Here is a 127,771-nt window from a genome sequence, read left to right on the forward strand (position 1 = left end):
TTGCCAGGGAATCAATGTCTCATTGCAACCATCTCTAGTGACATCTGCCACTAAGTCTCCAAGTAACTGCTACCGGGTCCCAAAGCACCTTGCAAATGCACAATTAATGTCCACTGATGCAGTCAGGCACTGACTCCTCGTCCCTCTCTCAGCTGATCGGCCAGTCAGGCAGCATGGGGGAGACAAAAGGAGAAAAAGAAGAAGAGAGGCGGCAGCATGCAACAGAATGAGGATAATTGCACCTACTAGTCCCAGAGTTGGTGTTAGGCCCAGGGTCATTAATTCCACTGCCTGTGACTGAGCCCAGCAGTGCCTCTGTTCCTCAGTCTATCCCACTCACCAATTTAATTATGACTCTTAATTGTAAAGCCTCTGTGGAAGGCCCCAGCCATAATGCATTCTAATGAATGCGACAGATGTTGTGCTGTTATGCCATCTCTCGAGCAATTACTCTTATAGCGCCTGCGCCGCTTCCCTCACAACTGTTTCTCTCTTTTTTTTTATTATTTCACCTGTAAATAAACTGCACCTGCTCCATCCCACAACAAGCTCTCTGGCATGTATAGACACACACCCCAGTCATCAGTCCCGCAAATTAACTTTCACACTTCAACAGCTTACAAAGGGCCATGAAGGACTCTCATTTAAATCAATTTATCTCATCTGAATATCGTCAGTTTACATGGCATCACACAGTGATTGTCTTGGGTACAGAGTGTACAGAGGTCCTCTGTTTTCTTCATCAGGTGTTTTTTTTTTGTCACCCTCACCTGAGGAGAGACAGTTAACAGCAGATTAACAAATAAGGCTCACTGAGGGGCTTGCTTGTTGATTAACTCTGCATCTGATTCTTTGTAATTTCTTATTGATGCTTGAAAATAATGCTTAAATTAGACACCAATAACATATGTAGGCATCTTGAGGATCCAAACAAGCTTTGTTTATAAGATTATCTGTAATTTGCTTGGTAAGCACATACACATCACATGCAGTCATATACGGTATCATCTAGTTGAAAATTTGTTTACCACACACTACATGGTGTTTTTTACAGAGAAAAAAAACAGTTCAATTGAAGATCAAGGTCAATTCTATCTACATCAAATGTTAGTCAAGCTGGAAGACGCTCAGTAGTAAATTTATGTACTCTTTCTGGACATTGTGTGTTTCTCAGGGGACTTTTTGATGTGAACACTGATAAAGCTGCCTGCTTTGTTGTTGCTTACAAATGAGAAGTTATCAAAGACTCTGCAATAATTGGAGTTGGCCGGGTATACATGTAGGTGACTCTGAGCAAGTGCAAAAGAAAAAAGCGCAGGCTACAAATGAAAGAAAAAGGAGCAGCATGTGTGGGATGACATAAGCTTAAAATGTAAACACAATTATACTGACAGACAGACAAAGGGAAAAAGAGAGAAAGGCATGCGAATAAGCTTGCTACTTGCATGTGTGTTACAAACATAGAGACACAGAAAGGCATTCTTCTAACCTTAGTGGTTTTGACTTTGTTGCCAGTGCTGCAGGACCAGCCAGTCAGGTCAGGCAGGACCTTACACTCCTCTCCATCCATACAAGGCTGCATCTGGCACCACCACTTCTGGGCTACGATGGAGGCTGGAGCAATAAATAGAGATGTACAAGAAAGGAAATACAGCAGGTTAACAAATGGATGCAATGACATCTGTGTTGTAGTACTTGAGACCTGTCTCGAGCCTTCTTTTTGAAGGTCTCATCTCTGACTCATCCATATTTTTATTCAGTCTTGTCTCTGTCTCAGACAAAGAGGACAAGAGATGAAAGTATATCAGAGTCTTATTCTGTACCTTTCTTATGGTCATAGGTTTCAACATGCCCAGTATAGTAAACATACATTATCAGTATAATCGAATCCCCCAAATCAAATCTGGCCACCTCTATCAATCATTTCTGGGGTGCCACAGCTCAGTCTTACCCTGCCTTGATCTTGACTTGGTTTCAACCCCTCAAAGTCTTGGTCTTGTCTCTGCCTCAATGAACTCTGGTTCTGGTCTCAGTTTAGGTGGTTTTGACTATAATATTGTATGATGTAATGTCGAGCACTGAAATAATAACAAAATGCAAAAGAATGGGACGGCATTTACAAAACCAACATTTGTTATTTAGTAGACTATAACTCAGTAAGACCGTACACTTATGATTTACTTTATATAAGCAGCCAACATGATGTTTTTATTTATTTTATTCATGATTATATTTGGCCAAAATAATGAGAGCACCCACAGCACAATTTGAAAATGTAAATGTCAAAGCGCTGTCCGAGGGGCTGATCCCACAGCTGGGACTGCAGTCAGATCAGCACCACGGACAGCACTCGTGACAAACACTGTGGTTCTGCTCCAGTATCTCTGAGCAGTCAGGGTTTCCTTTTTATTATTTTTTATCTGTAGTATTATAACTGTGAAGAGCTAAAATGTATAGCAGTTACCTTTTTTTCTTTTTAATCAGATTAATGTAATCCCTCAACATGGGATCTTAAAGCCTGTGTGGAAATGGTAAATCTGGCACCCACGGGAGACAAAAAATGAAGAAGACAGAACAGGGGAAATATGACACAATTTTTTACTGTCATACCTACGCAGCAATGACTAATAAAAGTCCTTAAACTATCAGATTTTTAACGCTGCTGATGTTCTAACAGGGCAGATGTCTTTGAATAATATACGGTAATGTTACTACTCCCAAAAGTCAATTAACATGTATTTCTGCATTTGTGCAGATGTGTGAGTCGTTTTATATCATTTCAATGAAATGCCTTTGTTTCTGGTCTAATCAGCAAAAACACGAGGCACAGTCAGACAATGAGCCAATGAGTATTATTTCAATTGTATAATACAGACAGCAAGAACAGGATTATGATGAAGCGGTGCTATCAATTAAAACTTCTTCTCTCGAGCATTTGAGACAAGAGACGCTAATGTTTGTGATCTATTGTATAATTTTTTTGCAGGCATAAAAGCTCTCTCTGAAACGCATCTCTCTTGGATTCCATGTAGTGCATTGAAAAACAAATATGAAAAGGGACGTCTAGAGTTTGATTTAATTGTGTCTTTTTTTTGAATGACTTGATGATTTGAAATATGCAAGAAAATGCTGAAAAAGCAGCTTCAAAAGTTGGCTTGATCTACAGTTAATTCAGTCTCAAAACCCAAAGTTTTCTTGTGTCTTAACAGCTGACACTCAAATCTTCCAGATCATCTGACCGACCGTCTAGACAGGAGACAGCCCGACAGCTGAGAATAACTCAATTCCCTCTCTCCTAACTCATCATCCATCCATCCATCCATCCTCCTGTCTCGAGTGTGGATGCAGAGAGGGATAAAAGAGCGCACCCATTTCTCCAACTTCATTAAACTGCTGGATTGATGGTGTTTAGAGAGAAATTTTCATCCCTTGTGACTATTGTTTCCAACAAAGGCAGGAGACAAGGTGGTATTGGCAAGAAAATGGGCTTTCAGCTGCATAATGCAAAAGAACATGGACAAATCCTCTCAAGCATCATGTAAGACGAAAACACTGACTGAGAGAAAAAGAGGGTGTCAGGAGAGGAGGGAGGAAGACAAGGCCAAATAATAGGTGTTCACCCAAAAAGAAAAACATCTTTGCAGGTGGAGATGAGCAAGGAGGGGAAGTGAGAGAGGCAGAGAGTGAGGGGTGCGGATGAAAGAGGCTGTTTGAGGATGGCTATCACTGAGTCCAACAGAGAAAGGAGCAGATTAAACAAATAGGACAGGGAAAAGGTGAGTCATGAACTGAAGCAGAGTGGAAAATAGGCAGCACGAATGCAAAGACAGAGACAGGAAGACACGCGTGGAAGAGACGGAAGCCGAGGCCAACTCGCCAAGTCAACACAAAAGAACTCGGCGCTATGACGGGGCGTAACGTTGAACACACTGTTATGATGCATGAGCTCAGTGGCAGTAAGCGGTTCTAAAAACCAATGGCTGTGTAATGCTCGTTAATGTGGCCATTATGGTGTCGACGACGGTGCTTTGCACTGCAAGAGTGTTATTTAGAGCTAATGGGCATGGCCTGTGAGTGCTATTATGGAGTTAGCGTTCCCTGCAGCTTATCTCATGCTATACTGAGAGGGCGGGTCGGGCATGACACATAAGCAGCTGTCTGTCATGTCAGAAAATGAACAGGAGCCGTTTCAAGGCCTGTGATCTCATGGATGGTTCGGATGTTGGACAGCACTCACAGACAGGTCTCAACAGGTCAATGATAAAGAGATTACAGAGGTACTTAGTGTGTGCAGTAGTTCATTCTGAGATCACCACCTCTGGGATCATGTTTTGGTTTTTTTTCTGCAGAATACATGTGCAGAGTAAATGTGCAGATTGGTGGTGGGTGCTGGCTGGTTTCACTCCTATAATGCCTTCAAAGTCAGCTATCATACAAATGGTCTACAAAGGTCAATTTTTGAATGATTGTTCTCAAAGTGTAGCATTGAATATTACTTTAAAGGAATAGTTCAATACATTGGGACAATACTCTTTATTTGCTTCCTTCCAAAGAGTCGGAAAAAAAATAAATCTGACAAACTCAACAGCAATATCTCTTTTCAGAAATCATGACTTGGTTACCCAAAATAATCTATGGACCTTGTTGTGATCAGTTTTATGCAGGAAGCATTTTCTTCTTACTGAACTAAACCCACCAACTGTATCGTCACACAGAAAGTGTGCATGTACTGATGAACGAGAGGCTCATGCTTTTGACAGCGTGAGATGAAAACATAAAAGGCGTTCTGGACTGTGCTGTAACATAAGTTAGCTCAGGTGCGCTAGCATGAGCCTGTTGTCCATGACGAGATGCTCACATGTGGATGTTGAGCACCACAAGCCAAAGTGCCATCTAGTTCCATCATATTGTAGAGAAATAACGTAAACACCCCGCAGCTCAAACCAAAACAATCTGAATTGATTAACAGCACTACAAGTAAGAAGGAAAGATATGTGATTTTGATTTGGGGGTAAAACGTCCCTTAAATCTGTACAAAAACAAAATCCTAAAATTAGAGGCTGTGGTTTCACACGTAAACCCCTGTAAAACCACAGCTTTTCATTTTTACCTTTAAGTTTTTGTACGACTGAACAAATTCATGAGTATAACAGGTTCTGGTAGGTGGGTTTTGTTAGTTTTGGACAGAGAAAGCTATTTCTCCACTGTTTCAAGTTTTATTGCCAAGTTATGCTTGCTTCATATGTACAGTACTGTTGTGATAGTGGTATCGATCTTGTAATCCAGCTCTCACAGAGAATTTTTCCCAAACTATTCATTTATTAATTTACTGCTCCACCCAACCATGCCTACTAGAAATTACATTTGTATGTTACTAAGCTGCTCTCTTAATAACGTTGTTGCAATGCACAAAGTGTACAAAGCACAGGACTTTGACACCAGAACTTAAGGTTCACTTTCAGACTCCTGTCTTAGAGTTAGGCAACAATAGCGCTTTGGTCTTGCTTTTAGTTATATTCTATAGTAATCGGCTGTAATTAGCAACACTTTCTTATAATTTTAATCTAAAAAAAATGGAATTTGCTCTGCATCATGTTTCCCTCAAAAATGAATTTGTTGTTTCAAATCAATTAAGTAAGTAAAGCTTAATTCATATAGCAGTTTATAAAACACAGTTATGAAGCACTTTATACACAAACCTAAAATAAATGAATGAATGAATGAATCAAGTGTAAATAAATCACAGTATAGCTGAAAATAAATGCAATCCATCTTACCAACACTTTATCATGATTCATATACACAAGTTGTTCATTACTCAAAGTCACACTGACAAAGAATACTTGAAAATCATTTTTAGATCATTTTAAAATGATGGATGGATGCCACCGACCACTTTACCTCTAAAATTTATACTAATGTGCTCAAGAAGTAAATGTGAATCAGGAATGAATTACCCAGGTTTTGAAATAGAAAAAGGAGGCATTTTCTCCAGGAAAAATGTATGTAAGTACCTCTCAGCCTACCTACTCTAATTGCATCAGTCTCATTAAGAGTCTACATTTGTATTCACAAAAGGTGCATTTGCTAATTAAAAAAGGGGTTTCCAGCTCAGGCATACATTTCATCACAGTTACTATCCTCTCATTACGATAGAATCTGCACCCAAAATGGCTTCCTTTTAAGTTCTCTCTCAAACTTTCAGAGCGGGATCAGCTGAGGGCAAACGTCTAGACAGTGCTTTGCTTAAGGTGCAGGTGATTAGGCAACTCAAGGGACTGAGGCTATGTTATTCCCCAGGTTCTTACGCAGTCTCTGGGGTTCTTTAAATAAGGTTTCACGCCACAAGGCTGCCTACAGCTCTGTCTCTCCACCTACTGATCGCGTCAATCTAACACGCCTGATAAATGTCACTCATCGTTTTTTGTTTTTATGTGTGAGCTGGATGAGCGTTCATCCCAACACAGCCTCTGTTCATTTCCTCCCTGCAAAGCCGCCTGAATTGTCATTGTAATGTTTGTGACATCAAGTGGACAAAGTTGAAATTGCAGGTCCCCGTCATGCACGTGTTTATTCTGGAACTTTACATGAACACATAATTGTTGTGATGTTTGATAGGAGAGATAAATCATTGGTGCCAATTAACACTTTGAGAATTTATGCAGTGTCCCACTTCTACAGGTATTTAAAAACTGCTCACTGATGCTCAAGACATCCCGTGGAAAAAAAAACATTCAGACTTGACAGAAATCATGAAGTGGAAAAAAAAAAGTGCAAATCCCAAATCACACCCTGTTCTCTCAGGGCAACAAAAAAACATCAGGTGTTTCTCAGTCTCTACGTTAACGATCATATTCCGCATAATGTATTGTTACAACAGAGTTCGGGGAGGAAATGTGGCATCAGATGAGACATCATGCCATACCATTCATCAAAGACATTTATTTCATCTGATTGTAATTGAATGTGCCTACTACGCAGGTTCAAAGAGACTTCCTTCACCTCTAGCCCTTTCATGTTAAGTCACATGATAAAGAATAATAGATTATACTTTAAAATAAGAAACCTAATCACTAACTACACATGCCATTGTATTATGCAGGTGTAGCTGGTTTGATGTAAGGCAGGGCGTACTAATACAATATGTGCACTCCCGCCTCTGTTAGAGTGCACATTAATACTTTACGAAGGCACCGCCTGAGCTCACTCTATGAAGCAACACAAACTGCAATAGGGAGTTTACTTTGTGTGTATGTGCCTGAGTGCATTTGAATGTGTGCACATATAGATGCCTTTGTGTGTTTTTTTTGTGTGTACTTTTGTGTGTGTACATGTATGCAGTCCCCACTGTGCAGTAAGTGTTGAGCGTAAAAGCACAATCACAAGCAGCCCCACCGTGCCGTTGCTCTCAGGTCATTACTATTTAAAGGGAATATGATGTACCTTCACACACACGCACACACACACACGCACAAACAAGAAGTTTGGGATGGACCCAGAGGTATGGATACCCCCGGGCATTGTAACTGTTCCACTCAGTGATCCTGGAGTGCAGAAGCAGTTGGAGAGAGGCATCCATCTCTTTCTACAATGATTTACTAACACACTGTATCTCTGTTGCCAGGGCTCTCACAGCCATGCCAGCACACCCAGGTATGCATGACGGAAAAAAAAAAATAGTGGAAAATGCAGCAGAAAAAAACTGTCAGAAAAGAAAGATACACAGTGACAAAAGCCTGATACGATGGAGCAGATATTACAGTAAACAACAGCAGGTTGATGTGTGCTGCTGAAACACTCAACTAGATTTCTTTGCCAAGTAATGAAACATAGTTTGTCTCTCGCAGACTTCAACAAATAACACACCAAGCTAAATCCACTCATCCACCGTTTTCATCAGGTTGCTGTGCTCTCTGTCTTTCTCCACCATCAAACACACTAAACTGACAGCTTCTGTGGAAAGATTTAAAGTCCTTTTTTTTACTAATACTCAGAAAAAAAGTTGACAAGTTACTCTTTGCTACATAAGCACAATTTAGATGTACTCACAGTTAACTGGCACAGTTCTATTATGTGCAACTTTCTACCTTAACCCTTTGAAACCTGGAGCAGCATCACTTTTCTTGCGCTCCTTTCAGATGCCTTATACAAGTAAACCTTTGAATCCCAAGCAAATTATTGCAATTTCTCTTATAAGTGTGGGAAATGGCAATGAGCTCCTTGGTAATACAGTAAGTGTTTCACAAATTGCAAGAAATTAGTAGATATAGAAATCATTTTATTTTTATTTATTTATTTGTTTATTTATTTATTACAGATTTTCAGGTGATTTTCTTAAACTTTTTTCTACTTTCTTGCTAATTTGTAGGTCATGTCTTCTTTCATTGCTCATTGCCTTCTCCCCTTGTTTTCTTAAATAATCAAGCCAATTTGCTCAGGTTCTAAAGGTTTAACTCGAAAATGTACAAAATCTTATGCCATTTGTCCTGATGGAAAATCTACAGCAAGTGGACCATATTGCAACATGAACCCCAATGGCTTTGCAGAGGGGTCTTGAATCACCCTGAAGGAAATTTATTACACAGATGTTTACTAAAAAAAAAATCAATGATTTGACACAAAATATTGATTTAGAAATGTTTCTATTGCTTCTCCTTAGCATCTATGAGTAGTACTGGTCTGTTATTATGGCAGCAGTCTGCTATTCAGACATAACTGCAATTTAGTATTCAGAAAAAGGTATGACATGAATTTGTTTGATGATTGTATTACTCATCATAGAGGTTAGTTTAAACCGTTTTTACTTTGGGGAAATTATCTAGCAGAAGAACTGACATTTTTGGATCAAATGAGAAATCCCATGCTTATTAAAAATCAAAGTCAGGAGTTTTTAAAAATGAGAAAAACACTAACATTGGGTTTATTAAAGGAATACTTCATGCACAAAATGACCATTTGTAAATCATTCAGTCATGTGGTTTTACCTTGTATTCATGAAGAAAACTTTTTTACTCAAGTCCCATGTGCCCAAAGACTAAATATAGTATGATAAGAAAAATTCACTTTGATTTGACTGATTTTTAAAAATGTTTTCAGATTTATGCCTTAGGAAGCCCAGAGAACAGTGTCAGTGCCCGGCACATAAGGTCGAATAACTAAGCAGTGTATAAAGCGCTCCCATTTAGCTTTGTGTGTAGAAGCTTAATATTAAATTCTCCTTACACGTTAATGCGTTGATAATTTGACACTGCGAAAGGGGTCAAACCTCATAATGAGCACCTTTATATTTAGCACACTACTGTTGATGCTAATACTTGCGTGATTTGCATGTGTGTCCTCTAATAACCTATTTTATATACTGTTGTACTGATACAGACATTTAGTGAATAAGATGTTTTCAACAACTAAGCAAGGTGTAATAGCCCACATACTGTATTAGAAGATAGCTTTCTTTTTGGACATTGCACAGACTTACATTTATTCCCTGGAGGTGCAAACAAGCCCTGACCATAACCAACACATTCCTAACCAGCCGTGTGAGCTTAACTAAATTTGGCAGAACCCCAATTGGGAACAAAGACATTTTATTTATCCTGAATGCAACTGCAGTAAAAAAAACAAAAGAGTGGACACACATTTTGTCTGCTGTTAACAAGCTATTTGTCTCTCCAAAACTTGTCCTTAAATGTAAAATCTACGAGACGCAGACACACAAATGCAGCCAGAGCATCTCTCCTGAAAAAAAAACCAACGAAACAACAAAAACAGATTGACCTGTTGACCTCTGTCTGTTGGCTATTATCAGTTTAACTCTTAAAACTCTGACTGAGACTTTTCTATATCACCTTCCAATTTTTTTTGGCTTTTTATCCCTTCTTTTGAGGTTAATTCTATGTTTATGTCATGTGATGCACTCACTGCATGTAATATCCTTACTCTAGAGAATTATTTGTATGAAAGGTGCTAAACAAATACAGTTTTTAAATTATTATTACAGCACCAACTCTTCATTCACACACAACACTACAACCTATTCACTAACTAACAGAAAATTTAAAAAGTATGCTCCATGATTACTGGAAAAAAAATCACAGGAAAGAATGGAAAGGAGTTCACTTGAAAAAAGTTAATAATGGGCCCCACTGTGCAGCGGCCAGTAATGGGACCTGCTGCATTTACTCCTCTTTCAGCCAGCATCAATAATGTAACTCCATTTACACTGTGACTTTTCTACAAAGGCTGGCCACTGAAAGGGGTTTGTCTCTCTCCATCAGTGCTCAAGCCTAAAAGGTGAGAGTAGCATGCATGGACGTGTGTGTGTGTGTGTGTGTGTGTGTGTGTGTGTGTGTGTGTGTGTGTGTGTGTGTGTGTGTGTGTGTGTGTGTGTGTGTGTGTGAATGGACGTGTGGTTGTGTGTGTAACACAGTGTTGGACAAGGTGAGATCTTCAGTAACTGTGAACTCAGAGGTCAAGCATGACTCATGAGATAAGTGCTGCTGAGCACTGGATTTGGAAGTGAGAGGTGGTGACACTCTGAGGTGAGATCTGAATAGGAAATTAGAAAACTTCATGACGAGAGTGTGTGTGTGTGTGTGAGTGTGTGTGTGTGTGTGTCTACGTGTGTGCATGTGTGGGATATTGTGAGGGAGAAGGAGGGAAAGTGAGACTATCAGAAAGAATGCATCATTGAATGATTTTCAGTCATAATCATCAGTATCAGCTCCTCATCCGTCATTCCTTCCTCTTAGCAGCCAAGTCTTTAAAGAAAAGTGAACAAAAGCAAAACATCAGGGCAATGCCTATTCTGAAAGGATGGCAAAGCTTCACATGATTCCTTATTTATCCAAACTTTCATTACAAAGCCAATCATCTTTGCTATGGCTGCCTGATTTTATCATTATCAAGCAATTGTTCCCATCTAGGAACTCATCAAAGAGGTTAAACAACAAATCAACTTTTTTTTATTGGGTGAAAATAGTGCTGAAATGATCTTAGCAGGTATGTTTGTGACTGTGTCATTTGAATGGGAAAAGCACCGTCTACTGGTCACATGCGGGAATAGCAGGGAACAGGATGGAGGCGGTAAGCTGGGTGCTATACGGATGACTGCCATTACTTACTATAGACGTTACTTAGATGCTTAGAGTAAGTAATAGGTAATTAACCCAAATGTGCTTTGAGTCCCTGGGCCCTTACTAATAACACAAAAAAACATATTTAATATTGTTTGACTAGCTTGTTACTTCATGACTTTTAAAAACAACTGTGATTTTATATTATAGACATGCAGCATGCAAGAAAATGATGTATTGCTCAATAGTACAGTTTGTTTGTAAAAAGTTTAATATCAAGTGCATAGGTCTGTTTTCATCATTGGTGGGGGGCAGATATGACATGGGGGGTTTGGGGTCCTCCACAAGGACATTTTAAATGTCAAGTACTTAATTTCCTGCATTCTGGTGAATATTTATGTATTTATTTGTGCTTTTTCTGTGTCAATTGATGGTAGACATGTCTATAATTTCATTAAATAAAAGTTCTCTGCAACTTTTCATGTTTCTATTGAGGGATACAAATGCACATGTTCCAAATGTTGAGGGGGATGAGTCCCCTGCTTCCCTACCGAAATCTACACCTAATGTCTGACAAGGAGTGAGACCTCACTAGTGGTCTGATTCACCCATAGACTGTATATAGATTGCACACTGTAAATGTCAAAAATAAAAAATAAAATAACATTGGCCAATTTACATATAACATATAATAACATTATATATGTATTTTTGGTGTAATAACAATATTTTATGGTTATTTGTGTATTTTGTCACCTTCATTAGATGTATAGGCCCTTTGTTGCCAAATGAAAAGGTTACCAATAAATACCCTCTACATACTGGGTTTAATAAGGTCAGAGAAAAGGGAAAAATTATGCAAAAAAAAAATCTTGCAATAACTGTTGTTATTTTTACTGACACAGCAGAGGGCTCTGTGTGACCCCAAACGATGCAACAGTTAAATCACTACCCAAAATACACAACACAAGAAAATAATTCTAAGTAGTTTATCGAGTAAAATAACAGTTTTTGTTTACCTCGCTAAATGAGTTTAATATCTTCTCGTTACTGTGCAATTTTGAATCCGTTAATAGAAGTGAACAAACTAAGCTTTAGTTTGTTCACTTCTATTAACGGCAGAGTGAATGTCTTGTTTATTTCCCTCTTGCAAATTTCCATATCATTTACTTACTGCATTAGGATTCTAATGTGCTGATATGCTCAGTTTTTACTGGAAATAAACAAACCCAAAAAAACTGCAAATCTGATCAAGTTCTATGTCTGAGAAAATACATCACTTCGTCTTCGTCCACACATCTCATCAGCCTCTCTATTTGTGTTGGTTTATCAGTCATCCAGCTCAGCGTGAGTGTGGATTCAGCGTCCACCCCCCGGCTGACCTTAACAGTGTGAATAACCCAAGCGCATCGGAGACTCACTTGCTCGACTCACGTATGAGACAACTATGTATTTTCCTCTGGTAGGGGGCTAATACAGCATGATTGGATCGGGTTGGCCAGCACTGTGTGTGTGTTTGTGATCTCAGTGGAGCGTCTGTGGATGATAGGGGTCAGTGACACTGCTTGTTTCTTGCTGGGCCGGAGCTCGCAGAGCGGACAAACGGGTGGAACAAAGGTCTATGAAAACGACCTGCAGCTTTCATCTGTCTGTCATCACTTCACACACATACACAGAGCGCATTAGAAGGCACAAACACACTTACACATGTATATGCTTTCTATGTTTGTGTGAGCAGAATAATGTATTTCTCTATGCTTTTTCACTACCTGAGTCATTTTACATGTATTTTTTAAACTCAAAATCATGAACAACATAATGTTTTGATGTCCTGATTTTACCCATATTTTCCCATAAAACGTCCCTCTTGCTAATCTGGATACCCATTAGTTTCCACAAAGTTGTTGCTAGTCTTCCTGAGTTCAACATCTTGTTATGTCTTAACATATAAAAGAGATCAGAAGAAAATACTGTCTGTATTGCCATCTGTCGTATACTCAAGTGGCCCGTCTAGATGTGAAATGGAATGCTGTCCCAAATAAAATCAGGCCTTTTTAAGAGCAGTTTAAAATTTCCAGTCTTGAGGCCCAGGCAGTCTTGGTCGACAGCTGTCGTATATTTGATTCTCCTTTCACACAAAACGGGGGAATAAGGAGGCAAGGAGACACTTGTGGCTGAGCTTCCATTACCTGCATTAGTGGCTTTAACCTTTGATGTTACATGATCTGCTTGGGACAAGAAGAACCACAAACTGTTGGACCAGAAGGACAAAGAAATACAGTTTTAGATCATCCCAAGTCTACATTTAAAAACATACTATTTAACTCATTTTCAAAATCGCATCAGTGTATTTGTATTAAATAAAAAAACAAAGGAGACATTGGTGGACATTCACTCACTGTCTCACTTATAAATCGTAGCTTTTCTCAGCGCTCAGCATTAAAGACAACATTTTATTGTTCTCTGTTTTTGATATTTGTTCATCTTCTCCCTGTCTCACCCCCTGTGGGTTTCTTTACTGTGTGGCTTTGCTAAGAAGGATAGAAAGGCCAGGTGTCATTTTTCCATCAGCTTTTCATGTTTTGAACCACCTCTAAAAGGTTTAGCTCTGTTTGTGTTAGAAGCAGAGCAGTATCCTCCTTTTTTTCCTGCCATGAGAAAATCAATTTCCACACAGGAATCTAACCTGGCAGCAATTTAAAAAGTGCAACCTATTAATCTTTCCCGCAATGGACTCATTTATTTATGTCGTAATGAATCGGGTAATGATTTGTTTTTAGATGGGATGACTCATGGAGCAAATTTAATGATGCAAAATGATTTAAAACAATTTTGGCCTCTTTGACCCTGTCAGGTTCATTACAAAAACATGTTGTGTAGCCAAGGGATGTCCACACATACAAAACACAACTTGGAATTTTAGTCATTCACCAAAATATACTAAACATGTATGACAAAAAAATCCCTGCTGAGGAATTATGGGGAACTAACTATTTCTGTTTGATTTAGTGACTCAGCCAAACAAACAGCATTTTCAGTTTGAATATTTTCCTGACTGTAGATGTCATATAGCTATTAGTTGGAAAAGAATATGCAATATATTTTCATACAGTGTGTAAATTAAACATTTCTATCGAGCAGCAACCTCTAGGGCTGAAAAATAAGCCAATGCATAAGTGCAAAAAACTGCAGTTCATTGAATGGCCCCTTGAGGCTGGCTCTATAAGAGAAACAACCCCCATTTATCCCCATGTTACATTTCTTTAAATTAATTTATTTATTTAACCTTTATTTAACCAGGTTGGTCCCACTGAGATTAGGAATCTTTTTTTAAGGAATACCTGGCTGAGAAAGTCAGCAGGGAAAAAGTCACAGACAGAGACACAAAAGGAGACAAAATACAATTCACAAGCACTAAAATAAGCATTAAAAGCAAACTATCTATCAGTCAAAAGCGAATTCTCCGGCGGTCATTTGTACAACCAGGCAGGCTAAGGACAATGACATTCTACAGAATCTGCTTCTAGCGTCTTCATTTTAGATTTAAAGACATTTAGTGACACGAGCTCTTTGAGTCATTTTGCAACAAATTCCAGGCCGAGGGTGCAGAAACCCAAAAGCCCTTTTCCCAATTTCTGTCCGAGCATTTGGGGCTGAGAGCATAAAGAAGTCCTGAGAATGCAGTGAGTACTGTCCGGTACTTTTCTGCATGATAAAAACATACAGATAATGAGGGAGCAGACCAAGAATTGCCTTATATATGAAAATGTACCAATGTAAGAGCCTATGGGTCGCCAGAGAAGGCCATCCTACACGAGAGTACAGCTCACAGTGGTGCATCAGAGCTTTACAGTTTGTAATGAACCTCAAGGACACATGATAAGCTGAATCAAACATATGGAGACACGGAGCAGAGGCATGCATGTACAAAACATCATCAAAGTCCAACACAGGTAAGAAAGTTTCAGCAACAAGGCACTTTTGTACATTAAAGAAAAACACAGCTTGTTTTGAAAATAAAAACCTAATTTTAGCCTCAGCTTTTTCACTAGGTTCAGCACATGATGTTTAAAATTGAGGGAATCATCAATCAAAATATCCATGCATTTGTAAGAGTGAACAACCTCTATCTCTTCTCCATCCACAGTGACCATCACAGGTGACCTAGTCTTCGACCCAGCTTTACAGCAGAAGTAAACAATACTTACAGCCTGGCACAAAAAACTATTTCAGTTTCAATAGCTAATTTCTTCATTCATGACAACTGAACCGACAGCAAATTTTTAACTCGCCCGTTTACATTTTATTGTGGCTTACGCACATTTAAGGGCCACTTGCGTTACAGGCTGACACTAAAGTCTATCAGTCAGATCCACCCATCGCCTCTCCACAGCTCCACCCTCTAAGCCCAAATACGGTCACTTCTGGCTCCAAAAAAACAAGATGACAATGATTGAAATGCCCAACTGGAGGCTTCAAAACGAAAGTCCATAAACCAACGGGTGATGTTACTGTGGCTATATGTCCATTTTTTATACAATCTATGGTCTTAACTTAGGAGTTATTTTAGAGATTAGAAATACATGGATCCAGAGGGTATTGTAGATGCAGTTAAAGTTGTTGGTGCAATTGCATATGACCAGTAAAATTAGACCCACAGTAGACTGTTGAGGTGATTTGCTCAAGGGAAGAGTTCTCCTTGTGCTTGCTGAACAAAGTTTAAATATGTGATGATGTACAAACTGACATTTCTATAAGACAGAAACATGTAAGTTTGCACCCTATACGTGAAATGTTGAATTATAGTGTGGAAATATGTACACCCTTTGGAAATGATATGGATTGTGCCATTGCAAATATGGGACTAAGCTATATGAATATACACATTCACACACACAGACACACATGGTTGTGGAGTTTTTACCTTCAACACAGGAGGGTCTGGCTCTGGTGGTGCCAGCGACCTGCCCAGGGAAACAGGAACACTTGACGGTTTGAGAGCGCTCCTCAATCTTATTCTTATTACAGCAACGATGGATGGCCACCACCTCACATGTCCCCTGTTTCACCTGGTAAGAGACTAAGAGAGGTAGAGAAAGAAAAAGAGGAGAGATGAGGGGGATTATTTGCTAGAAATTCATAGGCTTTTATGGAAGCTTATTGGTGCTTTTGACGGTTTGCTGCAACAAAGAGTTTAAATTCAAATAAATTTGTGCTGCTAAAAAAAACAATCAAATATACACCACAAAAGCTTCTCTGAGGATTAAACAAATCTGCTGAATTATTTACTTTTGTATAAACTCCTCAATTTATTCCAGCCTCATACTCTGTGATTCATAAGTAAACAGTCTTTAGTGATACTTTGCTTTTATTCTCAGCACAGTGCCCTCATTAACTTAGACACCGAGGCGGCTCTGTTGTTGTCACTGTGTGCGGGAGGCGGAAACAGAGCAAGAAATGTTGAAAAAATAATCATCTCTTTTGACTCCTTTCACACAATAAGCCATTTGGTCTTAGTAAATAAGAGAAACGCACATTTTTGAGTCATATGGCAGAGGGTACATCTTTATAGGTTATGCTTGTATATGTTGGTGCGTATGTACATATACAGTATGGCAGGGACGACAGCTGCACGTGTGTTACCTGCATTCACACACCTCCACATTTTACCTCTGCGTGTATGTGTTCTTCTCTGCACTTGTGTGTAATCCTGAAAGTCATAATTTATTTGAGGATAATTGCTTTTCACCTGACACCTCCAACACACAAACAGCATCTAATCTCCCCTGATTATCTTTACACTTCCCCGGGGACCTCGGTCTGGTTAATTATAACATTCTCTTGACAGTAATGGGACAGAAGGGCGCGTTTAGCTTAAAGTACATTTTAAGCCAAAGCTGTCTGCCAAGTAGCAAAATTCGTCTTCTTGTGTGTGTGTATGTGTGTGTGTGTGTGTGTGTGTGTGTGTGTGTGTGTGTGTGTGTGTGTGTGTGTGTGTGTGTGTGTGATGTTACTGAAACAATATGCTTCCATGCAGGGACAGTCATGTATGTATCTTTTTTGAATTTTAATTGTTTTTAGTTTTTGAAAAGGCTTGGTACATGGCATACACATACATTACTCTTCCCTTCCAGAGTACTGACACCATGGAAAAAAATGTTGTGTTTAGGAGAAAGACTTTGATTCAGTGGTTCTGAACTGGTCCAGCCACGGGTCCAGATTTCACCTCAGTTATTAGCTCAAGGTCCACAAATTAGAAAAAAACCCCCCCACATATACAATTCTGTTTCACGAAATGTAAACAACACATTGGCTTAGAATTCAAAGAAATAAGAACTATAGCAAGAAAAAACTGAAACTGCACTTCAAAATAAAGGCTTAGTAGTGGAAATTTTCTTTCCACTTGACACATTTATACAACACTTGTGACCATTCGGAATGGACTTGGGACCAACTTTTGAAATGTGGCCTACCAATTGGGAACCACTGCTCTTGTACATATGTTCAGTAAAAAAATAAAAATAAATGAATATAACAACATTGCCAGTATGGATAAGTGCCGCACAGTGGTTTAGCATTAAATGGCTCACATGACTGCAGAAGCGTTTATGGGTAACAGTTAGGGTATCGTTATTATTGCGTACTGTAAATCAAACATTTTGTTGTTTTTTTTTATAAAATATGTTGAATTCAATGTGTATTTTCATATGTTGTTTAATTTTGGGGGGAAAAAAAATTAAATCAAAGCTTAAATCATTAAACAATAATTTGGCAGTCCCATGCAGTAACTCTGAAGACCTCCTACAAGTAATGGACCCCCTGTTGAAGACTAAGGATCTGATCTTAACATTATTACATCTGCCACGTGTATTTGTGTGTGGTCTACACACATAAAATACAACAACATGAGCATGCTGCCAGGATAATGTGTGCATAGGCCTGTGTAAATGTTTGGAAGTGTGTACTGTAGAATGTCTATGCTAACATTAAACCATTGAATCTCTTAGGAGGAAGGTTTTGTGGCAACCTGAAGGAAAAAGCATCGACCACAAATGTTGGGGAAAATGTTTAGTAAATCTAATCTTTGCTTATGGCTTCTGAACAGATTCCAGGTGCCTTATCTTCCCTCTCAAAGCTTGTTGTGCACTCCGGAGAGTCTCTGGCACATCTTCTCGAGCACAGCAAACCCTGCCGGCGACATTACTACCTATAAGCCTCTTTACAGCCCTGGAAAAACCTTGGTTATACTGTACCATGAGCCCAGATTTCATTTATGTACGTGACTTTACCCAGACTCCAAAACTTTTCATGCTCGGCTGAATAAGCTTTGCAGGCAAACACAAAAGTGCGCACACGCACACGCACGCACACACACACACACACACACACACACACACACACACACACACACACACACACACACACACACACACACACACACACACACAGCAGCAGCAGCAGCAGCAGCAAACACACAAACAGAGCGCACACACACTCTGTAGAGGGTTCCATTTCTGCAGGCCGTGGCCCCTCTCATCCTTTCTGATTTAAAGTTTGTTTGTTCTCTTCTCCAGAGAGCCCCATCAATGATCCCAAGCTCTCTGAGGGCGCCCCTCCGCTATCATCCCTCCACTTTCATTTCCCTCACTCCTCTGTCTCAGGCTCTCCTGAGGCTGGAGCAGCTGCCGGATTACCACTGTTCTCACACACACACACACACACACACACACACACACACACACACACACACACACACACACAAACACATATAGCCCACATCCAATGATAAAAATCTAGAATATAATAAAATTGAACCGGACTCAACGGGATAAAAATCAGTGCAACTGTAATTATAACTGGAATAATCACATTTACAGCACAAAGTTACAACAAAAAAAACAAAACAAAACAAAAACAGTCTAATTCAAGCACAGTCAAATTGCCTTTCTTTTAATCAGATGATGCCCTCATTTTTATTTATCCTAATGGAAAATTAATTTGATTTGTTTGCGCAAAGCAGTGACTGGTCAATCAACTGCCCCAGTCTCAGAAACAGGCGGCTTGTTAGTGAGAAAGAAAAAGAGAGGGGGTCGTGCAGGAGGAGGAAAAGTGTTGTCACAGGTCAGAGGGTTCACAGGTCTCCTCTGTTTATTGCCTACAGCAGACCTGGGTCAGGGATGTTTGTATTTTAAAACGGTAAAGCTTTGAGGATGTGTGTGAGCAGCGGAAAATAACCCAACCTGAACTCCATTTATGTTCCTCTTTTTGTCTGTGTAAATCTTAATTAAGTATAAATGCACATAGGGTTAATACAGGCTGTTGTAATGTATACAAGGGTGACAGGTTGGAAGGTCTCTGTTGGGTTTTTTGCGAGGTTTACACTCACAGCTTAATGAAAAGAGACAGAGCCCAAGGTGCTCTTCAAGCAAATATTCTAAAAGCCTTTCTTTCATGGCAGGTTCAAAAGGACACTCAAAACAACTTCAGCGTGTCTCAGATGTTGTCTGTGCGACCTTCATCAGGGAGTAGCACAACAAACAGCATGCTGAAAAACATTTTTGAGATTGATGGTGATTCATTGCCTTGTAATGATCATGAACTTGGAATAAAGTCGTGAGTAAAATATAACAGAGACATGGCTCTTTTGCAGTTGGCTCTATTGCATATTTCTGAAATGTCATCACATCACTTATATTCATCTGACAATTTAGCGAAAGAATTTTCTGCAGTGGGATTATATCAGCCTAAAAGGTTCAAGTAAATCCTATCATGCAGATAAGAGACAGTTGAAGTTGCTGTATTGATTGTGAGGCCAGATGCCTCTATACAAGTGCAGACATGACCGCTAAAGCCTCAACAAATTATTAATTTCATCAGACCTGCACAAATACGCTGCTTTAAACTTAAACATTACATCATATCTAAATATAAAATATTGATTTCTTTAACCTCAGAAAATTAAATATATATTATTTAGTTCTGTTTAGTTTGTGGTTTTGTTCTTTGCTTCTGAATTAGCAGTAAAGTGGAACTATTTGATTATGAAAAACTGCTGTCAGTCCCGAGATTAGCTGGCAACATTTCTATTTAGTGTCACAGAAATGTGAGTAAAGAATAAAATCATGATGTAAGCAGTAAAAAAAAGTTGTAGCTACATTAGTGCTGCATTTTGCTTTAATAATGAACAGCTAGCATTTTCTCCCAAGTAGAAGAAAGTTTTATCATGCTGCAACAATAATAACATGCTGGAAAACAATCAACTTGGTTGTGAAAAATACGATAAAAGTAGGTGGATACATTCGCATGAATTTACTTTAGGCTATATGTAATGTTTGGGAGCTTGTAAGTGTGGGTCTATTTCAGAGCAGAAATGTAAATCAGTGAAGAAGAAGCACTGCTATGAATTATACCCTTGAGCATCCGAGGTATATAACCGATCAATAGAGGTTAGAGCCATACAGAGTTTACAGCCAAAATCTATTTAATGTGGGAGAAATGAACTCAAAACCACCCACTCTTGTTGACCTAAAACAACAGGTGTAAAGCAGCTTCTTATGTTTTTATAGCAAACACTCTTATAAGACTCTCACAATAGTAAAGTTAATAATTTTAGTGAACAGTTAACATATTGCATATATGCATTGTTTGAGGTGATTTATAGTGTACAGATGTTGCTGGAGCATTTCATGTTCAACTTAAGGAGGCTAGGAGCCTAAAGCAGCTAGACTGTGATGGCTGTTAGCGTACCAACACTGACAATACTAACATGTTGACTGGACCAAAGTGGTGGGACGATGGACCAACAGACGACAACAGTCACATGCTGGCGTGGCTAAAAATGAAAGCTGTCAAAATTGTGTCTGTTTTCAAATTGCAAATTGCTTTCAAATTGGGGGGGGGGGGTAACTCTGCATAGACACTCATGTTAAAATATCCAACTTTACAGCAGAAATGCAGTTTACAGCATGGCATAAAAACTGATGTGGTCCCTATAGCCAATTTCAACATTCATGACAATTGTATGGGGGTTGAATTTTTGTTTAGCTCAACCATTTACCTTTTATCAAGGCTTAAAGTTATGCATAATAAAGAGCGGGCTGCTTTAAGTGTCTGCCAATAGTGTCTTAAGTTTCTCGGTCAGATCCAACCCTCATTCATCCACAGTGCCAGCCTCTTGCCAAATTATGGTCACTTCTGGCATCAAAAAACCAAGTTGGCAATTGCCGAACTCTTCAAAACGGGAGTCCACAAAGTGATGGGTGATGTCACAGTAGCTTCATCCATTATTTTTACAGTCTATGGCCCATCCATGATCTTTTTCCAAACCTTACCATGTTGTTTCAGTGTCTAAACCTAAGAAAAGTGAAGGCAGTACCTATCAAACTAAGATGGCCTTCTGAACCTACCAGAAAGTGTAACAGGCCCCTATTGACCCATATCCACTGATAATGACCATTTAATGGGTTTATAACATCCCGATAGGGTGCAAAAGTAGATTTATGGGTTTCATTGTTCATATATGTTTAAATGCTGCCATACTAACCTGAAAACATCAACAGCTATGATATATGAACATGTAATTTTCCACAATGAATTGTCGCTGAGAAGTGTGTTAAGTTGACCCATGAACCAAGTAGTCTGAATCGCAATAGTTCAAAACCAGGCCACTCCAAAAAATCAGAAAAGTAGTCTAGAGTGCAAACTGAAGTGCTGCAGCTTGACTATGAACACTTTTACTTCTGTCTTACATCCACCAGCCCCTGTTCAGAGTGCTTCCCCTCATCTGCTTAAGATTCATGTGTTGAGCAGTCAGCCTCCAGCTATATACACATAATAACAGTGTATCTAATGTCTCAATGTTGCCTTTAAACCATTCTGTTATGGCCATCTCAATGTAATAGAACCCAGCACACGCTGAGATGAAAAGACTTCTCAAGCATGGCTAAATGCTTTTATTCCCACAGCAAGCAGGAGGGAGGTGGGGTGTGGGGGTAAGGTGGTGGTGGAGGGGTGGCAACAGTAGCTGGGCAGCCAACAAACCAAGCTACCTTGAACTGATGGGTTAGCCAGGCGATTGATGTATTCTGACAGACACAGGCGAGCAGAAGCATTGTGCAATTTATCAAAAAGCTGTGTCTTTCCCCTGTCAATACCTGACAGGCATGTCCACGGCTATGAAAGGCCAGATATCTAGAAAATCTGTCACAGGTGGCAAAGTCAATGTAGAGGGACATACTGTACATCTCAGTGGGAACACACAGGTTAGTCTCAAGAAAGCAAGGTTACAGTGATCACTTATGTGGAACAAAACATGTCACACATTTTCCCACATCCTCTCTGCTATGAATCAACATATTTACATGTTACACATAGTTCGCAAAACTCTTTTTTTATTTTCAACCCTCTTTTCTTTCTTCATTTACCCTCTTAGATCACTCGTTGCCCTTTCTTTCCCTTCTCCACTCTCCTCACTTGCTCCATCTCATCCTCACCCCAGTCCTACGCAGCCCATCAATCCTCCTGACATTATCAGTGTTTAACAGGCCCACAGGCTTTTCGCTAATTATCATAACAGGTCGCTGGTACGGCTGAGTACTCCTGCGCAACAAATCTATCCCCAATAAAACCTGCTCACTAAGGAAACATCTTATAAGCAGCCTTAGATAAGGACACAAAGACTTGAATGCTCAAATTTAAACGTGCATGGACGCACTGGCACACTTGTCTACAACAAGCTTGTTTATGTTTAAAGTGCAAAAGACAGTAGTTTTAATGCAGAAATGTAACTTAAGGTATCATTTGTGATCAATGTTGAACCAGGGATTAGCCAGGTTTGCTTTCATGCTCTTACATGCTGTGGAAAGTTGAAAAACCCACTGTTAGTTTTGCACACTTCTGCAGCAGTGACTGAACTGTGGGTCTCAGATGATCAAATTTCAAGCATTCAAACAGGAAAAGAAAAAGAGAATATGAGAAAATCAAAGAAAATGCAGGAGAGTGTTGCTCAGAGCTGTGAGAGCACAATCAATCAATTTACCAGCAAAGAAAGTTTGATGTTTGTATAAGAAATAACACATAAGGTTGGAGTGTATCAATATTTGTGCTGCATTGCCTTGCTCAAGCTACTGGAATGCAATTTATTGTGTGACTTGCTCATGAAACGCTCTGTGTAATTGTTATGAAAGGCTGTAAAACACTAAATGAAAAGCATTGAAGATCTTATGGTCGTGCTAAAGAATTTATTGCCGCATGTTTGGCAGTAGATTTCATATTTTTCCACACAGCCTTGTCTTATTTGTGAGAAGGACAACTGTGAAAGTGGCAGGATGAGTAATGAATACATTAGTTTATCATTTTTTTGTGATGATTGTTTCAGTGCTAAGACATGAGATCTCTTGGAGTGTGTTTTAGTTAAGTTGAATATATTAAATTATATTGCAGGTCAACTGAAACACAAAAAAATTGACATATTAGACACTTAGTGTGTCACCTGCCAGGTATGTGTTGAAAATATACGGGACGCTATAACTGCAAACAGGAACACATTTGGTGACTCATTTTATATGATTTATTCCCAAGAGAGTACTGCCAGAAAACAAAAAGGAAAGCAGATGTTATTTTTCTCCAACATTTATTTAAAGTGACAGCTGTCAGTCATATTATGTCCGCATGGTTAGTTGACATTCATTCCTTCCATTCCCATTATAGATATGTTTTTGAGGCGAGTTTCTGTAAAATGACAGATTGCCTCTGAGAATGACTTGGGTAAATGAGACTAAGATGAAAAAATGTATTTCTTGGGAAGCATTTTTTGACCTCTAGAGCCACCATGTGGCAGCATATGGTACAGCACCAGAAACGCGTATCAAACAAATGCCTCACTGACCTGCCAACACAACAGCAGTAAAAACACTTAAACTCATACAGTAGGAAACACAGAAAATGGATCTAGCAGTCATAACACACAGCCAATTATTTCTCAGCCTCAAACCGCTGTGTGTGTGTGTGTGTGTCAGGGTGGTATTCACAAGTCCTAAACTTCCACCAATTAGAGTAAACCCTCTAATAAAGCACCAGTTGGTTTGGGAGAGAGTCATCTTGTTTCACCGCAAGAGGGAAATAAGAAGAGGGCCGGCACCCATGCTGACCTTCACAATACACAGGGCCTGCAATTAGTCGTGTCCCTGCCGTAAGCAGGCTGCCTCCTCTCCGTCAAAAGGAAACTAATACCGTCACTCACTGCACAGACTGGATGCTGGTAGCATTTCTGTGGCAGATAAAGGTCACTTTGCAAAACACGAGCAGTGAGAGCGTAGAGAGACCAGATAATTAAGGAAATTGTCATAATTAAGTGTGAGGAGGAGGTGACTTGGGAGGTTGTCACCAACAAGTCGAGGCACAAGATGCCGTGACTCAGCACGGCTGTCCCTGCAGCTAGCCCCGATGAAATATTAATAAGACTGTGTTGGTCATTTTTTGGTTGGGTGGAGGCCTGTCTCCATGACTTATGGAAATTAAGGATAGAGAATAAATTTAGCTTGTGGGCCTAAATTGAGTCAGATGTGGTTTCTATCTTTTTTCATGGATTTCTCGAGGAGTAAGTGAAGTGGTGCTTTGGTTAAAGGGAGTACTGCAGCTCTATGCATATTAATGTAGGCTTTGCCAATTAGGAGCCTGAGGATTAAATCATGAGCCTACATGACCTCTTCTACATGAGACATACAACCTACTTCTATAGCAACCCTAAACTACTACGAATGAGGCCGCTCCAGAACAACAGCATCAGCCTTGAACTGCTGGATGTCTGCAACCACTCTGAAGAGATCACATCACACCCACACTGATCTATTTGTGTTGACAGCTGCTGACAGCTTAAGTGCCATTTGTATCTGTACGGGCTCGATCATTCAAACTGGGGTGTGTTTGCATCCAAGCCCAAAACGACGTCTCGTCTAGATTACATTATGCCACACTGAGGGACAGAGCAAATTGTCCCCGCTCCAGCTCCCGTCCTCCAAGATCGGGATGACTCAGTCAGCGAAAGGCTCTGGGAACATGTGTTATACCTTTGCAGTGACAATGTAATTAACCTCTTGTGGTGTTGGAAGGGGGTGTTCAGAGCAAGACCTGGTGTACCTGTCGGTCCCCGATGGTTACGGCTGCCGGCGGACACCGGGTCAACGCAGAGCATCACCAAGGCAACAAGGAAGGCCACCTGCACAGGCCAAGCTGACCTCCCCCACAGTTTCATCCTTAGAGAGGGAGAGAGGAGGAAAGATGGGAGAGGAGGAGGAAGAGGGCATGAGAAGAGGTTAGAACACACACACACACCTACCCCACCCCCACCCCCACCCGACCCCCGCCCCCCCAAAAAGACAGGAGGCAGAAGAGTGCAGCAAACAAAAGATATTGCTTTTCAAACAAGCCGATACAATGAAAGAGGCAAGTTGGCAAAGGTCAAAGGAAAAATGACAACCGTGAGAACAGAATAGACCTGAGAAAATATTCTTCCAGCACAGGCACATATACTGTGGGTGCAGCTAACTCACCAGCAGTACAGTCTGCTACCAGCATCCTTTTATGCCTATTAGTATCACATTAGGCTTAACTCTTCCAATTTTCTTCTGGCAGCAGATGATTACAAAAGAAGTTGACTTTATGAGTCATGACATTTTACAGAAAAACATGGTTCAGCTGAGAAATAATAATATGTGGATTAGGACTAATTATTATTTTCACCATTGATCATTCTGTAATTTTTTTTTCAAACAATTGATTAATCATTTTGTCCATAAAACTTTAGAAAAAAAGTGCAAATTACTGATTGCATTATTTTCCAAGAGCCGCAGTCTTTAAATTGCTTTTTTATTTTGACCAATCATCCAAAATAAAGATATTTCTGCAGAAGATAGAAGATATTCTGTTAACTTTGACATATAAAAGAGCAGAACTACCTCACATTTGAGCAGCAACCCGACAGTTAATAATAATCTGACAGCAATAATGACCAATTATATAAATAGCTGCTGATTAATTTTGGGCTCATTGGCTACTTGTTTAAGATCTATTGGGGTGTAGCTGTTATTTCTGCAGCAAACACTAGATTTGATCAATGACCAGAAAATCACGAGGCAAAATGTGTGATAAATCAAAAAATAAGTCATTTTTTAAGAATAGTTGCTGGTTCTAGGTCCTAAAATGTGAATATGTTTTGCTTTCCTCTGTTTTATATTTATACAGATCCTGTGTTGCATGTGATTACTGCATAAAAATACCACTACTACTTTATTGTTGTTTGGATGAAACAAGCAATGTGAAGAGGTTAGCTTGACTTCTGAAAAGTTGTGGTAAGCATTTTCAGAAATGTTGTCATAGAATAATTTAATAAAAAATACTGATGAATCCAAAATGAAATTATTGGTTTGCAGCACTAGATTTTTCAAGCCTTCATGTGCGCAGGATGTCATCTCACCTGTTGGTCGTCTCAGTCTTCCTTGATGTATCTTCCACTCAGTAGCTCCTCTGTGGACAGGGTGTACACGCCATGGCTGCATTCACTCACACCTCAGCCCTCCTCCTCCTCTTCTTCCTCCTGCCTCTCCTCTTCCTCACCTCAAACAGAAGAAGCCCCTAGAGAGAGTAGGTACAAAGACACTCGGTCAGAGAGGCCAGCCTGCCCTGAGGTTCCTCAGTGGCCTCTAATGGCCTTGCATGAAGGTCTATGCACACGCACGCACGCACGCACGCACGCACACACACACACACACACACACACACACACACACACACACACACACACACACACACACACACACACACACACACACACAAACACACACAGAGACACAGGGGTAGAGATGTGAAGGCCTAGATTCTGTTAGATCCATTGTTTACAATAGGTTCACCTACCCCCAGGCTGAATGTGATCCCCACTCTAAATCACACACAGCCCCCACCCCACCCCACCCCGTCTCTCACTCACACACACACACACACACACACACACACACATCCTTATACTCTGTCATGTACATACACAAAACAATGGACACGCTGAAACAAGAGCACACAACACGATAAAATTTAAATTGATTTCAAAAATGGCTGTAAGAAAAACCTGCAGAATAATCTCACAGCTAAAACATTCACCGGTAGCAAATCAAATGATCAAACAAGCCACAAACACAAGTTGACGTCTATACACACACACAGACACACACGCACACACGCAGTACATTTGCACAGTGTTTGCAAGGTAAATTCAAACAGTGTTGGAGGACAGCAGGAGAGACTCTCCCTAATTACAGCTGAGTGACAGCTTCTGATGCGTGTGCACCTCTACACACTCTCTCTCTCTCTCTCTCTCTCACACACACACACACACACACACACACACAAACACACATACAGAGTAAATTACCACGTCACCGTAGGAGTGTGTCAACACACCTCTCTTTACAAAGGGACTAACTCCACAATCTAAATGAAAGACAACAGATTCACATTAATAGCAAAATGTTCTCCTCTTCGAACCTTCATTATTCATCATGACTCATTGATATGCAGCTCAGTCCGCTGCTATGCTCGGAAACTTCCTGGGAATGTGTCAGCTCCGTCCAAGCCTGATACTTCCTCTGAGCCCATCAGTGTAGTGCCACTGCCCCCTGGTGGGGAACAAACCAACAGCAGCTTGAACCATCAAGTCAGAGATCGAGAAGAGATACCTCAAGAGTACATTTTTCTATAGAAGTGATGCACTTGCAGGGCAATCAAATTTAGACTTGATGGATACTGGCTGCGCCTATTAACAAAGATAATAACCTCTTAAAAGTGCATTATAAAATGATACAGGTCAGAGAGAAAGAGATTGTGACGAATGATAAAAAGAAGGTGAGATAATGAAAGGGTAGAAAATGGAGAGTGGATGAAAGGAACGACAGGAAGAACAGCAAGAATTTTAGGAGCACTGGGAAAAGGTAAAAATAACAGTTTGATCATAGCCTGGAAAATATATAATCTGATGTTTTAAAGGCACACACACACACACACACACACAGAGAGAGAGAGAGAGAGAGAGAGAGAGAGAGAGAGAGACATACACTGCAAAAGAGTGTTTGATTGTGTATTCTGAGTGTATCTTGTGTATGTACTCCTGCAGAGGAAGTGGAATGCAAATGCAGATGTCAAGGCCATCCCGTATAGTGGAGTGACGTCCTCCATCCTCACTGACATGTACAATATTTATATATTTGTACATTTCAAATTTGCATTTGTGTGTTTGTTTGTTTGTTTGTGTGTAGGGTGCATAACTGTTTCAATGCAGTTTTGTGTTTGTGTGTTTCATTTGGATACAGTATGTAAAAGTATGCAAGGTGCATGTGCTGTGTGTGCAGTGTGATTAGGCATGCTGCATGGCAGCACTGTAGCCCATTTCTTATTCTCTTTTTAAAGGCTGGGCCATGGCACGCATTTTTATCAGCTTTGTTCTCTGATACACTCATTAAAAGAGCACAATAGTGCATGTGTATGTGTGTGTACGTGTCCGTGTGTGTGTATGTGTGGTCTCCAGATGCAACTCGGTCTTGTCAGGTCTTCAGGGACAAAACGTCTTATCAGTCACAGCGATGTTGTCACCTTTACTGGCTCACATGCACACAGACTGTGGCCATAGCGATAAACAGGTTGATTCTGTGCTGATGTGCATGAAGGCATAAGCTCACACATTTTCATACAGAACATTTGTGCTACCTAAAAAGTCTCAAGTGTCCCTGGGGGTATTATGTTAAAGGAAGAAGAGGTGTGTGTGTGTGGGGCTCAGCTGGTCATCATAGCTGTGAGGAGTCTTTGGCTTTGCCAGCAGTAAAGACACGCACACTCTCACACACACACACACACACACACACACACACACACACACACACACACACACACACACACACACGTACACACAAACATTAACAAACAGAGCACAGACATGCTCAAGATTATCCGAGAACATCAAGTCTCGCTCTTTCTAAAATTATCCCTCTTCCTATATCACCCTCCCCACTTCTTCTCCCTCTGTGTGTCTCTGTGGGCTGAAGGGCTGATTTGTGTCATTTCTTGCAGTAATCACACAGGAGTGACACGGGGGCTCATTGACATGCAATAAGACAATCCCACCTCGACCAACAAATATATCTGTGTGCCCTGCATCCAAACAGCATCATCTACCAGCAATCTCCAAGCACGCACGCGCATGATCACAAACATACAATTCACAAATGACACGTGTACATAAAATTTCAGTGACCTTCTCTGTCACATCAGGAAACATGTATGCCATGCATAAAAAATAAAACAGTGAGACGGGGATGTTACTGACACTCCACTGTTTGTCAGTCACACAGATTATATCATTTGTCAGGACAGTACAGGAAGTTTCTGTTCATTAGACGTGAGCACCTGCAAAGAATAAAAGCCGCACCATTACTTGATAACCTCTGCTGTCACCTGTTCAGTATGTAGCAGTGTTTGTGCTTTTCTGAATATCTCTATCTGGTTTGTCTTTCTTAAATCGATATGTTATCTCTCTAATTGGACTACTTGCATTTCCCAAAGTGCCGTTTATCAGACTTCACTGAAAAAAACAGAAGTGATTTATGTGTTTGTAAAAAGTCAGTTTCAGATTGTTTGACAAAATAGTCTCATCACCCAGCTGAGACTGGTTTTGCCTCACTCAGGATGACAATGTTGGACATTACAGTGATCCATTCAGCACGTTATTCTACAGTAAGATTTCTCGCCAATGAGTTCAATATTTCTTAATGTTATTCATGATCTTTAGGATGGTGATCTTTGAACTTTTGTCTAGCATAGAAGTGGGTCAGGTTTTGGTCAGTGTCAATGTTGAAGAGCAAGAAGAATCGTAATTTAATATATATATATATATATATATATATATATAAATAATTTATCTGCAATAAAATGACTGAAAGGAGAAGAACAGATTTAAAACTTTATTAGCCTTTATTAACCTTATTAGATAAAACAGATGTTGGATGTTGACATCTGTTTTATCTAATAATGACAACATTTTCCTTTGGTGAAATAATTAGTTGGAAAAGATCATGAATCAAAATATATTGCAATATATGTTACTGCAATATTCAGCACCTTCCAACATGTTTAAACCCATGATACTGTACTGTGAGTTATGTATCGTGATATTATTGTATCGTGGGGCCTCTGGTTATTTGCATACCTACACAGTACAGTACTCACCAAAACGCATTTTGGTGACCTCCCAAGCTTTCTCATTATTTACCATATTTCACAAAATCAAAATGTGCAGGAAAAATGACTGACTAAGTGGGTTTATTCATTAACATTAGGAGAATTAAATTAAGATTAAATTTTAATGACCTTGTTGTCCTTCATCTTGTACTTCATTTACTCATTTCCATTACTGGTTCAGCTCTAAGAAATACATCCTTTCCTGTTTGTCCATCCAATACTTCTGTACTGTTTGGGATGTACTATTAACACAGTTTAGCCTTGGTTTTTTATTTTGTCTCACTCACACACTCATTTTTGTTGATGAACTTTACAGTTAGACTGATATATTGGCTGGCTGATTCAATTAACCAATAGTGGCCTTTTAATTAAATATCAGAAGTGTGTCTGTCTACCTTTGATTTAGGCTAATATTCTCCATGTATTGAATTTATTCATTTTCAGCAATTTAATACAGTAATGATTTGCAATGAATTATTTAAAGGCAGGTTTGTGTCCTGAATTTTCCTCTACCATCATAACATAAATTAAGTGAATCATCTATACCCTAACTAACTCTGATAAGATCACTTAGTCTACTGTTTTGAACATAATTTGAGGTCCCATCATGCTCTAAATTATGTTTTGGAGGCTTTTTTTGTTCACTGACAAAAATAGTTTTCTGTCCTGATGACCAGTTTGGAATTTAAAACTATTCGCATTAAAAACAAACTTAAATAAAGATAAATAAAAAAAGATACAGGAAGAAAATGTCAGGAGGGGTTTTTGTCACATGGGCTTTGGTTGAACTCCAGTGTGCATGTGTGAAAACAGAAAAGCAGTGAGATTGGAGACCACACAAGCATCACACCAGTATGCTGATTTTTTTGTGCCCAGACACAAACCAAGCAGACAAAAAGCATATCAGTGTAAAACAAAGTGCATCTCCCTAAGGCGCAAAGATACTGAAAATGAAACGGGCCAGAGCCAAATAGAATCTTATGTGAAGCGTTTCAGATTTTTGCAGATATGCAGAGTAGTAACATTCAGTTAGGGTGTGTAATGTTCTACTTCTACGTATTTGTCGGCCTCCGACGCTAAACCATTACAGCATGCTGCTCCCCGCCATTTCCTCTGGGTCGCTGGGCAGATAGAGCGGGTGTGTGGCCCGATGCAAAAGCACACAGACACACACACAAACTTAAATTAACACGACATTGAGTATTCAGGAGCCCCATTTCTCTGTACCCTGATGTTCAGCCTCACGGCCCACTATTTTTCTGGATTGTTTCACCTTATGTCTCTTGTTGTGTGTCTCAGGATCTATGCCTCTGTACATGTTTGTGTCTTATTCTCCCCTCTCCTCCCTCTAACAGTGTGCAGATGAGAATTTTTGCTTTCTCCTCTCACACTGTTTTCTATAGGCTACAAAATCAATACCCCCCAACTGTAATTTCTAATCATATCCTGCGATTTTTGTCTTCACATTATCACTGAACACGTCTGTGTCTGTGTGTGTGTGTGTGTGTGTGTGTGTGTGTGTGTGTGTGTGTGTGTGTGTGTGTGTGTGTGAAACTGTCCGAACATGCATGTGAGCTCCTCTGACTGTGGCATTAGACAGAGGCAGTAAAGCAGAAATATTGGACATACGATGAGTCAAACACATGACAAACAGGCACAAACCCATCTAACCAAAGTTCTACATTGGTGTGGAATAATACTATTCTACAAATTATATGTAGGCTGTGAAATGTATATTATTTACTCTGATACACACTGTATATGTTAAAATTGTACAGTGGCAAAAGGGACATTGTAGGGGAAAGTGGGTCTGATTATCCAGGGCCTAAATGGCAGGCAGCCTTAGAAAAGTGTAGAATGAAAAGTTTGATTTTGTTCACACTTTTTGATTTCTAAATGATTAGAACAATAACTACACTAACACTGGCTAAATAAATTGGTTTAAAGACTTAACTTTGCATAGAAGAAATAGTGGAAGCTCTAGGAGCCTCCTATCACACCTTACTGCACTAGGATTTGTCTCTGCGCGCAGGTAGAGCTGACTGAGAGACTGCTTATGCTGCTGGAGCATCAACATACATGGTCATGTCGAGAAAGGGAAATTAGGGTTCCAAGAAATAAAAGAAAGAAAGGAAGAAAGTTAGAAAGTAAGAAAGTAAGACTCACCACCCAAAACATGTTGTGTACCCCCAACCACAAAAAATCGATGTAATGTCATTTGTGGGGCGCTAATTTGAAGGATATCATACGAACCATTGTATGATGATACGTTGCTAACACACTATAATATTGTCCACATAGTGTTTTGGTTACATTTTTGATAGTTTGTTTTCTTTAAGGACATACATGCCTTAGATATGTATTTTTAAACTAGCAGGAACAAATATTTTGATATAATCTTGTATAGATATATACAGATATATCTGTGTTAAAGTTCCAATAAATGTGATACAACAAAATTACATTGTGTTCTTCTTTAAGGTCCACACCAACTGTACATTTATATCATGTATAACTTATGATTCTCATAGGTTATTGATATAGGAAAAGGACAGAAGTCATCTGAGGGACACATAAAAACACTGCACCCGTTTACAGCCATCCATCCATCAACACAGCCACACCTCCCCCCGCCGTATTGTTTCCTCCAATAAACCAACAAGCTATTAAGTGGAGGATCCTCTGTTTGGTGAAATGGGCAGGTGGGGAGACAGAGAGGAGAGAAAGTTGCGAGTGAAAGTCTGAATTCAGGACCATTACCTGACTCTGGTATTGACTGCGAGAGTTCAGAGAATGGCCTTGGCACTAAGGTACCATTACAGCTCAATTGATCGGCCTGCACTTAAGTCCAAATCCCACCTTGTTGCACAAGCCATCGTGTCAGGATCCGGTGACCACGAAATATGTCTGTGTGCTTGTGTGTGTGTGTATGTGTGTGTGTGTGTTGAGAAAATGTTGGTTTTTTTTCCAAGGTTGCTCTTTGCCCCCCCTCTTGTTCTCTCTCTACCAACTTGTTTTCATCTTGCAGCATCTCTCACTTCCTCTTTCTCTCTTTTTCCCCTCCCCCTCTTTCATGGATAAAAGTCTGAAGTGATCAGAGTCCCAATGTGTGTTTCATGTGTCAAAGCAGGCGGCCAGTCACTTCGGGGAGTCTGGAACCACCTCTCCAGCTGGCATCCAAACACAATGGTAGCTCATTCATTAACACATACATACAGCTCACACATGCACTTCTTTTCAGTCTAAAAACTGACACAGATGCACACATTTCCGCATTAACACAGACCTATACAGATCACTCCTCTTGCACAGATTGAACAGCATTTGTTTCCTGTGTTACTGGGTGTACCTGTCACATTCACACATTGCTAGCAAGTCTCATTAAAGTCTTTTAACAACCTCTCCCTCTAAAGTCGAGGAGGGGAAGAGGCAGATGTAGACTGTTACCTGTTTTATGGAGGGGAAACAAAGCACAGACGCTAACAGGCTAATAAACATTAGCCGTGCTAACACAACAAGTCTGCGGCCACGGCCCGGTCCCTGGTTTCCTCTTTACAAGTTAGTCGTTTAAAACCCAGACAACCAGTGTTGGGCTGGCATAGATCAGAGCAACCCTCCTCAGAGTCGCTGACAGACAGAGGCCAGGCCCGGGCTGTAAATCCAACGCACTCTAATAAAGCAATAAAAGGCCATTAAAAGTCAGTGTCCCTCAGCACTGGAAGATGGATGGAAAGGTGGAAAGTAAAGGAGACACTTTTAGATGGCTATACACACCCACACACATTTTGGCAGGTTTTTTTTCCCCCCTCTCCACTTGAGACAAACTAGGTATCTGCAATATTGATGCCTTTCTCCTGTTGTTACTGCTCTTTTATCCTTGCTGGCTGCAGCTCGCTTTTGTGGCAAAAAAAAAGTAAACACTGTGATTTAGAATGGTAGAGCGCAATCTTTATGTACTCTCCTGCTCACTCAGTAAGCTCTCTGTTTCTGCCACTGATCTGCCTTCCTCCCTGCGAGGTCTACTGCAATGTTTTCCACTACAACAATTTCATACCAGCCCACATTTTATTTACACTATCATGCACAAATGCAAATGTAAAGTTGGCTCTCGCATCCTGGCTTTTACTACGTGTTATCAGTAGCAAAATAGCAATACCAGATTTTTTTTTATTGGGACTGGGATTGTTGTTATGAGAACAATAATCCAAAATTTAGCATTCTAATTATTTGAGTGTTTGTCACAGGAAGGACCATTTTCTGGTAATGGGAAGCCAACTTTTTAGTGTGTTTCTTTCCTCTCTGTCTTTATCCTCCCTTTTGTCATTCTTATTGCAAACTGAAGGAGGGAAACAGCACAACTTGACGTAATAAAACATAGTTTCTACACACCCAGTCAATGCTCCTCGCTCCAGTCTGCGAAAAGAACAAGAAAAAGAAACAGATAAGAACAAAGTGTGTGTTTGTGTATTGCCAAACCCGACTGGCCCTTTCTCTGTAGCTGCTAGTATCGAATGGCGGCCCGGAGCCAAACAAAAGCGGGCCGAGGCCCTGACAGTGAGTCTCCCGAGAGCAGCGTCCATTCATTGTGCTTTGTGCCCAAATTATGATTAATGGAAAATAAACAACCTTGATGTGAAGCCTGCTTTGATTTTCTATGAGCCCCGGCCTCGCTGTAGTTGTAGCTGTTCCCCTGGCCAAGAGAAAAAAGCGCTGGACAAACACTCACTGAAGCTCAACTCTCGGCCTCATGACGCTCTCACACAACAGCTTTAAATCAATGAACGCACAGATAAAGGAGCCGCTTTTGCAAACCTCTCCCTCTCGTACACACTCTCTCTCTCTCTCTCGGTATCTCTGCACATCCCCACAGAAAGTCATAAATGCAGACAAACCGACATCTTGATTATATCAGTCCCCTCTGCTGCTAATGACCAGCTTGCGCGTAATTATATTAATTACCATACGTGCCACGCCTGTCAATTGGCCAGCCAAAGGAAAAGGGAGAGCTTGATACAAGTAGAAAGGATAAAAGGAGCAAAGGGAAGGGAACAGAAAAAAACTGCAAATGACGACATTGCAGAGTGGTCAGAGTGGGAAAAGGAAGAGAAGCAGAGAGGAAAAGAGAGAGAGGTCAGGAAAAATAGAGTGTAGAGCAAGAGAGGGACAAAGACAGAGAGCGGTGAGAGAGAGAGAGGAAGCCTGATCAATTGTTCATTTTACAAAGTCACTGAGACGTGTCAGCAGTGTCAATAAGTGAATTAATTTGTCTGTGGGTCTCCGGAGCATGACACCATATCACTCTGCTCCCCAGAGACATGAAGGGCCTCTAACCCTTCTCTCTCTTTCTATCACATACACAAACAGGCACACACTCTCGCACACTCTCACAAAGCAATTCCATACAAGGATCATACACGAATATTGGGAACAGTGCACACGGAAACACTTTCACACAAATGTTCCCAGGCTTGTAGATGCATATTCTCACTGCGCACACAAACCTTTTGTTTTTCAGCATTTGGGAGGACTTTGCAGTTACAAGCACATATTGTATTCTTTTCCGAGAATTATCTTAATCATAGCCATAACCATCTCCTGCCTCACCTACAAAAACAAGTCTTAAAGGTCCAGTGTGCAGGATTTATGGGGATCTATTTGCTGAAATGGTGTATAATATTCACAACTACATTTTCATTAGTTATAATCACCTGAAACTAAAAATTGATGTTTTTGGTACTTTAGAGTGAGCCATTTATATCTAAATATGGAGCAAGGCCTCTTCCACAGAGTCTGTCATGTTATTTCTACAGCAGCCCAGAACGGGTAAATCAAGGACTGGCTCTAGTTAAGGCTATTTGCATTTTCATGTCAGCCACTGTAGTTCTCCAACACGTCTGGCACATGAGAGAAGGTTCAGTTCCGCAACTTCACCGCTAGATGCCACAAAAGCCTACACACTGGACCTTTAGCCCAAACTGCAAGGATTTTTCTTGTAGGGACCAATGTTTTTGTTAAGTCCTACATGAACAGATTTTCATTCCCACATGCCTCTTTTCCACAAAATTAGCTCTCGTTCTCAAACCTGTTCGGTTCATGATTCTTGAAACCTTTGTGCTATCTAGACAATCAGTCCACATTTCCAAAAGTTTTGAGTGGGACCACTGCAATCAAGGATGTGTCATTAACAGAGTGTTGCGCAATGCACAACAGAAGTAAACAATAGCAAAATAGCAGATTACATTGACAACCTCTCTCTTGCTATCTCTGCACATACCCACAGAAAGTTATAAATGCAAACAAACCAACATCTAGATTATATCAGTCTCCGCTGCTGCTAATGACCAGCTTGCGCGTAATTATATTAATTACAGAACTTCTGTTCTGTTATCACAGCTATTTGTTTTTACCAAAAAAAAAAGCAGGGACCAATTATTAATAAGACCACTTCACACTATTTTCTAATAATTTCCCACTTGACCTTTACATCCTCTTTTTCCAACCTGTAGATTATGACACACCTACTGATGTCATCATGGTTCGCTCTTTGGGTCAAGAAAACCCTGCTATCTTTTGTTCCATCTAAGAAACCAACTTCTCGGGTTCTGAACCAATTTATTTTTGGTCAAAATGCTCCGAATCCAGGATTAGGTGCAGGAACCAGAACAGAACCCATTCCATGTTGGTGGAAAAGGGATAACAGTGTGATAATCTAATACAAGAATATATGTGCATGTAGGCATGGAATTAACCTTCAATTACATGAATTCAAATCCAAGTGAAATATATTGCTCAATAGTAAACCATCAATTCTAACTTATTTCATGTGGATATGTGTACTGCACACACACACACACACACACACACACACACACACTGACAATAATGATTCATCCTCATTCGAGCAGCCATCCTCAAGGGAGGCTATTGTCGGCTGGTGACTGACATCAGTCAGCCACCAAGAGGGACCCTCAACCACTGGCTGTCTGCTGTTTTCATCACAAAGCCATCACCTCCAGCGCACACACACACACACACACACACACACACACAAACTATGTGAACCAACACATTACTACGACATACAAATTTACACACACTCACTCACTCCTCTGGCAGATTCCCCCTCAGTCCTGACTACCCTAACACCTCTTGGTTGAAGCCTTTCTCTCAAACATCCAATCAGTCCAACTCTCCCCCACATTAGGCCGCGGCTCTCCCTCTCTGTTGTTTTCTATCTCTTCCCCATCCTTCCCCCATTTCATGCTGTGCATCCCACGGGGTTGAACCCCCCCACACCACAAGGCACAGTGTTGTTTGAGGGCTGCTGTGATGACCGCCCCAGGCTCCGCCACCACCCCACTGCTTCCTCGCTATGGCCTCACGGTGGACCCACACTGCAGAGCATGCTGGGAGCTTTTCATAATCCCACAAACACACTAACGCTGTCGCTCACGGTTACCGGCACATCTGCCAGCTGCCAGAGGGGAGTGAACAGGGACGCACTGTCTCTTGCAGAGACACACATATGAATACATACACACACACACACACACACACACACACACACACACACACACACACACACACAGACTTACACACAAGTACTTGTAGAAGCAGCAGATTGCATCCAAGGTGATAGATAGAGCACAGTGGGAAGGAACTGTGCCTGTTCAATTACAATCATTACTATCACTTTGGGAGATTTGTCATGGTCAAAGTGAGTTGGAGCTGTGGAGAAATCACCTTGAAGCCTGTGAAGTGGGGTTATTTTTGGTTTTCACAAAAGGGTTACGACGCCCTCAAAACTCTCTCCCTATTGAAAATGACTTAAATTAAACCTAAATTAATTACTCAGAAAATCCAAACAGATGTTTAAAAAAAAAAAAAGCACCCTTTAGCGGTACATGACTGACTCTTTAAAAGCACCTGACAAATACACAACAATAATTCAACAATCTGCCAACAACTTTTTAAGCCATGAGAGCAGTAAATTTGAATTTGTGCTGTCTTTACTGTCCTCTCTGGGCTGGACGGGGGACAGCCATGTGGATGTGTGGGCTGTCAGTCAAAGCAGGACCTGAATTAGAGGGAGCCTGGATTGTGTGATGGCGCCACACAGGAGACGGAGGCCTTGCTGTCACTGACTGACTGACTGACAGAGGGGAGAACGGAAAACAAGGAACACACACAGCTCCTCCAACAGGACCTCCAACATGAGGCCTCACTGTTCAGACCAGTTGGTACCTCCTCTTAAAGTTAGAATCACATCGATACTTACAGGACACTTGAGAACTCTTTAGATCAACTGTGTTTTTAGTTCATTTTAGTAATACAGGTATCTGTATGTACTTACTCCACTGTGCTTGTAGAGTAATTTTTAGTGTATGACCTCATTCTGTGCTGCGTTGGAGGTGATAATGAAAGACAGATGAGGATGATTCTATGTCAATGGCTTTAGACTGATGGAAAGAAACCGGCATTATACCAACCAAAAGGGCAGGTAAACAGAATTTAAGTATAACCTCAGATGGGTAAAAAAAAAAAAAAAGAGAGAAAAATATGGACTAGTTCATAAGCTATAAAACTACTGAAAAAAGGTGCAAATGTGAATTATGAAGGGATTTTAATGTAGCCCAGCTGATATTGAATTTTTGAAGCCAATATCAACATTAAGGATCTACATATCTCTGCCAATTTCAATATGTGAACAAGACATATACTAAGCAGCATATGTCACAGTTGAAATTAAATGTGTCAGTGTTCTGTGGTGGAAAAACTTTATAATGGTGTCACTCTTTCTGTATGAACTCCAACCTAGTTTGGCATTTCTGTACTGCAGGCTGTCAATAGATTGCTTCAGGGATAACATTTTTTCTTTAGGCCAAAGCAGAGGTGAGCATTGCCCTGCTTCTATTGTCAAAAAGTCTGTTGGATTTTTCCATTGGATTCTGGGTTATTGCAGAAAATAAGATCTGTGGTAAACAAACATTAATGTGTATAGCTCTAATTTTAGTACATAGGTGGAGGGAGCTCAATTAATGCTGAGAATGTTATTCAAATTAAGATATAAATGCAATGTATTGAATAAATGAATAGGCAGATTACACCAAAGTTAAAACCATTTTGAGCTTCAACAGATTATGTAACATTAAGTAATACATGTGGATTACATTATAGATGAAACTATCTGGTCCTGAATTACAAAGCACTTCAGACTACTGAGTAATACACACAGCAGGGGAGTTTATAGGTGTCCGTTTCTGCCACACAAAGAGGTGAACTGTGACTTCCTTCATTCATGGAGGCCTAAACTTGGTGGATCAGCACACACACAGTTAATACGGTCTAACATATTACCACTCTGGCCTGTCAGTAACATCTGAACTTTGCCCTTTTTATTTTACCATTGGTCATGACCTCTGTCCAACTGCGGTTTTGTGGTTGAGACAAGAAACAGACACACGCCATGCTCACGCTCATCGATCTCATATCCCTCTTTCCTCCATTAGCGTTATGGATCTCCTGTTTGAGAAGGGACAGGGTGTATTTTTTTTACTTCTGAACTTGATTTCACGAGGATGAGTGAAGATGTTATTGTCCACTGCTCCTGCATGACGCCTACTCATGTTCTCAAACTCCATACACCCAGAAACTGCCTGGGATGAAAAGCTGTCCAGGACACTGTCATTTACAAATGAGAGGCCTTTTCACCATCTTTCTGTCCATGACACAAAAGAAGGCCTCTCCTCTTTTCTCGTCTCTTTTCTCCTCCTCCTCCTCCCAGTCGGGAAGTATCCATTCATCACAGTCAATCTTTTAATGCCAGTGTGTGTGGAGGTGATCTCCAATCTGTCGCACTGCTGTCACCTCACCAGTCCTACATGCCTGATCCCCGTTTATTCATCTAGCATGTCATCCAGACAAACACACACACACACACACACACACACACACACACACAACCTCATCATCTCACAATGTTTTCTCTCACTCACACATGACCAAGCGCACAAAGATTCCCAAAATTCCATTGTGCAGAGTTCCTCCTGTTACTTACACACAGACACACACAGGTCATTTCACATATAGGCCGAGTATTTCTCCCTCTATCACTCTCTCTCTCACACACACATACACACACACACACACACACACACACACACACACTATCCTTCCCTCGCCTCATCTCTCACAAATATTTTTTCTGTCTCTCCAGCTCATTTCTCTCGCCTCCCTTCCTTTCCCTTCTCCTCACCGCCGTCCGTCGCCTCTCAGCTTGGCTGTGTCCTCATGCACAATCACAAATGCACACAATCCATTCCCCCTCATTCCCAGCGAGCCAGTCATCCTGAACAGCCCTCTGTGGGGTAAGTAGATAGGGAACTGTTGAGACATGTAGAGCCGAACAGCCCTCTGAGGATAGCGGCTGTCCCACCGCTGGGAGCTACTATAGGAGGAAGGGGAGGAGGGTGAAGAGGAAGGGTTCAGATGAGAGTGAGCCTGGAGAGAGGAGTAATTGCCAAGTGTGTGAATTTGTGTGTGTGTATGTGTGGAAATGTGAAAAGTGCAATGTGTGTGTGTGTGGGGGTGGGGGAATTGGGGGGTGAAAAAGGGTGACAAAAACAGAGAAGTCACCCAAGGCAGAAAGAAAAAACGGCACCTCAATGTGCCTTCCTCATACAGGTGTGTGTGTGTGTGTGTGTGTATGTGTGTGTGCGTGCGCGTGCGTGTGTGTGCATGCATTTGGGTGTGCGTGCAGGGTAGCTAGGTGACAGTGGGTCAGGTTGGAGAGAGTAATCTCCGCAGGATTAAGAGTGCTGCTCCTGTGTTAATGTGACTGTCAATGAGAATTAAATCCCTGGACCGATCCTCTCCATCCGGCTCTGCTCTCCCTCTCTCCTCTCCTGTCCGCCCTGTCACACTAATGACACCACTTTCTGTGGAGTGCCAGTGCGGCGCGCTAAAAACAATGGGGAAATAATTACACTCTTTCAATACAGTACAAATTGCAGCGCTGAGCAGCGGGACAGCGAGAGATATAAGCAAAGGGAGAAGGGAGGGAAGGAGGGGATGGGAGAGGGAGGGGTTGAGACAAGGATGACTAACAATTACAACACGATAGGGGTTGGGTCTCATTACTGCGCCCATTAACATGCACCAAGTAATTTTCCCCTCTCAGTTTGTGTGTGTGCTTGAGAGAGAAGGTGAGAGGGAGGGGGGATGTGTGTGTGCGTGCTAAGCGTGTGCGTGCGCGTCCAATAGAGTGTGACCATTAGGTTCTGCAACACACCTCCCTGCCTCCGTGCGCAATCTGCCCGGAGAGCCCGGCGGCACATAATTTCTCTCCCATATGTCTGAGCCCCGCGCGCTCTGCTCTCTACACCCAGCCGATCACGATCCATGCAAAGCGATTAGAAGGCGCGTGAAAAGAGCCCGGTCAGCGGATCAGCCTCGCAGATCACTCAATAGGCACTAAGCAGCGCCGAGCTTCGACCGATCGCTTATTTAACCTCACAGTGGTACACACTGCATCAATCTCACCTCAATCTTCCCCTCGCCCTCGCCGACAGCACGCGCTTACACGCGGTCAGCGGAATTGACTGCCCGTTTGAATCGGCTCATCATGTGTTCCAGTTTTACGCATGGCAATCACGCGCTCCAGAGGCTGCGGAGTCACTTGGAGATCAGGGAGGTTTGGGTTGGAAATCCTGCTGTTCTTTTAAGAAATCGTTCCTCACCAAAAAAAAAAAAAAAACAAAAAAATGTGCTCGCTGCGCTCTGAGCCAAGAACATCAAAGTTGCTCGCCAGTCATTTAGTGAGTCAGTCAGCCAGTCACCACTCCTTCTCTCCCTGCTGCCCATGGAGAAAATGTTCCACATCTCTACAGCCAAAGACCCCCTCTGACCCCATCGTCGTTTCATTAGCCTATTGACCGTGCGCCACGAAAAGACAGAGGGAATTAAAATGTGAATCTATACTAATTGAATTGGAATAAAAAGAAACACCTTACCCAAACCTATAAACTCGATGGCATGATCACAGGGAATTGTAAAGGATCCAGGTGAGATAGTAGCGCGCGTTGCCACTTTCTGCTTCAACTCCACTGATTTTGTTTCCCACTAAACGGGGCAATCCTTTACGAGCCTCCTGTCCAGCTCCCGGAGCTCACGCACAAACACACTGAAGCAAGGGGTGAAGAGGAGGGCTACTGCCACGCCAGAGCCCTCCGGAGCCGTGTAACAAAACAGAGCTCGCGCAATAGCGATGTGCTCCAATGTGTCATGATCTCGCCGCGTCCCATCTCAAAGCCACACAGAGCAGAAAGTCACCAAAAGTGCGTAATTCCCCCAAAGAGACACCGGGCTGATGTTTTTGGCGAGCACTCCACACAAGTTCACCCCCCCTCCCCTGTGCCGCCACTGTCACACAGAGGCGTTAAAGTCGCCGGAGAGATACTGATGAGAGTGATGGTATAGTGATGCAGGAGTGATAGTTGCGCTCCCGTCGCTCCTCCCGAGCAGGGATCGATTGGACATGAGAAATGCGATGCGAGCCCGTCTTCCCCATTCAGAACACGTGCAACAGCGCCCGCCCAGTTCACCAGCTCCCAAGTACACCCCCTCTTCCTCACTGATGTCATGTAGTTTCCAAGTAGCCTGGACTGTGTTGGTGGAGGGGGGGTCAGTTCTGTGCCTGTGTGGCCGAGGAGAGATGGGATACATCACAGCCAATTTTAGACTGCTAAAAGTTCATCTTAAGAAGTGCCATTTTTTAGCATTGTGGAATACTTGAGATTTCCACTTTTTATGGTTTGTTTAACGTCAGGTACAAGTGATCACTAACAGAAAAAATACAGGATGCAATTATTTAGAGCCAATAGATGGAGTATTTTGGGTGTACAGCTGGCCATGCACCTTTAACATCGTCATGAATTATATACTTCCTAAGTTAAAACTAAGATATATGAGTGCAAGGTCCCTGGAAGTATTATTGATTTTGTTCAAATTGGTAGGAGTTTGCGTACTAGTGAGGCTTGAGGTCATCTTACACTTTAAGTTTTCCACCAACTTGTGTATGTATATCAAATTGAGGAGGGGGTCTGATGACTGTCATGGTTCCTGACTGACAGATGCTCAACTGTGCTCAAGTCGATGACCCCCTCCACATTACACAATACCCCTCCTCGCCTCTACACTTCGATCATGTTACAGATGGTGTCTGTATATCAATACTTGGTCCTGTGTTCGGCAATACGCGCGGATGGATGGTGTAAATCTACCCCCCCCCCCCCATGTTAAACTGAATTTAATCACCGCCGCCTCTCCGTTACGCACCAGGAGACAGCCTATCAATTATTCCATCCCTAGAATATTCTAGTGTGTTGATGGCGATTGATTGCTTTGCGCTGTATTTGCAGTCGTTAAGACTTAGAGGAGGTCGATGTCAGCTAACGACCCAAGGTGAGGATTATCCGATACGTTTAGATGTCTTCCTTGTTTTCTTGTTGCTGGGCCGCACAGTAAGCCCTGTGTCAGCGGAGGCATTTTTTGTTTGGGAGTAGTTTAAAGATTCTTGTTGTTTTTTTTAAAAAAGAGAAAAAAAGGACAAAAACGGAGCCATGCACCATGAAATGTGATGGATTTCAGAACTACAACATGGAGCACAGGCATTCATCTTACAGTAATCTTGTCTGGCACTGTTCTCCCCTTATGACCATTTTGCTACCTGTGCATGAGTGAGAAAGTGTGTTATTTTCAACCGATTTCGGTTAGGCTTGAATCTATTACAAATCGATCTGTCTGACTTTGTACTGAGTGCAGATTAGTAATTGATGTGGGGTTCACCAGGACACATGCAGCCCTTTAGTTGCTGGATTTAAAAAAAAACAACAAAACAGTCAACTGAAAATCCTGGTTTCAGCACCATGGACAGGGCCAGACGCGCTGCATATAAATTCAGGACGCCGGACAGCTCCAGACCGTCCTGTCACTGTGCTTTTCTTTGTGCTTACTTTGCTGTCAAGCAGCTAATCCAGTTCGCAGACAAAAATAAACAAAAGAAGATGAACTGTGTAGAGTGTAAGTGAAGAGAAAAAAAAACACCAGAAAGTTGATAAAACATAATATATCCTGTCTGCACTGGCAAGTGGTTGTGTCTACAGTATTGAACCTGTGTGTCGCAATGGGGATCGGAGGCCTTTTATCTTAAAGTGAGGCAGCTAATGGATGCAGCAGCCCACAGCACTTATCTCATCTATCCATCCTCAGAGGGGCCAGAGGAAACCACATCATGTGACGTAAACGCGGAGTTTTAAAGTGTGAGGTTGAACGGAGTGAAATTTAATTTACTTCCCTTATACTTCACATTACAGTTGTTACAGAGCCATCTGTTTCCTTAACATGTTTCACAGTGTGGATCCGCTTCAGTCTTAAGCAGAAATGGCAAGTTAAAGGCTGCAGAATCATTCTTATATTTTGCGGTATAGCGTATAAGGTAAAAGTACAAGCCAAAGTCCTCTTGGCCTGTCATGTATCAGAGGACCGGGGTCATATGATCTCCTCTGGGATCAGTCTCCCAATAATCATAGCCCAGGGGAGAAAACATCAGGGAAATATCTGCTCATAACTTGAGGCATATTTCTTCCCCTTAAATCAATATTCCTGCATTAATCCCGTTTTCTTTATATGTGGGACGCCTGGAAAAGTGGCCAAGGTAAGATGAGCGGACTGTGATTGATTTGTCTTAGTTCAGTAGTGAGAAATCTTCGTCTTTTGGGATAAGTTATACTATGCTAATAATCACGTTGTAAAAAACAAAAATATATGGCTACAAATCAGCTTTGTGAAAAAAAATGTAAGAAATAATGCTGGTCTGAGACACGCAGTTGCTTAATAACGAAGCAAAAAGTTCAGAATATCACTACCGATAAGGCTGTTCCAGTGGAAATGTCAGGGCAACTAAAATAGGGCACTAACAGTCAGATAAAGTATGTCTCACGCTTTGAAACCAAAGTAATAAAACAAAAACTCTTATTCTGAAGTGTGAATCACAGCTCAGACGTGATCTAATGACTTTACTCACAGCTTCCACCTCAGTGATTACACCTCAGCCTTTGCTTGCAATCGGCTCTCCTGTCCTGATGCGTCTAAAGCCCATTTCTTCTCTGCACAGGGTCTGCATAAAGGGCGACAGAGATAAGTAATTCAACATTTCTGGTGCAAAACACACGATTACTTACAGCACGACTAAACAAGGCCACTCCAAACCTGGCTGTTGAAGAACTCTGGGTGGTACACTTCCAGCGGCCTAAGGCAGTGAATGTGGGGCCTATTTAATGATGATAGGTGAGAGAAAGTATGCTTGCAACACCACTAATAACACAAGTGCACGCTGCGCCCTGGCGGCCGATGAATCAAGGTTATACTGTGCGCACAAAGACCACACAGGAGGTTTTGTGCTTAAGACCTTATACAGTATTTTTCTCTCGCTTCATACTTTAAGTCGAAAGGTGTATTGGATGATCTGATAGGTTTCTCTTCCACTTAAATGCTCCATTTTGGATACATCCAGCAGGCAGGCTTGGTGCAAAAATAAGAGCACTTGGGTCATCGATTTGGAGCCGCCATGAAGGTTAATGAGAACAGACATCTTGGTTCCTCTGCTTTTGATCCCCCCCTGCATAGAGATTCTTCATTTCTTTACGAGGTCACTGGCAGTAACCTGAGCAGGGCCATAAATAGTGTCCACCCCAGACAGGCCCGGTGTCTGTCAATACTCCGAAAGTTCAGCCCCAACATCCGCAAAGAACGGGCAGGAGCTGCTGACATCGAACTTGTGATATTGGAGCAAATACACTTTAAACAAACATTGTCTTCTTATGACCCGCCGGATTTATCTGTGAATAAATTGTTCTCACTCTGTACACTGTTTGGAACAAGTCTGTCAGGGACGATCACACCAGCGCAGGGTGACGATTTGGCTTCATGTGTGGTGTTGTACTGCCCCCGTGTGGCTGTGGCGCGTCACTGTCAACTTGGTAGTTTTTGAGGTCATCCAGATTTATTATGGTGACAGTAAAAACTGAACTAGTGCCCTTTTGCTGAAGAGCCCTCTCCCTCCTCAGACCTGAACTCACTAAAATAATGAAAGCCACAGCAAAGAGCTGTCTGATGTCAGCAAGAACCGCCAAGACAGAGGCTTCAGTTTTTCCCCTCCAAGGTCAGACTTCAAAAGATGATTGATTAAATTAAGATGAATTAAATCTCTGATGCCTAATATGGCCGGCACAGAGAGGAAGGCATGCTTCAGCATTTTTTAGGAATTATTTATTTCAAAATATTACACAGCTTTTGAATATGAAATTGCCCACAAGTCAAGAAAAGCCCTGACCAAAAAGGTCTCACGGAGTTCAACACGGTTTCATCGATAAATAAAATATCAAGCTCATGGAGAGGCCAAGAAACACGAAAATGATCCTCTGGTCGCTCAAATTACTCCTGCATCAGACTGCACAAAAATTGCGCTCAATCCAATTCAGAGGAATTTACTGTAAGATATAAAACTGACAATGATTCAAAAGACTTTAGGAAGGGTGATAGACAAAAGCAGTGGCTTCATCATTTGACCATACCAGTAATGCATATCCTTTGGTAAAATGCAGAGGATTTAAAAATAAATATTGACATTGGTCTAACAAACCAAAATGACATACATATGCTTTAAATAATTAATTTGATCTGTAAAAGTAAACCATGAAAACTGTAAAAAAAAAAAAAAAAAGAAGAAAAAATAAGTTTAAAAAGACTGCTAGATATTTTTGATATTTAGCTGACAAATACATTAATTTCATCATGGTGAATGAATCAATGGAGTGCTGAATTTTACTGACAAATACTTGATACTGTATGTCACAGTACCTACTTTCAGGATGTTTAAATGTATTGCTGTACTTGCACACATATGAACTAATACTGATATAAAAAAAATCCCTATTGGCAGCAGGAGTGTCTCACTTTCTGTCCATCAGTGTTTTGTGTGTTTTCATGTGTCAAACTTATTGCAAAAAAGTTTGCAACTATATGTGTGAGCCCAGCATGAGAATACTGCACATCATATTTGACTGGTTTGTGCTGGATGTGCTCAGAAACTCTGTTGTGATTGTCGACAGCTCTGAAGAGGCTGGCATCAAGGTGACACTGATCAAATGTGACAAGATGTCGCATGTGAAGGGACGCCGTAACAGCTGCTCATTAGCTAACTTTGTCGGCGTGGAATGAAGTAGACGTGGTAGAGGTAATGAAGAAACATAGGACACATCTTATCGCACTTCAGATGCTTTGACTGCACAAGCCTCGTCCTTTAACTGATTTGACACTAAGAGCCGGTGGAAGCTATTCAACGCCGAGTAGTCCGCAATATTTCTTTCATCAAAGCAGTGAACAGGAGGTGACACCCCCTCTACCCGACCACTGAGGATAAAGTAAAAAGCAGTTTTATGTCAAAGTTCTTCAGTAGCCAGGTGTCCCACACTCACAGAGATTCTAGAGTTCATCATGAACGCTGCGACGCTGCCATTTGGGATGGTGTGTGACGTAATCAGCTGCCTCCAGCACAAGGCGCATGAACTCCCTCACATCAAAGGAGTAGTTGGTAAACTTCGGATGGTCCCCAAGGGTCGGATGATGACCCTGAGGGACGTGATAGAGAGAAAGAATTAAAAGGAGTTATAAAACGCATGTGAAAATACAACCCAAAAGCACTTACATGTGTGCATTTGTATTGCAAGGTCCTTGCAATTGGATGACATAGATGAGATAACATGAGTGAGAAATGAAGCATGAATGTTTGTTCTGCTGTACCACATAATTACACATGTGCATTAGAGTGTGTGTGTAGATATGAGATAGGTAAGATGAATCAAGAAAGCTCCCCACTAAGGTGCTGGGGAGCTAATGGCTGGTACGGGAGTTTCCCCTACCTTGTCCTGTGGGAGCACTTTGTCCATTTTCTGCCAAGTCACGTATCGAATGCCCCGCAGCCGAGCCAAATCTCGATAGCAGCTCTCATCCTGACAATTATATCTGGGAGGGACAGATGCAGACACTTTATCTCTTGCTCTCCTCAGTGTGCCTCACTTTCACTCTTTTCTGCTCCATCTCTCTCTCTCTTTCTCTCTCTTTCTCTGTCATTCGCTGCGAACACACTGTGGATCTCACTCTGTGTCACTCACCAAAATACACACAAAACACTCCCACACATGCTCTCCCACTCTCTCTCACATGCACACACAATCACACAAACACACACACACACACACACACACACACACACACACACACACACACACACACACACACACACACACACACACACACACACACACACACACCAATCAGCACCTCTACCCAGGGAAGCCAGGTGTGATGAATGCCTGGTTAATTAGACAGTATTTCACAGTCATACACCAAGAGTCTGAGGGGTACTTTGGGCACAGCATGCTGCCAAAGCCATCACTCTCCCTGCTTCCTTCTCTGTCTTTCTCTGTCTTTCTCTCTCTCTCTCTCTCACACACACACACACACACACACACACACACACACACACACACACACACACACACACAGAGGCAGACATAAAGTGTCAATCACAGCTCAAAGATGACAGCCCAGTCAGGGAGGAAGAGGAGGTGTGTAAGACCCGCCCCGTGCATCCCTATAAAGATGTCAGAGTTGTGGGTGATCCTCAACTGCGCCAGAAAGGGGACATCCCTGAAAGCCAGACAGGGAGTCACACATCAATCATTTTGATTGTGTAAACACTGTCACAGTTACACCATTTAAAAGGCTAAACATTTTATTTATTCTCATACAGCACTGTTATATCCCTAACCAATGCACTGGGCAGCACTGTATAGCTCCTGTGGTAACGTGTCAAGTTCTCTATAACTTACTTGTATTTGTAGTCCACCACGTTGACCTCCAGTAAAGGCACAGTCTTGAGGGCGTTTACCAGCTTTAACAACAACAGAGGGATGTGTTCTCTGATTAGCGAGAGAGTAAACAAATATGGGCAGTGACCATTTAAATTGCAAGGCTTTTTCAGTGTTCTGTTTATGGCAAATAAGATTTTAAATAGGCACTTAACAGATGTGGGCAGTAAATCAATGGTGGAGAGGAGGGGCTGAGGGCGTGAGAGAGTTATATAGAGTGAAGACAAAGGGAAGGACGGAGAAACACAGAGAAGAAATGAAAGGGAGGACAGGTTGCAGAATGGGATGCACCAAAAAGAGCAAGTGTGAAAAAGTAAGAGACAAAGAAGAAAGAAGGGAGGGCGGTGCTGCACTCACCTCCACTTGGTTTAATATCCTTCTGTATTCTGTGCTGCGTGCCAGCAGGGTGACACGAACACGCCCCTCCTGAAAACAGCAATGCACCCAATAATCAATCAGCCAAGGACAGAGAAGATAGGCGGCTGGGAAAACATGATGCTCATTCAAACTAACTAAAAAGCCTCTCTTTTATGCAGCACAGAGGAGAGGACACATTAGCTAAAATAACATAATACAGTATTTTTGTAAAATGGGATCAAAGTTTTTTTTTTCTTAATGTGCTCTCATCAGTGTGTGTACTATGATTTTCTATATTCTTCTACTGCCACCTTGTGTTCTGAAAGGGTATTTAGACTTGTCCAAGGCATCAACACTCGTAACGTGGGAATAAACAATAAGGATCATAACTTCAGAAGCCTACAGTAGGGACACAATCAGGCACTTACAACCTGTGTAATCTGCTGTACACAATAAACCAGCCAAACAACAACACCTTACTATGAGCAATGGACCTAATTTTTTCAGCTATTAGAAAAAAAAAAGTTTTTTTAAAAGTGTTGAAAAAGATGCCATTCTGAGCAGGACCAGACCAGAGGAAATTATGACGAGGGAGAGATAGGAGGAGAGGGGCGGTAGAGGCGGATGAATAGGACACAACAGAGGAGAGCAGCAGTGTAAGTCTCTGGCTGTGCCATTAATCTAGGGATGAAAGGAGGAGCTGGGGAGAGGGTCGGGGCAGAGAAGACCTCTCATTCAGTCGCAGCCCTGCTATCGCCAGCAGCCCCATGTCTCGCTGAAAAGCCTCTTAGCATATTTCCAGTGAAGGCCATGAATACCCAATGAGCTGCTCCATAGAAAGGCAGAAGTTATCGGGCTTTGCTGGTCATAAAGATACAGTCAAGTACTTTCAAACCTGGGAACATTAAACACCTGTGAGGAGTGCTGAGGAGTTATAGATGTAGGATGAATAAGGAGGTGAATGCATGGCTGTAGCTGTATGTAAGTGTGTTTGCATGCATACAGTACTTATACATGAACTCTTTCAGAAACTGGAAGAGTACAGTCAGTGAGGAACTCTTTACCTTAGTATACTGTGGTAATGACTAGGCCTGGGTATAGTTTAAAAAGTTAGGATACTACCAACTCTAGAAATATGCAGCACTTAACTTCACTACACTACAGACTGTATTGGTTTGGTCAGACCCCCAGTGCAAAAAGGATCAAATGCATGAATCGCTCGACTGGAGGCATTTAGATAGTAGTTAGTATTGGCTCATTTCGGAAAGACTGATCAGTAAAAGAATTGAAACTCCACAAAAATACAGGCTTAGAGAAATATAGTTCTTGCTAGAAATCTTCAGTTATGGCATTGCAACCTGAGCATAACAATATTATCATGTTGTTATATCTGTTAAAATATATCACAGTAGAACTATTTAACCCTTTGAAACCTGGACTGACATCACTTTTCTTGTGCTGCTGACCCTGAGCAAAATGTTGCAATTTCTTTTAACGACATGGAAAAACCCCCGCAATGAGCAAATTTGCAAGAAATGTTCCTCAAATTGCAAGATACTTGTGGATTTAGAAAATTATTATTAAAGAAATTAGGGGAAAATTTCTTAAGAAGAAAGAAAATACTAGGGAAAACTATACTTATAATTATCATTATCATATATTTAAAATTATGTTACAAAATAACACAAAACAGCATTTTATTCCAGGCCATTTTCTCTCCTTTTTATTTATTTATTTATCTATTTATTTTTAAATTATATATATAATCAAGAATTAAATCTGCTTTCCTATTCATAGGTTCAAACGAAGACCTTAATGGACAGTCTATTATTCACTCAAATGCATCTAATTACCCATTTGTTGGTAAATGATGTACAACAAAATTAAATTAAAAAATCCAAATATTATTTTATGTGTCTGATTGTGCATCATTACTTTACAAAATCCAAATGAAAATTACATATCTACTGACAAATAATAGCCAGTTCGTTCAAAAATGTAACCCTGCCATAATGAGAATAAAAATGAATGTCAAATTGACTTTCCATTTTTAATTTTCTCATTAGCAGATGAAGCGTCACCATGCTGGGCTTTCACATTTTAATTATATCATGATTTTTAAATCAAATCACATGAAAATTAAAAAAAAATCATAGTTTGAATTTTCATTGGGAAAACAGAAAGATTTGCCCCTTCTTGTTTTGGGATATCTGTGAAGTTGGCTGAAAAAAAACAATCAGAGGACACAAGTCCACTACTTGCACTATAACAGATTTTTGCCAAGGGAGCTGTTCCTGTCTTCCTACAATCTAGGCTTGTTTTTCTCGAGAGTAGCTTGAAAATAACAGGATGCTGGTTGGAGGTTGGGGATCGTTTTAACCTGCTTTCTTTGAGTTTGTTCTTATCTGCTTGAAGAATGGCTGACACAAAGAAACACTAAAGAGAGACTCTCCTTTCAGTCAGGCCCTTTACGGTTGAATTGTGGCTTACAAACAGAAAGATCATATAGAAGTACATGTAACAAATAAATAAAAATGTACACTAGCATGACCGAGGGCACACAATTGCATTAATCTAACCAACACTGAAACCTAAGTGAGGGACCGCCTAATAAATAATAAGTGTTTGCAAAGGTTAGAAATTGGCAGTGAGAGCACAGAATCCCAGACATTAGAAATAACATAAAACTGTAGATGAAGTATAATCATTCACCAATTACCATATGTGGAGAACCCTAAAAATCGTTTCATATGGTAAACCTATATGAGAAGAAAGTGTACACACTTTATGTTTCTACAGACAATTTTCCAATCCAGAGATTTCTTCCATTCCAGGCTGCCAGTGGTGCTTCGAAAAATCAACTTGCAGAAACTTGAAGTCTGAGATAGGCAATCAATCACGGCCTTGATTTGTTTGTCAAAGTCCTGTTATCGTTGTGTGCCAGTGGCTCCTTTCACTCATGCAGGTTTGGGTACGTATTTTAGAAGACACTAAATCAACACATTTACAAGCTTCTGGTCTATTGCTTAACATTCTGTGGCAGTTCGTCACTGTAGCCTGGGTCTGGATGCCTGTCAGGAAATCTCGTATACTGTGTGCATAATTCAAAACCTGTTGCACAATATACTTTACACCACTGCCATGTGGCAAACTGAAAAAAGATGACACCGAGTTATCATTTCAAGAATGTGACTTTGTTTCATGCAATTTGAGAAGTCATCTTATTGTCTGTTGTGCTTGGTGTCACAGTAGAACGAATCACTCTCAGCAGAGAATAGCATTTGTCTCTTGGAAACAGGAAGGTACGAGGACAAATCTACCGTCATGTATTATCAGTAGGTTATGTGCTGACATCAATCATGACCAATAATATCCTTTTCCTTTTATCAATGCTAATGCTCACTGTTGGCTGAGAGAAGGATTGGGCTACCCTGTGTTTCCTCCGCAGCACCTGACATCACTAGCCTTTTCTTTTCAACTGTCGACTTTGCAAGATAGGCATAAGCATGTTGATGTAAAATAGTAAATTTCAGTTCATTCAGCTCATTTGATTTTGATATTTAAAATTTACAAGAGAACATTTGGTGTCTGCCAATTAGAATTCATCCTCCAGTAAACATGATGTCCACACAGCATATATTAAACAAGGTAATTTCCTGTTTTCTTTTTTCTGGGATCAGTGTGCTGGTTTCTGACCTGATGGTACAACTACACAAACAATTTAGGGATCACCATGTTTTTTTTCTTACCATATATATCCATACAAATTTCCTTGGCAATCTGGCCAGTTATTGTTGACATATCTTGCTTAGAATAAAGAGACTAACTTAGATCAACATCCTTAAGTGTTAAATAATTGATCTATACAATCCTGCCACACGAGCATTACAAGTCAAAGGGCAAAGAGACGCCCTCAAAAGAGTTTCCAGTTTATGATAGTGAAGTCAACAAATTTACATTCTGATCAAACTGAATGATTTTTTTCTTATTTTTCCTTACATTATTGTTACCCTTGGTATTGGTAAGTATTGTTCTGATGACTAAATAAAATTAAAAATAAACAAACTAAACCAGGATAAATGGCAGTGATTAGCAAAGATGTGTTTTTGTTCCCACTACTGTTTCTGTGGTTTCCATAAAACGGATACAGGTGACCCCTTTATTTGAGTGTCAAACAAACATTCCCATACAAGCACATGGAACTGAATCCTGTAGTTGAAACAATTCCTCTTAAATAGCCTATACACTCCCAAACACACCATAACCAACTGCATTATCACCTAGAAGCACACACACACACACACACACACACACACACACACACACACACACACACACACACACACACACACACACACACACACACACACACACACACACACACAGTGGAGCAGGCAGTAACTCCACTCACATGTCACATGTATTTCAGTTGTTACGTCCCTTCTGCAGACTAGAAGCATAACTGACCTGAGGTCTGAACAACAGTCTCCAATGTCTTGAATCCTTACATACAAACTTTAAGTATTTCTTGACTGGAAATCGAACCCGGGCCGTGGCAATGAGAGCGCCAAATCCGAATCCGAGTATTCAGTCTCACAATTATAGTTGGTATTCCTAGTTAAATAACACTGAGAATTAAATCTGTTTTCCAATCCATAGGTTCAAATGAAGGCCTTGTTCAACTATACAGAATCATGGAATTTCAATTATTCAGTCAAATACATTTAATTAATAAGTAAATGATGTACAAAAAAATGTAATAAAAATCCCAATATCATTTTCTATGTTTGATAAAGCATTAAAGCAGTTGAATACACTTGTCTACTGTTCACATGAGCTCGACCTATACTTGATTTTTTGGGCTGATGCCAACACAATATTGGGGAGTAAAAAAATTCTGATATTGATTTATCGGCCAAGGTTATGTATATATGCAATTATGCAATGCAATTATCCCTCAGATGTGGTCATCAACTACTTGTGACAAAGATAACGTAATGAAGGCGGGATATATATAATAGTTTGACAATAAATCTTTATTGTCAAAAATGAAATCAGTTCACCTGAACAGTTAACTTTATTTGGAATTTGATCATGTTCTGCATCACGTTCTGTAAAAATAATCTTTATACACTGTGCATATCAAACAACATATAAGCCAATACAGATATATCTGTGATGGGCCGATAGTATCAGCTGACCCAAATATCGGTTGGGCTCTACTGTTTACTATCTCATACAGTAACGAGGGTCTTTGGTGCTTTCACCGCTGTGGCCTGGGATTGATTCCCAGTCAGGGAAAGCTCGCTTCAAGTTTGCATTTCATTCTGTAAAACTGCTTGAGAGGAATAATGATGAATTCTGGCTTGCTTTAGTTACAGTCTGCATATCAGAGTCTTGACTGATTGAAGAATGAAATATTGTTATCAACACTGACTGAGACACTCAAAAGCACAACAAAGTGCAGCCTGAGAGATTACCACTGTGATTAATCTATTTACAATGTTCACTAAGATAGCATTTGTTGATACCTTACTGCTCTGATGAATTGTGTTGAGTTACAAATTTGTTCATGACAGTGTCCACCAAAAATATAATATAAAAGCAACAGATGTTGATTAGTGTTTCCTGACATTCTTCCTACCTTTTGCCCATCTTGGATGTTCAGTCGATGGAGGACATGCTGGGAGAACGCCCGAAACATCCCTTCACTGTGGCAGTCTGAGATCTGCCATCAACAAACAAGGGAAAGTGTCAATTTCACTCACATGTGCAATATAATTTTCATCTATTCATTTCGAGATACTGTGTAAAAGCGATTATGTTGGTTGTGGATAGTCATGCAAAAAGATTAGCAATATGTATTTTTTAGAAAATCGACCCTGTGATTTGAAATGAATTGAACTCAAATTGAATCTGGCCACACAGGTGTATTGCTCTGGGTTGTGATGAAAAATATGTAACACACTGGGGATCTGACAATTGTGAACACATTTCTAATCTCGCCGGAATGAATATCATATAAGCCTATGCATTTCTCAAATCTAAGAATCTCACACATACACTGCTGCACTGCAGCTGTAAATGTGAGCACATGAATATAAACATGACATGAGCTACAGGGACAATCAAAAGCATCAGCTTGAGGCTGACCTATCAATATTTCGCACCTCAAGGCTGGAACCACAGGACAACACATATTTACATGGTATTATATTTATAGTGATCTCCTTGGAATTATCATTTAAATAACATAAGAACTTGCTGAGCTTTTGAATACATCTCATAAATATGTGACCTGAACTGCATGTTTATGACTGAATCAGATATTGTTGTGCATGTGGAAAGGAAAAAGGCAATCAATAAGCAAAAATAAATATCACTAAAATGTGAAAATGTAAAAGAACATTTAGTTAGTGGCTACACACAAACATATAAATGAGGGGTAACTTACGAGAGGCGTGTTGTAAAAGAGGCCATATCTCATTCTCGGGAGGAGGGAGAAAAATGCATCTTTGAAACACACCTGTGGACAAGTGTGAAAAGATCAAAGAAATAAGCATACAGCATGGCATAGCAATCAGTTTGTGTTTATGTCATGGAGTTGTACACACACAAAGATGCGTGCATGCTTACTGACATCTTCAAGTGCTTTCGAAACATTGGAATGATGATTTGGGTGTACATGAACAATGAGGCAACAAATAAAACCTACTAATCGCTGTGGTGTGTTACAGCTGTTATTGTCATACATCACCCAGGGGCTTAAATTGGACATCATTTTTACATGATTTTATATGGCTGGAATCTCAGTGTCTACAGGAAGCGCAAATTTTAAATCAGTTCAGTCACAGTTGTACATATAAATTTCACAGTTTCTTAAATATGCAGTATATTTCATCAAGACCTTGTTGCTTATTTGCAGGGGACTGGGAGACCTGGAGACCTCTAAAAATTTGCAATAATTATAGAAGTCATCTTTAAGCCTTGGGGAACTTGCCTTGTCTGTATTTTGTCAAGTCAAATTTCACAGCAAATTATCTACCATACATAGAGGTCATGTGATAACATAAGTCCTGTCTACATATTGGTGAGTTGTGGCAGTATTTAGGTTTACTGTTCTTTTCACACATCGTTTCTACCTCTTTCCCGAATCCGGATGATGGAGGCTGTGTTGGAAACGATAAAAGTCTTGACTGCATTTTTGATGCAGGACATTCATATCGTTACACAGCATGGACTTAAACTCAAATCCATCGTAATGGCAAAATTTCAAAAGATGATGAGGTGGATGACGTGCAAATGTGTGGGCAGAATCAGTTGTTTGTTTTTATCCCGGATTTTAAAAACAAGGAGGTTAACAATGTACATCTCTGCTAGTGGTGTTACAAATAATAGTTACATATTAAAGTGTGCAGAATATCAGTGGGATGATGTCAATAAATTTGAGTAAAACACAGGCTTCTCTTATGCGTGAACAGCAGGGATTAAGACTACCAGCCCATTTCAGTGGTATTTCTAAACAGTTGACCACAAAGAGGTGACATTACACTTACTCTTTTAGAGTCATAGGTCTTCAGGTGGATGATGTCATAATCTGAAAAGGCCCTCCATGTTTCACCGAACAGATCTCCATAACCATAAAAACTCTGGGAAAAGACATAAAAAAAAAGGAACAAATGTTAATCAAATTAATGTTACATCTGAAAAGATAAACAAACCAATAAAATGCGAATCAACTATGGCCTTTGGCAGTGCCAGACTCAGTCATCTGCTTTCCAAACTCTGCTGGTTGCATTTTTCTGAACTTGTGGTTTTACACAAAATCTGTTATCACACTATTATCTGACAGCCTGTTTGGATTGCAGGGTGCAGTTTGTGCTGAAAGGTCATCGCAATCCTTCTCCTTGTCAGTTTTCTTTCTCTCCCTTTTCCTCTCTACTCCTGACTGCTCAGTAGAGGGAACAATGGGGTGGATAAGGCTCTCTGTGAAGCAATCTGGTTTTCAACTGGTGTTTCCCCTTGCCGACTTCATCACACGAATATGCCACTGACATATTTAACAAAAACTGTTACTGTAGTATTATACAGACAGACTGATGTTTTGTTTTCTGGCTGGGTTATTCAAATTAAACCTCAGTTTTCATTTTCTTTGTCATTTGACTTGGACACAAAACTTTCAATATCTGTATGATTTTGTGTTTTACAGAGAGAGAAAGCTAAAATATATTGCTGCATCTGCTGAAATAATCTTAATCAAAATCATCGTATGCATCAGCATTTTAAAACTCTTGAATTGTATCTTTGTGACCCAAGAGCACTTCCAATCAGTGACCCTTGATTTATTTCTTATGCAACCAGAAGAGGCAGTCACTAATTCACTGAAGGAAGGATGCATAGAAAATTCTACCTTGTGAATTACTTTGTCAAATAAATATTATAATAAATAAGTACAACAAGAGCATCTTAAATACTTATCTTCTTTTGTTGCAGTCTGTTAGGGTGACATAAAGAGCAGCAAACTAAACAAGCAAGTATGCTTGTGAATTGCTGTCATCTCGAGTGGCAAGAACGGGCATGTTCCCTTTAATTTAAAAAACTATGTATCTTACATGTACAATATGTGCTGGTTAACCTTAAATAGAAACTACTACCAAATTACTGCATAATATCTAGCTTACACCCTTCCCTTCATTGAAATTGTGGTGGGAGAAATCAGATACCCACCGTGTCCCACATGATGATGTTGATATCTAAGCTGAAGGAGTTGTTTATGTGCTGGGAGATGTACAGGTTGACAAAGTCACAGAAATGGTGGTACATGTTCACACCTGTTTGAAAAACACACAAGTATTACTTTTGTGAACATCAGTCTGTTTCACGCCTGGTAACTAAAAGAAGAATAATATTCTGGAGTGGAGTCAAGCTCTCAAAACAGTACTGCATCATCTCAACAATGACTTAGCATAAAGTGTGAATTTTGGTGTAATCCTTACTGATCCATACTGCACATAAGAGCATGTGTATTATTCTTAATGAGGTTTTGTAAGAGTAAAACTTTAAGCTACATGTTCAGGTTGCAGGACTTTGAATTGGGGCATGTAAATCTTCCATCACCTACCAGCATCCAGTTTCATGAAAACAGTGGGCTTTTCAATGACAACATCACAGTGTCCATCTTCTATGGGATGGAAGTCCAGCTCTGTGTAAGTCTGCAGCTCAGCATACCTACAAAAACAGCACAGCACACCGAATCGATTTACAAGTAATATTGGAAATAAAACTGTGAAAAAATTCTGCATAAACATAGTGCAGGTGGCACACCATGGGAGTGAACATTTCACACCTAAAAAAGTGATTTTACTATATTTAAATCTCCTACGTGTCAGATTGGAACATTTCTGACACTAATGGTGGTCTGATGGTTATAATAAGAGATAATAAACTGCTATAATAGCTGCACATTATGCCCAGCATTTTACATAAACTGACACATCTGCTCACACTGGCCTCGCAGTACAACTCTCTCCATAGCTGATAAAAATATTACTCGAGCCAGCCAGGAGTCGAACCTAGAATCTTCTGATCCGTAGTCAGACGCGTTATCCATTGCGCCACTGGCCCAGATAAGCTGACCACTGTTTCAACAACGAACCAACAGCACAAATTCCAACCCTGACATTCCTGACTGATCCTGCCTCCTCATTCAGGGCTGCTTTAAGAGGGAGCAACATGCTTTTCACTAACTTATAAAATATGTTCATACCAGCAACACTTTAGATGCTATGTAAAAAAAGCTGAGTAATTGTAAAGGCATCAAGGCATGGTCACTGCTCCAGCTGTGTCATCAGTATTTTTAAATGGCAATGGGTTTTAGCTTCTGTAACTGATTCAGACAACAACTCTCTATGGCGGGAAAGGGCGGCTGTAATGGAGAATTAGCTGGACTCTGTCAAAGTAAACTTGACACATGTACTGTAGCAGCTATTGTCTAAAAAAGTGTACCACGATTGCCTACTAGGATTTAGCACTCTCAACCTTGTGGCCAGGTTTTGATTCTCGGACAGAAAAAAAAACCAATGCTCAAAATCACATATCCAGCTCCCTGGTTACAAATCATCCTTTTAACAATACATTAACCATGCAAAAGTAACCCGCGGATGCATGTCATCACACATCCACAAAAAATTGTGCTCAAAAGCCATTTTTCTACAATTCATTTCTACAGAAAAATTTCTACATTTTTCTGCTCCCTCTTGTGGCTAGGATTCAACGCTCTCAACGCCACGGCCCGAATACCATTCCCGGACAGGGAACACAACTTTGGTCTTGTTTGGGAACGACAGGCAAAGGGACATGGGCCCCACGCTATAAAGTCATGCCAAGCACATACACTATAAATAGACAGACATGTTTCAGCACTTGCTGTTCACAAATCATGGAACACACAGTGGTGGACGGGGAGATGGTTTTGTCATGAGTGACTTCAAATGAAACCATGAAACAAGAATTTACAGACTAACCTATTTAGGATACATAAGCAATGCATGCGGTACCTATGGATGCATGTCATACATTAATTTAAAAAGAAAAAATTAGAAAAAAAAATGAAAAATTGTGCTCAATAACCAGATTTCAGGTCCCTGGTGGTCTAGTGGTTAGGATTCGGCGCTCTCACCGCCGCGGCCCGGGTTCGATTCCCGGTCAGGGAACACAGTTTTGGTCTTGTTTGGGAACTGAAGGCAAACGTACATGGGCTCTGTGCTCTAAAATCACGCTGAAAGCAAACTGTGTATCATAAGACTTGTTTCATCACTGGCCATTCTCAATTCCATTCACAAATCAGGTAACACACTGTGGCGAATTTGGAGAACGCTCTCTGTCAAGCATCGGGGGGAAAAAAAAAAAACAGTGCTCAAAATCACATATCCAGCTCCCTGGTGGTCTAGTGGCTAGGATTCGGCGCTCTCACCGCACTGCCCGGGTTCGATTCGGTCAGGGAACACCACGTAGTTTGGGAAATTAGAATAGTAGGGTCCCATGCTCTGAAATCATGCTAAGTGCATATACTCTATGTTGGCACACAAGCTCTGCACGAGCTGTTCTCAATTCCATTCAAAAATCAACACACACAGTTTCATTACATTAGTGCCTTCATATGAAACCATTACATTAACTTGAAAAGATGTGCTTCAACACCAGTTATCAAGGCCCTAGTGGTCTTGTAGGAAGGCATGTGTGCATTGCTGTAGACAGGTTTGACTCCTGGTTAAGGAACACTGTTTTGGCCTGTCTGGCGACTAAAAGTCAAAAATACAGACTCCTGCAATCATGAGTCATGCGCAGAGCATATGCTGTACACTGAAGGACATGTTTCAGAATCTGCCATTATCAGGACCATTTATATATCAAGGAACACACAGTGGTGGACAAGCAGTTCATTTTGTGTTTTGTGTCGCTGGTGCTTTCACTTAAACCCCTTCAAAATATATATTTACAAATCATCCTTTTAACAATACATTAACCATGCAAAAGTAACCCGCGGATGCATGTCATCACACATCCACAAAAAATTGTGCTCAAAAGCCATTTTTCTGCTCCCTCTTGTGGCTAGGATTCAACGCTCTCAACGCCACGGCCCGTATACCATTCCCGGACAGAGAACACAACTTTGGTCTTGTTTGGGAACTACAGGCAAAGGGACATGGGCCTCACGCTATAAAGTCATGCCAAGCACATACACTATAAATAGACAGACATGTTTCAGCACTTGCTGTTCACAAATCATGGAACACACAGTGGTGGACGGGGAGATGGTTTTGTCATGAGTGACTTCAAATGAAACCATGAAACAAGAATTTACAGACTAACCTATTTAGGATACATAAGCAATGCATGCGGTACCTATGGATGCATGTCATACATTAATTTAAAAAGAAAAAATTAGAAAAAAAAATGAAAAATTGTGCTCAATAACCAGATTTCAGGTCCCTGGTGGTCTAGTGGTTAGGATTCGGCGCTCTCACCGCCGCGGCCCGGGTTCGATTCCCGGTCAGGGAACACAGTTTTGGTCTTGTTTGGGAACTGAAGGCAAACGTACATGGGCTCTGTGCTCTAAAATCACGCTGAAAGCAAACTGTGTATCATAAGACTTGTTTCATCACTGGCCATTCTCAATTCCATTCACAAATCAGGTAACACACTGTGGCGAATTTGGAGAACGCTCTCTGTCAAGCATCGGGGGGGAAAAAAAAAAAACAGTGCTCAAAATCACATATCCAGCTCCCTGGTGGCCTAGTGGCTAGGATTCGGCGCTCTCACCGCATGGCCCGGGTTCGATTCGGTCAGGGAACACCACACGTGTAGTTTGGGAAATTAGAACAGTAGGGTCCCATGCTCTGAAATCATGCTAAGTGCATATACTCTATGTTGGCACACAAGTTCTGCACGAGCTGTTCTCAATTCCATTCAAAAATCAACACACAGTTTCATTACATTAGTGCCTTCATATGAAACCATTACATTAACTTGAAAAGATGTGCTTCGACACCAGTTATCAAGGCCCTAGTGGTCTTGTAGGAAGGCATCTGTGCATTGCTGCAGACAGGTTTGACTCCTGGTTAAGGAACACTGTTTTGGCCCTGTCTGGCGACTAAAAGTCAAAAATACAGACTCCTGCAATCATGAGTCATGCACAGAGCATATGCTGTACACTGAAGGACATGTTTCAGAATCTGCCATTATCAGGACCATTTATATATCAAGGAACACACAGTGGTGGACAAGCAGTTCATTTTGTGTTTTGTGTCGCTGGTGCTTTCACTTAAACCCCTTCAAAATATATATTTACAAATCATCCTGTTAACAATACATTAACCATGCAAAAGTAACCCGTGGATGCATGTCATCACACATCCACAAAAAATTGTGCTCAAAAGCCATTTTTCTGCTCCCTCTTGTGGCTAGGATTCAACGCTCTCAACGCCACGGCCCGAATACCATTCCCGGACAGGGAACACAACTTTGGTCTTGTTTGGGAACTACAGGCAAAGGGACATGGGCCCTACACTATAAAGTCATGCCAAGCACATACACTATTAATAGACAGACATGTTTCAGCACTTGCTGTTCACAAATCATGGAACACACAGTGGTGGACGGGGAGATGGTTTTGTCATGAGTGACTTCAAATGAAACCATGAAACAAGAATTTACAGACTAACCTATTTAGGATACATAAGCAATGCATGTGGTACCTATGGATGCATGTCATACATTAATTTAAAAAGAAAAAATTAGAAAAAAAAATGAAAAATTGTGCTCAATAACCAGATTTCAGGTCCCTGGTGGTCTAGTGGTTAGGATTCGGCGCTCTCACCGCCGCGGCCCGGGTTCGATTCCCGGTCAGGGAACACAGTTTTGGTCTTGTTTGGGAACTGAAGGCAAACGTACATGGGCTCTGTGCTCTAAAATCACGCTGAAAGCAAACTGTGTATCATAAGACTTGTTTCATCACTGGCCATTCTCAATTCCATTCACAAATCAGGTAACACACTGTGGCGAATTTGGAGAACGCTCTCTGTCAAGCATCGGGGAAAAAAAAACAGTGCTCAAAATCACATATCCAGCTCCCTGGTGGTCTAGTGGCTAGGATTCGGCGCTCTCACTGCCGCGGCCCGGGTTCGATTCCCGGTCAGGGAACACCACCTTACGTGTAGTTTGGGAAATTAGAATAGTAGGGTCCCATGCTCTGAAATCATGCTAAGTGCATATACTCTATGTTGGCACACAAGCTCCGCACGAGCTGTTCTCAATTCCATTCAAAAATCAACACACAGTTTCATTACATTAGTGCCTTCATATGAAACCATTACATTAACTTGAAAAGATGTGCTTCGACACCAGTTATCAAGGCCCTAGTGGTCTTGTAGGAAGGCATCTGTGCATTGCTGCAGACAGGTTTGACTCCTGGTTAAGGAACACTGTTTTGGCCCTGTCTGGCGACTAAAGTCAAAAATACAGACTCCTGCAATCATGAGTCATGCCAGAGCATATGCTGTACACTGAAGGGCATGTTTCAGAATCTGCCATTATCAGGACCATTTATATATCAAGGAACACACAGTGGTGGACAAGCAGTTCATTTTGTGTTTTGTGTCGCTGGTGCTTTCACTTAAACCCCTTCAAAATATATATTTACAAATCATCCTGTTAACAATACATTAACCATGCAAAAGTAACCCGTGGATGCATGTCATCACACATCCACAAAAATTGTGCTCAAAAGCCATTTTTCTGCTCCCTCTTGTGGCTAGGATTCAACGCTCTCAACGCCACGGCCCGTATACCATTCCCGGACAGAGAACACAACTTTGGTCTTGTTTGGGAACTACAGGCAAAGGGACATGGGCCCCACGCTATAAAGTCATGCCAAGCACATACACTATAAATAGACAGACATGTTTCAGCACTTGCTGTTCACAAATCATGGAACACACAGTGGTGGACGGGGAGATGGTTTTGTCATGAGTGACTTCAAATGAAACCATGAAACAAGAATTTACAGACTAACCTATTTAGGATACATAAGCAATGCATGTGGTACCTATGGATGCATGTCATACATTAATTTAAAAAGAAAAAATTAGAAAAAAAAATGAAAAATTGTGCTCAATAACCAGATTTCAGGTCCCTGGTGGTCTAGTGGTTAGGATTCGGCGCTCTCACCGCCATGACCCGGTTCGATTCGGTCAGGGAACATAGTTTTGGTCTTGTTTGGGAACTGAAGGCAAACGTACATGGACTCTGTGCTCTAAAATCACGCTAAAAGCAAACTGTGTATCATAAGACTTGTTTCATCACTGGCCATTCTCAATTCCATTCACAAATCAGGTAACACACTGTGGCGAATTTGGAGAACGCTCTCTGTCAAGCATCGGGGGGGGAAAAAAAAAAACAGTGCTCAAAATCACATATCCAGCTCCCTGGTGGTCTAGTGGCTAGGATTCGGCGCTTTCACCGCCGCGGCCCGGGTTCGATTCCCGGTCAGGGAACACCACCTTACGTGTAGTTTGGGAAATTAGAATAGTAAGGTCCCATGCTCTGAAATCATGCTAAGTGCATATACTCTATGTTGGCACACAAGCTCCGCACGAGCTGTTCTCAATTCCATTCAAAAATCAACACACACAGTTTCATTACATTAGTGCCTTCATATGAAACCATTACATTAACTTGAAAAGATGTGCTTCGACACCAGTTATCAAGGCCCTAGTGGTCTTGTAGGAAGGCATCTGTGCATTGCTGCAGACAGGTTTGACTCCTGGTTAAGGAACACTGTTTTGGCCCTGTCTGGCGACTAAAAGTCAAAAATACAGACTCCTGCAATCATGAGTCATGCGCAGAGCATATGCTGTACACTGAAGGACATGTTTCAGAATCTGCCATTATCAGGACCATTTATATATCAAGGAACACACAGTGGTGGACAAGCAGTTCATTTTGTGTTTTGTGTCGCTGGTGCTTTCACTTAAACCCCTTCAAAATATATATTTACAAATCATCCTGTTAACAATACATTAACCATGCAAAAGTAACCCGTGGATGCATGTCATCACACATCCACAAAAAATTGTGCTCAAAAGCCATTTTTCTGCTCCCTCTTGTGGCTAGGATTCAACGCTCTCAACGCCACGGCCCGTATACCATTCCCGGACAGAGAACACAACTTTGGTCTTGTTTGGGAACTACAGGCAAAGGGACATGGGCCCCACGCTATAAAGTCATGCCAAGCACATACACTATAAATAGACAGACATGTTTCAGCACTTGCTGTTCACAAATCATGGAACACACAGTGGTGGACGGGGAGATGGTTTTGTCATGAGTGACTTCAAATGAAACCATGAAACAAGAATTTACAGACTAACCTATTTAGGATACATAAGCAATGCATGTGGTACCTATGGATGCATGTCATACATTAATTTAAAAAGAAAAAATTAGAAAAAAAAAATGAAAAATTGTGCTCAATAACCAGATTTCAGGTCCCTGGTGGTCTAGTGGTTAGGATTCGGCGCTCTCACCGCCGCGGCCCGGGTTCGATTCCCGGTCAGGGAACATAGTTTTGGTCTTGTTTGGGAACTGAAGGCAAACGTACATGGACTCTGTGCTCTAAAATCACGCTAAAAGCAAACTGTGTATCATAAGACTTGTTTCATCACTGGCCATTCTCAATTCCATTCACAAATCAGGTAACACACTGTGGCGAATTTGGAGAACGCTCTCTGTCAAGCATCGGGGGGGGAAAAAAAAAAACAGTGCTCAAAATCACATATCCAGCTCCCTGGTGGTCTAGTGGCTAGGATTCGGCGCTTTCACCGCCATGCCCGGGTTCGATTCCCGGTCAGGGAACACCACCTTACGTGTAGTTTGGGAAATTAGAATAGTAGGGTCCCATGCTCTGAAATCATGCTAAGTGCATATACTCTATGTTGGCACACAAGCTCCGCACGAGCTGTTCTCAATTCCATTCAAAAATCAACACACACAGTTTCATTACATTAGTGCCTTCATATGAAACCATTACATTAACTTGAAAAGATGTGCTTCGACACCAGTTATCAAGGCCCTAGTGGTCTTGTAGGAAGGCATCTGTGCATTGCTGCAGACAGGTTTGACTCCTGGTTAAGGAACACTGTTTTGGCCCTGTCTGGCGACTAAAAGTCAAAAATACAGACTCCTGCAATCATGAGTCATGCGCAGAGCATATGCTGTACACTGAAGGACATGTTTCAGAATCTGCCATTATCAGGACCATTTATATATCAAGGAACACACAGTGGTGGACAAGCAGTTCATTTTGTGTCGCTGGTGCTTTCACTTAAACCCCTTCAAAATATATATTTACAAATCATCCTTTTAACAATACATTAACCATGCAAAAGTAACTCATGGATGCATGTCATCACACATCCACAAAAATTGTGCTCAAAAGCCATTTTTCTGCTCCCTCTTGTGGCTAGGATTCAACGCTCTCAACGCCACGGCCGAATACCATTCCCGGACAGGGAACACAACTTTGGTCTTGTTTGGGAACTACAGGCAAAGGGACATGGGCCCCACACTATAAAGTCATGCCAAGCACATACACTATTAATAGACAGACATGTTTCAGCACTTGCTGTTCACAAATCATGGAACACACAGTGGTGGACGGGGAGATGGTTTTGTCATGAGTGACTTCAAATGAAACCATGAAACAAGAATTTACAGACTAACCTATTTAGGATACATAAGCAATGCATGTGGTACCTATGGATGCATGTCATACATTAATTTAAAAAGAAAAAATTAGAAAAAAAAATGAAAAATTGTGCTCAATAACCAGATTTCAGGTCCCTGGTGGTCTAGTGGTTAGGATTCGGCGCTCTCACCGCCCATGGCCGGGTTCGATTCCCGGTCAGGGAACACAGTTTTGGTCTTGTTTGGGAACTGAAGGCAAACGTACATGGGCTCTGTGCTCTAAAATCACGCTGAAAGCAAACTGTGTATCATAAGACTTGTTTCATCACTGGCCATTCTCAATTCCATTCACAAATCAGGTAACACACTGTGGCGAATTTGGAGAACGCTCTCTGTCAAGCATCGGGGGGGAAAAAAAAAACAGTGCTCAAAATCACATATCCAGCTCCCTGGTGGTCTAGTGGCTAGGATTCGGCGCTTTCACCGCCGCGGCCCGGGTTCGATTCCCGGTCAGGGAACACCACCTTACGTGTAGTTTGGGAAATTAGAATAGTAGGGTCCCATGCTCTGAAATCATGCTAAGTGCATATACTCTATGTTGGCACACAAGCTCTGCACGAGCTGTTCTCAATTCCATTCAAAAATCAACACACACAGTTTCATTACATTAGTGCCTTCAAATGAAACCATTACATTAACTTGAAAAGATGTGCTTGACACCAGTTATCAAGGCCCTAGTGGTCTTGTAGGAAGGCATCTGTGCATTGCTGCAGACAGGTTTGACTCCTGGTTAAGGAACACTGTTTTGGCCCTGTCTGGCGACTAAAAGTCAAAAATACAGACTCCTGCAATCATGAGTCATGCCAGAGCATATGCTGTACACTGAAGGACATGTTTCAGAATCTGCCATTATCAGGACCATTTATATATCAAGGAACACACAGTGGTGGACAAGCAGTTCATTTTGTGTCGCTGGTGCTTTCACTTAAACCCCTTCAAAATATATATTTACAAATCATCCTTTTAACAATACATTAACCATGCAAAAGTAACCCGCGGATGCATGTCATCACACATCCACAAAAAATTGTGCTCAAAAGCCATTTTTCTGCTCCCTCTTGTGGCTAGGATTCAACGCTCTCAACGCCACGGCCCGAATACCATTCCCGGACAGGGAACACAACTTTGGTCTTGTTTGGGAACTACAGGCAAAGGGACATGGGCCCTACACTATAAAGTCATGCCAAGCACATACACTATTAATAGACAGACATGTTTCAGCACTTGCTGTTCACAAATCATGGAACACACAGTGGTGGACGGGGAGATGGTTTTGTCATGAGTGACTTCAAATGAAACCATGAAACAAGAATTTACAGACTAACCTATTTAGGATACATAAGCAATGCATGTGGTACCTATGGATGCATGTCATACATTAATTTAAAAGAAAAAATTAGAAAAAAATGAAAAATTGTGCTCAATAACCAGATTTCAGGTCCCTGGTGGTCTAGTGGTTAGGATTGGCGCTCTCACCGCGCGGCCGGGTTCGATTCCCGGTCAGGGAACACAGTTTTGGTCTTGTTTGGGAACTGAAGGCAAACGTACATGGACTCTGTGCTCTAAAATCACGCTGAAAGCAAACTGTGTATCATAAGACTTGTTTCATCACTGGCCATTCTCAATTCCATTCACAAATCAGGTAACACACTGTGGCGAATTTGGAGAACGCTCTCTGTCAAGCATCGGGGGGGAAAAAAAAAAAACAGTGCTCAAAATCACATATCCAACTCCCTGGTGGTCTAGTGGCTAGGATTCGGCGCTCTCACCGCCGCGGCCTGGGTTCGATTCCCGGTCAGGGAACATCACATTATGTGTAGTTTGGGAAATTAGAATAGTAGGGTCCCATGCTCTGAAATCATGCTAAGTGCATATACTCTATGTTGGCACACAAGCTCTGCACGAGCTGTTCTCAATTCCATTCAAAAATCAACACACACAGTTTCATTACATTAGTGCCTTCATATGAAACCATTACATTAACTTGAAAAGATGTGCTTCGACACCAGTTATCAAGGCCCTAGTGGTCTTGTAGGAAGGCATCTGTGCATTGCTGCAGACAGGTTTGACTCCTAGTTAAGGAACACTGTTTTGGCCCTGTCTGGCGACTAAAAGTCAAAAATACAGACTCCTGCAATCATGAGTCATGCGCAGAGCATATGCTGTACACTGAAGGACATGTTTCAGAATCTGCCATTATCAGGACCATTTATATATCAAGGAACACACAGTGGTGGACAAGCAGTTCATTTTGTGTCGCTGGTGCTTTCACTTAAACCCCTTCAAAATATATATTTACAAATCATCCTTTTAACAATACATTAACCATGCAAAAGTAACCCGCGGATGCATGTCATCACACATCCACAAAAAATTGTGCTCAAAAGCCATTTTTCTGCTCCCTCTTGTGGCTAGGATTCAACGCTCTCAACGCCACGGCCCGTATACCATTCCCGGACAGAGAACACAACTTTGGTCTTGTTTGGGAACTACAGGCAAAGGGACATGGGCCCCACGCTATAAAGTCATGCCAAGCACATACACTATAAATAGACAGACATGTTTCAGCACTTGCTGTTCACAAATCATGGAACACACAGTGGTGGACGGGGAGATGGTTTTGTCATGAGTGACTTCAAATGAAACCATGAAACAAGAATTTACAGACTAACCTATTTAGGATACATAAGCAATGCATGTGGTACCTATGGATGCATGTCATACATTAATTTAAAAAGAAAAATTAGAAAAAAAAATGAAAAATTGTGCTCAATAACCAGATTTCAGGTCCCTGGTGGTCTAGTGGTTAGGATTCGGCGCTCTCACCGCCGCGGCCCGGGTTCGATTCCCGGTCAGGGAACACAGTTTTGGTCTTGTTTGGGAACTGAAGGCAAACGTACATGGGCTCTGTGCTCTAAAATCACGCTGAAAGCAAACTGTGTATCATAAGACTTGTTTCATCACTGGCCATTCTCAATTCCATTCACAAATCAGGTAACACACTGTGGCGAATTTGGAGAACGCTCTCTGTCAAGCATCGGGGGGGAAAAAAAAAAACAGTGCTCAAAATCACATATCCAGCTCCCTGGTGGTCTAGTGGCTAGGATTCGGCGCTCTCACCGCCGCGGCCCGGGTTCGATTCCCGGTCAGGGAACACCACGTGTAGTTTGGGAAATTAGAACAGTAGGGTCCCATGCTCTGAAATCATGCTAAGTGCATATACTCTATGTTGGCACACAAGCTCTGCACGAGCTGTTCTCAATTCCATTCAAAAATCAACACACACAGTTTCATTACATTAGTGCCTTCATATGAAACCATTACATTAACTTGAAAAGATGTGCTTCAACACCAGTTATCAAGGCCCTAGTGGTCTTGTAGGAAGGCATCTGTGCATTGCTGCAGACAGGTTTGACTCCTGGTTAAGGAACACTGTTTTGGCCCTGTCTGGCGACTAAAAGTCAAAAATACAGACTCCTGCAATCATGAGTCATGCGCAGAGCATATGCTGTACACTGAAGGACATGTTTCAGAATCTGCCATTATCAGGACCATTTATATATCAAGGAACACACAGTGGTGGACAAGCAGTTCATTTTGTGTTTTGTGTCGCTGGTGCTTTCACTTAAACCCCTTCAAAATATATATTTACAAATCATCCTTTTAACAATACATTAACCATGCAAAAGTAACCCGCGGATGCATGTCATCACACATCCACAAAAAATTGTGCTCAAAAGCCATTTTTCTGCTCCCTCTTGTGGCTAGGATTCAACGCTCTCAACGCCACGGCCCGTATACCATTCCCGGACAGAGAACACAACTTTGGTCTTGTTTGGGAACTACAGGCAAAGGGACATGGGCCCCACGCTATAAAGTCATGCCAAGCACATACACTATAAATAGACAGACATGTTTCAGCACTTGCTGTTCACAAATCATGGAACACACAGTGGTGGACGGGGAGATGGTTTTGTCATGAGTGACTTCAAATGAAACCATGAAACAAGAATTTACAGACTAACCTATTTAGGATACATAAGCAATGCATGCGGTACCTATGGATGCATGTCATACATTAATTTAAAAGAAAAATTAGAAAAAATGAAAAATTGTGCTCAATAACCAGATTTCAGGTCCCTGGTGGTCTAGTGGTTAGGATTCGGCGCTCTCACCGCCGCGGCCCGGGTTCGATTCCCGGTCAGGGAACACAGTTTTGGTCTTGTTTGGGAACTGAAGGCAAACGTACATGGGCTCTGTGCTCTAAAATCACGCTGAAAGCAAACTGTGTATCATAAGACTTGTTTCATCACTGGCCATTCTCAATTCCATTCACAAATCAGGTAACACACTGTGGCGAATTTGGAGAACGCTCTCTGTCAAGCATCGGGGGGGGAAAAAAAAAAACAGTGCTCAAAATCACATATCCAACTCCCTGGTGGTCTAGTGGCTAGGATTCGGCGCTCTCACCGCCGCGGCCCGGGTTCGATTCCCGGTCAGGGAACACCACCTTACGTGTAGTTTGGGAAATTAGAATAGTAGGGTCCCATGCTCTGAAATCATGCTAAGTGCATATACTCTATGTTGGCACACAAGCTCCGCACAAGCTGTTCTCAATTCCATTCAAAAATCAACACACACAGTTTCATTACATTAGTGCCTTCATATGAAACCATTACATTAACTTGAAAAGATGTGCTTCGACACCAGTTATCAAGGCCCTAGTGGTCTTGTAGGAAGGCATCTGTGCATTGCTGCAGACAGGTTTGACTCCTGGTTAAGGAACACTGTTTTGGCCCTGTCTGGCGACTAAAAGTCAAAAATACAGACTCCTGCAATCATGAGTCATGCGATGAGCATATGCTGTACACTGAAGGACATGTTTCAGAATCTGCCATTATCAGGACCATTTATATATCAAGGAACACACAGTGGTGGACGAGCAGTTCATTTTGTGTTTTGTGTCGCTGGTGCTTTCACTTAAACCCCTTCAAAATATATATTTACAAATCATCCTTTTAACAATACATTAACCATGCAAAAGTAACTCAGCGGATGCATGTCATCACACATCCACAAAAATTGTGCTCAAAAGCCATTTTTCTGCTCCCTCTTGTGGCTAGGATTCAACGCTCTCAACGCCACGGCCCGTATACCATTCCCGGACAGAGAACACAACTTTGGTCTTGTTTGGGAACTACAGGCAAAGGGACATGGTCCCCCACACTATAAAGTCATGCCAAGCACATACACTATTAATAGACAGACATGTTTCAGCACTTGCTGTTCACAAATCATGGAACACACAGTGGTGGACGGGGAGATGGTTTTGTCATGAGTGACTTCAAATGAAACCATGAAACAAGAATTTACAGACTAACCTATTTAGGATACATAAGCAATGCATGCGGTACCTATGGATGCATGTCATACATTCATTCAAAAAGAAAAATTAGAAAAAAAAATGAAAAATTGTGCTCAATAACCAGATTTCAGGTCCCTGGTGGTCTAGTGGTTAGGATTCGGCGCTCTCACCGCCGCGGCCCGGGTTCGATTCCCGGTCAGGGAACACAGTTTTGGTCTTGTTTGGGAACTGAAGGCAAACGTACATGGGCTCTGTGCTCTAAAATCACGCTGAAAGCAAACTGTGTATCATAAGACTTGTTTCATCACTGGCCATTCTCAATTCCATTCACAAATCAGGTAACACACTGTGGCGAATTTGGAGAACGCTCTCTGTCAAGCATCGGGGGGGAAAAAAAAAAAACAGTGCTCAAAATCACATATCCAGCTCCCTGGTGGTCTAGTGGCTAGGATTCGGCGCTTTCACCGCCGCGGCCCGGGTTCGATTCCCAGTCAGGGAACACCACGTGTAGTTTGGGAAATTAGAATAGTAGGGTCCCATGCTCTGAAATCATGCTAAGTGCATATACTCTATGTTGGCACACAAGCTCCGCACGAGCTGTTCTCAATTCCATTCAAAATCAACACACACAGTTTCATTACATTAGTGCCTTCATATGAAACCATTACATTAACTTGAAAAGATGTGCTTCGACACCAGTTATCAAGGCCCTAGTGGTCTTGTAGGAAGGCATCTGTGCATTGCTGCAGACAGGTTTGACTCCTGGTTAAGGAACACTGTTTTGGCCCTGTCTGGCGACTAAAAGTCAAAAATACAGACTCCTGCAATCATGAGTCATGCGCAGAGCATATGCTGTACACTGAAGGACATGTTTCAGAATCTGCCATTATCAGGACCATTTATATATCAAGGAACACACAGTGGTGGACGAGCAGTTCATTTTGTGTTTTGTGTCGCTGGTGCTTTCACTTAAACCCCTTCAAAATATATATTTACAAATCATCCTTTTAACAATACATTAACCATGCAAAAGTAACCCGCGGATGCATGTCATCACACATCCACAAAAAATTGTGCTCAAAAGCCATTTTTCTGCTCCCTCTTGTGGCTAGGATTCAACGCTCTCAACGCCACGGCCCGTATACCATTCCCGGACAGAGAACACAACTTTGGTCTTGTTTGGGAACTACAGGCAAAGGGACATGGGCCCCACGCTATAAAGTCATGCCAAGCACATACACTATAAATAGACAGACATGTTTCAGCACTTGCTGTTCACAAATCATGGAACACACAGTGGTGGACGGGGAGATGGTTTTGTCATGAGTGACTTCAAATGAAACCATGAAACAAGAATTTACAGACTAACCTATTTAGGATACATAAGCAATGCATGTGGTACCTATGGATGCATGTCATACATTAATTTAAAAAGAAAAAATTAGAAAAAATGAACAATTGTGCTCAATAACCAGATTTCAGGTCCCTGGTGGTCTAGTGGTTAGGATTCGGCGCTCTCACCGCCGCGGCCCGGGTTCGATTCCCGGTCAGGGAACACAGTTTTGGTCTTGTTTGGGAACTGAAGGCAAACGTACATGGGCTCTGTGCTCTAAAATCACGCTGAAAGCAAACTGTGTATCATAAGACTTGTTTCATCACTGGCCATTCTCAATTCCATTCACAAATCAGGTAACACACTGTGGCGAATTTGGAGAACGCTCTCTGTCAAGCATCGGGGGGGGGAAAAAAAAAAACAGTGCTCAAAATCACATATCCAACTCCCTGGTGGTCTAGTGGCTAGGATTCGGCGCTCTCACCGCCATGCCCGGGTTCGATTCCCGGTCAGGGAACACCACCTTACGTGTAGTTTGGGAAATTAGAATAGTAGGGTCCCATGCTCTGAAATCATGCTAAGTGCATATACTCTATGTTGGCACACAAGCTCCGCACGAGCTGTTCTCAATTCCATTCAAAAATTAACACACACAGTTTCATTACATTAGTGCCTTCATATGAAACCATTACATTAACTTGAAAAGATGTGCTTCGACACCAGTTATCAAGGCCCTAGTGGTCTTGTAGGAAGGCATCTGTGCATTGCTGCAGACAGGTTTGACTCCTGGTTAAGGAACACTGTTTTGGCCCTGTCTGGCGACTAAAAGTCAAAATACAGACTCCTGCAATCATGAGTCATGCGAGAGCATATGCTGTACACTGAAGGACATGTTTCAGAATCTGCCATTATCAGGACCATTTATATATCAAGGAACACACAGTGGTGGACAAGCAGTTCATTTTGTGTCGCTGGTGCTTTCACTTAAACCCCTTCAAAATATATATTTACAAATCATCCTTTTAACAATACATTAACCATGCAAAAGTAACCCGCGGATGCATGTCATCACACATCCACAAAAAATTGTGCTCAAAAGCCATTTTTCTGCTCCCTCTTGTGGCTAGGATTCAACGCTCTCAACGCCACGGCCCGAATACCATTCCCGGACAGGGAACACAACTTTGGTCTTGTTTGGGAACTACAGGCAAAGGGACATGGGCCCCACACTATAAAGTCATGCCAAGCACATACACTATAAATAGACAGACATGTTTCAGCACTTGCTGTTCACAAATCATGGAACACACAGTGGTGGACGGGGAGATGGTTTTGTCATGAGTGACTTCAAATGAAACCATGAAACAAGAATTTACAGACTAACCTATTTAGGATACATAAGCAATGCATGTGGTACCTATGGATGCATGTCATACATTAATTTAAAAAGAAAAATTAGAAAAAAATGAAAAATTGTGCTCAATAACCAGATTTCAGGTCCCTGGTGGTCTAGTGGTTAGGATTCGGGCGCTCTCACCGTGGCCCGGGTTCGATTCGGTCAGGGAACACAGTTTTGGTCTTGTTTGGGAACTGAAGGCAAACGTTACATGGGCTCTGTGCTCTAAAATCACGCTGAAAGCAAACTGTGTATCATAAGACTTGTTTCATCACTGGCCATTCTCAATTCCATTCACAAATCAGGTAACACACTGTGGCGAATTTGGAGAACGCTCTCTGTCAAGCATCGGGGGGGAAAAAAAAAAAACAGTGCTCAAAATCACATATCCAGCTCCCTGGTGGTCTAGTGGCTAGGATTCGGCGCTTTCACCGCCGCGGCCCGGGTTCGATTCCCGGTCAGGGAACACCACCTTACGTGTAGTTTGGGAAATTAGAATAGTAGGGTCCCATGCTCTGAAATCATGCTAAGTGCATATACTCTATGTTGGCACACAAGCTCTGCACGAGCTGTTCTCAATTCCATTCAAAAATCAACACACAGTTTCATTACATTAGTGCCTTCATATGAAACCATTACATTAACTTGAAAAGATGTGCTTCGACACCAGTTATCAAGGCCCTAGTGGTCTTGTAGGAAGGCATCTGTGCATTGCTGCAGACAGGTTTGACTCCTGGTTAAGGAACACTGTTTTGGCCCTGTCTGGCGACTAAAAGTCAAAAATACAGACTCCTGCAATCATGAGTCATGCAGAGCATATGCTGTACACTGAAGGACATGTTTCAGAATCTGCCATTATCAGGACCATTTATATATCAAGGAACACACAGTGGTGGACAAGCAGTTCATTTTGTGTCGCTGGTGCTTTCACTTAAACCCCTTCAAAATATATATTTACAAATCATCCTTTTAACAATACATTAACCATGCAAAAGTAACCCATGGATGCATGTCATCACACATCCACAAAAATTGTGCTCAAAAGCCATTTTTCTGCTCCCTCTTGTGGCTAGGATTCAACGCTCTCAACGCCACGGCCCGAATACCATTCCCGGACAGGGAACACAACTTTGGTCTTGTTTGGGAACTACAGGCAAAGGGACATGGTCCCCCACACTATAAAGTCATGCCAAGCACATACACTATTAATAGACAGACATGTTTCAGCACTTGCTGTTCACAAATCATGGAACACACAGTGGTGGACGGGGAGATGGTTTTGTCATGAGTGACTTCAAATGAAACCATGAAACAAGAATTTACAGACTAACCTATTTAGGATACATAAGCAATGCATGTGGTACCTATGGATGCATGTCATACATTAATTTAAAAAGAAAAAATTAGAAAAAAAAATGAAAAATTGTGCTCAATAACCAGATTTCAGGTCCCTGGTGGTCTAGTGGTTAGGATTCGCGCTCACCGCCATGCCCGGGTTCGATTCCCGGCCAGGGAACACAGTTTTGGTCTTGTTTGGGAACTGAAGGCAAACGTACATGGGCTCTGTGCTCTAAAATCACGCTGAAAGCAAACTGTGTATCATAAGACTTGTTTCATCACTGGCCATTCTCAATTCCATTCACAAATCAGGTAACACACTGTGGCGAATTTGGAGAACGCTCTCTGTCAAGCATCGGGAAAAAAAAAACAGTGCTCAAAATCGCATATCCAGCTCCCTGGTGGTCTAGTGGCTAGGATTCGGCGCTTTCACCGCCGCGGCCCGGGTTCGATTCCCGGTCAGGGAACACCACCTTACGTGTAGTTTGGGAAATTAGAATAGTAGGGTCCCATGCTCTGAAATCATGCTAAGTGCATATACTCTATGTTGGCACACAAGCTCTGCACGAGCTGTTCTCAATTCCATTCAAAAATCAACACACAGTTTCATTACATTAGTGCCTTCATATGAAACCATTACATTAACTTGAAAAGATGTGCTTCGACACCAGTTATCAAGGCCCTAGTGGTCTTGTAGGAAGGCATCTGTGCATTGCTGCAGACAGGTTTGACTCCTGGTTAAGGAACACTGTTTTGGCCCTGTCTGGCGACTAAAAGTCAAAAATACAGACTCCTGCAATCATGAGTCATGCGCAGAGCATATGCTGTACACTGAAGGACATGTTTCAGAATCTGCCATTATCAGGACCATTTATATATCAAGGAACACACAGTGGTGGACAAGCAGTTCATTTTGTGTCGCTGGTGCTTTCACTTAAACCCCTTCAAAATATATATTTACAAATCATCCTTTTAACAATACATTAACCATGCAAAAGTAACCCGTGGATGCATGTCATCACACATCCACAAAAATTGTGCTCAAAAGCCATTTTTCTGCTCCCTCTTGTGGCTAGGATTCAACGCTCTCAACGCCACGGCCCGAATACCATTCCCGGACAGGGAACACAACTTTGGTCTTGTTTGGGAACTACAGGCAAAGGGACATGGTCCCCCACACTATAAAGTCATGCCAAGCACATACACTATTAATAGACAGACATGTTTCAGCACTTGCTGTTCACAAATCATGGAACACACAGTGGTGGACGGGGAGATGGTTTTGTCATGAGTGACTTCAAATGAAACCATGAAACAAGAATTTACAGACTAACCTATTTAGGATACATAAGCAATGCATGTGGTACCTATGGATGCATGTCATACATTAATTTAAAAAGAAAAAATTAGAAAAAAAAATGAAAAATTGTGCTCAATAACCAGATTTCAGGTCCCTGGTGGTCTAGTGGTTAGGATTCGGCGCTCTCACCGCCGCGGCCCGGGTTCGATTCCCGGCCAGGGAACACAGTTTTGGTCTTGTTTGGGAACTGAAGGCAAACGTACATGGGCTCTGTGCTCTAAAATCACGCTGAAAGCAAACTGTGTATCATAAGACTTGTTTCATCACTGGCCATTCTCAATTCCATTCACAAATCAGGTAACACACTGTGGCGAATTTGGAGAACGCTCTCTGTCAAGCATCGGGGGGAAAAAAAAAAAAACAGTGCTCAAAATCACATATCCAACTCCCTGGTGGTCTAGTGGCTAGGATTCGGCGCTCTCACCGCCGCGGCCCGGGTTCGATTCCCGGTCAGGGAACACCACCTTACGTGTAGTTTGGGAAATTAGAATAGTAGGGTCCCATGCTCTGAAATCATGCTAAGTGCATATACTCTATGTTGGCACACAAGCTCCGCACGAGCTGTTCTCAATTCCATTCAAAAATCAACACACACAGTTTCATTACATTAGTGCCTTCATATGAAACCATTACATTAACTTGAAAAGATGTGCTTCGACACCAGTTATCAAGGCCCTAGTGGTCTTGTAGGAAGGCATCTGTGCATTGCTGCAGACAGGTTTGACTCCTGGTTAAGGAACACTGTTTTGGCCCTGTCTGGCGACTAAAAGTCAAAAATACAGACTCCTGCAATCATGAGTCATGCGCAGAGCATATGCTGTACACTGAAGGACATGTTTCAGAATCTGCCATTATCAGGACCATTTATATATCAAGGAACACACAGTGGTGGACGAGCAGTTCATTTTGTGTTTTGTGTCGCTGGTGCTTTCACTTAAACCCCTTCAAAATATATATTTACAAATCATCCTTTTAACAATACATTAACCATGCAAAAGTAACTCATGGATGCATGTCATCACACATCCACAAAAAATTGTGCTCAAAAGCCATTTTTCTGCTCCCTCTTGTGGCTAGGATTCAACGCTCTCAACGCCACGGCCCGTATACCATTCCCGGACAGAGAACACAACTTTGGTCTTGTTTGGGAACTACAGGCAAAGGGACATGGGCCCCACGCTATAAAGTCATGCCAAGCACATACACTATAAATAGACAGACATGTTTCAGCACTTGCTGTTCACAAATCATGGAACACACAGTGGTGGACGGGGAGATGGTTTTGTCATGAGTGACTTCAAATGAAACCATGAAACAAGAATTTACAGACTAACCTATTTAGGATACATAAGCAATGCATGCGGTACCTATGGATGCATGTCATACATTAATTTAAAAAGAAAAAATTAGAAAAAAAAAATGAAAAATTGTGCTCAATAACCAGATTTCAGGTCCCTGGTGGTCTAGTGGTTAGGATTCGGCGCTCTCACCGCTTGTGGCCGGTTCGATTCCCGGTCAGGGAACACAGTTTTGGTCTTGTTTGGGAACTGAAGGCAAACGTACATGGGCTCTGTGCTCTAAAATCACGCTGAAAGCAAACTGTGTATCATAAGACTTGTTTCATCACTGGCCATTCTCAATTCCATTCACAAATCAGGTAACACACTGTGGCGAATTTGGAGAACGCTCTCTGTCAAGCATCGGGGGGGAAAAAAAAAAAACAGTGCTCAAAATCACATATCCAGCTCCCTGGTGGTCTAGTGGCTAGGATTCGGCGCTCTCACCGCCGCGGCCCGGGTTCGATTCCCGGTCAGGGAACACCACCTTACGTGTAGTTTGGGAAATTAGAATAGTAGGGTCCCATGCTCTGAAATCATGCTAAGTGCATATACTCTATGTTGGCACACAAGCTCCGCACGAGCTGTTCTCAATTCCATTCAAAAATCAACACACACAGTTTCATTACATTAGTGCCTTCATATGAAACCATTACATTAACTTGAAAAGATGTGCTTCGACACCAGTTATCAAGGCCCTAGTGGTCTTGTAGGAAGGCATCTGTGCATTGCTGCAGACAGGTTTGACTCCTGGTTAAGGAACACTGTTTTGGCCCTGTCTGGCGACTAAAAGTCAAAAATACAGACTCCTGCAATCATGAGTCATGCGCAGAGCATATGCTGTACACTGAAGGACATGTTTCAGAATCTGCCATTATCAGGACCATTTATATATCAAGGAACACACAGTGGTGGACAAGCAGTTCATTTTGTGTCGCTGGTGCTTTCACTTAAACCCCTTCAAAATATATATTTACAAATCATCCTTTTAACAATACATTAACCATGCAAAAGTAACCCGCGGATGCATGTCATCACACATCCACAAAAAATTGTGCTCAAAAGCCATTTTTCTGCTCCCTCTTGTGGCTAGGATTCAACGCTCTCAACGCCACGGCCCGAATACCATTCCCGGACAGGGAACACAACTTTGGTCTTGTTTGGGAACTACAGGCAAAGGGACATGGGCCCCACGCTATAAAGTCATGCCAAGCACATACACTATTAATAGACAGACATGTTTCAGCACTTGCTGTTCACAAATCATGGAACACACAGTGGTGGACGGGGAGATGGTTTTGTCATGAGTGACTTCAAATGAAACCATGAAACAAGAATTTACAGACTAACCTATTTAGGATACATAAGCAATGCATGTGGTACCTATGGATGCATGTCATACATTAATTTAAAAAGAAAAAATTAGAAAAAAAAATGAAAAATTGTGCTCAATAACCAGATTTCAGGTCCCTGGTGGTCTAGTGGTTAGGATTCGGCGCTCTCACCGCGTGCCCGGTTCGATTCCCGGTCAGGGAACACAGTTTTGGTCTTGTTTGGGAACTGAAGGCAAACGTACATGGGCTCTGTGCTCTAAAATCACGCTAAAAGCAAACTGTGTATCATAAGACTTGTTTCATCACTGGCCATTCTCAATTCCATTCACAAATCAGGTAACACACTGTGGTGAATTTGGAGAACAAACTCTGTCAACGTGTTTTTATCCTCTGTAAGTGGCCATGAACCCATTTTTTCTCCAGTTCCCAAATGTTTATACCAAAGTCACTGGCTAAAGCTCAGAAATGGAGTGTATGAATGTGTGTCTTTCCTCACCAAGATTGCAAGGGGCTCTTGTGCTCTCCCTCAGCAGCAAGTGCTCGCTTGTTGAGTTTGCAATAACCACCAATCTCACCCTTCTGAATGAAGTCCTCCTTGTACCTGTAATATAAACATAGATAGGTTTCAAGACACCATCATCTGCGTCAGTGTAATGTTTTTCATTTGCTCATCACTTTCAGATATACTGACCTCTCATGACTTCTGCGCGGCTTACGCAAGTCCAGGTAAAGGTTAGTAGCCTTACAGAAGCGAGTGTGGCTACTACATCTTAATAATGAGTCCCCCTGGAAAAGAGGTGGAATATTTAGTCTTTAAGTGCTCTTAATAAACACTGGACCTGAGAAATCGTGAGAGTTGTCTCTATACCGACCCGTCTCTACACTACTGCTTTTGCACAGCAAATTTTGTTCAGGCCCATTGTCTGTCTCTCTTTTGTCAAACACTGGGTCTGTTTCTACCTGTTGTTTCTTCCTGTTGACTCAGTAGGCCCGTGGGAACGAAGGAAATGAGCAGACTTACTGGCTTGCTGGCCTTGCAGAGTGTTTTGAGCTCAGAGAGGCGCTCCTTGACGTAGCCAAAATCAGCCTGCTTCCAGAAAAGCTCCTGGGCTGCCTCCAGAGAATGGGCCCTGACAGATCAGAGATTTAGGCAGATCAACAGAGCCAAAACCGTAATGGTTCATCAATAATGCATGTTCTGAATAAGCACATTTTTAATTTGGAAAAAACAATGGAGACTGTGGTTCAGTGAATTAAATACCTATAAATAAAAGATTACTATTATGTGTTAATACTTAAGATTACTGAGAATCTAATACGTTGTGGATAGCACCTAGAAGTGTGTGGAGAGTGAATTATGTAAACTGCATTATACATCCAAAAAGGGCAAAGTGATAACAAAAAGTGTGTTAGAATGTGATGTGAGGAACAGTACCATCCTGAATCAGCTTTAGTACAGACTGGATAGCCAAAGCGCCTTCCTGGATCACAGTTCTTCTCATAACCCCAACAGGCAGACAGATCCTGTAGTGCATCCTGTTGTAAAAACAAGCGTGAATGCATACAGCATGTACGTGTGTGTGTGTGTGTGTGTGTGTGTGTGTGAGAGCGAAGAATAAGTTTAGTATTGTGAGACGAGTTAATCATCAAATTTTACAATTTTAAAGGACACTGATGATTGAAACACAAAACTATGATATGCAATGTTAGAGGTAAGACAGGTTGGGGTTCCCTGTCCGACAAAAAGGAGGTTCTATGGGCATGCACTAATTTTCATCTCCTTCGACAGCCAAGTCAGACCACAACTGAATCAAGAATATTGGATAACTCGAAGAATAAGCTAACTTACTGATTTCCCACATATGTCAAAATAAAAGGACTTTCCAGAATAGAAGAGCACTTTAATTATATGTGGTGAATAGGTCTATAATTAGAGAGGGGTGCACCATTGTAGATTGATTTCGTTGTTTGGTGTTATTGTTGGTGTAACTATAGTTGCCTGTTTATTTATCTGATGTTTGCTGTACAGCACACAATACATTTCAAAAAAGGGCTAATAAATATCAATAACGTGCTTTTCTCCAAAACTCTTCTTACTACTATTATGATTGTAATTGTAAAGTAAACTCCAGAGTAAACCACATTCACCCATGGCTCCAGTTATGGTAGAACACAATGCTCTGACATTTTTAAACAATTTCAAGAGTAGTATTAGATATCCACAAAAAATAAGCCTGGTGTTTAAAAAATATTTTTCTGTGTGGGATATGTCACAGCCATCTTCTTTAACTTTTTAAAATCATCTTGTGAGAAGCATCAGTGTGACACCACAGACAAAGGGTCAGAACATTTTTTTGTGGCTTCCTGATAGCTGCAGGAGAGCAGAGTCCATTTACATGCATATCAGTGTACAGAAACTCCATCACTCAAAACTGCAACTGAGTGCAATCGCCGTTGAAACAATGTGGTGATAAATCATAATGCCACTATCTTACACAACGCTGACAGAATACACAATTCAATAACAAGTTTCATGATGTTAACAGTAAAGATCTAAATCTTAAGGCATTTAACAGTCAATTTACAAAGGGCTTTGTGAGAATTTTTCCTGACCGTACAGCAAAACCAACTAACATGAATCCACTCTACACTGAAAGAAATATTTGAACAGTGAAAAGCTGACAGAGTGTATATCTTACTTTAAAAGGGCAGAGTGGATCCAGGCGGCATTGCTTGGCAACCCTCCTGTTATTGTGGAGGAAGTAGGGTACGTGCTCTGGCGGCAGGGAGATCTTGCTGTAGTTGAGCTGTGGTGCTGCTGGTGGTTTGTGGTTGGTGTTCTCAGCCCTCTCAGTGGTGACCGCAGTAAACGAAAAAACGACGCTCAGCGCAACCAAGAGCAGCATAGTCAGAATTACACAGACATATGAGATAGCCGCCTCTCTTTACAGCACCCTGAAGAAGCACAAAAAGAAGAAACAGAGACACAGACTCAGACTTGTACTCTGTAATCTTGGTTAAAAGCCCAACACCGCAGTTTACAAGCATGTGGGCATAAGCAAGCGTGTGGGAATGTAGCTTCAGGCGGATCTGAGCGCCTCATGGGGAAAGGTCCTGTTGCAGGAAGTATTACTGACCTTTTTCCGACTGTTGTCTAAGCAATCATAACATAGACTGAGGGGGCAACAGAAAACTGCTGGCTGGTAACAATGTGACTAATGCAGAGCCAGGTGGCCAAATCAATATTTACACACAACATAGAAACTCATATTTCCATGATGTGTGCAACTTTGGTCTCAAGCATGCATGTAACTACATGTCCCAAAGCCACTGACACTCTTCACTCCCTAAATCAGTGATCAAAGAATATTAATGTGACCACACCGTGTTGTTAAACACTTTAAAACATGAGTAAACTGACTTGATTGAAACATGAGAAGAAGGCAATGAGCAGCGAAATAAGAAAATTAGTAAGGAGTTAGAAAAAAAAGAACAATAAAATAACCTGACTTTTACCATTAAAAAAGAAAAAAAATAATAATAATAATAAGAAAATGTTCCTGGGAAAAGTACCTACAAATTTAAAATAATTTGTGACATAATTATAACTATGAAATAGTTTTTTTAAATAAAAAAAATCCTAGCTCTTCTTTTTTTTTTATCCCTAGTCATTTTTTTCCATTTAAATTTTTATTTCATTCTATAAATCTATTAATTTATTGAACATTTCTTACCAAGCTGCTCACTGACTTTTTCCACGTGTCTTTTAAAAAGAAAGTGTTCAAAGATTTAAAAATGTATTGTAAAAGCTATCTGAAAACAGCGAAAGAAAAGCTGTGTTGCCCCAGGTTTTCAAAGGGTTAACAGTGCCTCCAAAAAGCTTTGCACATGTAAAGGAGTTGAGACAGACCGATGCTGCTGTGTATGACCTTTTAACAAAATCATAAAACTGTCAGTAAAGGAGATTTGGCAACAATCGCTGTTACTATTAGAATACTTAATGAGATGTTCTCACGGAGCTACTTGAAGAGGTTACATAACAATAAAAACACACTTTGCTGTGGGCGTATCAGGATGCTTTAAACGGCACTTACACGCCGGCTCAGTCAATGAGACACTTGAGGAGTGAAGCTACATGTGAAAACACGGGCCGACAAGCCTCACGTTGTTTTATGGTGGCATTAGTTGTCGCTAATTATCGTAAAGTTTGCTTTTAATATTAATGCAAGGCAAAGGGGGGGTTTAAAAGTCTTGACGTTACTCAAAAAAGGTTATATCATCATCTTTTCTTCGCACTTGGGCTCTCGCAGCAAACTCCACTTTAGCAAAAGCTAACGTTAATTCGCCCTAACTATCAAACTTAAAGCTAACGTTAGCACAAATTAGTTAACTACGCTGTTAAAAAACGTTATCGTTACAAACCGCTCGGACTAGTTAGTGACTTAATATTCATGTGACATTAGGATATGTGGAGATAATAACGCACTGCTTACTCTTTTCTTTTCAGGGGATAAAGCGTGCGAATACTTTATTGGAGGCTAATGTGTGAAATATTTATGTGGCGGCTAACATGTTAGCGTTAACGTTAGTTCTTGACAAAGCCAATAAGACCCCTTCACGTAAATTCAGGCGGTATCGATGTGGCAGTAAAACAAGAGGGCAGGGAAAGTATTTAATATTTCCACGGTACAAAAACTTGCGACGGACACAAAACTCACGAACAGTGTGTGGTAAAATGAGGTTGAATTGAGACTGAGTGAGAGGCAGTTTACCTGAATGCACAGCCCGCTTTCCTCCAGACTGAAGCTATGATGTTTCCCAGTGGTCGCCATAACACCGGAAACCTTATACCGGTTTGTAGTACGTAGCATTAGCCACAGGATGGCGCCGCGCACCACAGAAATATTGTTAAGGTTTTTGTAGTACATCCATGGGCTTTTCACGAGTATTCCTGTCAGGCTCATTTTGCATTAACCCTTTGACACCTGGATCAACATCACCTTTCTTGTGCTGCATTTAGACGCTTTTCACAAGTATTTAAACCTTAGCAAAATGGTTAGATTTTTTTTTCAAAACATTAGAAAAAGCAGTGGGCAACTTGGTAAGAAATGTCCAGCAAATTACAAGAAATTAGTAGATTTAGATTAGATTTATTTATTTATTTTAAAGCTGGGGGAAAATGTCCAGGGAAATATATTTATAATTAGTCGCGTATTTGAACTTATATTACAAAATCATTATAATTTTTAATTTATTTTTTTTCAGGTCATTTCATTGTTTTATTCGTTGTTGTTCTACTTCATTTTTTGTGTTTTGTTTTGTTTGTGCTAATATTCAGGGTTTTTTTTTTTTTTAGACAAAGGTTTGGGCTCAGAAATTAAAAATAAGGTAATAATAGCAGCACCCACTGACAAAAAGTTTTACAACCCCTTGCTCAACATCTGTATCTAAATGTGACTGAATAATTTTTTTTTTTTTAAAACCCCCATCCTTCTTCTGTTGATCCACATCTTTCTTACGTACCTTTTTTTCCAAGTCTGTTCTCTCTTTCCCTTTACTGTTTTTTTAGATTTGTTTTCTTTTTGGAACCCTGCTTTCCCTTTTTTGGGAAAACACAACAGTGCATGTTGGTGCTCCAGCAACATAAGCAGTCACTCAAAGACATATCCTAATGCACAGCTGGACAAAACCATTTTGTACCTTTAAAGGGTGAGAGCAGCCTCAGAAAGATGTCACTATTTTTATTTTTACTAAGTTCAGTGTTTCAACAGAGTTGTTCAGCCAACTTTGAAGTAGTTATGGCACTAATTACTTAAAAGTCTATCTCCAACACACAGCAATTCACAACCAAATAACTTTGATAAACAGCACAACAGGTAAGAAGAAAAATATGTATTTATGATGTTGGAGTGAACTGATTAGTCTTGTGTAAAAATATAGATTGGACAGTTGTTCAGAACATTAAGATTTATTGGACTTTTGTGCAGCATTGAGATAATGTAGTATTTTGAACATACTGACTTCTAAAGTGGGAATCCACACAATTCAAATTAAGAATAACAGTACTGTTCACCACCCAAATAAATGTTTATTCATTTACATATTTATAAGCTTTAAAATCCAATCTTCAGGATTTCAGTCACAGACTACTCTCGGGTCTACACCACATTTTGTGATTTGCAAGGAGTTAATAACAATACTTACACTTCTCTGTACAATATCTTTATATATTTCTTTAACCATTCTGATTATGCATTAAAAAATAAAGAAGGATGAATTTGTATAGTGCAAAAAACCTTCACCATCTCCTACAGTTCTAAACTGTCAATACAATACTATATTAAAACTTTAATCATGAGAAACTGTGTGTAAAGCAAAATTTGTGCTAAGTCCCAAAGATTTCAAATGGTAAACTGATTCACAAACTCTGGCTACCCTTCATACTGATTATGTAATAACACATCATATGTTATGCATAATCCCAGCATACCCTCTTAATTATAGTGTGATAATTAATTAATATAAAATAAAAGATAAAATCATTTTCTTTTGACAAAATGATTAAACTTAAACTCTCTGCACTATCTTTTTTGTGAATGTACGTGTGGTGGCTAATATGGTCGACTGATTTGTTTGTGAGTGTCCCAGAGGTAACACAGTTCAGCAAAAACTGTTTATTTCTGGTTCTTCAGAAGTTCATCAATCTGGGTTTTGTACATGTTTTTCACATCTTCAAGGTCCAGTCTAAGTTCCTCTGCCTCTTCGGCCTTTTCTCCGTACATCTGCAGGATGGTGTTGTGCCTCTGCTCCAGATCCTGCAAAGCACAGCCACACTAATTAGAAGCACCTCTTTAAATGCAGCGTTAAAGTGTGTTCTTTTTGTTAATACAGCCCTTACCTTGAGTTGAACCTTCAACTTGGGGATTTCCTTCACCATCTCCTCCATCTCATCGTTTTGATTGGTGAGTCGAACCAGCTCTTCTGCCATCACAGAACGACTCCTCTCTAGACTGGAGATCTCAAGCTGCAACGACAGAAGGACAGAAAGAGGATGGTAAAAAAAAAAAACACTACTTTTACAAAGCTGCCTTTGAGTGCAGACAGACATGGCTTATTTTTCTGTCAAAATGTTAGTTTTGCTGTTGATGTTGCCCCCCCCCCCTTTCTATGTTCTTCAGCCTGATCTGACTGACTGATCTGTAAAGTTTAATGCTGGCACCACAGACATAAGGCCAGTAGACATAACGTGATTTAGTTCAAACAAGTCAACACTTTTGGTTTCACAAAGGACACAAACAGCAGTCTCCTAGTTAAAAGTCCTGTGCTTGGTTTACCCATTCAACCCCTTAACCATCTCCCTTTGCAGACTTTTTCAACCTTTATCGAGTGCTCGAGGGATTATGTTTTTTTTTGGTAGGCCGATGCGGAATCTGTGTCACCCTGGGTCCCTTGTCAAAACGCCTATGGGGTATTATCTTTGAATTTGGATTATTGCAGAAAATAAACTCTGTGGCAAACAAACATTTATGATAATTATATGTTTTGTTCCGTAAAACAATCCTCACATATGAACACCACTTTTACGATTTTAAAAGCCTAGATGCAGTTGCAAGAAATACAAAGCAAACATTAGGCCATAAACAAACCGCATGACAGGCTGTAAAGTTGTGTTCTGCATGATGACCTTCTGTAGTCTCATTTAGCCATTTGATAGCAATCGCCTTTTTTAAGACACATAAAAGCTTCATCGTTTATATCGTAAAACAAAATGTGAAAGTCTCTGAAGCTTGTGTTAAAATCACAGCCCTTATTTCAAGCATCTAACCAAAAATCCATTGAAGAACCCACTGACTTTGAGGTTACAGAGACTGTTACAATGCTAACTCGTGTCCAGGTTTTAGGACTCATTACTGAGAACTCTATACTACTTATTGCGTAACGTTGTCCAAAGAATTTGTGTATCCACCACAAAAAAAGATCTTAATTAACTTTTTTGATGGCAGTGGTTATGCCACATAATATAAACACATTATGTGTAACCACCCTGTAATGCGGTGTTAAGAGGTTGTGTTCATTTCACATTATTTTCTTTTTTAATCGTAAGAAAATTGATTTAGCAGAAACATCAAACTAATGAATCATTATTTAAGTAGCTTTATGTGGGTTTGTTCTAAATTGCTACCTGCAGTTGTGCCATCTCTCCTTCTCTGAGTTTAAGCTGAGACTGGAGGTTCTCTAAGATGCTGGAGCCTCCAGACAGCCTGGCGGCCTCGTACAGGTTGTTGCCGCTCATCGACATGGACATGGTCATGTTACCCAGAGAGTGGTCTAAACAGTCATCCTGTGGAAGAATAAAGCAAAGCACGGGGTCAGTGAAACTACACAATTCCAAAATTTGCACAAACATATCTTCATTTCTAGATTTTTATAACACTTTTCAGAGTATGCACCTGAGAAAGAATAGAGGTGTGTAGACCACCATTATCTGCTCCGCTGATAGAGCTGGAGCGGGACAGGGAGGGTGTGGAGGACGCAGGGGGCTCTCCGACAGAATGGGTCGTGGCCTTCCGCTCCTGATCAGGAAAAAATTCACAACAATTAAAGAACAGAAAATAAAAACATCACAACAGTTTAAAGTGAGAAATTCTGATGAGATGAAACAGACTAAAGATTGTTAAACTCTAATTTCTCCTAAACCTTTTCCTTGAGTGCCTCTTGTGCCAAGTAGCATTTCTTCTTCTCTTGCTCCACCCTCATCTTCTCCATCTCTAGTTGATTGGTGAGCAGCAGCTGGTGGAAAAAGCAAAAAGATGCACATGAGGAGGTTGTTTTGTGGAGAACAATGAAAGTAGGAATGGGTATTATGGTACCTTTTCTTTCTTGGCCTCTTCCAGCATGCGGATGTGTTCTCCCCGCAGATTTTCCAAATCAACATGTTCCCTATATGAGAAAAAAAAGCAACGAGTCACTACAAAAACAATCAACAGTATCAAAGACTGAAAAACTGTAAAATGTCCTTCTGACACTTATAATTAAATGAAATCAGCACAATGGTGTAAAATGTGATGACAATCCTGTATAATCATTTCTCCAGAAGAAGCTACATGTTTCCTTACATCTTAAAAAGTCATATTTCCAGACTTTGTGACAGTCAGTTGTTGGTCAGAGGCTGTAGAGGCATTTTACTGCAGTGTCGAGTTACATTTTCTTCCTCAGTGGCTCAAAATGCCTGCAAGGCACACTATGCGTGAGCTAAAAATGAACCGAGCCAGCCAGGAGTCGAACCTAGAATCTTCTGATCCGTAGTCAGACGCGTTATCCATTGCGCCACTGGCCCGTGTGTTACTGCCTCAGTACTCACAAAAGATAACCCTGCAGCACAAAGGCCACATGCTCACACATGAGTGCTTCTGTTAAGGGGGGGGGGGGGTCCCCCCCTAGCCTCCCCCTCACACTCACACTCTGACTCACAAATAAACTTTCCAGGAAGCATTAGCATTACAAAGGGAGATATAGTGGTGACATTTTCATTGCACTTCCACAAGTTTTTTAAACAAAAAAACTGAATTATTGACTCGCGGTTGTATGCCGCCAGGAAACCAGTCAAGCTGCAGTTTCACTTACATGCATGTCTGTCAACACTCATATGTAGCCATATCAAATAATTCAATTCAAATAATTGATGTTGCTGCAAAGAAGCTACAAATTCTATAACATGGGTGCTTCACACATCTTTAAACCAGCAGTGCAGAAGATTCATACAATCAGCAGTTTCAAGATTAATGTCTCCAATTCAGTATCTGATCAAATGTCTCCTCTTCTGCTCCTGATTTATGATGTTGAGTAATGGCCAGAAAAATGTTTCTGCAGAACATTATAACACAGTGATGTCACAGTGAAGTTGACCTTTGGAAAATGTCAGCACTTCTTCCTTTCATCCTATAAGATACTTGTGTGCAATGTTGTCATAATTAATGCTCATATACCACTGAAATTTTATTGTTCTTTACGACATCCATTGCACATCTGTCCGTCCTGGAGGAAGGATCAAATTACTATAAAGGCATTCTACAAGTGCAAATCTATTTACAACCCAAATAAGGCTGAGAAGGCTTAATAATGATAAAACTGCAAAAAGATCAAAACTCTGCCATTTTGAGCCAGCTGTAGAGCACTTATTAATGGTTAACTCCTTTCTTCTGTTTGCAACACTCTTTCTTGATGGCATCAGTTAGGATATCATTTTGTAATAATTCCTAAAATATTTGAAAGCCATGCAATTAATTTAAATTAAACCATCTAACTTAACCATACATAAGCTCATCTATCCAATCCATCACATATTCCAAAAACACAAAGAAGTTCATTGAGACTTATATAAGTAGATATTACAATTTGTGACAAATAACTGGTTCATGGCTGAATGTATCTTATCACTCAAGCTTTTATGCCTGAGTTTTAATTTGTAATTTCTTACCTGCTCCTCTCATCTTCAAGTTTCTCTCTCTTGTTCTTCTCAGCATCCAACTGTGCCAGGAGTCGAGCCTTCTCCTGGCGAAACAGGGAATTCTGGGACTCCAGGGAGGCCAGCTGGGACTTGATGGACATAAGGTCTTCTGTTGCTGATCGCTCTTTTTCCACAGCAACAGCCAGCTGTGCCTGGGCATCCGCTGTTAAAAACAAAAGGGAGAGATAAATATGATAAATATGTAAATATGTATGTAATTTTTTACTTACTTAGTACAATACTGCATTTCATCTATTCATCTATTTTACACATATAATTAAACTTCTGCCTCTTACCTAGCCTATCAGAGATGTTCTTCTCCAGTTTTTCCCAGGATGCCGTCTGTCCGCCCAGTGAGGCCTGTAAATTCTCAATCTGTCGCAGTAGGGGACGTGTTGCTGAGGTAACACTGTGACTGAGTTCCTGGTTCCTGGTCTCTGCCTCCTGAAGCCTCTGTGGAAGATGAAAAGAAAAAAAATTGCATTAAATAAATCCTGTCCCTGTCAAAATTATGGCTATTTTCATCTCCTTTCAACGGTATCCAGGTCAACCTCTAACCAGTATAACATGTTACCTGCTGCAGCTCACTGATCTCTTCCCTCAAATAGTCTTCTTTCCTTCCTTGCTGTTGCTCAGCCCTCTGTAGAGCCAGTCTCAGGTCAGCAACCTGCACACAACATCAAAGAGAGAGATAGTAGACAGACTTATATTTGTGCATCACTTTTGTAGTCGTTCAAACACTCGAAGCTCTTTTATACTATTGTCATATTCACCCATACAAACAAATTCACATACTGGTGGCCAAGACTACCGCACAAGGTGTCCCCACCTCAGTTTTTCAGCATTCAATCACAGTCAAATACTGATGCAACAGCCACTGGGAGGAATGTTGCGTTCAGTATCTTGCCCAAGGACACTTCGACATGTCGACTGGAGGAGCCGGGGATCGAACTTCCAACCTCCTGGTTATTGGACGACCCCTGCTACCTCCTAACCCATAGCTGCCCAAAAAAAGAACTGATAACGGATGTCCTGTTAAACTTGGCAGCATATAAAATGAATGTCTAATGTCAAAAATTCAGCAAAGTTGTATATAAAAGATCAGAAACGGTTCTGACTTACTTATACAAGAAATTACGAAACAAGTATGCACAAAAAAACACAACAGTCACTGCTATATTGACATTGGTAACTGACTTTTTCTAACTGGATTATGTAGCATCTCCAAAATAAACATTACTTAACATGCAGTAAGCATTCACTACATTGCACAGCTCTGGTAGTATTCCATGGATCATTATTTTGTGAATAAAAGTAGGTGCAGGTGAACAAAATCTGGGTATTGAAAATAAAAATCACCCACTATGAGCTAGGTGTGCCTGTTTGAGTAATCATAACACATAACTGTTTGGGCGTGGGCAGCAGTAACTCATGCATGGGAAAACCATGGGAAAACAAAATTACTTGCAAATTATAGCTGCACCAATGACTCATGTTTGAGAACTGAAGTGTAATGAGAAGCCTACTGTCATTTACACTTTATATTAACGCATGTACGGTGGGGTGGGTTGCTCGTGCAGCAGCAACATACAGTAGCAGGTCTGATGAGCCTTCAACACTTTACATGCTTAACAAATAAATGTGTCAATGGTATGCGCTTGTGTTACCTGATTGGCTAGAGCCTCCTGTTGCATCCTGGCCTCCTCCTGGGCCTTCTCAAGAGCCAGGCTCAGCTGCTCCTTGGCCTGCGTTTCTCTGCTAAGTGCTGCCTCTTCAGCCTCACTGGCTCTGCTAACGTGCGCCTTGTGAAGTTCTGCCAGCTCCCTGACATCAGAGGAATAGAAGTTAGACCGTCAACATCTTGACCCTATTACAGTGCACTCACAATTTGTAATAACTTTCTGACATTTTAGGGTTGTTTGGCTCTGTACTTGAGCACACTAGATCTGAAAAAAAAACATAACAATGGGGTGTTTAGTATTTAAGAATATGTTAATTTTGTATGATTACATTCTGTCCCCTTAAAACCAGGGACTATGTGTAAAACGTTTACAATTCCCACATTATTCACACAGTGTGAATGTAAATACACACAAATTAAGGGTGGAGTCTGTACTCTAACCTCAAGTTAACTGCATCATTTCAAAATTTACAGTGAAAGTTCCTGTCGTTGGCATTCAGTCGCAGCAGGGTGTGTTCGTGTTTACTTGTAAGAGTTGTCCAGAGCAGCCTGGAGGCTCCTGTTCTTCTCCTGCAGCTCCTCAGAGTCTGTCTGCAGCCTGCTCAGGTCCTTCTCCTGCCGCTCCACCACAGCGTTCAGCTTCTTGATGTTCTCCCTGTGCTGTTTCTCCACCTCCTCCTTCCCATCTAGAACCTAAAGACATGAAACATGGACAGATTTGTAGCCATGATTACACTACATATAATTCTGTAAGCTACTAATAGCTAAACCTATGTAGTTAAGAAAAATAACTGAGGAATAAATGTTAAGTCTTTGGAATAACCAATCGTGGTTATGATGGAAGACAAAGAAACAGCAGTAATGAATTGAGGTAAACCAAAAACAAGTTCCATCTGGTGACACTGATTCCTTCTTTTTCTGATATAAAACCAAAAACATGTCAAACTATGTAAAAAAAAATGATCTCAAAGCCATTTCACTGCACCTCCTAACAATGCCAACCCGTGCCAGTCCAACCTCATTTTCTCTTTTCTAATCAAAGTAAATGAACTTGGGAACTCAAATGTGGTTGACTGAAACTTAAGTTTTGTTTGACTATGTTAACTGAATTTAACTTAAATTTGCCTGTAAAAAAACATGCAGTTAACCAAAGAGATAACCCATCAAACCACTATTAACAAAGTCTCCATGAGACATAATTTATCATAGTAAACAAATAATTAAATTTAAACATGCACAACAACCAACACAAAAACTAGGTTGAAAAACATAAAATTACATTTAGATACAGTTCTTTTAACTGTAATCTATCTAATTGATAGCAACTGGCAGAGAAAATGGCAACAACTATCCAGACTACCAAAGCTCAGATGCAGTCATTAAACACTGGCAAAGTAAAACTTCTTCCATTGATAAATGGACGTTTTTAACTATGTAATAAATTCTGACCTGCTGCAGCTGCCTGAGCTCCTCTTCCTGCTCCTTGATTTTCCTCTGCTGCTTGGTGATCCTGGAGTCGCTCTCCTTCTCCTTCACACGCAGTTTCTTAATGATGTTGCTGTGCTGCAGCTGCTGCTTGGACAACTTTTCACCTAAAAGTGATAGAAATAAACACACTCAGCGGACATAGATTAAGTTAAACACCAATACGCATGATTCAGTATGTCCACGCAATATTTCAGTGACAGGGTATAAAGTCAGCAGCTATTCTTATAGCCACCCACAGTCTACTCCTTTAAGACTGCTGGATGCATGATTTCCTCCATGATCAATGGGATGTGCTGTTTTAAAAAAAAAAAGGCCAGCTTGCATTTCTATATTTTTATATTTTTATAAAATTTCATACAATTTGAAAATTTTCAGACTTTGTTAATAGATTTGTTGGTACAGCTTACCTTTGGACATATATCCTGGCGGCTAATGACCTGTCTCATATTCATATTTCTTGGGGCAGTGACGAAGCATCAAGACTGCTCTTTAATCATCACCTCACGTGCTACTTGAGCAACCTTTTGTGAAGGTGGATATTGTTGTATTATGCCAGACCTGTTCTACAGCTGGCTTTGTGTTAAACATGTTCTTCAACGTGCAGCCTGTTCACAATGAAATTGTGTGGTTTGATGGAGGCAAAGAATCATAGTGTGCTACATAATATAGTCTTACCTTCTTCTAGCAGGCCTCTGATCTGCTCCTCCTTCTCCTTGATGATCTCCATTGTATCACTAGAGTTAAGTCTTGTGGAAAGCTCCTCCCGCAAGCCCTTTATTTCCTGATGCATAAGGATTAGATCTTAGATTTTAACATCAAACTTGATAGATTTAGGGTAACTGTAAAATGAAAATAGTAGCAGGTCCTTTGTAGCTCTTGGAGAACTATCTCAACTAACTACTGGTGAGCAAAGTAGAGCCTTGGATCACTAATGTGTGATTACCTTCTTGGCTATGTCTCTTTCTTTGCAGGCCAGCTGAGCCTTCCTTTCTGCATCTGCTATGCGTTGGGTGAATTCATCCTTTAGGGACTGAACAGTGGAGCTCTCCTCCTTCAGGCTTATGACTTCACTAGAGGATGAAGACACTCATCAGTGAAAGAGCTCATTGTCAAAGTTCATACAGCCTCAAAACAAGCACAGCTTTTAAAAATATGCACAAGTAGATTATTTTAAGCATTTAAAAAATAGTGACTTAATGAAAACATCACTACAACGGTTAAGCAGTATTTCTACAGTGTACACATGGTGTAAACACAATAATAACTTACATAATTACATGAAGGTATATAAATAAGAAAAAAAATAAAAATCATTATCTTAATGATATAATATGCAGGATTGGCGGCAACATTTTCTGAACACACTCACCAGTGAAAGTGAAAGTAAAAACCCACCCTAAATTCAATCTGTTTTGACATGTGTGCCTCGCTATTTTTCTGCTGTGTCTCTTGGATGCCTGCTACCTAAAAAATACACCGCCACACTCTTCTTGTGGGTCATAACTGATGACTGAGATTACTTGTGTATGAGCATATACAATGTGTTTAAGAGAAATCCTGCATAGTTCAAAAACAACATAATATAGTGGTACTATGTTGCCTTGTCTGACCTGGATATCAGCGCAAACAATAATACCTTGGTCAAAACTGCTTTCTTATCAACATTTTGTACAGTGCCTTTGTGCACCAGGTGTGTTTGCCGTATACTCACTCTTTGAGATTGTCACACTGCTCCTCCAGCCTGGCCTTGTCTTTGCTGACTGCCAGCAGCTGAGACTCTCTCTTCTCAAGGCGACCTGACAGCTCATCAATAGCCTACAACATGTGCAAAACATTCTCTATGTAAACAACAGCAGTTGCACAGAAAAAAGCCTAAAATTATAAAACTGATGTATACATGTAACACTGGTGCTCAGTGATCTTCATGGCAAAGTTAGGATTAAAGCTGTTAGACTGTAAAAATACAAAATGTAAAAAAAGCTATTCCCTTTTTGCAAAACACTGAGCTGGTTTTAATGCATCTGTTGTTACTTTTTATATGGTGCTTTGTAATCGCTACAGAGGTATATGTTAGAGAAGATTCTCAGACAATACAAAGGTATAGTTACCTTTATATACAATATACATGTTACTTTTCAGACAGGAAATACTTTTCACAGTACTGTATATGCAACTAGTCCTCATGTATCCCTCATATTTGTTTATCGAAGTGTTTTGGCGAAGCTGAACAACAAAGTGTGTATTCTACTTGATCCACGCAGCAATATGGACTTTTGCAAACATGCATAAATATACTATAATTTGCACATAAAACATATATTTTCATTGCCAACAGCAACATAGGGGTAAAATAACAACTGCTACCTTCTGAAGCTCCAAAATCTGAACAGTTGAGACACTTTTCATCTCTTCAGTGATTGGTAGAGTGATCCGTTCTTCAGCTTTGGAGGCAGAATCAGACAGTGTGACGTTAACCTCAGATTCCTGTTCTGTCAAGTCTTCTGGCTGCTCACTATTAACAGGTGTTGCACTCCGTCCACTCTCCTCCATCTCATCCAGGGACTGCTCCCTCATTGTGTCAGTAAAGCCCTCTTCTTCCTCCTCCTCCTCCTCCTCCTCCTCCTCTCGTGCTTTCTCCCCTACTTCATCTTCCTGTTTCTGACATACAGCTGATGACACTGCTAAAGCAGGTCCTGCAGTGACAGATGCTAGTGTCCGACTGCCAGGGATCTCATCATCTGAGTTAACCTCACTGACGCTCCGGCTGTCCAGTGACTGCACACTGAAGGAATCAATGCGCTCAAAGGCATCCGAGGAGGAGCCGCAGCTCTCTGTGAGTTTAGAATAGTCTTCCAGACGGGGGAAATCCCCACAGGTGGAGGCAGTGAGAAGCTGGAAGGAGCCCTGCATCAGGTGAAGGCCAGCCTTGCCCTCCCCTGTTTCTTGTCTGGAGCTGGCTGAGCTCTCACTCAACACAGACTCATGGTCAAGCACTTCGATGTCACTGGTGGTGGAGGTTCCTGAGGAGAAAGCGCTGACTGGAGGAGAGGGGGTGTCGTTTTGACGGTCCTCCGTCTTTGAGTCTTTATGCTCTATGAGTGTTTCCTTAGAGGACGGGGATGGCGAAGGATCAGAGGGCGTAGTGCTCTTAGGTTCGGAGGTGACAGCGGCAGGTTCAGATGAGTCTGTGGTATCAGCCTTTTCAACTGATGGAGTCTGTGACTGCTCTGTTTTTGAGTCTACAGAATCTGTAGAGGTGACATCTGAACTTACAATGCCGGTTTTGTTGTCAGGAAGGTCGCTGGCAGAGGATGCAGGAGAGACTGGCTGCAGGAGGATAGTGTCTGCATAAGGTGCTGCTGGTGAGGACTCGAGCTCAACTGACTGGCTCTCAGAAACCGTCTGGCTCTCATGACTCTCATCAGCAGGTGCTGACTTTTGGGTCTCCACTTCTTTTTGTGCCACAGCCTCTTTGCTTTTCTTTTTCTTCTCCTGGGGCCGAATTTGAGACTTAGTGGGAGGTACTGACACTACATGGGTTTTGGTAACACCTTGTACATCTCCGGGTGGCAGAAAGGCACTGAAAAAGTTTTCGGATTCATCCACAACTGTGCGGGTGACAGGAGTAGTAATGGCCTCAGAGGAAGGAGGAGGAGTGGTGGTCTTTTCTTCAGGTGGTGCCTCCCACTGTGTCATCCCCCATCCCCCACTCAGTGACAGCTTCCCAGGTATTGTAACATCTGAAAAAGAGAAATTGCACCAGCTGTTGTAGCCACCCAAATTTGCATATGAAAACATTAGCTTTCACCATCTTATGTTACACTACTTACCGTCATAGGGCATAACAACCGTGTCACCCCATTGGTCCTCTTCTTTGATGTCCAAAACTCGGTCGATTGACTTCTGAGCTGTTGTCAAAGCTTGTTTAGCGAAACTGGATAAATGAGATGCGTTGAACCAACTCATTTTGACTGTCGGGCTAGCTAGTTAGCTATCAGCAAGTTCAGAAATTGCTACACGGATCTTAAAGGGAATTTGGCGTTGCCACACAAAGCACAGTTACTTGAACTGTCTCTGCATTTCTCAACAACAACCTAGTGCGAACAGTATTTCGCAGTTTCAAGCTCTGTTCCTTCCAGGAGAGCTTTGTTGACAGCTAGATACGACTTAGCTCGTTAGCACAGCTGTAACGTTACAGGAACAGCATCAAACCCAGATACAGTACAGCTCGCAAACCGGCCAGTTGGCAGTCAAAACTGCATCATTTCCCATCTAGAAATACAAGTGTCTCTACAGTTGTGTCTACAACTCTGCCATAACTATCAAAGCAAAAGCATTCCCATGCTTAATCCAAGCTTTTTTCGACCCATTTGCTCCGCCGTCATCGTTTGTTTTGGTCGCTCTCAACTTGTAGCCGCACTAGCATTAGCCTGCTCGCTACTTCCTTTCCACGTAGCATCATGACGGCATGATCCGGTCTGACTGGAGGAAGTAAAAAAAAATAAATAAATAAAATCAAAAATAAAAATAAATTAATTAATAAGCCCAGGGAGTCATATTTTTATTTTATTTTAATATAACCGATAACAATTTACATTTCAAGGTTATCAGACGTTGAAAATTAATGTATTTCTTGCAGGACTGAACAAGACAGTATTATTAATTTGTTTTATAGTTGCCCATGTTGTTACCTTTTGGAAATAAATTGTCGAAGAAAATGTGTAATTTTTTATTGAAGATCTAAAAAAAAACCCCCACTTATTTCGAATGTGATTATAACGATTAAGTACTATTGTTAACTTTTTCTTAATAGGAATATTTCATAAAGCTTAATTTTTAATTTGAAGTGAGCCCTGTCCTAAAAGCTGTTTTTGAATTAATTTAAATGTTGAGTGTCCTAAATTTCTAATAAGATATCCATGAGAGTAGCTAAGTTACTCAGAGATGTTTGCATGATGAAGTCTGTCACCGAAATGCTTTTTTTCTCCTTTTTTATTCATTATTTCATTATTAAACAGGTATGATTGATCAAATACCAGTATATAACTTCCCAATTATGACACTAGTTGTTTTTTTTTACATAACTGCAATAAAGACATATCAATAACTCAATATATTTGTTTGAGCCTTTGCTTTTTTTCAATATTACCCTGAAAATTAAATGTGCAGTCTATAAAGATCCATGGAAACAAAAACAGCCTCTAAAGCAATGCGTTGAGTGAATATTGTTTCGCTCCCACAAATAAATATTGGCACATAAAGGAGACAGAAACTTCATAAGAAAAACATTTTTATTCCAGTTCACACATCATTATCAGTGTCCACTTCAGTGGCTACTGCAACAAAAAAAAACTGTTGGAATAAATAAATATTCAAAACCAGAACATGTACAGAATAAAATTTTCAAAAGTAACCAATTCTTGTCTCTTTATTTGCGCATAGCATGCTTTAGGTTGTAGTGCAGGTAACACCTTATTGCAGAAATTCTCAACATTTGCAGAAAATGCATCATCAAAACATAAACTATGATTTTGGCTTTTCAGTGCAAAACATTAACTTAAGTACGTTAAAAACCATGAAATAACTACACTCATTTACACTGGCTGAACACATGGTAAACTGTTCAAGTTTTTAGGCCATTTTAAATATTCTGCATCAAGTCGTAGCTGGCCAAGAAACGAGAATGACATCAACTGGATGTGGGAGTGCTTGAGATGAACCTATGAGGTAAAGCAGAGTCTAAACAACATGGTCTGGGGTGTGGTGGCATCAGCTACAGCCAACTCTTGACCGTCATTCAGCCCAAGCTCTGGAAAAAACGTGTTAATAACATAAGTGAGTCAGCATTTTCATTTCAGAGTGTGCTCATCTGACCAACTTAGAGTGTAGGCCGTTTCAAGGAAATATTTTAATAAATAAAACACCTCACCTTTCAGGGTTTTGGACAGATTTGGCCGTGTCCTTTGTTCAATTGAAGCGACAGACTGTACAAAAAAAATTTATAAATTTAAGAAGAAAAAAAGAAAACTGAGTCAGCCAAAAACAAAACTTGCATGACAGCCTAATGTCATCAGGACACACTTCAGACTCATATGAACTGAAAACACACAGCAGTGTGATGTGAAACAGAGGTTAATTACCTGTAAATATAATGTTTTGTTCTTTCCTTCCACAGTTGCAGTTATAGCAGGTGATTTCATTTGTCTGGAAAAATATATTATACTTAAATGCTGAAGGTATTGTGTAATGTACTGCTTAAAATCTGACAAAAGGCAAATATAATCACAGGAAGTATTTCATAACAAGTTGTAATAATGCAGCTAAACCTACAGAGAGGCACTCTCAGTCAGGTAGTCCAACATCTCCTGGAGTTTGGAAGATGGAGAAAAGTGCAAGTCCAGAGGTATCTGGCTGCAGGCTGAACAGTTTTCCTGCATCAGAAGAAAACGGAAACATGTCTTTTACAAAACGGAAACTTCATCACTGTAAAAAAAAACACGAGCAGGCAAAATTAAAGTCAGGGACAAACCTTCCGTTCGGCTTCAAAGGTGTACGTGTACAGGCCGTCAACATCATTGAAGACCATGTAGTTATTGAGAGGTATATAGGCACTGCAGATGTAAAAGGTAATAACATGACAAACAGTGAAAGAATGGCATGCCTTGTTTAGAAAGTTTCCAATTTGTGCATATGGCTGCTGAGCAGAGTCTGAAAACTCACCTTGATGCTATTTTGAAGACCTCTGTTGCGCAAGCAGCTGGGAAAAAAAAGCAGAAAATAACAGTTATGTCCGGGTAGGCAGCTCTGTTTACAGAAAGTCAGTATACAGGGCACTGTTTGGAAATGATTAACTCTTATATGGTAGGACATAAAATCTTTCATAAAGGCCCACAGCTCTCTACTACCACACTTTCACATTTATTCAGTCTAACTACTTACCAGCTATGACAGCGTTTGTAGATGCTACAGCAGGAATTATCCTCTTTACAACACCTACAACATTTAAATAGAATATAAATAAAAATGTCAAGTTAAATTTATTTCTGTAGCACATTTAAAAGAACATGGGCTGACCACAATGCTTTAAAAACATAGGCAGATAAAAATAGTTCAGAGAGAGAGAGTTTGGTCCCGTTGCCCCTGAGCTTCTGCTGAGCCCAAGGGACGACCAGAAGTAAAAGCATTGTATAGACCTGCTGATCAGAGTGAACCTCAGTAAAATATGTTTGTTGCAATGTTTTATCTTTTTGTTGCAGAAAAAGAAATAGTGTTATAGAAACACAGACAAGTGTACTAAACTTCCAAAATCACAGAGTCAGCAAAAGCTTGCAGTATTATGTGTACTTTGGCTCGTCTCTCTGCGGAGCTGCAGGAAAAGTAGCAGTGTTCCGGTGGTGACGGATAGATGTGCTATGTGTGCTCACCCTGGGTTAGTCTGTATGTGACTCCTGTTATGTTGAAATCTGCTGCCCTCTCCAGAGATCTCTGGTACACCCACTGGATGTGCTCTGGGTCATCCCCATCCAGGACCACACCATCTAATCCACACACAAAACAAGAACTTTAATTAACTTGTATGCAAAAGTCTTGTTATTCAAGGGGTGGGTTTGTTGAGCCACTTAATCGTCACCATAAACATTTAAAAAAGGACATTTTTGCAGATATAATAATTGCAGTGTGATTCATACCTCCAAAGGGTGTCTCTTTGGGCCACAACAAGATCCGGACATACTCAACGCAATGTTCTGGCAAACGAGGCATGGAGGCTATTGTACACATGGGGAAGTTGATCTACAGAGACAGGTGAATTTAAGCAACAACAAACGGACCAGGAACTGACTGTAAAGTGACTGTAACAATTGTTTCATTTTAAAAAATGCTACTTACCTGAGGAGGGTATAGCTCAAGGGTGCAGTCAATGCAGGCGGTCATGCCAGGGAGAATGACTCTGGCATTGCCTTTAAAGCCTTCGGTCCCACCATCAATAAGAGGAATGATGGAACTTGGGTCTAAGACACCGTCCTCATACACCAGCAACGACAGCTGCACGAGGAGATGGAGGGAGTGCTTGTGATTAACATGTTTCTTTTAGCACATCTTTCGCATGGTAAAGGTGCACATAGGAGACTAAGAAAAAAATGGCCAAAGTATCGACGCAAAGGTACCGTGACAACAAACTGCACTTAAGAGGAATAACTTACCAGCATACCGTTCATCCACCTCCTGGCAACTATAGAGTCCAGTCCACAAACAATTATATGGAATTCTAGATGACAAGAGAAATATGACTTAATTAAAATCTAATGCCTGATAATGACATAGTCAAAGCAGTAGGGGTGTAACGAAATCTCATGATGCAAAAACATTATGCACTGTATGCATTATAGGGATAAGAATCTTAAGGCACCTCATGAATTAATTCAATTCAGATTCAGAGGGCTATGATGGGATTATAAAACAGCTATCAGTGTATCTTGATTTTCATTAATGCTTTTTTTCTCACTGGGTGATTAATTGCTACTTTAAAAACATAGTGTATCTGTAATGATCCATGATTAAAATAAACAGATACATTTACTTCCATTATCTTGTATTAATACAACAATAGTGGAACGTAAACAGGATGCACATGATTATGTTTGTTGCGTTTCACAATCAAATTGGTTCAGCTTTAAGGAACGTACAGCATGGTCTTGCAAAATTGTTGAAGGTGATCAAAATTTCGAGAATGTGGTTTTAAATTTCTGATTATAGACTTTGACTGCATTGAGACATAATCTTTGAAAAGAGAATTGCAGTGCATCTAAGAAAAGATTTTTTTGTCCACCCCAAACGCACTACAGTGCTGGAAAATGAAAAACAGCATCATTTAAATCTTATCAGTGGCTATGCAAGACTTACAGAGTGGGAATGGAGTGTGAAGTGTTAAGTAAAAGGAACCAGTGTTCTCCAAAATAGTCAATGTCTTTTGGTCTCTAGAAATGTATTTTTAGTGAAAAGCACCATGAGAGCACTGCATCACACACTGACTGAAACATAACACCCCTTCAAACCAAATATTAGTAAAGTTGGGACTTAATAGCCCTAATGATACTTACGTCTGTAGAATGTTTCATCTAAATCTTGAATTTTCTTAAAATGTCTGCACAAAGCGTTAAAGAGAAATCTATGTTTGGACAGAATGTTCACTTGCGTTCAGTTATGAAGTTAAATTGTGATTTTTGACCTAGGATTAGCTGCTTGCAACATTTTTCACATTTTAACCACGTGGACTGTGGCTTAAGATTTTTAAGCAACTGCATTTATATAAGGTATCTAAGACCTTGCAGTTGTTTTTTAATTAAAAGGATACGGGACTACACAGCATCCAGGTATGCGACTGTTGATGAAATCAGCTGCAACGTCTGCCTTCGGCCGACCTACATCTTTTGGCCTGGTCATAGTCACAAACACATTAAAAGAACATATTTAATTGCTTCAAACATTGAATTAATGATAATAATGGGTCAGAAATTCACATGGAAGTTCTTTTTCATGATACTGACCTAAAGAGGAACTGTCGATTCAGATTTGATACATCAATGGTGTCCATGTCGACAACATGAATGTTGCGAAAGCCTGATAAAGCCTGGGCAACAACATGAAAAATCAAACAACAAAGCAAACATAATACCTTGAAAATGTTCAATAATAATAATATCAATAATAATGATGATCATACCAGGTCTTTAAGCAGCTCACATCCCAGACCACCAGCACCAATGACCAGGATTTTGCAGGTTTCCAACATAAACTGCAATGACTGCAGTGAAGATAAAGTCATTACATATCAGAGCAACAGAAGATGGCACAGGATATATGACAAATAAAAATAATTCATTATTCTGCTCCCTGTAATTGTTACCTCTGTGCTGGGTTCAAAGTCGGGATGTGTGAAGGGCCCAGACCTTTCCAGAAACTTTTTGATATGGCTCCACCGACCCTCCCACTCACAGTTGCATCCACTGCCTCCATCAACCACCATCCTGTAGACAGCAACATGTCAATTTAGGGTGTATCATCAGCAACATTTAATGGTAGGTGGCATGCATAACATGGTATGTATGATATTAAACAGAAACTTCCAAGTCTGCTGAGATCATGCAAAAAAAACAATCAAGACCTTAAAGGGATAGATTGGGTTTTCTGAAGTGGGGTTGTATGGCATACTTATCCATAGTCATAGTGTTGCGAACAGAAGATGACATTCGGTATGCCACCAGTTTAAAGAGGCAGGCTAGAGTCTGACACAGAGGCTAAGCATTGTACTGCTGTGGAAGAGGTTAGCAATTAAATGTATTTTAGACACCTAAAAATCAGGCAGCCTGTTTTGGTGGGAAAGCTGTTCATGGCTTCAGTTCCCCATCTATTCTCTCTTATACACTTATTAAATATTATTTATTTATTTTGTCTTTTCAGCTTTGTTTCCCTGTTTAAAAAAACATTAGAAAAGTAATCAAATGTGATAAGTTACAGTACTGTGCAAAAGTCTTAGGCAATCATAGATTTGTGGTTTTAGCAAAGTTGTATGTATATATATATATATATATATATATATATATATATATATATATATATACACAATGAATACAGAGAACATGTACGATGCAATAAAAAATTAAAACACCAAAAAAGTCAGATCAAAATGGCTTTTTCACACTGAAGCCTAAATATTGGCTTTTTCTGACACATAGAATCAAACAATCATAACATAAAGTAGCTCAAACAATCAATATTGACCTTAGACATGTCTTGAATGCAACCTGGTGTAAATACACAAGAAGATTATTACTGTAAATCTCATGTTGTCTTCCCAAGAAAGTTCAAGACATGTTAAGTGGAAAAGGAGGTCACACTAAACGTAACTTTAGCCTGTTGAAGCCAGCTGTATACATATTTCCCATGTGCTCTGGTTGTATTTTAGTAAAGATACTACTAAGAAACACATATGTATGATCACTATAATTTTGCTAAAATACCAAAGTTTAAGATGGCCTAAGACCTTTGCACAGTATTGTACATTATTTTGATGAAGTAATTGAAAAAGCTACATAATGTATTACATATTTAATGTGGTAGCTAGTGACCTGTAACCAATTACACTCAAAAGTAACCTTTTCCAACACTGTGCCGATAATACACTGTCTATGGTTAGGAACAACATACAACCCCTCTTCAGAAAAATTTGAACTACACCTTTAACTCAATACTGTAATAGACTGTCACATCATTCACTGCAAATCATGCAATAATGGGAGACGTGCAGCGGACTAACAGGACTACTTTATCAACATTCACTTGTGTTTTGATGTCTGCCCTGTATCAGCACCTGCTCTCTCATGTTGTTTAACCACTCAATATTTCTGACAGGTGGGCGTTTCTGATCCGCTGGTATTTTAAGGGTTATCTAGCCTGTCCTGCCTGGACAGCTCCCTGGCAGCTAGGCCAGGTAAATAGCTAGCACGTCAACACTGAGAAGGTACAGTAAAGATCTCTAACTCTATATAGAAGTGCAAGATACCATGACTTTTTTTTTTTTTTTTTACTGTAGCTCCTCACGAACAACTACTCGATATATTTGCCCGTAGCCTGGCTGTCAGTGAGCTCTCTTTACAGCCGCTGTTACACTTAGCGTCTCCGGCTAGCTAACGTTAACCTTCCTCCTGTCTGTTAACCTCAAACCTTCCGCCAGATCTACCAATTCATCACTAACTTCTCAGTCAGCTCCACTACTCTCCTTCTTTTCTTCTCCCTAAAAAGAGAGAATAAAAGAAGGTTCATTCATGCTGCGCTTTCGTAGGTTATTGAGATTTGAAAGCATCTTTCGGGCAGTTAATGACTGTGTTTCTTGCTTGTTTCTTCGGCAGCTACTTACGGCTCATCCGTGTCCGCCATGTTTGGCTACTTATGTGCCTTCATGTGCCGCAGTCAATAGTAGGAAAAAACAAATTCTCTCACGCAGTAATATCAGAGCAGCTACTAAGACAACGCTAGAACTAGAGGATTATTTGATTTGAGACCAAGGAGAGATATTAAGTCGTACAGCTATACCTCAAAGAGGACGAAGGGCATTGCTAGCTTTGTATTTGCTTTATAGTTTCAGTTATTTTCACTATTTCCGATAGACGTAAAGGCAGCATTGTCAACAGTCCACTACAAAGATGTCAAATACACCTTAGCTCCGACAGGTGGCAGCATTTACCCTTTATTTTCTATGGCTCAGATGTACGGCACATCCAAGTACTATACTAAAATACAAATGAGAGGTACTTTTACTTTACTTGAGTATTTTTATCTCACCACTTTCTACTACACGTAACAGGGAAATACTGTACTTTTTATTCCACTACAACTAGGTAGGGCCTGTTCTTAATTTATCAGAGGAGAGGGGAAGCTGGGGTATAGTTGTTTTTTTTCCTATCCAAACCTACGAGTATTTTTCCTTGCGCCCACCTTGCGCATGACCCTCCCTTCACCATAAATTAGTTGTTAGATTGGTTGTTACCCTTTGATATTTGAAACTTAAAAGTTGAAGATCGAAACACTAGAGTTGAAAAAAAAAACAACTTTTTTTCCCACCATTGGCATGCTGGTTAGTTTGCACAGTTAATTTTTGTCCAAATTTGAATCGAGATTTTGACAAAATATCACTGTTGTAAACTCAGATTTAGTCATGTTTTGGAGGGCTTTTTCTGATTAAAGTGTAGAACATAATGTGTTTAATGACTGTTGGAAATGTGAAAATCCAACAATAAATTATATCAAACTGTATTTCTGTCACAAATGTCGAAAGTTAGAGTGTATTTCGCACAGTTGCCCACAGCTTGGCCCTTTTCATGCAAGATAAGTTTATAGTAATGTAGGAAATTGGAGCACTTGGTTTAATGCTGGCAAAGCAAGTTAAAAAATTGACTCTACAAGTAATTACTTGATAATTGTTCTGCTCTGTATGGTTCAGCCTTATAACTTTTGCAATTATCTATAAAACCAGTTAACAGTCAAGGAGGGACGGGATGAGAGAAATAACACATTTGAGTTAAAAAAATAAAAAAAAAAACCTGTTTCAAGAGCAAGAATTAATTAATCACATTGTCCTGGATGCAAACAGTAACTATATTGATTAAATCAATCTTTAAAATGATTTACAGCATTACTCCTTGTGCAATTATTGTGTCCTTTACTTGCAACAAATATCTGACCAAAACAACTGCGTAAAACAGAGTAAAATGACCCATTTATTGCATTGCGTTGCTTTCATAGCTGCATGAGGCACTTTACATGAATAAGACATTAAATTAAGATGTTGTTATTAAGTTTAACAACTTCATTTGATTTACTGTGTCCACATTGTGGTAATGAATCTTGGTGTTTAATCTCTCATTATAGAATGATTAATAAACCTTGGCTGGGCTTCTTTGTATTTTAGGAGCCATGCCTGTAGGCACGTGAACATAATTAATTCAACTGTCTGCAAACCCACTGATTTCACGGGAAATGCATTGAATACCTTTTGCAGAGGTCACCAAAGATCTTTCTAATATATACTCTGATATAGGTTGTGTGTGTGTGTGTGTGTGTGTGTGTGTGTGTGTGTGTGTGTGTGTGTGCGCATGTGTGTGCACGTGTGTGTGTGTGAGAGAGAGAGAGAGAGAGAGAGATTGCACAGCAGGATGTAGAGATGTTTCTCCCTGAGTTTCGGTCATTCGAATGGTTTGATGGAGCATCAAGATTTTTTTTTTTTTTGATTTTTAATGAGATGTTCCGAATGACAGCCTCCGAAAACTGATAACTAAAAATAACTGCTGCGGCCATGTCCTTCATAGCTGACTGCCTGCCATCTCAGCCCTCCTCTCTCTGCCTCTCTCTATTTGTTCTGTCTGTCTTGTCCTCTTTCATGTAACCTCGGCTATGCTCTCATGTAAAATAGGAGGGAAATGCAACGCAATTTCATCAAAAAGGGTGGAAGCCCAGAAGACACCTAAAAATAATTACCAATGAGGACAATTATTGAAGGAGTATGACTCGTGGGCACTTCAGTTGGTATGGTGGTGCCGCAGATCTTCAGGTCAAGGCGATGTCTCCTTTATTGGATTTGACTCCAGCATTATTTTGAAGGTCTTTAAAGCATCAAGTGTTGTTAAATGCAGACTGGATTTAAAATAGGGCAGCAAAGGACTAGAAGTCAAAACATCTTCCAGCCCTGACACATTTTTATAGATTCCATTGAAATGCCATCTGTCATTCCCCCACCTGAAGCAGGGACACTCTGAATGTCACTACGGAGCCTTTGAGGTGACCCGGCTCCCTGCCATCCATCACAGCAAACTACAGTTAGCGCGTCCATGCAGAGATTGAAGAGTCCACAGTTGAATAGACCATTACTTGAAATATTTGATCATGGCAGGCTATCAGTAATGTGACACCTCACTGGGAAGAAGAACCTCAGAGGAGCTGCTGATGTCTTGTGTCTTTCCTCATCTCCAGTTTTTCAGAAAACAGAAAAGAAAATCCCGTTTTTCCTTTGCGCATTTCCTTTGCATGCATTGACATGGGAATCAGGGTTTGTCAGCTTTATGGCCCCATATATCTCCATATCCATTTGCCATTTGATGGCTTTCTGTCAGGACGTCCAAAGTGGTGTTGATTGTGCTAATGATAACGTGTCACAGCAATGGGTCCCATGTTAGGCACAGAGCGGGGCTGCCAGCCAGAGGACAAGGAGAAGCTACAGGCCGATGTTGCGCTGTAGTAAGTGATTGATGACTCTCTATGTTGTAGTGCTTTGATTAGGACGCCAGTGATTTATCGCCACTGCTCACAATGCAATTAGTTTCCATATACACTCAACAAAACCGTGTTGTCTTGCTATATGATCCCAATATGTGTGAGTGTGTGTACAAACACTCATGCGTTATCTTCATATATTATTACATTATATAGTGATGGCGTGCATCTAAATGCTTCCAAACGCTGTCTGAATAGATTCCCAAGAAAAAAAACAACCATTTCACTTCACTTTTTTGTATTAAAGCAGGAAATGTACGCAGGAAATGTGTTGCACGTGAGGCATTTATTAAATAATTTAATATGTGATGGATGTGTTTACCTTTGACTGAAATTGCCTGGAGTGTATTCAATTCACTATTGCCAAGAAGCTCTATAAATAGATCTGATTTGAAAATGCAACCATGCTGTGTTTGATGGTTCATGGCTGTGGGTTTTTGTTTGTCTTGGTGTCTTTTGTTTGACTGAAAAAAGCAAAATAGTGGTCACCACGAGGGCTAATGAAATGTGTTTATTCGAGGTAAAAAACAACCATTAATGGGAAAAACAGGCTTTATTAGGTGATTTCCATGAAAATAAAAATCTTTTAGATATTATTTTCCTTATTTCTACTTCTAATGCAGATCATGTGATTCAGATTCAGGCATCTATAACAAATTCCTGGTACCTGCTGCCAATGTCACCATTATAAAATGCCCCTGACTAAAGAGGCTGGAGCAGATCTGGCATATGGTTGTTGCGACATCACCAAGGTGTTCAACAACACAATCCATCTTCCCGGTGTGAGGGGTGTGGCGTCATTGCTGGTTTGCACTTTGTTCTTCCTGTTTCTGATGGGCAGAGCCCCACAGACGATTTGTGCTCGGCACTTCCTGCCTACAGGGGTGGAGGACTTGCTATGACCTTGCTGCATATAGTTTATTTCCCCCACTGTTTGGTCCCTAAGAATCATTTCTTAGTCAGAGGGAAAGCTGAAGATTTGGATCAAAAAGTGTTGATAACATGGTTACTTTAAAGCGAAAGCCCCCCTATCCCCTCCCCCTGCACTGAGTGATGATGTAGCTCAGTTTAGTCAAGCTGTTAAATGCAGTCATTGTATTGATTAGTGAGGTTTATAGGTTCAAGTTTTAACCTAACCTTGTTAATGTATTTCATATTAATACATTTCCGTTGCTTACACTTACATTTTTGCTTACACATTCAGCTTTAAAGGCAATATACCTTCGATCATATATGTTCTCATTAAAGGTCTAGTGTGCAGGATTTAGGGACATCTATTGGGGGAAATGGTATATAACGATCATAGTTATGTTTCGTTAATTCATAATCACCCAAAAATAAGAATGACAGGGTTTTTTTGTTACCTTAGAATGAGCTGTTTATATCAACATAAAGAGCAGGTCCTCTTCCACGAAGTCTGCCATGTTGTTTCTACAGTAGCCCAGAAAGGACAAATCAAACATGGGAATTAGGCAGTAACTACTTGTTACTGTGAAGTCTTGACACCTACACAAATTGTTCTTGTAGCCACCAGATTGCCAGTACTGTCAACATGGACCCATGTCTCTGTCTTTGTATTAGTGTACTGTTAATATCAACCATGACATATTCCTCCTATCAGATCTTTCTTCTTTGGGAGAGGCTCGCTCTCTGTGTCTTTCAAGGACAGCAGAGGAGTTACTTGCAGGAGAACCTTAAGACAGTGGAACGGAAATTTCCCTCCAGCTATTTCAACGGCGTTTATTCCTGCTTGCGCTTCCTATTTCCTGTCCTCCTCAGCATGCTTCCTGCTCTGCCATTCCTACTGTTCCTCCATCACTATTGTCCCCTCCTTGCTAAAAAGAGACTTTGTGCATTGTGAAGACAGTGAGCAGTCTATCAGCAGTCACCCAAGAATTTCCTCACAGGAGTGAAACACACCTAGGAATAAAGTGGCAACAGATAGTTCAAGGTTCAGATTTTTCATCCAAGGAGGACGCCAAACCAGACAATAGACGGTACATATCAAAGAGGAAGCTCCCATTTTTTTCTGAACATGTATTGTGTGTTGTGTTTTATCAGTTAACTAAAGCAGTGTGCACAGTGAAAGTAGAATGAGGAGTACACTTGGCGAGCAGCACTTCGTCAGCCTTAATCTCCTCAAATGCCACTAAGATATGACCTTAAAGCAAAAATGAATGGACCATAACCCAAGTGTCCGTTTTTCATTCCTGCCCTTGACAGAATCTGTAGCAGAGCTGGGAATGGGATTTTCTTTTTCCATCAAAACCTCAAACCTCCCATTGATCCAGTATATTTTGGTTTGACAGAGTGGAGTAATGACTCATTACTCATCTGGTCAACGAAGGAACATTGCTTTAAAACGTTCCTCTGACCTTTTCATTTTCAACACTTTGGCTTGATCTTAACCAAACCAAGTTGAGTCTGGCCTGTAATATTACATCCAACCTCTCTCTCATTTTATTTAAAGAATGTCAGCTTTAGCTGTCACACAGAATATTTGAGTCCCACAGGCAACACCAAGCAGGTTGGGGAGTAGTGTGTGGGACTTTGTGGCATTTCTGTTAGGACTACAGATTGCAACCAGCTAAAACTTCTCCCATCTCCAAGCGTGAATTCCCAGATGGACCAAGTAATTAGAACTGGTAAAAACACTGCATAAAGCAGTTTCACATCAAAAAAAAAAAAAAAAAATCAGAGAAATAAATCAGTGTTTTTCCAAAGCTGTTTAGCATGTCATGGAGGGCTAGCTAACTGCGGTGGCCAACACAAAAACTCAAAATGCCTGTGAGCCTGTGTTTGGTTTGTCTGTTCTGGGTGACTGTAAAAACATGTTGGTGCAACATGGTGGACTCCATGGACAAGGACCCTCTTCATTGTAGATATAAACGGCTCATTCTAAGACAACAAAAACGCGACAATTCTTATTTTCAGGTGATTATACACTTAAGAAAACATACTTATTATATAATATTTAATTTCTGCCAATAAATTCCCACCCTCAGGTTTAACCCCCATGGGAGTTCCTCAGCACTGCATTTTATGTTCTCCTCTTTCCTCTGCAGAGCATGGGGCAGGGTGGAGCTTTAGGAAGTGGGGTATATCCTTCCTCTCCACTGAGAACATGACTGAGGAGAGAGGCTGGAGGCTTGGATGTCTGAGGCTCTGAAGCAGTGATAGGACAACAGATATCACCAGCAGACTCACATGTTTATATTCATATAAAAACAGTCACAGGAGATAAAGTATCCTGAAATTGTTCGCTATCCTCCTCAGGTAATAAACGGCAGTGCACCTGGCAGCCCTTACAGTTAAATTGCTTGTGAGATTTGCATTATAAAACTGACATCTGAAAGATGCTTTTCTCTCATAACAGCTTCATTGCAGCAATATGTATTAAAATGTGTTTTAGCCGTGTAATATTGTAGTTCTCTCCAGCTGGATCACTGAGATTCAGATGTTCGATCGACTGAAACAATAACTCATTTTTATATGCACTCATAATGCTATTCATGATAGACTATATCACATAATGAAAAGAGTAACATTTTTACTTGCTCTTCACTTTGATTTGTGGCCGACTGTAATCCTAACTGCGGTAACTGTTGGCTGAAAGCACAATTGTTGACATATTATACGTTAATGAATTATAAGAAAATTCATTTGCGTTTTCCTCTTGACTTTTAATCTTTATGGTTGCTGTATCTGCATGCACCCTGCATTGTAACAAGTCATAATTTAATCCATGAATACACTTACAGACTTATCACCACATTAAACAACCATAATGAAAATATGATGTGACTGCTTGTTAACATCTCAGCAGTAAAGACTGTTTGAATTCCTCGCTCAAATAAATACCATGACAACAATAATGCAATAAAAGGATTGTTCAAGTATATCACAACTCGGATCTTATTTATGTAGTTTTGGTAATCATTCCTAAAAGTTAAAATAATGTTATTCACCAAATTAACTGTGGAAATGTGTAAAATTGAAGATAAACAAGAGGTGTTATAGAGAGAGAGAAATTTTAGACAGACCCCACATTTAGACATACAACATCCTCATGGAAATGTATTATATGTCATATATGCCCCTTTATCAAGAGTGATGTTACTCAATATATTATTATCACATACAAAATCCCCTGGATATGGAGATATAAGTTTATAACATATATGAAATACCTATTGTAAAATGCACTGTATATATGTGCATGTAGTGAAAATACTTATATAATCAATTTTTGTACAGTAATATATCTTGCTACCACATATGTTAACAACATATACATTTAAATTACATATGTACAAAAATTCTATATGGTTATGTTTTTTTCTGACTAATTTGTTCTGACTTATTCTTATATATTATATTGTATAAATAATTTTAGATGACATATATGGCAATGTATCTTATATACTGTACATAAATTTACATATTTGTATAGGCTACACATATATGTCAATATATGAATTTTTACAATTTCTAATAGGTTTCATATCTAATTAGTACATATTTGTAGGTATATTTTTAAATAAATGTGTAGCTTACATATATGTTATATATGTACATATATAACATTTCCACATAGGCAGAAGCAAGCCCAATGCTGTTTTTAGTAAAAAGCTGTAATGCATTCTCTGTCAGCACCATATTCCAAAAAGACGATGTTAGTGATTAGCTGATGAAAATAATGACAAATTTAGCAGCAAAAGAGCTGCAATAATTTTTTTAATATATTTTTGAGTATTTTTTTTTTTACATTTTTTCTAGAAGATTTAAAGAACAGTAACTATTAGGTCAGGTGGACTCAAAGACGGCTCCAAATAAATGCAAATGCTGTCTCTTGTCGGTGCTGGGTATGCTCCCGGGGACCTACGTCTCTTGATATAAACTAATATTGTAAGAAATTGTTAAGGGCTAGCTTCACCAAGAACACTGACTGTCTCACCAAATTTGAGGGCGTAGTTTTCAAGGAGTTTAACAACAGTAAGCTAAAAGCTGTAGGTGGGTGATTCAACATATTGATCCAAGAAAACACTGAACAACTGACCATGAGCAAAACATTACTGATAGCATAAAACCCAATGAAATGTCTCCTTAATTTATCATTATAAAAGGATATTGAGCAACATAGGACCCTGGGAACACATTTTGGATGTATAGATATGCAACTGTTTACTGCCTGCTTATTGGAGACATTTCAAGTGTTCTCACTTTTAGTTTTACCTCCAAATAAATTTGTACAAATCCGTCTGGATGTCTAACTGCTCGTGTTTTATGCTGATTTTTTGTAGCACTGTTTAGGTGAATATTATTATAACTTATGGAGACAAAACAGTATGAAATTTTAAAAAATGACTCGTAATTGTCACAGATTCAGTTCTGTTTGATGACATAACAGTGGAGTGCAGATAAAAGCAACCAGCCAACCAGTGTTGAGCAGTGTTTTCCCCAACCTCCCATAATAAATTCATTAGAGCGCGACTAAAATGAGATCTTGATTAAAAACAATTTGGGTGCTAACTTATTTATTAAGGTGGTGGCAAAGTGGTGTTTACCAGCTCCTGTGGGCCACTCGGGGAAGTAATGGCTGTCACATGACTCACTACTGAATGTATAATACTCATAGAAACACAGGGACACACGCACACAATCATAGGCTATATAACACTTTCAAGTGTATGTTGCACACATCGCCTTTCTCAACCCAGGCCAGCTGGCTCCTCATCATACGAAACACATTATTACTCTCTCTCTCCCCCTTGCCTAAAGTGATGACTCCATCGTATGTCACTGTCTCCCAGCATCACCCTGAGTGATTGCCAGTCCTGACACCCACCTGCTTGTACCACTAACCCACCCAAATGCCCAGGAAATTAAATGCTCGGTCGAGGTAATAAAGAGAGTAAATCCTGGTTGTGTTCTGTGCCGACGGCCGGGGTGTTGTGGGGGCAGGTATTACCATATTAAGCCTGAGGCAGAGGGGATCACAGCCCAGCATGCCCTCATTACACCTCATCGAGTGGGGATTTACTGCTTTTCCAAAAAAGAAAAACAGCTTGCCGACAACTGCGGTCTTAGCCTGTGCTGTGTGTGGGCTGTGTGCCGGGCAGTTCATGTTTTAACACAAGTATGCTGAGTCAAAATTTAGGGAAATTGTTTTGTGCATTTTATTCTAAACTGTTAAATTTTGTGAAAGTCCCATTACAATGCTGGAGATTTGTGGACTTGGGATGGGGCTGTTCAAATCAACTGCTATTCACATCATTAAAGCTCAGCTGAATTAGTATATGATGTTGAAAAGTGTTCTTGCTCCTGTATCATTTTGTATTTCGACTCTACAAGATCCGAAAAAACAGATTTAGTTCAGATTTATTCATTTAGTTTACTAATTGTAAAATCATTTTCATAACAGTCATTATATCTCTGACTGTTAACTACAACCTATTGAGGCAGGAGCCTATGAGGAGCTTGCACAGTGACAGTAACAAACATGATAAAACCATTCATTATGAACAGATTTTCCCTCCTGATAACAGCTGCCGAGGAAGAGATTAATAATGAAGTAGAAAATGAGATTATGCTGAGTCATTAAGTTTATAACTCTCTGTAGAAGTAGATAATGGTTCTGTCAGTGATCATAACTGTTGGCATAAAGTCACCAGAATGCTTGATTATAAATGAAGTCGTTGAAATCTTCCTCTACTGAGGGCTGGATAACATTGGAGGGCTGGATAACATAACAGTGGATAACACTGTTTTTTATAAGCACAACGTCAATTTATAAGTCACAAACAGTTTTTTGTCTCTTAAGAGGGAAAGATGTAAACAAAAGAGAAACAAAATGTGAAGGAAGAATCCAATAACTCAGTTCTGCGGAAGCCTTCTAAGAATCAGAATCAGGTGTATTGCCGGGCAGGTACTCACAGGAACTTGCTTTGGTGTTTTGGTGAATAACATAAACCTGTTGTGTTTCACAGATGAACAGAGAACTGCAGTTGCTACGCCTAACAGGCAGTTTTGAGTTAGTAAAATAAAGCTGAATCCAAAAGACTAAAATGAGCAAGCAAAAAAAAGAGGGGACATATTGATGAAAAACAAAATACAATTGAGAAAACATTAAAATCAATAGAAACAAACTGGTAATCAAAAAACATGAACCCAACAAGGAACACAGAAAGCAACGCAGACAGGCTGACAAAAGTAACACAAAGGAAAGGAGGGTGATAACAAGGCACAGGTGACAGCAGGGCTGATGAGGAACAGGTGAAACAAATCAAGGCGGAGCAGACAATCACCAGCCAGAAAACACACGCAGGCAGACAGTAAAACTAGACGTGACACATGAGGATCACAAATAAAACAGGAAACAAACTAAACATGAGTGAATAACCTGAAACAAGGAAAACGCCACAAATGGAAAATTCAAAACCCAGAAAACAAAGTCCTCACGATAAGAGACTAGAAATAAAATCAAGGATCATGAGAAAATATAATAAGAGAAAATGCAATAAAAAATAAAAGCAAGTATTGCAAAAATCAAGACACATGAGTATAGAACAGAAGAAAGTGATAACAGAAATGTGAAAATATAAACTAAAATATACATCAACCAGTACAGGTGCAGTTTACATCCTTGCCTGTCCAGATTTATATAATATATGTAGTGAGGACTTTGCAGGAATTTCATAAAAGGTATTAAGTGTATTTTTTTAAGAAACATGGAAGCGTCATACACATCTGCCTTGTCACATGCATTTCATGTGCACCCTGCCATCACCCCTCCACAAAATGCATCAGCTCACAGATTCAGAGACTGTTAAAGTCTAAAAGTCTCCTGCAGGGTGTCTACTCCATTTACACAATAAACTGTTGGTGTGCACAAGTATGTTGAACAAAATTGGCACTTTGGCAATAATTCCCACACACAACTGCATTAATGTCAAACATCTCCTGTGGTAAACAGCCTGGGGCAGGTCCTCTGCAGTTTTGTTGGTGTATCTATTTGCATTTTACGCAATTGCCTTACAGTCGATCAACCTGGCTGTTATCAGACTGAAGTAATCTAATAGCACAGCAGGGGACAAATGGTCATCATTATCATCAAGCTATTTTTGAATAAATTAATTTACCTCACAAGTTAGAAATTCAATTGAGGTCTTAACTTTTTGAACAAATAATGAATTTGCATATGGGAATGAACATTTTTAAATTATTGCCACTGTGCATGAATGCACACATACCATTTTACAAATGACTACTGTAAAATATAAGGCAGCAGCACTCAGAAAATGGAAGCTCCTTATTTAAAATACCCGTCTGCAAAATTCAGCTGATGGCCTTAGCAGCAAACTGGTGCACTGGTTTTTCATTTCACCACATCTCTGCTGCTGCAGTGACCACAGCTGCTGAATGTAGTTGAACTTGATAAAAAAAATATTGTAATTCTCAATGTGCATTCATCAAATGCAGATCTTTGGAGAAAGTTTCAGTTGTTTATTCAAACCACATGACCGACAGGCAAATATCTGTAAAGTGTTCAATCACAGTTGTCAAGATGAGGATTTAGCATGCGGGGTGTTGATGGAGGATCAATACAACTCCATCAGGGCTGAGCTGTCCCTTCACTGCTAATAAACACAAACCATTTACCACTTTATGATGTTTATGGACAAATCAAATCCAGCACTCACTGAGAGTGGTGCTTCTGTTTTTTTCACCTGGGATGCAATCACACACATCACAGTTACCTATCTTGTGTATTTTTCTGCTCAGTCTGACCCAAAATATCTCCAGCGTTTGATGCCTCCCCTTTAGTTCTTATCTGTACCATGTTACTGTGAGTGTTGAATTTCCTCCACCGCTGCCACATGAGAAGAAAACATACTGTACATGCTCTGATACGAATGGTGAGAAATCAAATAAGAATAAGTGTTCCAAGGCCAAATTTTTCATAATGTGATCCTGCAAGGCTGTATCTGTGAGAGCAGGCCCTGGCTGAAATACAGGGACCCTTAAGCTACTGTTTGATAAGAGCCATATATTTGTCTTGGTTATATTCTTCCCATGGTGATACTCAGGGTGAGAAATTACACCACGTGTTAAAGGGAAAGCGATAAAAACATAAATGGGGGTAAAAACGGAAATGATCATTGTTTATTGTGGTTTAGGAATGTTCATATTGCCTGAAACATAAACAGAGATCCCTTGAGATTTCTATATGTGAAACATATATAAAGTTCTCTCAGAACAGGAGTCCTGCATGTGGGTCTAGCCTCGGGTGGATCAGCACAAGATAGGCTTTAATCTATCCTGATTCAAAGCCTACAGCCATATACTGCAGCTTTACTCCAACCCCACAGAGCGCCTCCTTTTATAATTTCCTTAGTGAACACGTTTGTTTGTATGGGGAGGAAAAGGTGAGAGGCAGAAAAAAACTGCAGCAATTAAAAGAAGAAAAGAGGAGCAATCGAGAAAGTTGCTAATGGGGGTAGGACATAAATCAAGCCCATGTATTTTTGAAAAGGAGGAAAGGGAAGGCGGTTTTGGAAGGGAGGGTGACCATCTGTCTCTGCACATAAAGTGGTACTGAACACTTGCATTTAAGCACATGCTTGACGGATCACACATATATTAGATCGCTAAGCGTATGTGCTGAGGTGGGGTGTTCCTGTGAAAAGCTGGTCGCTCACAGGAGGTGTTTGGATTTACACCCCGTGTGGGTGACTGCTGCTCCCCTCAGCAGTGGAAGATCCAATCAGTAAGATGTCAAGCAGATAGAGCATTGTTATAAAATGGACGCTTTAAAACCTCACGATATTAACAAAGACTTGTTGTGTATCATATAGTTCAAATTCATCCAATATTAGGCTATCTGATGAGAATACGGCTCCTTCTGTATTCACTGCACATATTTATATGATATTCATGTAATCAAACATAAAACTAAGAGAATATTTTCTTCTTCTTTTTCTTGCAAGTTAAAAAGAATGTAATTTCAGCCTTTTATTTTTAGCCACACGATCAGCATGGCTCAAGGGATGGCAATTTCTGTCAAAATACAAAGTGCTTGTAAAACTAATGACTTTCCCATCAGCCTCAGCTGTGCTTTGTGGTTGGTGCTAATTAGCAAATTTGAGCATACTTACACACTAAACTGCTGCTGCAATCCATTGTACGCAGAAAAAAAAACCTCTGACCATGGATGTATAAAGCATTGAAGACAGGGCCCTGTTCATTTCTATAAAAGTTCCTTAGTGGCACAAGGCCAAAAAAGTTCCATTTTCACGGTGTGAACTTATCTTCCACATCGTGGGGGCCATAGAACAACCAAAGACTTCCACTGGCTGAGAGGCTCACTTCCAGCTTGGCGCTCTGCTAATTTGAATGGGGTTAAAGTGATTTAATTGTGCAGCTTTTCTGGACTTTCAGTATGGATATAACACAGACAGACACAGACACCTCTTTCACCATGTAAGTCTATGGGAAAAAGCCATTTTGGGCGTCATAGCGTCATGTGATGGACTCGGATGTTGTAACTCCACATATTGCCACAATATAAAATTGGCTTCAAAGCCTGGCACCTTTCCTGGGAGCTTGCCTTCGACATTGAAAAGCGCAATGAAACATTCATTCAAGTCAAAATTCCAAGTCAGAAACTCAGGCAAAATCCATCAAGCCTGAGTTTGCTGACATCATGGCATGGTAGCACACATAGAGAACTGAGCAGAATGATATTATCATCATTTATATCACTTTGTGTAGTGTTTTATGTAAAATTTGTGCTGTGTAATGCGCTGTGACAACATTTTAGCTGCCATTTACATTTCAGGTCAGTTGATTTGTGCTTGATAGAAGTCTTTGTGAGCATATGTATCTTTAGCTCAGTCCACATGAAACAACTACACATGACTTTATTATGCTGTTTGGATGAGCGCTGAGGTAATTGATGTAGTTTCTCTGTAGATGCTTGTGAAACTCAGAGACTTGCCAAACAAACATGAGTTTGCTGCTGGCAATCAAGTGTTTTCCTGAGCAAGTGCACCGGGACACATTGAAAAGTCAGGCATACCGCATCAGAATTATCCACTTCTGACTTGCCATGGATTGCAATGTAAGCTGGTGTTCATGATAAGGATTGTATCTGCTTATCATATGCATGTTTGAATTGTCTAGTGAGTATGTTAGCATGCTGATGTTAGCATTTACATTAAAGTGTTGCTTTGCCTCGCAGAGCCACTGGCGTGACTGCAGACTCTTAGTCGTGTTAATTACAATTTTTTTGTGCTCCTTGCTATGATACATAATTACATTTATTAATGAATTAAATGTCCATACAATGCCAGAAGAAAATCATAGCATACTCCATGTGGTTTGTCATCACAGTGAGAATCCCTTGGGGCTGTTGAATCTGAGATACAACAGCCAGTTTGTGCAGAGATTGATGCTAGAAATATCTGCTACAGGTCTCTCACATGTAAAACTGTGATTCTGGCTAATTACATTTGCTGACAAAGTGTGAACAAAATGTTGGCATGATGTATTGTAGCCTGCCAAATACCCCCACCTCCAACCCCATGCATCACAGTGATTGAATAGCTTTAGAGGAATCAACAACATTCACCAATCGCTTGTCTGCCAGAAGTGAAAGTCAATGACATTATGTCTATTTATGTGTTTTGATTAATTGTTAGGAATCGCCTTTTCAGAGCGCATCTCCCTGGCGCTTAGCGGAGTAGCTGTTGGCAGTCATTACCATAATCATGTTAGTGTTTGGCTCTGCCCTTGTAGTGGCAGTCCCATTATAATTCCACACAGTAATGGATGCACATTGGAGATGAGATTGTGACAGCCTTGTCCTCTGCAGGTTGGGACACTGGTCACAAAGCAAAATCTCTTTCGTAAATGTGCTTTAATCTCATCAAATGCGATAACTTCAAATTTAAAAACATGCACCCTGCTGATGAAATGTTGTGTTTATGTGCACCCCTTAAGCCTCAAGTTGCCGTAGCGTAAAACCTACCAGTGCAAATGTGTCTGTCTTATAATTTACGTTGTTCTCCGCTGACAGTCTCAGCAGGAAGCTCAGTGTCTCTGCTGTTAGCTTGCTGTTATCTATCTGACTGAGACATCTCCTGTTCCATCTCAGCGGCCACCTAAAGCTTCATTTCCCTGCCTGTCACGGCCGCCCCCACTCACTGTCTGCCGCAAGGACACATGGTCTGATAAAAGCCACTCCGCCACATATTACATCTCATTTCACTGACACTAGTTGTACCTACGCTGTAACAGCCAAGCAGACCTCACCCCATGACCTCACCTTATGAGAGTAATGAAAAGTGCAGCCGTGGATAAATGTAGAAAACCTTCCCATGCTGTTGCTGAAGGGAGCAGGGGTTTGTTTAGCACAATAAGCATGTGTCCATCCTGAAGAGAACGGGAATCCAATAGTGAGGTTTGCCCCAAGGATGATATCTCTGGTTTTATGGCCTGTTTATGGTTGTGTTAGCACAAACTTTGTAATGGAGCTCATAAAATGTGCATACTGCTTGAAGGTACAGATTTTCCTCACAGTGGTGACCTAATGATGCTACAATGGAAAGAGCACTGATGCATGTTCTATATGAATGGTTTTTTTTGGTTTTTTTTAAAAAATCTCTTTCGTTTTAATATATTCTGCAACATGGATGGATTACTAAAAGGGCCTACCCTTGAAAAGGGCTCAGGGACCAAAAGTGTCAGGGCCCACTTGACCTGCACCTGCAAAATGTCACTCAAAGAGAAATGTACTGACCAGGAAGAGACTCAAATTACAAAACAATAACAAAGGGCAAAACAACCCCAAAGAGAAATAAAATGACTACAAAGGGATACAAAACAACTACCAGGAGGAAGAAAATGACTACAAGGGGACTTAAAAGCTATAACGAGAAAACTGTAAAGAGAAAAAAAAAGACAAATGGATGTAAAGCAACTACAAAGGGACTCAAAATGACTACAAAGAGATACAAAACAACTACAAAGATAAATAAAATGACTGAAATGTAAGCAACAAACTACAAAGAGAAACAAAATGACTACAAATAGATACAAAACAACCAAAAAGAAACAGTTTGACTACAAAGAGACAAAACAACTCCAAAGAGACACAAAACCACAAAAAATCATTCTTAAAACTACAAGGAGATTCAAAACAACAACAACAAGGGGCTGAATAAATATGAAGTCTGTGTGTCTTTGTAGGAGCGATGATGGGACCTTTTTCATGTCCATGCCAAGGGGCCCATTGTCTCATAATCTCCCCGTGTTCTGCAGCACAGAATCATTTTCAACAGCAGCGCAGCGACATTTTCAAGTAATACATACAATAAAAAACACTTAAAAACATTCTGCATTGCAATATTGACATCCAACACAGCTTATGCCATGGTTAAATCAGGTAGAATACCATCTACAGATACACAGAGAGAGCTGGAGGGACTATAATGAAAGTAATGGCAGTTGTGTTTCATTACAGTCTGCTGGCTAACTCAGTTCATTGACAGCAATGCCATTTGAATACATCCAGTTAATCCAATCAGCTTCATTTCATTAGCTTAGTCTGAATTGTTGCTTCTATTACAACATGTATTTCTCAATAATAGTCAGATATGTTTTTCTGTGGCTCAGTATTTGGGTTGAATTTGGCTTGGCTGCAGGGGAACCAAACTCAATTGAATAAAACATGACAAAAATGAATGTTCCAAATTATTTTTTGTCTGGTGGTCTGGCTATGACCTCAGCTGGGCTTCACCTCCAGGTGCCACTTAACCTCATTAAAGGAAAATAAATATATATTTGTGTACCCATGCATACACACCCAGAATATAAACAAATATTTCAACCTTTACACATTCAGCGCTTAAAAAGGCACTTTCGCCACAGCGATATGTCTTTATTTCCTTCTTACACTTAGAGTGGCTCCATCACCTGACATTTAAATCTAGGTTATTGCACTGGCGCCAGCGTGCTGAATTCATAAACCAATATGACACTGCAGAGCCAAGACCCCTCTCAAGAAAACAAGTGTGGGCATTACACACATTGGCCGCTGGGTCAATGAGGGGTGAGGAGAGAAAGTGAGTCCCAGGAGACAGAGCAAGAGGAATTTTCACTGCGCCAAATAATGACAACTCAGGCAATATTGCCCTGCCAATGTGTTGCGACGACAGTAACGATCGATTGGGGTTCATTGTATCAAAGCTGACCCTTTTGACCTCTAGGTTGCCATGGAAGCAAGCTGTCTTAATAGTAGTGATAGCTGCTGATTGACATCAGCTGATGTGTTGAGAATGACAACCATCACTCGGGGCAGATATTACTTAGATAATGTAATAGATAATGTAGATAGATAATGTAATTCTAAGTGTCCTCTCCCTCCTCTGTTTTCCACTGAGAGACAGATGAGCACACAAGCTAAAGGTCTCCACAGGTCAACATGTTTTTCATTATCACCAGTTTAACCACACCGCCGAGCTGCAGCAATGTTATGACCTATGCATTGTTGTCATGATAAATCGCATGATCAAATATACACGCTGAAGCATATTCCACACTTTGGTGGTTTTGCAACTTCCATAAATGAAAATTGACCGTGCTGTTTGTGCTGATGTTGGTAGAAAAACCTCCACTTTGTACATGAAGCATCTCCCCCCACACCTCCGCCACACCCTTCATCCCCTGAGGCTCACTGTGCATGATAATACACAAGAGCCCCGATGAAACCACCTCAGCAAAATATCTGACCAGAGACAGGACAGCCAGAACACTCATGTCCCTTGAGTGTGTTTCACTGTTTGTGTGAGAGATAAATGTAACAAAAGAAAGGAAAACAGTGTAAATGAGGATGTTACTGACAATGAGGGCAGAGAGGAAAAAGGACATATTAGCTGTCAAATATATTCAAATCAGCCTCCATGTGCTGACATACCAGCCTCCTATAGGGTCACCTTGTGTTCACAGAGAGGACATCAATGTCCAGAGAAATATTGTCCTGCAAAAGGAGGATGACCCAGAGTGAATCTGAGCATCAGTTGGCAAGGCATTCATTTTGAAAGGACACAACAAAAATACCCACAATGGATATTGAGAACAGAGTGGCCTGGCATAAAGTCAACGTTGAAATAATAATTGAAATTGATAAAGGATGGGGCTGTTGTATACCTTTTTTGTTATTGTTGTTGACAAATTCCATTAAAAGAGCTAAACCAGTAGTGAAATGATCTCACTATCAAGTTCTGTCATTGTATCCACAGCTTATTCCATTGTGCCATGGAGCTCCATTGTTGTCTAAAACCCAAAAGAAAGACATCAGCGAGTCACATTGTTGCACTGGGTGACATTTTTCTTCTTTACCCTGGACATGGAAATTGTAGTTTATTTTGAGAAATTCCCTCTTACACTTTCCTTATGCTGAAATGCTTATACTTTTTACTTATACTTTTGTGTCTGCCTCCATAGTTTGCATCCCCTCCATGATAGGCCAAAAAAGCATCAGAAGAACATTGATTTCTTACATTAAACTGCTTAGTTTATGTTTTTATTGTAAAAATAACAGGGTCCATTTGTGTTTTGAGAGGAATTACACTTCTACAGATAATACGGCTACCAGAAAAAAAAAAACAAACTCCTGAACAAAGAACACTGAAGGAATTTACGTTAGGCCCACGGAAGAAGTTTCAGCTGGTTGCAAGATGTATATCTTGGCCTTCGACTACTCATTTATGAATATTAAAATATATAGAAGTGCACAAAAACATAACAATGATCCAAGGCAGAAGCCTGCAGTTTATATAAGTTTCCTAACCTTAATTAAATGTATTTTCATAAGCACAAATCAAAATCATTTTTCTGATTTGAATTTCAAAAGATGTTCAAATGTATGATATAATTGCCACAACGAGTGCATGTGTTGCATGACATTAAAGAAGTGATTCTCACATTGTTGCAAAAAGCCTAATCTTATTTTAATGCAGATCTCTCATTTCCTGTCTGTCAGCAACACGTCTTGATTAGAAAGGAACTAATTATTCCAAAGAAAAGGCCTGGTGGAGACACAAAGGGGAGGTTGTGGTGCAGGCTGTTGATATTGTTCTATCAGACAGTTCGAAGGGGGGAAGTCCTCTGTCTGAGCTGCCAGGCCTGGCAGTTTTTTGGGCGGGGGGTCCGGGGGATAAGAGACCGCCCTGTTATCTTTGTGTAAAAGGTCACAAAGGTCTGGCGGAAGAAGCAAAAGCAACAACCACACACTCTGCTGCAGCAGCTATCTAGACCACGGACAGCCAGGCTGAGTGGAGGCACACATGCACAGACAGACGTCACATCGCTCACTCATATCTGAGCACTGAGGCTGTATGGTGAAAGATGCATTGTCAGGAGAAGTTGGAGAGCCCCCAGGTATGTTTTCCATCTTGTAAAGTGTGCGTAGGTGTATCAATGTTTTTGTCACACACACACTATTTATGCACATGCTATTGCTCAGAATGAACTGTACTGATTTATCAGAGGACTTATGGTTTGTGCGGATATTGTGCAGAGTGTTATGTGTTTTTCATTCATGTGACACCTTCAAGACAATATTTCATTTTGCAACTCTGATGTATCCCAAAGAAATAAATGATTTTGCTCTGCATTGAATACACTTATATCTACATAGGGATTGGGTTGTTGTCCACAGAGTCTGCCATGTTGCATCGTCATCCCAGCTGGCACTACACTTTAAAATGACTTCAAAAAGACTTATGTCAGAAAGGCATTCAGTTTTGGTCGGAAAGAAAATTGGGTTTACAATATTAATGTGAAACTATGTTAGAATTGTATGTTATATGGACATTATGATGTTTTGCATATGTTGGGTTTCATTCTCAATACCTCACAACTACATGCTATTATTTTTAGGCCAAGATGACGTTGGCATGAGACAAATGGGAGATGTTGGATTTGGTTACTTAGCAACACAACAACATCTATTGCACGTCTCTCCATCCTGGAAGAGGGTTCCCTCATCATTCTCTGCTGCTCTTCCTGAGGTTTCTTCCTTTTTTTCTCACATTACAGGGGTTCTTTTTCGGGAGTTTTTCGTTAGGTGGTGGCAGAGGGTCACTGTATGCTGTAAAGCCCTGTGAGGCAAATCGTGTTTTGTGAAAATGGGCTTTATAAATAAGAATGACTTGACTTGACTTGACAACTTTAAACCAACAAAACTATCACTGTCATTTGTCATCAGTATTCTACATCAAATTGACGTAGGCATTAGAGATTATCCTGATATTTTGGCCACCTGATGTAACAACCTAAATTCAACCAAATATCACTGTCTAATGAGATTTTTTGCCAGCTGGGATGTTTCTACCGTAGCCCAAAATGGACAAACCAAACAATGGCTCTAAACTGGGCCATTAATATTTTCCAGTTCATGTTTTAACCACCTTAGTTAGCAGCCCTGAAGAACAGCATTGGAAAAACACTGATCTTTGATCTATTTTTTTTAAATGTGAAACTGCTTTCTCAGTGTTTTTACAGATTTAAATTATGGGTTTATTTATTTTGGACAGAAAGACCTCTGCGGATAATTCGGATAATAGTACTGCAGCTTCCCCCTAAACCCCCTCTGAACAATTAACACTGTAGGAATTCTAACCGGGATAGGATTCAGCTGGTTGAAATCTGCAGTCCTCAGTGCTAGATGCCACAAATTCCTCTTAAATCTTACACACTGCAACTTTAAATCACACAGTTTCTTATGTTGCATATGGGTACTTAATAGTTGTACAATGTGCTTAAACCTACAGCAAGATTTGCGTGAGACAATATCAGAAATATCTGCATCCTCCTCGTCTCTTTTAGCTGAGAAATGTGAAAACACTCACAGAAAGAGTAAATTATGGCTCAGAGCTTTTTTCACAGTCCTATTGTTTTCCCTCTTGTTCGGTTAGCGCTTCACACAACCATAATGAGGCCAGTGGATTGCACACATACTTGCTGTATGTAACCCAGCTCATACATACAGCACACACCTGCATGAACACACGCAACACACACACCTTACATGCTCTGAGCAGATTCCATGAGGGGTATTTATGTTATATTGCCACACGGGACCACAAGAGTGTTCAAGGCCATTAAAATGGTAAACACAAACATACTGCAGACATTAAGGAAATATATAACAGACTCCACAAACTCAATAGTCCCTCACAATGAAAGGCCTCGACGGTGCTCATTAATCTGTGACGCCAAAAGCTAGCCTTTAATGTTTTGACTGTGCTACTGTGCTTTATTTGGAGAGGACATAAATGCGTTCTTTTTTAAAGGAAAAATGTATAGGGCTCCTTGAGAATTTTTATTTTGGACCAGTAGATCATTGTTTTCACAGTGCAGCTTAGAGGATTGTCTCTGCAGCAATAGAGAAAAAGAATAACAAATTCATCTGTTATCAGAGTCTGACCTACTCTCTTGGCTTCGGGCTAATTAACGGCAATGTGACAGCTATTGTGCCATAGCCCTGGCCTTTTACTGCGGAGCAATAATACTTTGTTTTTTGGTAATGGAGCTGCGCTGCTATTTTATCTCAGCTTAGGTTAGTAGGCTAGACTTAACACAAACAGCTCTCCTGAAATTACAAGTAAATGTGAACTAATGAGCCCCAGACACACTGCTCTCTCTGTCATTTCTTTTCAAAGTGCTTACACATGGTGGAAAAAAATCACATTGTGGTGACTACAGCACTGTAACAATAACATACCTCTGACATTTTTGAATGTGAT

The 127,771-nt window shown here is 40.5% G+C and overlaps 4 protein-coding genes and 25 non-coding genes across 34 annotated transcripts; 23 read left to right on the top strand and 6 right to left on the bottom strand.

The window, feature by feature from the left end:
• Nucleotides 1-802: 802 nt before the first annotated feature.
• tafa4b (TAFA chemokine like family member 4b) lies at nucleotides 803-26,683 on the bottom strand. Its single transcript, XM_088086620.1, is given in 5 exon segments — nucleotides 803-1,329; nucleotides 1,331-1,614; nucleotides 15,997-16,152; nucleotides 25,209-25,324; nucleotides 26,545-26,683. Coding segments are annotated over 4 exon segments (645 nt in total). The 5' UTR covers nucleotide 25,324; nucleotides 26,545-26,683; the 3' UTR covers nucleotides 803-1,239.
• On the bottom strand, nucleotides 26,576-85,330 carry eogt (EGF domain-specific O-linked N-acetylglucosamine (GlcNAc) transferase). 4 transcript variants are annotated; one of them, XR_015778432.1, is made up of 18 exons: nucleotides 85,233-85,330; nucleotides 83,160-83,415; nucleotides 81,896-81,996; nucleotides 81,482-81,590; nucleotides 81,152-81,246; nucleotides 80,957-81,061; nucleotides 58,815-58,921; nucleotides 58,421-58,524; nucleotides 57,250-57,342; nucleotides 56,148-56,219; nucleotides 55,338-55,421; nucleotides 49,694-49,762; nucleotides 49,298-49,359; nucleotides 48,996-49,115; nucleotides 48,326-48,428; nucleotides 47,882-48,035; nucleotides 45,430-45,522; nucleotides 26,655-26,702 (listed from the first exon to the last, which is right to left on the bottom strand). XR_015778432.1 is itself a non-coding variant. In XM_088086612.1 (17 exons), the coding sequence occupies exons 2-16, from the start codon at nucleotides 83,364-83,366 to the stop codon at nucleotides 47,889-47,891; spliced, it is 1,578 nt and encodes a 525-aa protein (XP_087942738.1). In that variant the 5' UTR covers nucleotides 83,367-83,415; nucleotides 85,233-85,330; the 3' UTR covers nucleotides 26,576-26,702; nucleotides 47,882-47,888. The 4 variants fall into 4 exon arrangements, 2 of the variants coding, with proteins under 2 accessions (XP_087942738.1, XP_087942733.1); XM_088086612.1 differs by lacking the exon at nucleotides 45,430-45,522 and having other exon boundaries at nucleotides 26,576-26,702; XM_088086607.1 differs by lacking the exons at nucleotides 26,655-26,702; nucleotides 45,430-45,522 and having other exon boundaries at nucleotides 46,664-48,035.
• On the bottom strand, nucleotides 59,245-59,317 carry trnah-aug (transfer RNA histidin (anticodon AUG)). Its single transcript has one exon. It is a non-coding gene; the product is annotated as a tRNA-Arg (tRNA).
• trnae-cuc (transfer RNA glutamic acid (anticodon CUC)) lies at nucleotides 60,334-60,405 on the top strand. The gene has a single exon. It is a non-coding gene; the product is annotated as a tRNA-Glu (tRNA).
• Nucleotides 61,682-61,753, top strand: trnae-cuc (transfer RNA glutamic acid (anticodon CUC)). Its single transcript has one exon. It is a non-coding gene; the product is annotated as a tRNA-Glu (tRNA).
• On the top strand, nucleotides 63,034-63,105 carry trnae-cuc (transfer RNA glutamic acid (anticodon CUC)). Its single transcript has one exon. It is a non-coding gene; the product is annotated as a tRNA-Glu (tRNA).
• Nucleotides 63,323-63,394, top strand: trnae-cuc (transfer RNA glutamic acid (anticodon CUC)). The gene has a single exon. It is a non-coding gene; the product is annotated as a tRNA-Glu (tRNA).
• On the top strand, nucleotides 64,675-64,746 carry trnae-uuc (transfer RNA glutamic acid (anticodon UUC)). The gene has a single exon. It is a non-coding gene; the product is annotated as a tRNA-Glu (tRNA).
• Nucleotides 65,741-65,812, top strand: trnae-cuc (transfer RNA glutamic acid (anticodon CUC)). Its single transcript has one exon. It is a non-coding gene; the product is annotated as a tRNA-Glu (tRNA).
• Nucleotides 66,036-66,106, top strand: trnae-uuc (transfer RNA glutamic acid (anticodon UUC)). The gene has a single exon. It is a non-coding gene; the product is annotated as a tRNA-Glu (tRNA).
• On the top strand, nucleotides 67,091-67,162 carry trnae-cuc (transfer RNA glutamic acid (anticodon CUC)). The gene has a single exon. It is a non-coding gene; the product is annotated as a tRNA-Glu (tRNA).
• Nucleotides 67,384-67,455, top strand: trnae-uuc (transfer RNA glutamic acid (anticodon UUC)). The gene has a single exon. It is a non-coding gene; the product is annotated as a tRNA-Glu (tRNA).
• Nucleotides 68,729-68,800, top strand: trnae-cuc (transfer RNA glutamic acid (anticodon CUC)). Its single transcript has one exon. It is a non-coding gene; the product is annotated as a tRNA-Glu (tRNA).
• On the top strand, nucleotides 69,786-69,857 carry trnae-cuc (transfer RNA glutamic acid (anticodon CUC)). The gene has a single exon. It is a non-coding gene; the product is annotated as a tRNA-Glu (tRNA).
• Nucleotides 70,080-70,151, top strand: trnae-cuc (transfer RNA glutamic acid (anticodon CUC)). The gene has a single exon. It is a non-coding gene; the product is annotated as a tRNA-Glu (tRNA).
• Nucleotides 71,135-71,206, top strand: trnae-cuc (transfer RNA glutamic acid (anticodon CUC)). The gene has a single exon. It is a non-coding gene; the product is annotated as a tRNA-Glu (tRNA).
• Nucleotides 71,430-71,501, top strand: trnae-uuc (transfer RNA glutamic acid (anticodon UUC)). The gene has a single exon. It is a non-coding gene; the product is annotated as a tRNA-Glu (tRNA).
• Nucleotides 72,495-72,566, top strand: trnae-cuc (transfer RNA glutamic acid (anticodon CUC)). The gene has a single exon. It is a non-coding gene; the product is annotated as a tRNA-Glu (tRNA).
• trnae-uuc (transfer RNA glutamic acid (anticodon UUC)) lies at nucleotides 72,790-72,861 on the top strand. The gene has a single exon. It is a non-coding gene; the product is annotated as a tRNA-Glu (tRNA).
• Nucleotides 73,846-73,917, top strand: trnae-cuc (transfer RNA glutamic acid (anticodon CUC)). Its single transcript has one exon. It is a non-coding gene; the product is annotated as a tRNA-Glu (tRNA).
• On the top strand, nucleotides 74,142-74,212 carry trnae-cuc (transfer RNA glutamic acid (anticodon CUC)). Its single transcript has one exon. It is a non-coding gene; the product is annotated as a tRNA-Glu (tRNA).
• On the top strand, nucleotides 75,486-75,557 carry trnae-uuc (transfer RNA glutamic acid (anticodon UUC)). Its single transcript has one exon. It is a non-coding gene; the product is annotated as a tRNA-Glu (tRNA).
• trnae-uuc (transfer RNA glutamic acid (anticodon UUC)) lies at nucleotides 76,825-76,896 on the top strand. The gene has a single exon. It is a non-coding gene; the product is annotated as a tRNA-Glu (tRNA).
• trnae-cuc (transfer RNA glutamic acid (anticodon CUC)) lies at nucleotides 77,881-77,952 on the top strand. Its single transcript has one exon. It is a non-coding gene; the product is annotated as a tRNA-Glu (tRNA).
• Nucleotides 78,176-78,247, top strand: trnae-cuc (transfer RNA glutamic acid (anticodon CUC)). The gene has a single exon. It is a non-coding gene; the product is annotated as a tRNA-Glu (tRNA).
• On the top strand, nucleotides 79,536-79,607 carry trnae-cuc (transfer RNA glutamic acid (anticodon CUC)). The gene has a single exon. It is a non-coding gene; the product is annotated as a tRNA-Glu (tRNA).
• Nucleotides 85,331-86,184: 854 nt separating the features above from the next.
• tmf1 (TATA element modulatory factor 1) lies at nucleotides 86,185-98,572 on the bottom strand. Its single transcript, XM_042502673.2, has 17 exons — nucleotides 97,967-98,572; nucleotides 96,501-97,876; nucleotides 95,848-95,951; nucleotides 95,080-95,206; nucleotides 94,812-94,917; nucleotides 94,098-94,240; nucleotides 93,175-93,341; nucleotides 92,635-92,791; nucleotides 91,542-91,634; nucleotides 91,264-91,420; nucleotides 90,938-91,130; nucleotides 89,331-89,400; nucleotides 89,158-89,250; nucleotides 88,911-89,033; nucleotides 88,643-88,801; nucleotides 87,359-87,484; nucleotides 86,185-87,275 (listed from the first exon to the last, which is right to left on the bottom strand). The coding sequence occupies exons 1-17, from the start codon at nucleotides 98,100-98,102 to the stop codon at nucleotides 87,135-87,137; spliced, it is 3,471 nt and encodes a 1,156-aa protein (XP_042358607.2). The 5' UTR covers nucleotides 98,103-98,572; the 3' UTR covers nucleotides 86,185-87,134.
• Nucleotides 89,725-89,797, bottom strand: trnar-acg (transfer RNA arginine (anticodon ACG)). Its single transcript has one exon. It is a non-coding gene; the product is annotated as a tRNA-Arg (tRNA).
• An 841-nt stretch (nucleotides 98,573-99,413) lies between the features above and the next one.
• Nucleotides 99,414-106,106, bottom strand: uba3 (ubiquitin-like modifier activating enzyme 3). 3 transcript variants are annotated; one of them, XM_042495398.2, is made up of 18 exons: nucleotides 106,051-106,106; nucleotides 105,889-105,927; nucleotides 104,041-104,161; nucleotides 103,858-103,938; nucleotides 103,682-103,764; nucleotides 103,489-103,569; nucleotides 103,235-103,278; nucleotides 102,338-102,402; nucleotides 102,024-102,179; nucleotides 101,825-101,927; nucleotides 101,561-101,674; nucleotides 101,076-101,129; nucleotides 100,857-100,893; nucleotides 100,666-100,747; nucleotides 100,467-100,567; nucleotides 100,277-100,340; nucleotides 100,066-100,120; nucleotides 99,414-99,945 (listed from the first exon to the last, which is right to left on the bottom strand). In XM_042495398.2, exons 1-18 carry the CDS (start codon nucleotides 106,068-106,070, stop codon nucleotides 99,857-99,859), a joined length of 1,389 nt encoding a protein of 462 aa, XP_042351332.1. In that variant the 5' UTR covers nucleotides 106,071-106,106; the 3' UTR covers nucleotides 99,414-99,856. The 3 variants fall into 3 exon arrangements, with proteins under 3 accessions (XP_042351332.1, XP_042351341.1, XP_042351323.1); XM_042495407.2 differs by lacking the exon at nucleotides 105,889-105,927 and having other exon boundaries at nucleotides 106,051-106,105; XM_042495389.2 differs by lacking the exon at nucleotides 106,051-106,106 and having other exon boundaries at nucleotides 105,889-106,032.
• Nucleotides 106,107-127,771: the final 21,665 nt, after the last annotated feature.

This window comes from Plectropomus leopardus, chromosome 2 (assembly GCF_026936395.1).
Source record: "Plectropomus leopardus strain MGB_pleo_1.0 chromosome 2, ASM2693639v1, whole genome shotgun sequence".
In the NCBI taxonomy this organism is placed as follows: Eukaryota; Metazoa; Chordata; class Actinopteri; order Perciformes; family Serranidae; genus Plectropomus; species Plectropomus leopardus.

Excerpts from the sequence above, each read along its gene's own strand:
- eogt (XM_088086612.1), bottom strand. The coding sequence starts at position 83,366 with ATGCTGCTCTTGGTTGCGCTGAGCGTCGTTTTTTCGTTTACTGCGGTC. Across the intron at positions 49,116-49,297 it reads GTGGTGGACTACAAATACAA|GGATGTCCCCTTTCTGGCGC; the intron begins GTAAGTTATAGA and ends TCTGGCTTTCAG. Across the intron at positions 48,429-48,995 it reads TGGGCTGTCATCTTTGAGCT|ATATAATTGTCAGGATGAGA; the intron begins GTGATTGACACT and ends TGTCCCTCCCAG.
- tmf1 (XM_042502673.2), bottom strand. The coding sequence starts at position 98,102 with ATGAGTTGGTTCAACGCATCTCATTTATCCAGTTTCGCTAAACAAGCT. Across the intron at positions 89,034-89,157 it reads AAGAGGCACTCAAGGAAAAG|GAGCGGAAGGCCACGACCCA; the intron begins GTTTAGGAGAAA and ends TTTCCTGATCAG. Across the intron at positions 87,276-87,358 it reads AGTTGAAGGTTCAACTCAAG|GATCTGGAGCAGAGGCACAA; the intron begins GTAAGGGCTGTA and ends TGTGCTTTGCAG.
- uba3 (XM_042495389.2), bottom strand. The coding sequence starts at position 105,956 with ATGAACCTTCTTTTATTCTCTCTTTTTAGGGAGAAGAAAAGAAGGAGA. Across the intron at positions 101,675-101,824 it reads CAAAGAGACACCCTTTGGAG|ATGGTGTGGTCCTGGATGGG; the intron begins GTATGAATCACA and ends TGTGTGGATTAG. Across the intron at positions 100,121-100,276 it reads ACAAAACATTATATTTACAG|TCTGTCGCTTCAATTGAACA; the intron begins GTAATTAACCTC and ends TTTTTTGTACAG.